Consider the following 144,179-nt stretch of genomic DNA (forward strand, 5'->3'; position numbering starts at 1 on the left):
TAAGTGGCGAGCTCTTCGTAAGACGCCAGGTTGCCTGCGGAGTGACCAGCTGCCTGTGGCGAGCTACCTATGCCGAGCTGCCCCTAGCTATACCAAGCTCCCTGAGCTATGTCGAGTTGCTCAAGCTGCTCAGTTGTCAAGAGGCTGCACTTGGTTTGAATGATGTGCTAGGCGTCACAATTTCATTGGAGGGCCAAATCCGCCCTCATCAATATTACTTAATTATTGCTTAGTATCTTAAAATAATTAGGCAATTAAATATAAAATAATTATTAATAGTTATAAAAAATAATTAATTAATATTTGTGTAATTATTTATTTTAAATATTAATTAATTAATTATTACTTATTTTTTAAAAATATTTAATTATTTATTATTTTTATCAACTCCACTATTTATATTTTTTATATTCATTTTATTAATTGTTAATTAGTTTGTTAAATAATTAAACAAGCTTTCTGTTATCTAAGGTTAAAATGGTCAATTGCCAATTTTCAAAACTCAACATTTAGATTTTAGAACAACATTCTCTATATTCAAACTTTAGAGCCAAGGAAAGTGCACAAACTCCAATACACCTCTAAAAGTAATTATTACAGTTTGATAGGCATTCATAATTCAAAATTTAATGCAAACCAATAGGCCCTTATTTTTGTTCCAAATTTTACCTTATTTTGTTTGATTATAGTACAAATGAAATAAAATAAGGCATGAAGTAAAATAAATTAAAACCCAAAATAAAATTAAATCAGATTTTGCATTCTTTTCATTTACACTCCCATTCATTTGTACTAAATAAAATTGCACTCCAACCAAACACAGCCTAAAGGAAATATCGTTGTACAAACCACTTTCTTTGAGATCTGATGAGGTCCAAGCCCATTCCTTTGGTAATTGGTTTTTTTCATGGTTCATTGGATGAGCATTCCATGAGAGGAATGTTAGAAATCACACGGCCATGCTAGCCAACCCCATGTGTTGTTATTTTGGACCTCCAACACCGTAAGTTCCGTACAAATTCTATGGTGTGTCTCATGCGCACCCCACAGCACATCCCAATTCCCAACTGTGTATGGAAACATCTCGACAAATACGGGAGATGTTTTCAATGCACAATGAGATGTGCATGTACCACGTGGAGCGTGTTCTGTGGTATGACAATCTGAACTCGCTCGTTACATGGAGTAAGGATGACTGTCACACATCTTACCACGAAACTGGAGCCCACCATGGTAAGATCTAAGATGTATGTACACAGATGATGTTGGAACTAGTTGGAAAAGTATTTAGTTGTGAACAGATCCCAGGTTACGAGGAGTTTGGCTTCGGTCAGGGCAAAGCCCATTCGATCTAAGGTGACTATTCACACATCTTACCATGAAACTGGAGCCCGGAGGTCTGGAGCCCACCATAAAACTGGAACCACCATAGTAAGATGTGTGTACACAGATCACGTTGGATATTGTTGGAAAGGTATTTAATTGTGAACAGATTCCAGGTTGTGAGGAGTTTGGCTTCGGTCGGGGCAAAGCCCATTCAACCAGCCTTTACTGCCTTACATTAAAAATATCTCAGTAATTATGTACTTTATTTATGGAGAGATATTCCGAATGCAAGATTGCAATAGGTGTTGGAACGGTGTGGGCATGGATTTGCCCTGATGGAAGCCGATCTCGGTTATGAAGACCCTCTATAAATTTAATAAAATATCAAAAAATAAAATAAAAGCGGAGAAGGAACCAAAGGGAATGAATCCCATAATAACAGCAAACCCTTCCTCATTTCATGCCATAGTTACCATGGAGCTTCCACAAGCAAACTACACAGCTTAAAACCATAAATAAAAATGCCCAAATATTTTTTCCCACAATACCAAATTCATGCATGAATTTTACAACAGTTCAAGATCTACCCAGCCCTTACTCTATCCAACCGGTCAACACTCTTCCGTGCTCTCTGCAACTGGTGATCAATGCTCCTACGAGACTTCTCATGGCAGTCTACACTTCTGCGAGACCTCTCTATTTGATCAAATGAGATCTTTAACTTTTCTAACTTGTTCACATTGTTAGACTTAGAGTCATGGTTTTTCAGTTTTTCAGGCTTGTCAGTGCTCTGCCTTGGTTTCTCTCTCCTGTCAGTGCTCTTCCTTGAAGCCTCAAAACAGTCGGTGCTTCGCCTGGATTGTTCAAATCTGTCTGTGCTCTTCCTTGAACTGCTCCTCTGGGAAGGTGGCGATTTCTCAACTGTCGATACGAACTTCTTTAGATGCTTAATATACTCTGGAAAGAGCTCCAAGTCACAGTGGTTCCCTCCCTTGAGCCATAGCGGCTCGTACTTCTCCTTGCACAGTTCCCAAAGCTGCTTACCATGAGAGCAGTCGACCACTTCATCAGAGGTTCCCTGCACAATTATATAGATGAAAGTCACAAACACAAGTTTATGACTGCTTCATATGATAGCATCGCCTTCAACAACCAGAAAGCATTACATGCAAGATAAGGGCGACCCTCCATACATGGCAATGGATATGAACAAAAAAAAAAACTTGGCAAGAAGACACCCATTAATTCAGGAGTTACGACCACTGATCAGCATATAAAATCCCATAAGACATTGAAATATATATGAAGTTAGTTTTCAAGTGAATATATTACCACATTATAGATTCAAAATCTCATTCAAGGGTTTTCTGATAAATGGAAGCCTTAAAAAATACAAAGGTGATTGAGATGATTGGAAAAACAACAAAATCCATATGGTAAAGAGGACTAGGTAAAAATAGAAGACGTAGAATTTTAAAGCTCAAGTAATATTTTCTTCTCGAGACTTAAAAGAACAATATACTTGCCATGAATATTTTATTAACTTCAGATCTGAGATAATGAAATATCTCATTATTTTTTTTTTCTACTCCCAGGAATTTCATTGCATCTACGTGAAAACTGACTGTAGCAGATGACGGCAAATGATTTTGTTCTGGGCATCAAAGACGGACTCAGATGAGCATGCTAGTACCACTAAAAACAAAAGAAAGAGTGGTGATACCAATTGGTACAATCCATTCCATTAATTTCCAACGGAAACAAATTATTTTCAAGACAAAATGACAGGAAAGATACAAAGATGATAGGACAAGCAGGAAAGTCATATAGACAAGGAAAGAAGGTAGAAAAAGGAAAGGAAAATGATGGGATATGTTTTCAAGAACTATAATTAGTTAAACCCCAGGTGTATACTCTGTTTCCCTTGCCTAGGTTACATAAATTTAACCAATAGCTATTTTTCTGTTTCCCTAGAAGAATAATTTATGGAACAGAATTAATCTCCTCAAAAAGGCACATTCAACACCTATTGGAACATCCACCTACAAGTCCATTCTTCAGAGAACTTTGGTTTGCTCTTTGACTTGAAAAAGGAAAAACTACTTCTTAACAATTTCAATTAATTGTTCTTGTCTAATGATTAAATCATTCTACAGTTGGAGGTTTGGCATTATCATCAAATTCCTTTCAATGCACTGATTTCTGATTCCCCCCCCCCCCCCATGAGACCTAAATTACAGGCAAACACTGGAACATGATAGCCATTTCCATATACACGACACACATCCACAATTCAGACTTAGCTGAATTGATAATAGTTCATCTGATTAGTCAACATCTTTCCATTTACAATTTATAAGTGGTCTTTAAATAAGTAATAACAAGACACAAATGAACTTCATAAATTAAAACATAGTATATATATGTAATAGTGTGTAAACATTTAGATAAGTATATTCTTAACAACATTATATTAACTAACATCATAATATCGTTGTGTTTTCCATCAATACCATATTTACTTTTCAAAGAATATATGCCATCTAATTTTTGTAGGGATCTCAAAGTTTCAACTTTAAACTTGATAACAATAACCAAAGAATTTTATTAGTTGTTAAATGGAAAAGGGTAGCAAACACATCAGTTATTGGATTGTTACTTGCAATTCAAATTCTGAAATCCTAAATCACAATCCTATCTTAAGATTCTTAACAACAAAGAAATCCTAATAAATTTAGAAAGTTCAATCTTTAGGTTTAAACTATTTAGATTCTAAAAGTGTGAGGGGTTCCTAGAGACTTAGATACAAGGTAAGCACATAAATGGGTAAAAGCCAAGAAGAACTTATAATATTTCAAAAGATTATTAGCTCATTTAATAAGAAATCGTATTATTAACATGAAGGTTGTGGCCTTGTATGTTCAACTCTTACTCACTAAATTATTTAAATTCTAAACATCATAGTACAGCCTACAATATAATATTTTAAATTACCTTTTCAACATTAAATTCATGGTCAATTTATCAAATATAGCAACAAGCCAGGTGAGAGGCGTACATGGGTTGAAGTGAGGAGAACTTTACAAAATGAGCCTTTGACCGTGAGACTAGGTCTGCCTTTCCTTTTAAAATATTAGCTATGATTAAAAAACTCAATTTCAAGATTTCATTTATCTTCACATGTTTTTACTTTATTCAGGCTTCTTTTAGATAATTTAGTCATTTTCCATGTATATAGTATTGAATAAAAACAAGAGAAATCGGATTAAATATGGTGGGTTTTGGAAAAGAAAGGAGTTCCAAATGGGTATGATGGTGGACGCAACAACCAATGTTAGAACGCTACGTTAGTACCATCAGATTTTACAGTTATAACAGGTTTTCACCAAGTTGGGGTGTCAATGGACCAGTTTTGGATTGGACCCCATCCAAACCAAAATTAATTTGGCCGAATTGAACGTACCAACAAGACATATTGAATTGGACCAGTCCAGAGTTAATGGTTCAAAGTATTTATTGGATTGGATTGGACGTGGTCCATCCGTAATGAATTTATACTGAATTGGGTTGGATTGAGCCAATATTTGGTCCATTGATAGAAGATAAGAATATAGGTGTCAATGGACCGGGTTTGGGTTAGAATTAATCTAAATTAAAACAAATTTTAACAGATTAGATGGTCCAGACATTGAATTGGACTGGTCCAAAATGGTTCAAGATGTTCATTGGATTGGATTGGACCTGGTCCAATTGTAATGGACTCACATTGGACTGGATCGGATTGGACCAAATCCAGTCCAATTGATGCCCCTATCACCAAGGCTTAGCATTTAGTCTTTATTTATTTGCACTAGTAATGGATGAATTGACTAAACAGATTTAGAAGGTCCCATGGGGCTTGTTGTTTGCTGATGATACAGTCTTAACTGATGAAACTAACAAACAATTAAATGCAAAATTAGATTAATGGACAAATATGTTAGTACTTAATAACAAAAGGTTTTAAAATAAGTAGTACTAAAACAAAAAAATATGTTATGCGAATTTAATATTAACAGGAGTGCAAATCAGAGTACACTTAGTGAGATTGGACACCAAGAGATAAGTCAAAGTGACCTCCTCCATTACCTCATTCAATTATTTGTAACAAGGCAGAGATTGAGGAGGATGTTGTCCATAGAATTAGAAAATGATGGACAAAATGGAATGGTGCATCTGGAGTCCTATGTGATAGGAAAATACCACTTAGGCTAAAAGAAAAGTTCTATAAAACAGTTGTAAGGCCAGCAATGTTGTATGGAGTAGAACGTTGGACACTGGGCAGCCAAGAAACATGTCCAAAAATTGTATGTGACAAAAATGTGAATGCTGAGATGGATGAATGGAAAAACTAGAAAGATTCTTACGAATAGCTCCAATAGGTGATAAAATGAGAGAAAGTAGACTCTAGCAAAGAAGACCATCTACAGAACTTGTAAGAAGAGATCTATTGTATATTGAAGGTGCCAGAAGAGCTAGGGGCAGACCAAAAAGGACATGGATTGAAGTCTTACAACTTATACTTTAACTATGGATTCAAGGTTCCAGAGAAAGTAGTAAGATAAGTCTTACTACTTATACTTTAACTATGGATATGTCACTGAATAAAATGGAATGGTGAAGCAAGATTCATGTATCCAACCCATGTAGTTGGGACAGGGCTTAGATGATGATGAAATGGGATTAAATAAAAAGAAAGAATTGGATGAAATAAGAGGTGTCACTTCAGACGTAAATCAGGTTCTAGTCAGAAAGCAGTCACTCCATGTAAAAACATGCCAGAGGTTAAGTTCATATCTAGTTCACCTCTCCCAAGACCCCAAATAGCTGGGGCCATCATCATGTAATGGCAGATGATTTTCACCGAAATATATGTTAATATGTTACTAATTCAGTGATGAGAGGAGGAGAAGGAAGAGGAAAGAGAATGATAGAGAAAAGGAGAGAAAGAAGGAAACAAAGAAAGGGGAGTGTTTTGTTTGGGATCATGGAAGGTAGGGATTTTACCTATTTACTAGTTCAGTGATTGGCACCAATGTATATGATACAGCTATAATAGGTTATATGAACTTGGTAACAATATTATCAGTGCAACCAATTGACCAAAGTTGGACCCGGTGAACTAAACCATCTCTCTCCATCATGGTTTAGCGTGCAGTCCAGTTTTAGATGTTTCACAGTATACTTCACAGCATGAACCAAGATATATAAATAGCACTTTTTAAATAAGGAAAAAAAATATGATGCAGGAAAGACATGATACCAGCATCATAGTCAAACTCATGAAAGAATCATACTATAAAGTATTTGTAGATGTCAGAAGTTTCAGTAAAATAGCAAACTCAATTACTCAAAAATGATACTTAGCTTAAGAAATCAAAAAAAGAAAAAAGCACGCTACCAACATATTGAATGGGATAGTCATATCAGCATATAGCCCTCAATAAGTTGAATGGTGAAACAGGATACATGTAGCCAACCCCATATAACTGGGAGAAGGTTTTGTTGATTTGAATTATGTCATTATACATGCCATCGGTCTTGAGTGATGGGGAGACATGTACTTGTTAACATATCCATATCGATACATCTTAGGATAGGAACAACGTATAGCATGGGTATAATCGTTGTCTCATTATTCCTCCTTTAAATTCTTAATTTCTTCATATTAAATCAGATTTGTTTGTCTCAAAAATAGCATTCAAATTAAGTATAAGAGGCTACTGCACCTCAATCACATGGAATTAGTTAAGGCTAGTCTAAGCAAGCTTCATATAAGTAACTTGAATAAGCCATCATGTATGGATTGGTAATCACTAATTGTAATTGTCAAGTGAAGAGAAAATCAGGACTTACATGAATGATCAATACAGGACAGTTAACCAGTGGAATTTTGTCAATGTTCTGCACAGGATGAAGAGAACCAATGGTCAAACTCCAGATACAATGATATTGAGTTGCAATCTCTGTTAAATGTCATGGAGAAGAAAAAATGTAACCTTATAGATGTCAAACCAGTATGTGCGTTTCACAGGGTACATGACTCTTAAGCCTGAAAGTATAGGACTATGCAGAACAACAGCTCTTAATTGAGGCAAACGAGCTGCAAGATCTAAAGTTGGGCCACTTCCAACAGATTGGCCGTAGAGGATAATATCTTCTTGTTTAGCACCGTAACTCTCTTCAAGGTACTTATAGGCAGCTTCTATATCTGCATAGGTATTCTGCTCACTTGGCTACAGAGCATAAAACACTTAATCAGAGGTTGTCCTCAGGTAATGTCAATTTACATCAAACATACTACATAAATATATTTTTTTCATTTTCTTCCAATGAGAAAGAATGAAGAGATTCTTTTCAAGAAAAAATAAACCTGAAACTAACCTTCCCAGATGATTGTCCATACCCAGAATAGTCATATCTGCATAAAATTGGAAATGCATCAGAAATCTTCCAAATTCCTCATGGTTCAAGATCCAAAAACAGATTAATGCCATGAGGTTAGATTCGTGCAAGATTGGAACCATACCAATAAACGTGGGTTATGGTTGTTAAATGTAATGAGATCTGACTTCAAAATAGCACCATCACTTCAAGTAGGAGACCCTTCATTGAATCAAAACCCATTTTTATATGTAGATAGAAGAATCTCAACCGATTCCCTTGTAACAAATTGAGCTATAAATCCTAACCATGTAAAACTGTCTAAGTTCCCATCTTCTTCATATCCCTTTGGTAGAATCTCTTTTCTCAACAAAGTCCAACTGCAATAACTGGCTATATAATAAAGTGGAAAAAAAAAGTAACTTCATCTTGGTTCAATCACTAACATAGAAGATCGATAGATTTATCCATAGATACTAAGTAGGTAGATTTAAATTCACTAGATAACTATAAAGTCCAACCTAGAATATTCTCTAATAAAAATATAATGTAAATATGTACATGGTTATTAGGTGGTATATACTCCGAAACCAAGAATCTTCTTCTAATACTGTTTCTTCTTTTGATGATCTTTTTTCCTTTTCCGGAAGGACCAACATTAACACCATTCTTTGTCTGAAGCGTTTAATTAGACGAATCAAGATGGACATTAGCTCAATTCACCTGCAATCCAGTACGCCTTCCATTTAACGGCTTCCAGGATGTTTTGGAACAAAAGGGGAAAATTACCAGTAGAACCTAAACCGGAAATAGCTGAGCTGACCAGAATTTTACTATAACACGCTCTCTCCAATAAATCAATAGCTTGCAAAATCAAAACCCAGATGGTACAACAACCGAACAATTAAAAAAAGCAACGAAATTTCTTAGACAGAAAGAGGACAAGTAGTAGAAGATAGTACCCCATGAGATTGACTCCCAGATGGATACTCAATTCGATGAAGAGCTCATACATCTGGCCGAGATCGGCGGCGTTGCCATGAGAGTAGAGGACAGTAGAGGTCGCCATGGGATGTCGAACGTAGATGGCCATAATCTCAGTGCCACGACGAGTGGGCAATTTGAGAACATCGACGTTCTCACGGTGAGGGAAGGGGCTCAGAATAAAGAGACCAGTGACTTCGTCTGCAATTACCTTGTAAGAAGGAGGATTGGGTGGGAAGAATGCGAACTTGGCCGCCATGGACGAAGTCACTCCTCCCATCTCTCTCGCTTTCTCTTCTCCTTCTCCTGTCTCTATCTTTCTCTGTCTATCAATTTCTCTATCTAATGGTGTAAGAAATCTTTTAGTTTTCAGAATCAGAACCCCATTGAATTCCTTCTTTCCCTCGTTTAGAAGATTAGAAAAAGGAGAGAGAAAGATCTGTTTTTTTTTTCTTTTCTTTTTTTTTTCCGTTGCCGTTCCTCTGGAGGAGTGAGGAGGAGGAGGAGAGAGAATATGTGTTACGGACAGGGACGGAGAGAGAGAGAGGAAGAGGTCTTCCATCTTTGGTCTTTATTTGACGACAATAGCTAGTTTCTTTTCGCTTTTTTTATTAATTCTTTCCTTTCTCCATTATCACCTGTTCGGTGGCTGTTCCTTTTTTTTTTTCTCTTTTAGGAAAATGACCTGTTCGAAGTTGAAGCAAATAGTATGTATTAAGGGGCGTTTTTTTTAATGGGATTTCGGTTTATATTAATAAAAAATTTTATGTTATTTTTTTATATTAATGTGAGGATTAAGAAAATTATTTTTGTGGGCCCATTTCCTAAGTGGATAAATAATTTTTCCACTTTTAGGGAAAATTCCAACATTTGAATGGGGCAAAAATGTTTCATTTAATAATAAATTTTTATGGTTAAAATAGTCATTTTATTTACTTAGAAAATAAAAGAACATGGTAAATATACTTAGGTAAATACATTTACCTAGGTAAGTACCTTATCAAAAAGCGAGAGGCCTAAATGTAAATGGGTTGACATAATTAGAATATGTAGTATGGTGAAGCTTCCCCGCATACTCATACCCTTGTGCCCCTAATAACTTCTCACCAATTAAAATAATGGGATAAGTAGACTGTACTCCCTAAATTTGAAATTACAGCCCCTTCATAGTCTACTTATACCCCCCCATCCTGTTCATGGATTTAACATCGACCCATTTTTAGGGGTGGACTGAACAGTAAAAACCCCTAAAATAAATTTGTTCGAGACACCCTACCTTGTTAGTTTTGGGCCGTCCTGAACTTGATAAGTGGTTAGAAAGTCCACCTTGATTAAGGGCAAATCAAATTGCCATCTCTAATAATATAAGATGCAAGTCAGGCCAATTCAATTTACAACCCTAATTATAATGATAATTCATTTATGCCCCATTCCTTTTTCAGGAAGTTATTTATTAGATAAATGCATTTATCTAGGTAAGTGTATTAACCATTTTTTTTATTTTCTATGAAGGCAATGACCATTTTAGTTATAAACAATTAAAAATCCATTATTAAAAGGGACATTTTTGTTCCATTCAAGTGTTGGCAACTTTTCACTCTAGTGGGAAAGTTATTTACCCACCTATAGGAGATGGATATCGCTTACCTAGGTAAATAAACTTTTCTTGGTCATCACATAAATCCAATCAAAGAACATGAGTTTCTTGATCAATGGGAATTAAAATCCCATTGACCAACTTTCCCATCTCAAAATCTGAAAAAAGATTGTCCCCTTAGTGTAAATAAAAGACTAAAGAAATGTAGAAAAGGAGATTTAATTCCTTCCAAGAGATCTCGTTTTGGGCAAGAATCCTTGTCCCATAGCCCATCCTATTAATTTAAGTTGTGTTCGGTATTTTTTTTTGTTTGATTTGATAGAATACAAGATAAAAATAAAAAGTTGAGGGAATGAAAGATGTTAAAGGAACTTAATCCTTACCATGCACGGTGATACGACTCACTAAGGGGGTGTTTTTTTTTGGATTTTGAGAGGGGGGAAAGTTGGTCAATGGGATTTTGGTTCTCATTGACTAAGAATTCGATTTTCTTTTTTCAGATTTGTGGGGACTAGAGAAAGTTTATTTTCCTAGGTATTGCTTTCTTATGTGGGTAAATAACTTTCCCACTTAGGGAGAAGTTGTCAACATTTGAATGGGACAAAAATGTTTCTTTTAATAAATGGGTTTATATGACTAAAATAGTCATTACCTTATTTACATGAGAAGTTAAAGAAAATGGCTAAATGCACTTACCTAAGTGTTTCCCAAGAAAAACTTACCCAAACAATTCCATTTTACCCTGATAAATAACTTACTGAAAAGCAAACAAGACCTAAATGGACAACTTACTAAATTGATTGGGCGTATGACTCATGGAAGTTGGTTTTATGGTATAGTCTAGAAAAGTTAGACATCACTGTAGCATTGCCAGGGAACTTCCATGTGAAACCATTACAAAAGATGGTCCATAGGGGTACTGTTTGACCATAACAACATATTTTTTGTAAATATTTCTAATTTTTTATGATACTTGACGTATTCTTACTGTTTGACTATAACACCATACCTCTTAAACATTTGTGGACCATCTAAGGACCCTTTCTTCTTCCTTGAAGAATTAGATAAGGGTAAATGTGCACTTTCAATTATATAATATCGGCATAATCCAACTAGCAAATAGAAATAGTTAGATAGATTTAATGAAATCACTGTTTTATAAATTTTTCGGTATCATATCTCTCCGGCACCATAGTCGAATCCGTACATTTAAAAGGAATGATGAGCGATGAGAGCGTGGATTGTTGATGGGTCCGAGACAATGGTAACAACTAACAAGTAACAACTAATTAAAAAGCAAATTTCTGGAGCGCTTCAAAGTTGAAAGTTGAAACACAACATCTCTATCATTAACGGTATGGGTAATTCGGTACGGTGGACGGTGGAGTCAACACTCTTCAGTCACCACTGCTATTTTTATCATTGTATTATTCCTTGTCTATTATTTGTTGGAGCAAAGCAAAGACGTCTCCATACGTCGGTGGGTAGGTTGTTGCTGTACTCCAAGACAGTTTCTTCATCACACTGCTTATTTTATTTCTTCCCCCACTCAACCCCATTGTTTTTTTTTACTCTTTTTTTTATTTATACTTTAATTCTTATAAGATATTATATACATATAATTATTAAATAATAATAATAATAATAGTAGCTTGTAATAATGTAATATAACATGGGAAAAGTGCTTGAGCTTTGCGTTGCTGTTTCCTAAAGCGAAAAAGATGTAAATAATTCCGGCCTCTAATCCAACTGCGAAGTGGTAACGAACTTCAGGCTTCAGCCTTGGAGAATTAGAGGGATAAACAACTCTATACTCCAAACAGGTCTGCCCCCGGAGTCCTGAGTCCTGAGCTGTCGTCTCGTCTCCAGACTACAGTTCTCCTCACTCCTCACTCCTCACTCCTCAGGTGGGGGGGGGGAGGAGAGACACATCAAGTGGATGTCTGTTTCCGTGGGTCCCTGCATGAAAAAACGAGAGAGAACGCACTGTGGGTCCCACCAACCAATTTACTGCTTCACTTTTTATCTACTGTCGTCTTATCCCGGATTGACGACGTGTATATACCTCGTTCTCTCACTCTTAAAGAGTTAAAAGGTTGAAAACTAGAGTTGCGCGTCCGCTTCATTTGAATTTGGGGAAGCCCGAAGCCAGAAAACTGATGATATTAACCAGGAAAGCGAAAATGAAAAAGACAAGCACGTTACAACAAATTGAGTGGTCCCTGGGTTGATGATGATGATGATGACGACGACGATGATGATGAATGTATTGTATTAATTTAGAGTACAAGTAAAGAAATGATAATACTAGAGCCAGAGAGAGAGAAAGAGAGATGAAACTTCGGAAATTTCTAAATCCTAACCACATGTATTTGTTTTACTGTCGCCTCCGATCTCCATTCCAGGATGGCTTTGCTCAGTTGCAGGGCCTGATAATTGATAACATTGGGCGATGAGATCAACCCGGGACCGGGTCACCCACAACAACAACATTCGATTTGGATTTTAGAATCAACTATCCAATTGTTCTAGTTATTAATTAGGGATGTTTGAAATAATTCATGTCTTAATTATCTGGATCATGGACCAAGTTTAACATTGGTTCATGGGTTGGGACAGGATAAAAGCAATAGGAACTATTGTTGATTTAACCCAAAACAACGCCAACACCTGAACCCACGGTTTTTTTAGATGTTTTGGATTGGTTCAAAGAAAAAGAATCGGGCTGTCTAATCGTTTGAACATTGAACATTACATGAATATTACATTATACATCAACATTACACTCTGGGCTGCGTGTCGTTTAGTGAGCATCCACTGCAACACTCACTAATTGCATAGTACTTATTACTTGATTTCTTTTAATATTTATTAAACATGGGCTGCAAAGATCATTTTAATACAATTACTCAACTCATCTTCCTGTTAACCCAAGTTACCCAACCTTACTTGCAATATGTTTACAAATTTGAGGGTTTATTTGGTTAGCCGGAAAGAGTCTGGAATCCAAATTGGAATGGCTGATTCCGATTATATTAGGTTTGTTGGAATTGAAATCCGGCCCCTTCCCATTTTTGATGGAATGGTATTGCCCAATTGAAGGAATAGTCATTTCCTTCCATTGTAAATAAGTGTGAATGTAAATAAATAGAGTGTAAAACGGTTCATATAAATTATAAAGTTGGGTTAGTTTTGCAATGATAAATATACCTTTTTATCAAATAGATTTTTAGTTATAATGAATGCAAATACAAATTCTGATAAAACATATGTCTTTTTCTTTTTCTTTTGTCAAAATCCTACTTGAAATCAAACTAACGTCTTTTTTATTGATGTACTTTTACATCTTATTATCAATATAAATATACATTAGAAATGTATTTTTTGCCATTTATCAATGCATAAATATAATATTGTCAAATACAGACAAAAATTTAATAGAGTGCAAATTTATCCTAAAAACCGAAATTTACAATCCATTTGCATTGTTTTCAAACACACCTTGAAAATGAAAATCCCATTTCGGTTTATTTCAATTCCATTTTTCACTTCTATCTGAACCATAAAATAGACCATTCTGATTGCAAACCAGACGAACTCGGCCTCGCAAATCGCAACCCAAGTACACAAATCAACATGGAGTTATTAGTAGTATGCCTTTTTCAGCTCAAGTAAAAGAACTTAGAAGACATGCATTAACCTTAAGCCAACAATTAATAAGACTGATCCATCGATCACTGACGTTGATGAATTCATAGTAGCTAAACGTAAGAACTGGAACTGGGTTGCTCGTTCATGCATTCGATGGATGTCACGTCAAATCTTACTTTCTGTGAATGGGTCAGTTTAAATCTCTTTTAGAGCAAAGAAAAAAAAAGCACCACTCACTACTTATATAGACGTAGATATATTCCATCATCATTCATTCCTTTTTCACACAATTTTATGTATCGTGTGTAGTGGGTATGAATGAGATTTCCCAGCGCTAGCGCTCAAACGGAAAATCCCACAAAATATTGTGATTTGTGAATAATTGTGTGAAAGGTGAAGACAGAAGACTCAAGTCACAACTACTAATAAGGATGAGAGAGTCGGTCCAGGGAAAGTACTAGTGGAACCTGCTGGCCTCCCTCCCACCCGCTCCGTCCAATTAACCTCCAATCCGACTACTCTATCCATGTCTCTCCCTGGCCCAAGGCCGAACCACGATGGATGGATACAATCCAGGATGAGTATTTTCATCAGATTTGACTCGACCCAGCCCGTCCAATGTGAGTATGTGCATGACCCGTCCTTAATTTATTTTACTTTTGGACATTTGGTGCTGAATATCACAGTACTATGACCTTAACCTGTCTTCTTGTTTTTAATTGGCTCGTGCCGCCGTGACCATCAGTATATGGTTCAACAACAAACCCACTTTATTGAGAATGGTTTTTTCTTTCTCTCTCTATTTATTCTTTTTTCTCCCGAAAAGAAATAATCAACGAGATTAAAAGTCAGATTAGGATTCAAGGAATGCCCAGTATAAATTGGTACTCCGTATTTAAGCTGGCTATTGATCTTTTTAATTTTCCCCTATATCTCATTAGATCTGAAAACATGAATTAATTGATCATGTCGAGCTCAGCGTAAAAAAGGTGAAATTGTGTCCTCGACAATTGATGATATAAGATAAACCCCACGGACATCTCGTTAGAAAAAAAACAAAAGAAAAAAAAAAAAAAACCAATGAATATTCATACAAATAATTCTTCCAAGGGGAATGCCACCGAGTAGCTACTCGAGTAGCTACCAACAAAACAGCACAAATTATATGGGGTAAATTAGTGGGGATCCGTGCGATGCACCGGATTTGTTAAGGGAAAGCTGAATGATAGAATTTGTCATTTATTAAAACATTCTTTATAATTTCATGAATTTACTAAAATCTATCATATAGTTTGTATTTTACTAAAATACCACTTATAATTTGCAATGGATTTAATCAATCTTCCATTAGATGACAATGTTGACCCTAATGTTCGTTTAAATAAATTTAATCAAAAGAAAATAAAAGACAAAAATACCATTTTTCCCTAATAAGACATGAGCAACCATTCTATTAGCTATATTTGGTCAATTTTGTTTTTTGTACAAAAAAATGTTAAGGGTATTTTTGGAATGAAAAAGCATGGGCCTAATGGAAAAACAAACACTCCTTAATTAAAACGTTAATTAAGTAAATAAGTTGTAAAATATATGTGATATTTTAGTAAAATGAAAACTATAAGTAAGATTAAGTAAATATGTAAGACTAGAAGGTGTGTTCTAGTAAATAACCCTAATAGAAACACACAAGGGTATAACAATTGTTTTATATTTTCAACTTTTTAAATAATTAATCATTATTCATATTTTATATACTACTTTTAATAAATTTTTTATAATACAAAAATAACAATAATTAATTTTAGTTAGATTTATTCATCAAACAGATGAAACCGACCAACCCGATCAACTCGACCCGAGTTGGTCGATTTTCTAGTATTTTAGGCCGATTTTGGTTCAAAAATTTCCTAACTCGACCAAGTTGGATCAATTTCGCTTTGGCCATTTGTAAACTAACCAAAATCGAATGACTTGACCATTGATATATATATATTAATATTTTATATTTTAAATATAATTTTTAATATGAAAAAGTAAAAAATCTCCCATATTTCTTAGTCTAAAATATCTTATACCATAAATTTATTTTTTAACAATTGCACTATAATTTTTAAAATCTAAATTTAATTTTTAAGTTTAAATCTTTTGAACCGACTAACCAAACAAAAAATTTGACCTAAACCAATACAACTTGAGTGGGTTGGTTTTCGCAAATGGTCAAGCGATTTTAGTTGACCAACTCCCCAACCTTATTAGGTCAATTTGGTTGGTCAAACAACCTACAACTTATGAATATCATAATTTCAGCTAAATTAATAGTTTCATATCTGATAAATAACAATAGTTTAATCTCCAATAATTATTAAAAGTTTATAGCAAAAATTCACAATTATTGAAAATATATTGATAATGAAAAAAAATACAATAAGTACTAAAAATATATTAAATTAATCAATAAATAGTTTAATCTATAATAAATTTTAATCAATAAGTTATAACAAAAATACAATAAATACAATAAGTACAGTAAACAAAATTTAAAAATTTCAATAATAGTAGTTTAATCTCCAATAATTATTGAAAGTTTTCTGTTAAATAACAAAACAAATATAAATTTATACATAATTATTGAAAATACATTTATCGCAAAAAACAACAAACAATTACTGAAATGCAATAAATATTAATATTAGTATATATAATTATATATAATATATATATATATATATTAAGATTTTAAAATTATTATTAATAAATATTAATTTTTATGAGTTATTTATTACATAACTTCTTTATTTTAACTAATTTAAAACCTATTTATGTTAAACATTTTGTTATTTAATATATTTAGTTATTTAAATATTTAAATAATATATAAAATATTAATTATTTATTGAATTTAATAATCCATAAGTTTATAATTTATACTATTATTACATAATTTCATTATTAATTTTGTAATATATTAAATTATTATTAATTTCAATATTATGTTATAATTATTTTTCTACTTTTAAGAAAATTTTTAAATTTATTACATAATTCTGTTATTTTAAATATTTAAAATCTAGCTATGTTAAATATTTAGTTATTTAAATATTTAAATAATATGTAAAATATTTAAATATTTTTTTTATTTATTGAATTTAATAATCCATAAAATTACAATTTATACTATTAATACATAAATTCATTATTAATTTTGTAAGATATTAAATTACTATTAATTTCAATATTATGTTATAATTATTTTTCTACTTTTAAGAAAAAATTTAAATTTATTACATAATTCTGTTATTTTAACTATTTAAAATCTAGCTATGTTAAATATTTAGTTATTTATATATTTAAATAATATGTAAAATATTTAAATATTTTTGTTATTTATAGAATCTAATAATCCGTAAAATTACAATTTATACTATTAATACATAAATTCATTATTAATTTTGTAAGATATTAAATTATTATTAATTTCAATATTATGTAACAATTATTTTTCTACTTTTAAGAATTTTTTTAAATTTATTACATATTTTTGCTATTTTAACCATTTAAAATATAGTTATGTTAAATATTTAAGTAATATGTAAAATATTTAAAATTTTTGTCATTTGAATTTTATTTATTTAAAGCTATTATATATTACTAAATAATTTTTGTATTTTTAATAAATATTTTAAAATTGTTATATAATTTCGTTAGAATATTTAAATAATTCTTAAATTTTTTAATCTAAACTTTCTTTAGATAGATATAGATAAAAAGTGGGAAGGGGATAAATAGGAATTAGAGATAATTTAAAAGATAAATAGGAATTATAGATAATTTAGGAGAAAGTGGGTATAGTGGGAGAGGTAGTTTAGGAGAAATTTTAGGATAAGAGATTATTTAGGTTATTGGGAACATGCATCTCATTGGTTGTTTCAAAAATGACATGTAATAAACAAATAAAAAATTCAAAAAAATGAGAAAATTTCTCTACTGCCTTGTTCTGTCTTATTGTTGTTGAAACTAAGGCTTTTAAAATTAGACCGGATAAAGAACTGTTTTGGGGTCCAGTTCTCTAGTTTAATGGTTTGACTGTCCAGTCCGAATGGATGACCCACTCTGATAAAAAATTAAAAAAAAAGCAAAAAAAAAAGGCCATAAACCATTGTCCGGATTGATGGTTTGGTGATTCGAATACCTAGGTCAACGGTTCATTGACCAAATCAACGAAATTTGGCCAAAAAGTGATTTTGGGGTGAAACGGAAGCACTAGTTCCTGTTATTTTTTTTTTCCAGTCCAACCGTCTGGTCTAATTCGGTTTTGAAAACATTAGTCAAAACCTCTCCTGAAGTTTGGTAATTACAATTACCCCTCCAAAACTTTTTAGCACTATCACAAGTAGATCCCCTCTTTAGAATCCTCAAACAAGAAGGCATGAAAATGTTCAAAATACCTATGCAGCTACTTTTGGCTAATGTCTATTTTTCAAATTTCCTCTTCATATCAATCACTACCCTAAACCCTTCCAATTTATTTTCCGAAATTGATTTATTTTTCACATTTGTCCTTCATATCAATCGCTTCAAAGGTAAAGCTACGACTTTACATTCTCTCTTTTTTTTTTGTTGTTCATAAAATTTATATTATTATTATTATTATTATTTTGTAAAAACCAGCTCAAATTATAATGGTATGAGTATTTTAGACATTTTTGTACCTTTAGAAGTTTTTAACAAAAGGAATCTACTTGCAACTATATCAAAAAGTTCAGGAAGATAATTGCAATTACTAAACTTCAGGGGAGCTTTCAGAAATTTATCCAAATTTATTTTAATTTTTAGCAAAGAAGTGCCATGTTGGCTATTGTTCAGTCCTTTCCCATAAGCATTGATGAAAAAGGACCTTGAGTGGCTGCCTTTCCCTTGCCTTCCCAATTTCCCTATTTAGGTTATGTTTGATTTGAAGGAAAAAGTAGGGAAAAGAAAGAAAAGGCAAGAAAATATTTATAAACTTTGTATAGATTTTCATACCTTTTCCTTCAAATCAAACATAAATCATAATTAATAAATTTGCTTATGGACTCTTTGAATCATAAAATAATTAATAGAGATACCCAACCATTAATGAAAAATTGAAAATGGCAGTGGTTCTGCCAAGTGAATCCGTAGAAAGCACACATAAACAATTTCCCATTCCTTCAGGAAAAAAGGAGAAGCGTGTATCGATCAATCTCTCAACGCTCACCAGTCGCATTGAAATTTGAAATACATCAAATTAACATTTGTATATAATATAATCAATAGATTAGATATATACATTATTAACATATATTATTTATGTAGTGTTTTACCGTTTTACAACATGAATGGTTTTTGTTTTTTAAATTAAAAAAATACAAAAACATGTTTTTGAATTTTGTTTTTGTTTTGAAAGGCAAAGATAAGTTAATTTTATTAAGAAAAATAATACGTGAATTTGTAACCATCAAAACCATACTTTTTTTTAAATGAAAACAAATTTTATATATTGTAGAAATTATATGGTTTATGGATGTAAGAGCAAACAAGCAGCCACAGACCCGGAGCCAACCGAATTGATCGAGTTAATAATATTTCATCACATCAATAAAATTAATATAGTTTTACTTGACATAGTAATCGTTTTTGTTTTCAAAACAAACAAGTTGTGGACATAAGTGGGTAGGTCACGTGGATTGAGTCAAAAATTGCAATCTTTAATTTAAAAATAAAAATGAAAAATTAATAATTATTTTTCTTCAAAAATAGCCCTTTTATGCTAATTCCATGCAACAATCATAGTTATAGATACACTTCACCTTGAACTACATCCTCAATGACAGATGTTGGGGACATGGCTGAGCTGGCCTAGAGGCCCACGACCACCCGTCATAGCTTGGCCACGTTAGTGTAGTCCGGTCAAGATTTGGTATTACCATAATCTCGTCGACCACGTCAGTTACACACCACACGGATAAACTCGCCCAGTGGATAAGGATGAGAAGACAACTCCATCGAGGAGTAGGACTCTACCCCCTGTAATCTTGGTGGGGGACTCTATCCCAATTTCCCTGGAAACCTACTCTGACCAGGATACAGACCCTTTGGCTATAAAAAGGTACTCCATGCTCGAGGTAAGGACCCCCAACTTCTAACACCCATACTACTAATTAGCCCGAACCAGCATCCCTATAGCTCGGATCGGCCATCCATCACATCCTACTGACTTGAGCGTCGGAGTACCTACCCGGGAATAACTCTTCGGGCCTTTGACTCCTCATTTCTTGATCTCAGATCTTAAAGCACGGCCTCATCTACGAAGCTCGGCCCCACCCTTCCAGCAAGGACTATCCGGTTGCCCTCCTCAGTTCATGCACCACCTCAGATTGAGCAATATCAGATTGGTGCCGTTTGCGGGAATTTACAAAAAGCTCTCCCAAGAAATTTCTCACCGCACAACTTTAAAGTTGATTAAGATGCCTAAAAACCAGTCTGAATGATCAGTAGGCCGTTCTCCATCTTGGGAGAACTGACACCGTGACTCCTCGCATCAAGAAGCCTTGCAACCTTCGGCCATAGTAGATCCAACGCAATTCCGAACCATGTAAGAGAAAGTTGATAAGATCTTTGAGTTCATGCAGACATTGGGGTCTGTTGCACCACCCAACCGGGTCGTCCCCCCTCATGCCCCAATGTGCACAAAGGACAATCCTCAGACTGAGAACCCCAAAGCGCGCCGGTCAGGCATAAGGGGAGAGTGGTCTAAGCGTATGAGGCAGGACATGACCCGAAGGCCCACCTCTATTGCCTGCTCCCATGGACAGGACCACCATAGCCAGACACGCCAGTTAGTCCGCATCCCCGCCAAAGAAAGCTCGACAAAGGGATGTCGCCCTTTGTGGTCTTTTTCATCGAGTCAAGTTTAGTTAAGGATCACCCAACATGACCCAAGAGGGAGGCCATACACACTGTGGCCTCAAACAACAGAGATGCCGAGATTAAAGAGCTCCAGCAACATTTAGAAGAGTTAGAATGCACCCCAACCCACAAGAGCGTAACTCTCACCGTAGATCAACTTGTGCAGGCCACCGCGCATATCACCAAGGAGCCGCCCTTCGTACAGGACATCATAGACGAGATACCCCCTGCTGGATGGCGAGCCCCCCAGTTCGACAAGTACGACGGGAACTCCGATCCTTTCGACTAATGTGCAAAGCCCTTGTGACAACGCTGCAAGGCCTAGCCTTGGTGTGGTATTCCTCTCTGCCGCCAAGGTCCATAACATCATGGGCCCAACTAGAGACCTAGTTCCTTGCATAATTCACCGCTAGTCAGAAGCATTGAAAAACTTCGACTAGCCTTATGCAGGTTCGACAGAAGAAGGTGGAGTCCCTTAGAGATTACCTAGGGGGTTCAACAAAGAAGCACTCCAAGTTAGGGACTTAAATCAATCAGTTGTAGTGACAACCATACAATACGGACTCCGCCCTTCCCCATTCAACTTCTCCATCTCCAAAAATCCTCATCAGACGTTGGTCGCGCTAATGAGCCATGCACAGAAGTATAGCAATGCTGAAGAGACGAGGATGAGAAGCCCGACAGAAAGAGGAGAGAGATCAATGAGCGAAAGTCTGAGAGGTTGGACCGACCATAGACCTCGGACCCCTCCATCGACCTATCAGAATTTCATGGCGCTTAATATTCTGCGGTCTGTAATCCTAATGCCACAACCACAACTATGTCAGGTGGCCCGAGAAGATGAAGATGCAAAGTAACAAGAGGAACCGAGACAAATATTGCGAGTTCCACAAGAACCACGGCCACGACACGGAGAACTATTTCGACCTGCGCAACCATATTGAAGATCTGATTAGGCATGGTTATCTCAGTGGCTTCATAGACAGAAGGGAGAAGCCAGCCCAAGAGGAACGAAGAGCGGATGAAGCTTGGCAACCACCACCCCGAGGCCCCCCAATGGACGTCATCCATGTTATATCAGGAGTTGTTGCCGACAAAGGGGAAAACAACTCGGGTCAGAAAAGATATGCATGACTTTGCGAGATCGACGACCGAGGTCATGGGAGGAGGTGCGACACATCTATCACCTTCACTAACGACGACCTCTGAGGGGTCCAGACACCACACGATGACGCCTTGGTCATCACAGCCAAAGTGTCCAACTTCGAGTTGCGGTGGATCCTAGTCAACACAGGAAGCTCTGTCGACATATTGTTTGAAGATGCATTCAAAAAGCTCGGCATTGATAGAGAACGACTTACACCAGTTAGCACTCCCTTGACGGGATTTTCGAGAGAGTCCCTCCAGCCCACTAGGAGGATAACTCTTCCCCTCTTGATCGGAGACGACAATGTCACTGCGACGGCCATGGTAGACTTCATTATGGTGCGTTGCCCCTCCCCTTACAACATGATCCTTGGTAGGCCGACCCTTAATGCCTTGTAGGTCATAGTCTCAACATACCACCTCGCCATGATATTTCAACCAAGTATGGCATAGGGGTGGCACACGGAGACTAGAAAATAGCGTGACATTGCTATCAGCTATCCTACCGAGGACCACGTCCAACAACCGAGATGTTGATGGTAGAAGCATATGACCGGCATGACGAGGTAAAGGCGCAGCGCAACCAACCCGTGGAAGACCTCATCTACGTCCCCTATTTTAAGATGATCCCAAAAAGACGATCCAAGTCGGCTCCCTACTAGGCGACCACCTTCAAGAGGAACTTGTGCGACTATTGAGGAATAATGCCGATGTATTTGCTTGATCGGTAGAGGACATGCTTGGGATCAACCCCAAAGTTATCACACATCGGCTGAACGTCGACCCCCGTTACTGATTTGTGAAGCAGAAGAAGAGAAACTTCACCACGGAGCGGTGGCAAGTATTCGCTGATGAAGTGCAAAAGCTGCTCGACGTCGACTTCATTCGGGAAGTCAAATACCCCGATTGGCTGGCCAACGTAGTGATAGTGAAGAAGGCCAACGGGAAGTGGAGAATCTGCATTGACTTCACCGACTTTAATAAGGTCTATCCCAAAAACAGCTTTCCCCTATCGAGGATCGACCAGCTCGTCGACGCAACACTAAGGCATGAGCTCCTAAGCTTCATGGATGCCTTTTCAGGCTACAACCAAATCCGGATGGACCCGGACGACCAGGAGCGGACAACCTTTATCACTAATCGTGGCTTGTACTACTACAAGGCAATGCCCTTTGACCTCAAAAACACCAGTGCCACTTATCAATGGCTGGTGAATGAGGTATTCAAAGAATAGCTCAGTAGGAACTGGAGGCATATGTCGACGACATGCTCATGAAGAGCAAAAAGGCTGAACATCACCTAGCCAACCTCCACGAAGTCTTTGACACATTCAAAAAGTACAAGATGAGGTTAAACCCAACCAAGTGCACCTTCGGGGTTGGCTCTGGCAATTTATGGGGTTCATGGTAACATAGAGAGGAATCGAAGCAAATTCAGAGAAGATAAAGGCCATCTTTGACATGCCATCCCCCGGACCCGTAAAGAGGTGCAATGGCTCACAGAGAAAATAGCCACCCTTGGTAGGTTTATGTCCAAATCCGCGGACCAGTGCCTCCCTTTTTTGAAAGCCCTCAAATGGCCAAAGGACTTCCACTAGATAGAAGAATGTGAGCAGTCTTTCCAGGAACTAAAGTAGTACCTGAGCTCGTCGCCCCTCTTGACTAAGCCGAGCCCAAGGGAATAGCTATTGCTCTACCTCTCGGCTGGAGATGAGGTCGTCAACTCAGTGCTAGTCAAAGAAGAGGACCGGGTACAGAGGCCGATCTACTACACCAGTAAGGTCCTCAGCGATGCAGAGACCCAATACTCCAATCTTGAAAAGTTGGCTCTGGCCCTCATCATCGCGGCCAAAAAACTCAAACCCTACTTCCAGGCCCACAAAATTTGAGTACTCACCAAGCATTCCCTTAAGCAGGTGCTACAAAGACTGGAAGTATCAGGCTGCCTAGTCAAGTGGAGTGTGGAGATAAGTGAATTCGACATCGAGTACACACCTCAGTGGTAAATGTACATTCTTGCCTCGGCCAACTACACCTCGGTCGGCACAAGACTGGGGACGTTGAGGTATAGCCCGACTGACTATGCCTCGGTTAATGAACTGAAATCATAGAAGTACAAAGAGGCCGCCCAAGGCCCTAGCCTACGCAATAGCTCGATCGGCCACACCCTGGCCAACAAAAGAAAATTGCACAAGATGTAGAGGCATAGCCCAGCCCGGCATACACAACAGCCCGGTCAAACATGCTTCGAAAAAAAAAAAAAAGAAAAGCACAAGTATAGCAACATATGGTCAGACAAAGAAACACTAATATTCACCTCAAAATCATTCATTGCATTGTTTAAGGCTCGGCATGCCGAGCCCCCTCAAAATAGAAGGAAACCGCTCAATCCTCAATGGCAGAATCAACAACACCATCAACAGCTTCGACCTCAGCATCAGCTCCCTCGGCAGATCCTTGCGGAGAATCCGAATCGAAAGCACCCTAACCCTGTGACTCATCGACCAACTCCGGATGGCGGCAAAGGATTCCTCGTCAAAAAAGATTGAACCCAGCCACGAAGGAAGCCTCGACATACTCGTCCATTTGCAGCTGCATCTCCTCCGATGCCTTGTACTTAGTGACAACCTCCTCAGTGACCTCCCGCCTCAACCTGTCTCGCTCTGCCTTAAGCTCGGAAATCTCTCGCTTCAGCTCCCGGACAAGGCTGGTCTGCTCGGTCAGCTGCACTTTTAGCTCGACCACCTCCCTCTCCAGCACGGCCGATCGCTCCCCAGCAGCCTGAAGCTCAACCAACTGGACCTTCTGCCACACGTACTCGGAGTGTTCCTGCTCATACAATGACTGAAGGTCTCAAAGATGATCAACCAATGCGACCGCCGTGCAAGAATTCTGTAGACGAACATGAAAAGTATACCAAAAAATAGAGTGAAACACAAGGAATAAATGAAGGGGACTTACTTGGGCAGTAGACTGTAGCAACGCACACTCCAAGGCTCAGTTGCTGACCCCGACCGATTCCCGAGCTATTGACATTGTCATGATTCCCCGCAGTAACTACTCGGGAACCTCAGGCGTCTCTAGATTGTCATCCACACGAACCGACCACCTCGGCACATGCAAACTCAAGCTGTTGCTTGTGTCAGTTATCGATACGCCTAAGGGACGACAAACCCATTTAGGGTCAACCATGACAGCGTCGTCCTCCTCATCCTCCCGCTACCAGACTCTCCTTTTTCCGATGAGCCGTCCTGTCTGCAGATCATGGCCGCTTTCCTATCTCAGGATGAGCTTCCAGTTGCACACTAGCTAACTCCTACCTTGGTCGAAGTGCCTTCATCCGACAAACAATCTATTCCTCGCTAGCCATACTTATACCTACAACACAGGATACCTAAGGTAAGTAAAAAAGCAAACAAGGTAAATTCAACTCGACAAATAAATAGTAAAGGAAACAGACCGGCCACCCTCTCCCTCAGCCCGGCGAGCATCAGCATCTTCAAGCATGTGAATGCGATAACTAGATTTCATGGATCATGCTCAGGGATGACCTCTCCTCCCAAGTGAGCGCCAACTATTGGGGTTGTGGTAGAGTTATCCTCGGCTCCCGCAGCTTGGCAAGAAAAGAGGGACCACTGGGAATGTGCACGAAGAAGAACAACTCCTTCTAGTGCTTCACAAACAAAGGGACCCCAACCAATGACCTAATATTCCGCCGAGTGGAGAAGTAATAGTACCCCTGTTGGTGGTGTTTTAGTTGGAGTGATGTTGAACCTAGGGGACCTCGTCCCTCAACTTCGGAACTGGGGGAGTGATGTTGGGGACATGGTTGAGCTGGCCTAGAGGCCCACGACCACCTGTCACAAATTGGCCACGTTGGCGTAGTCTAGTCGAGCTTTAATATTACCGTAATCCTACTGACCACGTCAGCTATGCGCCACACGGATAAGCTCGCCTAGCAGATAAGGATGGGAAGACAACTCCACTGAGGAGTAGGACTCTACCCCCTGTAACCTCAGTGGGGGACTATTCCGATTTCCTTGGAACCCTACTCCGACCAGGATACGGATCCTCTGGCTATAAAAAGGTACATGCTTGAGGTAAGGATCCCCAACTTCTAACACATATACTACTAATTAGCTCGGACCAGCATCCCTATAGCTCGACCCGGCCATCCATCACATCCTACTGACTTGAGCGTCGGAGTACCTACCCAGGGATAACTCCTCGGGCCTCTAACTCCTCATTTCTTGATCTCATGTCTTGAAGCGCGGCCTTGTCCTTGAAGCTCAGCCTTGCCCTACCAGCAAGGACTATCTAGTTGCCCTCCTCAGTTCATGCACCACCTCAGATTGAGCAGCATCAACATAGCTTTGTTTGGTATGAATAGGAAGGGAAACGTAGGAAAATCCATACAAAATTTGTAAAGGTCCCTTAGCTTTTCTTTCCTTTCCCCACTTTTTCCTTCAAACCAAACACAGTAGAATAGCCACAGTCTAAGAATTACAAGACTCAGCATTTACAACTAGTCTCGAAAGCTTACGAGTGGCTTTATTACAAGACTCAGCATTGTCCCATTAGTTGAATGCCAATTGGGATTGATCTCTTAGGCTCAATTTGGCAGCTATATATTTATATTTGTATTGATTCCAAACTGAGCCTAAAACAGCTTAACCTGAGAACATTGACCATTGCATCAAATTTTGGATGTATTACTTATGAAACCTTGATTTGAGAAGAAAACCCGCCTGATCACCCACCCTACTAGGAGGTCTGTTTTACTAAAGAGAAACTTTTAAATTTCTTCCTAAGCACTAAAGCGTGAAACAAGTACTTGTTCCTCCATTATCTTACATACATCCAAATGAAAGCATGCAAGTGGTATTATTGTTTCCCTTAGAGTGTCTGTCATAAGAAGATAAAAGCTAGTTATTGACAGGGAACTCTTTTAATTAAATCTTTATATCTAATAAGGTTTGTTTTCTTCAATAATATTGTTTCCATGCACCTTTTCTTTTCATTTTTGGGTCTTTCATGGTTGAGTTGGTTACTCATTTTGTTTAGAAATGTATGTTATGTTCAATTCTAATATCTATAATTTATAAGTATATACTTAAAGTATTGGGAAGGTGTACGTCGACATTTGGAGGTTGACACGTGATATGCTTTTGGCTTGACAAACACGCTTAAATTATTGACACATGTTTCTCCCTCCTTTCTTTCCTTTACTCTCTCTCTCTCTTCTTTCACACCTCTCTTTATTTTAGTATTCAAAAATTATAAGAATGCCACATATAAGATAAATATTCCTATATAATTCACTCTATAATATTTAAAAATTACAAAAAATGCCACATATAAGACAAATGCACATTCTTTACATTGCCATGTAATTACTTTTATGATATCCAAAATTACAAAAATACCACATACAGTTGTTTGCGATTATGCTATCCTATAAATAAAATGTCATCCCTCTTCTTTCTCTCTCTCTCCTCTTATTCTTTATCTTATATTTTATTTATTCATTTATTTAGCTACACAGAGTCCATGTAGCACTGTAACAGCATTGGTGCTCTATGCATGCCAGTCCAGGCCCAGGGTAAGTAAATTAATGTGTCATACTGTTATGCCTACTCTGTCGAACGTGGCAAAACCCTTTCTTGGTTGTTGATTGGTCAAAGTTTTTGAGTTCTGATATCATTAATATAAATATAAGTTTGGTTAGGTTTTGATTGATAAATTTGGGTTTTGGCATCAGTATGGGTCTAGGTCATGGTCATGCCTGGGGTAGCCCTTCCCCATAAATTGTCAATGCTTTGGTGCGAATAATCGATGTTGGTCCCCACTCACCAGTCCCCACCCACTACACCTTTTGTCAAAAATCGATGTGGATGGTGCAATGGGTCAATGGGTCATTCGGGTTCCTACGGAACTCTCGGACCCGTAACTCTCAGAGGCTCGAGATGTTAGGGCAGGCCTTCAAATGGCTTTGAACGTAAATTTCTCACATTTGGACGCATAGAGGGTAATATCTCTTCTGTTGGACAATCATTTAGATGTCCCTTGCCGGCTAAATACTGTTATTGCCGATTGTAGAAACCTTCTGTCTACCTTTTTTTCAATTTTAGTCTCCTGCATCCCACATACAGGAAACAAGGTCCCTCATACTTTTGCCAAATTTGGTTGTACTATCTCAAGAACAATGTCTTGGTCTCTCCCTCCTGAGTTTATCAGACATGCTGAGTTGATGCAATGAAGTTGCCTAAGGCCCTTGTCAGAAATAGAAAGGACCAATATTGGCTCTTAATTTGACCCAATTCATCTAATTTATGTTTTAGGAGGAAGGAAAAGAATGAGAGAGGGGAAATGTTATTAACATTAATTATTGCCCTGCTATTTTTGTCAAAAGAACCATTGTTTGGCCTCAAGTTTCAACTTTTAGTATTTTTGTAAATACATCTTTTATATAAATTAAACATAAAATAATATATATATATATATATATATATATATACATTGATATAATACTTATTTATAAATACATCTTTATATATATCCACCGTGGAAACATCTTTCATATCCATCCAACTCTGAATTAGACAACTGATCACCGAACAAATAGAATTTCTTTAGGCTGTGATTGGTTTGAAGGAAAAGTTAGGGAAAGGAATGGAGGAAGACCTATGTGCAGGTTACCCTTTCTATCCTTACCTCTTCCTTCAAACCAAACACCGCATTACGATCAAAATACTGAATTTCTTCTGCCGTATTTATACCTTATTTGGCGTTCAAAAGGTGTTTCGACTTCTGACTTCTGGTGAGTAGAATGTGAAGGGAGAAAGAAACAAATAACTAGTAATGAAAGCGTTTAACAAGTTATTATTACTGACTATCGATGGATTCTCGCCGGCGACGTTGGAAATCCAACGCCTAATGATCAATATCAATTATCCAGGGATGCCGGAACCCACGTCCTCAGTGAACGGGCGGGGCGTTTGGAAAATAAATTCCCACCATTACTACGTCTTTTTCCCTCCCTTCCGGTGCCTATATGAAGGCATGGCCTTCGACGGGCTGAAACAGGCTTTTCCAGAAACCCATCTCTGATTTCGTTCTCTCTGGTTTGATTTAGTAGAAGCCATGCCTCTCAACAAGTTGGCAGTCGTTTTAGCGGTTTCGTGGCTCATGGTCATTGGAATATCCACGGCCGGGGCGAGACAACTGCGTCTTCAGCCCGGTTACAATCTCGCTGCACGACTCAAGGGTAGAGAAGGAGGCATGGCAGATTGTTGGACTGCACTCCTTGAACTTCGATCATGCACCAACGAAATAATCCTCTTCTTCTTGAACGGTGAAGCTTATCTCGGCCTTGATTGCTGTCTAGCCATCCGTATCATCACTCGACAGTGCTGGCCTTCCATGCTTAATTCACTCGGTTTCACTGCCGAGGAGGGCGACATACTCCGAGGCTACTGCGACGCAACAGCTTCTCCTCCAACTCCACAAGTGGTGTCGCCGGTGCAGTCTCCATCAGGTCTGGTTCTAACCGGTATGAAGGTTATGGGTTAGGCCATCGAACACGATGTACTGTCTGGGTTTGTCAGGGTAACTCGTGAGCATTGTTGGGTTTTAAGTTCTCCTTTTGCTGTGAGTGTCGTTTTTAAGTCTTGTTCTATTTTCTGAGTGTTGGTTTCTGGTTTTGTGGGTAGCCGATCCTAACTCGGTTGGTTCTGAGTTCGATAATATATATTATAATTACGAAAATCACTGGATTTCTTTTCTCGTTCTTAAAATCCAATAAAGCAATATTTGAATGCGATCAACTGTGAAGATGAGAGCTGAGAAGGTGACAAGTGAGAACGCTCTGCCATGAAACTCAACGCTCTAACATGTGACCGCAATAAACTCACTTTCAGTGATATCAAGACTATACCAAGGAATCTCGTGAGTCCTGAGTCACAAATAGAGTTGGTGCAGTACGTAATCCCAACGATCCAATCTTTCGGTCCTTAACCATATTCTTTTCATATCCTTGTCATCCAAGAAATGCAGCACATCTGCGCCTATGGTTATTCATTTTGGTTTTTTTTTTTTTTTTTTCCTCTATGTTTTGCCCAATCAAAATGCTTGTCTGGACTGGAAGTGGGTTGAGCATTTAACACATGCAGAGGATCTTGCCATTAGAGATGCCAGAGAGACCGTTTTCCTTGTAGCAAACTGGAGAAATAGAGAGTTTAAAACTCCAGATTATTAAAACGACTATTGCAATTAATGAAACAAAAGGAATCCAAAACAGTAAAACCTCTTGAAATTTTAGAATCACTACTGTGCAGAAGTAATGTTTGCATGTATCCCACAGAAAAGAATGATTCACAAGTGGTTCTGGATCATTTATTGGTTTAAGATTTGATTAAGTCACTTCCTAAAAATGTTAATGAGACGATAATATCACTTTTTTAGATAAAACATTATGTAAGTTTCTCAATAAATATTTCCTATAAAATACTTGTATGGATAATTCCATTTACACACGAATACACGAATGAGGCCTTATAAAATGTATAACGACCTTGAGTATGCGTTTGCGTGTACGTATTTGCAGTCATCCCCTCATTCTGACTATATATATATATATGGAGGACCATCCTATCAATATTGCGCTATTGAGTTAATGAGTTATGAGCCAGCCGACGAAGCAATGGCATATATCAAAGACCAAGAGCTGCACCTTAAACCCTTTATTTAAACAATGAACTCCAAGGCTTTGCTAATTTTTAATGTAGTCAGGGAATTGTTGGGAAGAAATTAAGTTTATCCACAAATTATTTCTCTCCCAAAAATAAAAACTTGTAGATATTCAGCTATCATAATTCCAAACAAATATCAACAAAAACAATCATAAGCCAAGCAAAGAGAGACACACACGATATTTAACGTGGAAAACCCCTCCAACGTGAAGAGTAAAAACCACGGGGCCAAGGAGATCCAACCAAAAATCTCCACTAATAACTTGAGGTAACAATTACAGCAACTCAAACACCACAATATGCTCACAAACTTAGAGCAAATACAGATTCTCAAACATACAAACGAGAATACCAAAAGCAGTGAAAATAACAGTCAGAAAAACTCACAAACACGGCTACTGTTCAGGCCACAACATGGAGACCTTCATAACTCCAAATCAGATCTCCACCGTTCCGATCATAGGTCTGTGAGTTTCGAACAATCCCACCAAATTTCAGCCAAATCGAACCACAAATGACCCTTGATTAGAATAATTGATGAAGACTGCCGCGAAATGTTTTCTTTTCCCGAACAACTACGAGTTGCTTCTGTTCGACCTCAAGTAACCGGCGATTCAGAGCTTCGATCCAAGATCCGACCGTTCAGAATGAAGAAAAATGAGTTATCCACTTACTATCCAAATTTCTGCTCGATCGGACGGTGGATCGGAAAGCTCCGACCGTTTGATGAACTCTGCACACTGAGAAATCTGCACAGTATTTCGATTTCTCTCTTTTCCTCTCTCTCTTCAACACGCCACGCGCAAAAGAAAATCTAACCCTAGTTTTTGTTTTTGTTTTTTTTTTTTTTTTGAAAAAAAAAACAGTTGGCTGAAGTAGAGTGGGCTATAATATGGGTCAATATCCCATAATGGGCTGGGCCCAACAATTCTCCCCCTCCAGCCCATGAGAGAAGGGAGACACTTCAAAAAAGGCAACTATGCAAATTTAAGGCCGGCTGCTCCGGCACAGTTCAAGCTTCTCTCGAGGCACCACTTTTGTCATCATGTCAGCAGCATTTTTGTCAGTGTGAATCTTTTCAAGTTCAATCAACTTGGAGTTCAAAACATCTCGAATCCAATGATATCTTACATCAATATGCTTCGATCTATTATGAAATGTTGGATTCTTACCAAGATGAATAGCACTCTGACTATCACAATATAAGACATACCTCTTTTGAGTGAAACCAAATTCATGCACAAACTTTTTCATCCACAGCAACTCCTTACATGCTTCAATAATAGCGATGAACTCAGCCTTAGTCGTAGACAATGCAACACACTTCTACAACCTAGACTGCCAGGCCACAGCTCCCCCTGCAAAGGTAATCAAATAACCAGAAGTAGACTTTCTAGAATCAACATTCCCAACCATGTCTGAATCTGTAAAACTACAAAGAATAGGTTTCCCAATTCCAAAACAGAGTTTTAAACTAGAAGTACCCCGGAGATATCTCAATATCCACTTCACAACAGTTCAATGTTCTCTATATGGATTGGATAGAAAATGACTAACAACACCAACTGCATGAGCTATATCAGGCCTTGTACAAACCATTGCATACATTAAACTTCCTACTACAGATGCATAAGGAATACGTTGCATTTCTCCTTTTTCTTTATCACTAGAAGGAGCTTGTCTAGTACTAAGCTTAAAGTGTAAAGCAAGAGGTGTACTTACCACTTTAGCCTTATCCATATGAAACCGCTGAAGTATTTTCTCAATATACTTCTCTTGAGATAACCACAACTTCTTGGCCTCTCTATCACGAGTAATCTGCATGCCAAGCATATGTCTTGCTGGTCCCAAGTCTTTCATTGCAAAAGACTTACTAAGTTCATTTTTCAACCTGTCAATTCTAGAACAGTTATGACTAACAATCAACATGTCATCGATATAGAGCAATAAAATGATGAAGTCATTATCAGAAAACTTCTGCACAAAAACACAATGGTCTGAGGTTGTCTTCTTGAATCCCTGCTGGATCATAACAAACTCAAACTTCTTATACCATTGTCTCGGGGCTTGTTTCAACCCATATAGACTTTTCTTCAATCTGCAGACATAGTCTTCTTTACCCTTCACCACGAAACCTTCTGGTTGCTCCATGTAAATTTCCTCCTCCAAATCACCGTGAAGGAAATCAGTTTTTACATCCATCTGCTCAACCTCTAAATCAAGACTGGCTGCCAAACCAAGAACAACTCGGATAGAAGACATTTTGACAACAGGCGAGAAAATCTCCTCAAAGTCAATTCCCTTTTTCTGACGATAGCCTTTGACAACTAATCTAACTTTGTATCGTGGATTAGAAGTATTCTCCTCAGTCTTTAACCTGTAAACCCACCGATTTTGCAAAGCTTTCCTGTCCTTAGGCAACTTGACCAGCTCAAAAGTATGGTTGTCAACCAAAGATTTCATCTCATCATTCATAGCAGCAACCCATTCTTTCTTGTGCTCAGACTCCATAGCCTCTTTGTAGCAATCAGGTTCTCCCTCATCAGTGAGAAGCACATATTCATTAGACAAATAGCGAGTAGAGGGAATATGCTGTCTAGAAGATCTTCTAAGTGAGGCAACAGGTTCACCAATAGCACCACTGGTAGAAGCATCAATATCATCAGCAACATCATCATCATTATCTTCAACCAAATCATCATGAATATGATTCTGTCCATCATCATGATTACCAAACTCAGCTACACTGGGCGTATGTGTCTCAGAAACTGGATTAAGATCAACCAATCCATCAGTACTCGAAGACTCTAATTTCTCTGCCTTATCAATATCCTCAATGGTCTGATCCTCCATAAAAATAACATCACGACTTGTTACAAACTTCTTTTCAACTGGATCGTACAATCTATAGCCAAATTCATCGTGACCATAGCCAATGAAGATACATTGTCTTGTCTTGACATCCAAGTTGGACATTTCATCTTTTGGCACATGCACAAATGCTTTACAGTCAAAGACACGTAAGTGGTCATAGGATGCATCTTTTTCGTACCACACCCTTTCAGGAACATTAGCTTGCAAAGCAACATCAAGAGATAAATTAATAACATGTGCAGCAGTATATAAAGCCTCACCCCAAAAAAATCCAGGCAACTTTGCTTCTGAAAGCAAACATCTAACTCTCTCCATCAACGTCCTGTTCATCCTCTCTGCCAGGCCATTAAGCTGAGGAGTCTTAGGGGGTGTCTTCTGGTGTCTAATGCCCTGCTGCCTGCAGTACTCATCAAATGGTCCACAATATTCACCACCATTATCAGTGTGAATACATTTCAGTTTCTTCCCTGTTTCCCTCTCAACAGAAGCCTGAAACTGCTTAAAGACACCAAGTACCTGGTCTTTACTCTTCAAGACATAAACCCAAAGTTTCCTTGAATGATCATCAATAAAAGTAACAAAATAAAATGCACCACCAAATGTTTTTGTCATCGGACCACAGAGATCTGAATGCACCAACTCAAGCAACTTTGATTTCCTAGAGGGATGATGGCTCTTGAAAGAGATTCTATTTTGTTTCCCAACCAAGCAATGAGCACACTTTTCTAACCTTGCACCTTTCAAACTTGAAAGTAGATTCTTCCTCGCCAAACAATCAAGTCCCTTCTCACTGATGTGGCTTAGTCTTTTGTGCCATAACACTGATGAGTTATCATACTCAACTGCATTCACACCATCAATGGAAACTGAAGTTTTGGTCCAGTACAGACCAAAACACTTCTTTCCACGTGCCACAACCAAAGAACCTTTCGAGAGTTTCTATTGTCCATTACCAAAGGTACTAACATAACCATCATCATCAAGAACACTGGTAGAAATCAGATGCAAATGAATGTCTGGTGCATGTCTGACATTTTTCAAAATCAATTCAGTCCCATTACTTGTTTTTAGACAAATAGTGCCAACGCCAATCACCTTTGACAAACCATTATTACCCATCTTTAAAATCCCATAATCACCTAGAGTATAAGATGTGAAAAAACCATTTCTCGATGTAACATGAAAACAAGCACCACTGTCAACAACCCAACTTGTCTCATCACAAGCAATATTAATCAAATTATCATCACAGACAATCACAAGATCACCTATAGTAGTGGTGGCAATACGACCATCATTGTCATTATCTTTATTTTGTTGCTTACCTTTGTTACCTTTATTGTCTTTCTTTAGCTGAAAACAAAATCTTTTGATATGTCCATTTTTACCACAATAGTTGCATTCAAGGTTTTTGTACTTAGACCTTGATTTGCTTCTAGCCTTACTTTTACCTCTATTACCTTGTCTTCGGTCTCTATCATTGCTTCTCCCCCTGTTTTCAGTAATCAAAACCTCTGATTGAGAAGAGGATGCTTGCTGAGTTCGTCGTCTGACTTCTTCATTCAAAACAGCAGCTTTTACATATTCCAAGGTCACTACACCACCAGGAGCAGAACTAGACAAAGTCACGCGCAAATTTTCCCAAGAGTCAGGTAGAGTATTAAGCAACCAAAGTCCCAAAATTTCACCTTCAAATTTTATACCCATGTCGGACAATTGATCAAAGCACCCCTGAAATTCACTTATGTGATCAGAAATAGGAGTACCTTCCTTGTACCTCAAATTCATAGCCTGTTTCAACAGAAATAATTTATTGTTCCCAAATTTAGAGGCATACAAAGCCTCAATCTTATCCCACAAGGTTCTGGCATGCGAATCATTAGCAATATGATTCAAAACATTATCATCTACCCATTGTCGAATAAAGCCACAAACCATCTCATGCTCAAAAGCCCATTCTTCATCAGATTTATTTTCAGGTTTTTGAGTAGAAAAAACTGGTAAATGTAACTTTTTCACAAATAGTAGATCCTTCATTTTTCCTCTCCACTTGTGGTAATTGGTGCCATTCAAACTAATCATTCTACCATAATTAGGCTTCATCATGCAATCAAACAAATCCACAAACAAATAACCTGACTCTGATACCACTTTGTTGGGAAGAAACTAAGTTTATCCACAAACTATTTTTCTCCCAAAAATAAAAACTTGTAGATATTCAGTTATCAGAATTCCAAACAAATATCAACAAAAACAATCATAAACCAAGCAAAGAGAGACACACACGATATTTAACGTGGAAAACCCCTCCAATGTGAAGAGTAAAAACCACGGGGCCAAGGAGATCCAACCAAAAATCTCCACTAATAACTTGAGGTAACAATTACAGCAACTCAAACACCACAATATGCTCACAAACTTAGAGCAAATACATATTCTCAAACATACAAACGAGAATACCAAAAGCAGTGAAAATAACAGTCAGAAAAACTCACAAACGCAGCTACTGTTCAGGCCACAACATGGAGACCTTCACAACTCCAAATCAGATCTCCACCGTTCCGATCGTAGGTCTGTGAGTTTCGAACAATCCCACCAAATTTCAGCCAAATCGAACCACAAATGACCCTTGATTAGAATAATTGATGAAGACTGCCGCGAAATGTTTTCTTTTCCCGAACAACTACGAGTTGCTTCTATTCGACCTCAAATAACCGGCGATTCAGAGCTCCGATCCAAGATCCGACCGTTCAGAATGAAGAAAAATGAGTTATCCACTTACTATCCAAATTTCTGCTCGATCGGACGGTGAATCGAAAAGTTCCGACCGTTTGATGAACTCTGCGCGAGAAATCTGTACAGTATTTCGATTTCTCTCTTTTCCCCTCTCTCTTCAACACGCCGCGCGCAAAAGAAAATCTAACCCTATAATATGGGTCAATATCCCCTCTCTCTTCAGCACGTCTTTATCTATGACAAGTGTTTATGTCGTGTCATGTCTTGAACTTTGAAGATGAGATGGGAATATTATATAACAAGCGTTGACCTTGCTGGCTTTAACACAAGTTTGAGAGGAAGAGGAAAGAAGGTGGCGACTGAAGAAGTTTAAAGGAAGTGAGAAATCATGTCTGCATCCACCATCGACCCACACGAGAAGATGAGAGGGAGAGATGTTGGTCGCGTGGCTCGAGCCTGCAGCCTCGAGGAGAACAAGCTCCACGCCCACCCCTTGAACCCGCTTCCATTGCTGAAGCTCCGCCAGCACCTACCGCCACCGATGGTCGAAATGATCTCTCTCTCTCTCTCTCAACATTCCTGATCCTATGATAATCAACCAAACAAGCCATTGCTTTGCACGCTATGTGGTTAGAAGTTCACCCTTAATCACTGCTGTGTCCTTCCGAATGGGTACTCAAAAGTCAAAACTTCACTAAAATTGTAAAACTTATCTTGAAAGGAAGAGCTGTGTCATGTGTCGTCCATACAAACTAACCATATCATTGTGTTCGTGCAGATTGACAAGTGAAATGAACAGAGGTAACTTGGATGGAACCTTCGCCGGTCCTCTTTGAAGTTTCTCAGAGTCGGTCCCAGTTACCCAGTCTCTTCCACTGTTGCGTACAACAACGACAACGACGACGTCATCTTCTATTATATACCTACCTACTTAATGCATGCATACCTGCTCATGTATATAATAATGTAATATAGACCATCTCTCTGTTGTGCACTTTTCTACCAGGATAAAAAAAAAAACCGATTTATTTTCATACGGCTCGAAATATTATTATTGAACGTGAAAAATAAAAAATAAAAAGGTTCCGGCAGACCCGGACTGGTAATACTAATATCCCAATATCTCCCTCAAGATCGGGGTCCGTCAGGGTTGAGGCACTGGGCAAGTAATACAGTACCAACCGAAGCGGACTTCTGTATTAGTTAGGACTTGGGATTGTGCCTGAAATAGGGTTCAACGACGGGGATTCAAAGTCATACTTGTTGCTAGCAATAGCTCAGGTCTTCGCAGGATAACAGCATTCTTCTCCAAACGGTATAACTTTGGTGCTCAACCGTATTGTAAAACATAGATGAAAATTGAAAAGTAGAGAGAGAGAGAGAGAGAGAGAGAGAGAGAGAGAGAGAGTAGATGAAGGGCAAATTACTTGAGCAATGATTTTAGCAGTATTGATATTTGCAATGGAAGAAAACAACCTAAAGCGAATTCGTCTGTGAACAGTAGTATCTGTGATACTCTAAGATAATCGAGCAAGAAAACCACAGTGATAGAATTTACCAGATGTGCATCTGATGTATTGGCAAATAGAAGCTGAACCCACCACACATGATTACATTAAGGCTATGTTTGGTTTGAAAGAAAAGGTAGGGAAAGGTATGAAAACCTATACAAAATTTGTAAAGGTTTCCTTACCTTTTCCTTCCTTTCCCTACTTTTTCCTTCAAGCCAAACATGCCTATGGAAAAGCATTTAGCTTTGCTATGGAGACACGCGAACAGTGATTTACATTTGGAAAGGGTTACCAGGCCTGCCCTTATAATTTCCATACCAGATTAGAACATGACAAGTCATGCAAGCACAAACCATAAAGCATTAAGCATTGCATGAAACCCTTCTAATCACTAGAGTATCCATGCTCATCATCGTCTTCATGTTCTACCACAACCTTCTCTAAAAACTTCTTTCGAACTCCTTCAATGACAGCCTTTTGTGATTGATCACTTCCGCCCAGGCCATCGTTAAGCACAGGATCTGATTGACAGAGAGTCAGTGCAACGCCTGAAATTTTACAAAGAAACAAATAACGATCACTAAACATTATAGCGATTGACAGAGTTTATACAAGGATCAAGGATGTATAGATGAAGGTATGAGTGTACTTCAAGTTAGCAAGGTTCTTTAAATCGATGATTATAGTGAAAAATCACATTTTCTATTTCTTCTCAGATCTCTATTTTCACTTGAATATAGAAACAATCGTAATTGTTTACTAAAAAGAGGCTTATAGAAATAGTTATATGTGAAGCTATCTATGCTAATAACACAAAGTAAATTAAACCTGGCAACTGTTTATTAGCCCTTAAAATATTAGACAAACAGAACCACTGACACCCAAATTAAATAAAATGTTAACGTAATGAATGTTCAACAGGAAAATTACCTTCAGGTGTGCATCTTCGACCAAAATGGTGCAAACCAACATATGTTCCCTTGACAGCACCGTTATTATACACCAATAGGGTAGGAAGATTACGATCCGGGTAGTTTGGAATGCAGTCTGTAGATATTATTTTGACAAATTTGGTTGCTGGATATCTTGAAGCCAACTCTTCCAGACAACGTAAAAGTAGCCCACATTCTGGAAATCTGCCACAAATTACAACATGAATCAACTAAGAAAAATACTCCTGTATAAAAAGTGAGATAAATAAGATGGATCCAAAATCATAAAAAGTTTTAATTAGCCTCCTAGCTATACAAGATATGTAAAAAACTCCATGTATTAAGTTACCATCAGAAAATACAGTATCGTAGATAAATACTGTATGAACAAGATTGAATCAAATCTTAGAGTCAACAATTTTTTTTTTTTGATAAATGAAGTCAACCTAATTATTGGGTGAGCATCCAGAAATTTGAGAGAAATGCTATATATCTACGAATTCCCATGTTCTGGAGTAGGAACAAATCATCTACTTTACAACACATTATTAAAAAACTTCAAGTCTAAGCAGTTGGGAAGCCTGTTCTTTGTCCAAAGCTGGGAAGTTAGTCCTAATGAAATCTGTTCTTCAGGCAATTCCTGTTCATACAATGCCTGCTATACAATATCCAAATCAAGTGTTAAATAGAATTGATGGTATACAGAGCTTTTTGGTGGTGTCAGGAAGGTGATCAGGGTAAATTTGGGCTGAAATGGGCTTGTGACAGCAAATGTGTACTCCCCAAAATCTATGGTAGTTTAGGTCTCAAGTAAGCTGAATTGATTAATAAATCTCTCTTGACAAAGTTAGCTTGGGAGTTTATAAATAAATCTCGTGCTATTTGGGATTTCGGGTCAAAGGTTAAAAGCCAAATACTTGTCTCATCAAGGTGTTTTTCCTCAGAAGGAGAAGGTTTGGCCATGAAACTTAGGAATTATAGAAATAATCTAGGCCTCTCTTAATAAAGGTATCCCTGTATATGTTACTTCGATTGTTTTTGTAAGATGGCCAACTCCATTTCTACTAGCATAAAACTTTGGAGAAAATTTTAACAATTTAATCAAGACAGTGTAAATAAAATTAAAACCAAGAAACTCCTTAGAAGCAAATTAAATATTTTTAGTTCTATGTTGTTGTAAAAATTGCTATATGCAACACAGACACAGAACCTTTCTTCTTTAGATTTAGATTTCAAATATGCAAATTACCATGGAAGGGATTAAATGTAGGATACTGAACGCATCTTTAAACAACTTCGACAATAATTTGGATAAGAGAATGTTAAAACAGATAAATTCAGGAAATATCACACAAAACAGTAAAGGGAAAGGCAAAAAATGGATATCTCGCAGACTACCCTTCCTTGTACAGAAACACCACAACCCAAACATCTGGAGAAGCCTGTGACACCTCCCGAACAAAATCTGCTCCTGATATTGGAATCACCGATCCAAATTTTGAAATCCTGGCTGCCTCTCTCATTTCTGCCAACCGCTTCTTCCTTTAAGACAATTAAATTTAAAAAAAAAAAAAAACATTGATTTATTCATATTAGAAAAGGAGAAACCTAATTTCTACTAAGTTCCATAAAATTTTAAAAATAAGAAGATTGAAGATATAATAAGAACCTGTACTCTTCAAGGAATCGGTCATCATCAAGATCACGATCGTCTTCAAGCTCTTCAAGCTCTTCTTCAGTTTTCTCATCAATCCATGTCTTGTCTTTGGGTTTGAAATCCTCATCTTGAGATGGAGTGAAGGGGGGAGGCTTGAAAGCAGCAGGTTTGGGAGGTAGGTTACCTAGTTTTCTCTGTATATCGTCCCACTGTGTACTTGCTCCTTCAACATCCTTGTATACAAAGTGATAGTCCGCCATAAATGGATAGATTAAGAACCTACACCAAGAGATTTCTTACTCTCAATCGGATATGATGCATAAACACACATCTTCACTCACCTACTTGTGCTTCGTTACAAAACATTCCTGACAGAATTTTGGTATAAGTTGGATCTAATATAGGTGGCAATGTGAAAAGAAAATTCTGACCATTGATTGGAATCAATTGTAAATCCAGGGGAAGAAAAAGCAAAATGAAAAACTAAACAGTAATTGAATGCAACAAAGTTCCGAGATGATCAGAAGGGAACAAAAGTAGAGAGAAGCGGATCCATTTGGTCCTGTCATGTTCTTGGGGAAATCAAGTCTGACAAGCACATAGCACCTACATTTTAGATGTTACAAAAGTCAAAAAACAAAACAACTCACTGTTCTATAATCTTGCAGCAATTCCACTCATACTGGAATTGTCGCAGATGGAAGAAATGAATGTGAAAGTATGGGGTCTTTATCGCAAAGGCCGTCACCAATCGCGAGGCAGCTGGTGGAAATGATTACTTTTTTAGATGGAAGATTCGGCTTGATATGAGGAAAGAGGAAGAAGTTTGAGGTCAAGTTGTTTACCTTATAATATTAAAACTAGCAGGAAACCATGCAATTCATGGGTTGACAGAAAAATCAGATTAAGTAATGAAACCAAATCAAACCTATTATAATTAAATTAACAAATGAAACATACAATTAAATCAAATTAAGAAAACAAAAAATATTATAATTAAATGAATATATCATCACTTAAATTAAAAAGGCATAAAATACAATAGAATTACATCACAAGCAGGCACCAACTTTGCTATTCGATTTTTTTCATTCCATCAAAAGTAAAAACTCAGATTGAGAAGATGCAACAATATTTTTTTATGGGATGGTGGTGAAGAAAAAAGATGTCATTTAGTAAGTTGGAAACAGGTGTGTAAGCCTAAGGCCACGTTTGGGAGTGCTTAAGTTAAAAATAAGTGCTTAAAAGCAAGTGCTTATTCAAATAAGCACTTATTTGCATTTGGCACCCAAATTTTTCAAGTGGCTTATTTTTTAAAATAAGCACTTATTTTATATTGGGCATTTGTAGCTTTGTCTAATAAGCACTTAAATAAGCATTTGTGACTAATTTTTCATTTTCTTTCAAAATTTCAAAATATACCCTTTGAAAGCACTTTTAAGAAAGTACTTTTATTAAAGCACTTTTATAAAAGTACTTTTACGCAAGTTTTATAAAGTGCTTTCATAAAAAGTGCTGTCATAAAAATACTTTTAAAAAATGCTTTCGTAAAAGTGCTTTCATAAAATTCAACTAGGGATAACTTTATAAGTGGTATTTTAAAATTCAACTAGGGATAATTTTGGAAGAAAAAAATTGAATAAGTGCTTATAGTATAAGCACTTAAAAAAAGCTGGAAATTTGGGCTTAAGAAATAAGCACTTATTTCAGGCTTATTTCCCAAATACAAATAAGTGCTTAATGGCCCAAATAAGCACTTGCTTTTAAGGGAAAGTCCCGATTAGTACCCTGTACTTTGGGCCTAGTGTCACTTTGGTCCCCAAACTTTAAAATGCGACAATTCAGTACCCAAACTTTCAAAACATGACAATCCAGTACCTGCAATTAATTAGCTATTAACCAGCCATTAAGTGGCATTTGAAAAAAACACAAGTGCCCTTCGAGTGTCATCTAATTTTCTTTATCAACAAACCAAACATTGACAAAAAATTAACAGTCCCAAATCCTTGCCTTTTCCATTCAAGAAAGTTGGTGTCACGTTTGAGTGGGCATTCTGGTGACCCCAACTTTCTTGAATAGAAGAGGCAAGGATTTGAGGCTGTTAATTTTTTGACAATGTTTGGATGGTTGATAAAGAAAATTAGATGACACTCGAAGGGCACTTGTGTCTTTTTCAAATGCCACTTAACGACTGGTTAACAGCTAATTAACAGCAAGTACTGGGTTGTTATGTTTTGAAAGTCCGGGTACTGAATTGTCACATTTTAAAGTTTGGGGACCAAAGTGGCACTAGGCCCAAAGTACAGGGTACTAATCGGGAATTTTCCCTATTTTTAAGCACTCACAAACATGAGAGGAACATAGTTCTTGGAAAATGGTTGTGGAGGTACCCTCTTGAACCTAATACACTTTGGACAGCCGCCATTAAGAGCAAGCATGGGTTGAATGCTAACGGTTGGGATAGCAAAAGTCCACTTGATCCAGGAGAACATGGAAAACCCATGGAAAGGTATTTCCTCGACTTACATTAAGTTTATTGCCTTTGTCAGGTACTCAGGTATAGAGTGGGGGATGGAAACGAGATTAGGTTTTAGACTGACCTCTAGTGGGGAAACCAAACCTTAGCTTGGGGAAATTAACACTTGTGATCTGATTCAGAAAAAGAGTAGTTTATGTATTTCCCCTCGTGTTTGCATCTTGTTCCCTCATGGTGGTGAATCTACCAAGCACCTCCTTCCACTGGTTTGAGATGAGGAAAATCTGAAATCACTTCCTGCACCTTGTTGATTATAGCTGGGCAGCCCCTGAACATGTATCGGATCTTCTTAAGCAAAGGCGTGGTAGGGGTTTGGGCAAGAGAAGGAAAGCTTATTGGAGCATGCTGACTCATGCTTTGAAGAGTTGGGAAGAAAGAAACATACAATTTTGAAAACAAGGCAAGAACCACTGAAGACCTTATTTCCTATCCTACATAACACTTTTGTGCAATACATGGGTTACAACATGGAGGTTTTCAAAGGCTTCACTTTTTTGGACTCACAAAGGAGTTTAGTGGTAATTTTACACTCCTCTCCCTTGACTCCATAGTTGTCAAGGTGTTGCCTAGGTGCCCACCCAAGCAACTAGGCGCTCTTGGCTGGGCGTCTCACCCAAACGCCTTGACTTTTAGCAACTAGGCACCCTGCCTAGGCGACAAAAATGACAAGGTGGGTGCCTTTTATAATATCATTTGTATTGCTGTATCATATTAATGCATGTGCTAATACATTTTATTATATGCTATATATATATATATATCAATTATATTTTGTTTTGATGTTTTATTATTGAAATTTAAAAGATCATAGGGTTTTGAGGAGAGAAAAAAGAAAGAAAGAAAGAAAGAAAGAAAGAAAGAAGAAAAGAAAGAGGAAAGGAAAAATAGAATTATAAAGAGGTTCTTTCTTTTTTTATTCTCACTGTCTAATTAAATAAAACAAAAACTCCATCCTTGTTTTTTTTCTATTTTATTTTCCATCTTGAATATTTATCGTATAAAGTTAATAACCTTCTTTAGCTGCTAATTGATATAAAATTACTCTATTAATACTTATTATAGTAGTATTGTTTTTGAAAATAATGCAATTAATATATGTAAAAGACTTTTATCTTTTAGATGTGATGATTTACCACATTTTTAAGGGAAATTTAATGTTCTTAATAAAGAAAATTGCTATTTTTTCACTTAATATACATGTTGAATGGTATATAAAACTAGGGAACTAACCAAAAGCTAGTTTTTTATATTATAAAATTTTTATTGCCTAGGCAACTAGGAGACTAGGTGCCCCAGTGTTGCCCAGAATCGCCTAGATGCCTTGAAAACTATGCCTTTTTTTGATAGATGCCTTGAAAACTATGCTTGACTCAAAACTCTGTTCAGGTTCTCCCAGTTAGGGAGGTGGGAACAAGTTTAAGCTTTGATGGAAATGCTATAGGATATTTAGGGGAGGCTGGAACTGAAGGTGTGATCAAGAAGGAAGATGGAAATATTTGTTGGGCCTTTAGTGGCCCAATAGGTATTGCAGACTCCAAAAAAAGTTGAGATTCTGGCTATCTTAACAGGACTCCAAATTGCAAAAAAAAAAGAAAAAGGGACTTTCTCCCCTGACCATCGAAGGAGACTCTGCAACACCAATAAATGGTAAAGAGAGATGGACAGTGGCCACTGGATGAGGGAAGAGACATTATGGCCAAGATGACTGTAAAGACTAGGTGGATCCCTAGGGAACTTAACTCTTTGGCCGATGGTTTAGCCAAATCTGGGATCCATAGGTTTTCTTTGTTTAGTGGTTGCTTCCTGCCCTTGTAGGCTGGTAATCTCTCTGGAGAGTTTTCAGTTGTACATCTTCTCATGTACCCAGTATTAATGATTTTTTTTATAGGAAACAGTTACCCTGTATTAATGAATTTCCTTATTCCCTTCGAAAAAGTCAAGGATTTAGAAGAAATTACAACCGAGCCATACAATTGCAATATGAAACCACAATTTTACCAGGATAAAAAATATTTTTCTGGAAAACATAAGAAGACTTCAGGGTTTATTGTGCATAAAAATCAAATTCAGAAGAAATCTTACCAATTACTTGTTCCGTATCTCACTTGCCCCCTTTCTCTTCCTATGGAAAATCTCAAGAAAACGAGAACTGCTTGCTATACCTCACTTCGGTGACTTATGTAGATTCAAATTTAAAAGTACAGTAATCCACCATGGGAGAGAAGGAAGACAAAGAAGAGGGGAGCATACCTATCACTAGGGAATGGGAGCTCTCCAATTCTCTCCGGCGAAGGAATGAAAAGGTTTTTTCAAGATCCTTAGCGATGGATTCAAACACGAGGGAGCTCAGGGGCTATTTTTACGGACGCTTCAGATTTGCTAGTTACCTACTTTCTAGATCCATTGCTACATCCCAAATAAAAAAGCGCCACCTGTCTTACATCCATGTGAATTCTAAACACATGCAAATAGTAGAAAGCATTGAGGCTGTGTTTGGTTTGGAGTAGAAGTACAAGTCTGTAGGGTATGAATACAAATTATTTCAATCCAGCCAAACGCAAAATAGAGACCTGTAGAGGATTGCATTTGTACAGTCTGCATGTGGGAGAAAGGATGCAAATAGACGATGCATTTTTGTTATCATTTGTTTCAAAGACGTAGTTACAAATACATGGTCGATCTCTGTTTCCCATCCATTCGCCAATCCGTTCTATTAAAAATCATATCCACTGTTAAATTATTAGTGCAGTAGTGTTTAATCATTTCTTACTACTTCTAACGGGAGCTGTTGGTGGTCTTCTATGCATGTGACTAAACCATCAAACCCACTTTCTGCGACACCCATTTTCTGATCATGTTGTCTCTTGACTGCCCAATACTCTACTCCATACAACATAGTTGGCCTTACAACTGTTTTATAGATTTTTCCTTTTAATCTAAGTGGTATTCTGCTATCACACAAAAGTCTAGATGCAACCCTCCATATCCACTGTTAAATTATTAGTGCAGTAGTGTTTAATCATTTCTTACTACTTCTAACGGGAGCTGTTGGTGGTCTTCTATGCATGTGACTAAACCATCAAACCTACTTTCCACCACACCCATTTTCTGATCATGTTGTCTCTTGACTGCCCAATACTCTACTCCATACAACATAGTTGGCCTTACAACTGTTTTATAGAATTTTCCTTTTAACCTAAGTGGTATTCTCCTATCACACAAAAGTCTAGATGCAACCCTCCACTTTGCCCAACCTACTCTAATTCTCTGGTGACATCCTCCTCAATATCTACCTTGTTATGAATTATTGAACCAAGGTATCGGAAATGATCACATTGAGTTATCTCTTGGTTTCCACTCTTACATGTATCCTAATTTACACTCCTATTATTACTAAATTTACATGTTACATACGCTATTTTAGTCCTACAGATTTTAAAACCTCTTGTTGCTAGGACATTTGTCCATAAGCTTAATTTTGCATTTAATCCTTTATTAGTTTCATCAATTAAAATTAAAATGAGAATCAAGAGATTTGGTGCCTAGAAAATTTGAGATTTTGTCTCAATTGGTTCAAATGAGACTGGAATCTCCCGTGTCAAGACCTTAAAACCTATGAGAGCAACACGATTGAAACATATAACATCAGTTTTTTTTTTTTTTTGCAAAACAATTTTATGCGTATAAAATCTCAAGTTTACTAATAATAAGTTCAAGTTTACTAATCATAGATCAAGTTCACTAACTACTCAGGCAATCACTGAACTGTCATGGTTGCTGATGTAGCAACCATGAAAACTTAGCTCATACTAGAACCCTCAGGAGGAAGAACCCAGTCCATAGAAGGTACAACCTTTGTAATGGAGAGAGCTTCCATTCACCAGCAAGTTCTGCTAATGTCATCTGCAATGAAGATCCAGAAATCAACTGTATTCTTTTAACTAGTGCATTCACTTTGGTAAATTGCACCTTTCATTATTCTGCCTTTTAATATCCTTGAACTTTTCTAGAAAAAAAATATTGATAAAAAAATCATAGAAAAGATTTAAGGAGGGGAAATAAAATCTTAATATCAACCATGACCTCAAGAGGGAAGGGATATTGCAATGATACAAAAGTCTTCTGGAGTGGTGAGAGTTTTCTAGAAGGGCCTTTGAGGAGTTTGAAAGGAGGAGATGGGAAGAGAAGTTGAACAAAAAAGTTCATTGGGAAGAAGACAAGCTTTGGGACGAAGATGATCCATGCCAGGAGGATGAGATTGTGGAGGAAGATTGAGGCCTCCGTTGTTGTGCAAGGGGGGATTGCACTTCTGATCAGAGGTTGGGTTGGCTGTAAATGCTTTCATGGGGATTCCTCGTGGGTTTTTTCCCTGGCCTTTGCTTGAGGTTGATTTGATTGGGTGAATCTTAAAGGTTTGCCAGTTATGTGGCTTTTTGGGTTTTAGTATGTGGTTTTTTGAGGTCTTTTTGGGTTCATTAGGTGTGTTTCCTCTTTGGGTGATGTCTTGTCACCTTTCCATTGTATTCTTTTCCTTTTTCTAATGAAATTTATTTTTATTCTTCAAAAAAAAAAAAGATACAAAAGCCTTCCACCCTCACCAGCCAATAAGCTAATCCAATGCATATGGCCAGCTACTCCAGTGCATACATTCAATATATTTATGTTCAGAAAAACAAACAAACAAAAACATGCACAAAAATGTTAGTGAAAGCAGGGCTACTATTTATGATTAAGAAATCAGATTGGTTCAGATTTATCACCAGGCAAATCAAAATATAGAAGCTGTATGTAGAATGGGTTCAGGCTCAGTACGAGATCTACACACACTCAATGAAAGAAATAAAGAGAGGAAGCGCCAGAGTATAAATGGCAGATGGGATACCTGCAGGCAGTAGCAGATTAGATCCGTTCAGGTCTTCAGGATTGTAACTAAAAATGGAAGGAGAAAAATAGTTGACCAATACCTAAAGCAGCAAATTGCAAAACCAATTCAATAAAAGAGAAAAAAAAAAAAACAAACACCATTTCAGCGCATTTACATTAGCAGATTGAAGGGAAAATTGATGGTTCTCACCAGATCTAACAATGGCGAAAGTGATGGTGTTTCTCACCAGATCTAAGATCAGTGAAAATTCATTTGTTCAGATCTGTTTATTGAAGATCTAGATCAATAAGTTTTTTTAGGTCGGATTAATGATCATACCCAGTGCTAGAGGTGTATGCCTCATGCACACCTCACGTAAAAAGAAAAAAAAATGAAAAAAGAAAGAAAGAAATGGAAAAAAAGGAAGGGAAAGGAAAAGAAAGGGAAGGGGAAGAAAAAGAAAGAAAGAGAAGAAAAAAAAAGAGAAAAAGAAAGAAAAGAAAAGGAAAGGGAAGGGAAGGGAAGAAAAGATAAGGGGAAAGAAAAATGAGATTCTTCTACCTCTTCTTCCTCCTCATCCCCCCTCCTCTTATGGAAGCTTACACCTCCTTGTGTTTGGAAGGCTTACGCCTCTTAGTCCCTTACGTTCTAAACTACGCCTCACATCTCTAGGTAGTGGAATGCATCGCATCATGCCTTGGTCGACGACAACAAGGAAGGCAAACACAATAACCGTTGTATCACCTCCAATGAGAAGGAAAGAGAGACGGGAGCAAGATAGAAATTTTTACATCAATAAAGAAGAGAGAAGAGTTTTACATCGAAAAAGTCAATGTTAACATTACACCAATTATCGACGTAAAAACTCTCTTTAATGGAATTTTACATTGATTTACGACACATAAAAATACCACTATCAAACACATTCAAAATTGGACCTAGTGCAAGTTTACATTGGTTCGGAGTTTACACCACAAGCAACGTCTCCAAAAGTTCAACTAATCAAATGAATAGAAGGTAGACTGAAAACCATGAAGGCGTTTGGCAAGTCTTTTTTAGGAAGATCTTCCAAAAGCACAAGACCTCAAAAGACTAATGAGCTTTCACAGGTAGATCTTCAAAGACCAAAGGTCATTTGATTGCAATGTTTTTAAAGATCTTCTCAAAAGCTAGAAAAACCAAAGATCGTTTGGTTGCACTTTTTTTAAAGATCTTCTCAAAATCTAGAAAGATTGAAAGACCGAAAGACCATTTGGCAAGGGTACTTGTGGGTCCTTCTTACATACATGTGAAATGTCATGTGTGGTTACATCTTTTTTTATCATGAAAATTGCACTAGAAAGAAGAAGATAATATCATGAGCAATGTATGCCTTACATATTCACTATGCACCATGCATCTTGAACATTGTTTCATTTAAGTTGGGTCCACAATTAGTAATATAAGATGGATTTGTAAGGTTTGCAAGAAAAAGAAATTATATAATTATCATTTTTCTAATATTATCTCTCACTAGGTGAGACTAAAGCACAAGAGCTGCTCTAGATAACCAATGATGCTTCAATGTGGTTTACAAGAAATTATTAAAAGTTGTAAGGTTTGCAACAAAATCACTCTAGCAAGGGCAAGAGTGAAAAAGAATGCTTCAGTGTAAGGCACACCCAGCCTGGGATTGCATCTACAACTTGTTTGACTTTTTTTGATAAGTAAGAAGATTTTATTATTAGAAAGTTAAGAGAAACAGTTACAAGTCTTCAAGGAGAGGCACAAGCTGCGATCTCTCCCAACAGTCAAAACCAAAAACAAATTACAACTGTGCTCAATACAACTGTTCCCTATTTTCCCCTTGCTCGGCTAAGCTATCAGCCATAACTTGTTTGACATTATGATGCAAGTGTGTCAGCCTTCAGCTTTGTTGCGTGTCTTCTGTTCCATTCTTTTGGAATGTAAGATTTTTCTCCCTTCACTAAAATTCTAAGTTTGATGTTGCTGATCAGGGGAAAGACAGAACCTTCTCACATGGGAAAACATCTTCAACAGGTCAGAAGACCAAACAGAGGCCTTCATTTCAGCCTCAAGCAAACAGGACCCTTTAAATGAAATAGAACCATCATTGGGGAAAAGAGAGGGCATTGTCTCTCTGTTTTTTTTATGGAAAAAGGTAACTTTCATTCAAAAAGAAAAGGAAAGGATGTACGCTGTTGTTGTTGTTGTTGTTGTGTGTGTTAGAGAGAGGGAGATAGACAGAGAGAGAGAGAGAGAGAGAGAGAGAGAGAGAGATCAACTATGCAAAAAAGCATGATAGCAGACTAAAAAGAAGTAAAGAACTAGTGACAAATCAACTAAACTGTGTAAAGGGAAAGAAGTTAACAGAAAGTAGGCATAAGGAATGAAGGAGAGGAAGTAAAATATAACAGATAATAGATAAATGGGATCACTAATTTATAAATAAAAAGAAGAGATCATAAATTCATACAACCAAAAACAGAGAAAGAGAGATTTTGGACTAAATTGCAAATGGGAAAGGTATGAACACCAAGAATAAGTCAAAATGACCAGACTACATTTCAAGCAGAATTAGGTAGTGCAAGCATTTTTTTTCTTCACCCTTCTACCATTAGAAAGACAATTTGAAAAAAAAAAGAAAAGTAATGGACAGAAATACCACTGTGAAGGGGGTTAAGGGGCCTACCAGCTGACAAGAATGAGAAAACAGGTTTGAGGTCTGAGAGTGGTTACTTCATGCTAAAAATGCCGAAGGTTAGGCTTGTATATGGTCCATCCCTCCCAAGACCCAGGTAGCTGGGACCAACATTGTAGGGTTTGCCTCCCACAACCTCCTCGTAGTGGCCTTGCAGCACCCAGTCTGCATGCTATGCTTACAATAAGAGCTAATCAAAATTGACTATGTAAGTATATCAGGAGGGCATCTAAAACCTGGCAATTCCATTTGTTCCACTAAAAAATTTTGCTTGCTTAAAAATTCCTAACTTTACAAAGATCACATATGACCATATTTTAAGCATAAACATCAGGTTTACAATGTAGCTGCTCCATCCGATAAAATGCTGCCAATGCATCATTAGCTAAGCCCTCCTCTCCAAGAATTTTTATCAAACAGGTGATAGTAGCAGTTGTCACAAGTTGTCTGTTACCTTTTCCAGCCATTTCTTTAAGAAAATTCCGCAGCATTTTCAGCCTATTCCTTTTGGCCAATACACAGGCCATCTCCCTACAAGTACTCTCATTATGGGTAAGATTCTAGTCGTAGATTTCTGTCTAAAAGGTGCCGGTGCCTAAAACCTTTTTGGCGTTCAATTGATCTAGCAGATTGGAAAAAGAATCTAGGAGTGGATCTCAAAACTTCACAGACAGTCTCAACAGTCCATGGATTGAAATTGAGCCTAGTAATTGCAGGGACAGTTTAAGCATCAAAAGGTCTGCCTTGGGGCATAACAACCAGCACTTGACTCAAAAGGGTAGTATGAAAATTGATGAGAGATTTTGAAAAGTGAATTGAGGGGGAAGAAGCATATCGACGTCTTTGAGCAAGGAATGTGAGAGGTTGTCGTTGTGGGAGGAGTAAGATAATCAACAGCTCTTGATATTCTCTGAAAGAAGGATGACACCAGCATTTCACTGTCATGGAGTTTGGTTAGTCCTCACTGTCAAAAAGGAATAGAGTTTTTGGAAGGGAAATCAAATACGGTTGAGATCTAGTAATAGCAAATTATTTGGGCGGATTCGGAAATTGATGCATTGAGCGTGGAGAAAGATGTAGAACGTTAAGAAAAGTTAAACCTTAACCGTAAGGAGTTATTTGAACGTGGAGAATATACATTTAAAGCCACAATGCATCAATGGAATCAGAAAAAAAAAAAAAAAAAACAAAGAAAGAAGTGGCGGTTGATTATACCTAACACGGTGAAGAACGGCGAGTCTCGGTTAGTACTTGTGAAGAGAAAAGAAGATTAAGTAAAAATGCAGAAGAACGTACCTGTGTCGATGGTTCTCAGCCGCTGGGCAGAGTTTCCCTCATTCGAAAGTAAGGTGTTGCGGTCGACCCTTTTTCGAAATAACGTACAGGGAAGTTGAGAAATAGCGAATAGATCATAATTCGGATTTGCTCTTCACATAGCCCGCCTCACAGCGCATCACAGCAGCTTTCATGAATGCTAATGGGAGATTGGATCTGCTCCTAACTCACAGAGCGCCTCACTCCGACCTCATATGCACATCTCAACATTTCCGTGAATAATAACGAGTAAGGTATAAATACGGGAAACGTAAGATGTGCGTGTGAGGTCGGTGTGAGATGACCTGTGTGAGGAGTAGATCCGATTTCTTTGGCTTTTACAGTCTTTTTGGGCTCTCTCTTCTGGCCTAGCGAGTTGGGATCTGCTATACACCAAATGCTCTCCTCAGCCGTATTCCCGCAGTGTATTGTGATTTGTGAATATCTCCTATGAATAATAAATATAGGGATTTTTCGCGATGGATAATGTTAACTCACGGTTAAACAGACCATCACTATGTAGTTGCGGTTTAAACATTTTCTTAATACCAAAACTAACCTTTATGAAAAAATTCGAACCTTTTTACCATTTTTCCCTTCCTATTCTCCTTTACTCAACTCCGACCATTTTACGTCGTATTAACTCTCGCTCTTTATTCGAGGATGCTTCACTCAACTCTGGCGTCACATTCGAGAGTATTATCTACTGTCTCAGCTCCTCAATTCCAGCATCCAAATCTACATCAAGGTCAGAAACACCAACACGTCGACCATCAACACCATCCAGTGTATCTACTGTCTCTGCTCCTCTTGCACAGTCTTCTTCAACCTCCAAGCCAGTTCCAACAGCAGCAAGAAATCCAGTGCCATTACGTGGTACTTCACCAACTGTTAAACCCAGACCTTGGAATCCATCAGAGATGCCTGGTTTCTCACTGGATGCTCCTCCAAATTTAAGGACATCAATGCCAGAAAAGGCCAGTTTCAGCCTCTAGAGGTAGGCCTGGAGCTCCGAGCACTCGATCATCTTCTGTTGGGCCTAGTTCTAATGGAAGACCTAGACGACAATCATGTTCTCCTTCACGAGGCCGATCTCCCAATGGTATTATCCATAGTAGTGGGAGTTCTATTCCTGCAGTGAGTCGATCACATTCAAATGGTAGTGACAATGTGAGCCCTGTTTTTATTGGAACAAAAGAGAGATCTGTAAAGTTAATGGAGTGCTTAATCGTGGCTTAGCTTGTCTCTGTCTTCAAAATCTGGAAATCGGTGGATTTCCAGGCAATTGAAGTATGTGTGGTGAACCGGAGCGGTTAAAGTCCACCTCATCATTGCCATCTTCTCCTCCATCCTCCGAAGAAAGAAAAACCCCATGAAAAGCATGAATCACCTGACTGTAGAAACCAGATTTCTTCTAGAAATTACTTGAGCTCGCGGCTAACAATGACGTTGAAGGCTTCAAGCGTTCGTTGGAGCGTGGTGCCTCTGCTATCAATGAGATTGGTCTTTGGTACGTCCGCCAGAAGGGCTCGAAGCAGATAGTACTTGAGCACAGAACTCCTTTGATGGTTGCTGCAACTTATGGTAGTATTGATGTCTTGAAGCTAATCCTTACTCTATCCGTGGCTAATATAAATCGTTCCTGTGGCCCGGAATTCAGTGGATGCCAATGGCCACCGGCCTGCTGATGTTATTGTTGTATCTCAGCTCCCTAATGTGAAGGCTGCGCTTGAGGAGCTCCTGGCGAGCAATGGTTCTGATGGTTTTTCTATTGGGGAGCTCAATCTGCGGATTTCCGCAACCACATCGAATTCAAATTCACCCCCTTTGTCATCATCCCCGGAAAATGTATCTCCGTCGTTTGCCTCAGACTCGACTTCATCTCCCATGATCAAGTTCAATGATCACCCTGTTTCTTCAGCAATGGAGAAAAAGGAGTACCCTATTGACCCATCTCTGCCTGATATCAAGAACAGCATCTATGCAACAGATGAGTTACCGCATGTTCTCCTTTAAAGTCCGCCCTTGTTCCCGAGATTACTCTCATGACCGGTCCGAGTGTCCATTCGTTCACCCAAATGAGAACGCTCGCAAGAGAGACCCAAGGAAGTACCACTACAGCTGCGTTCCCTGCCCTGATTTCCGAAAAGAGGCATGTCGACGAGGGGATTTGTGTGAATACACGCATGGCATTTTTGAGTGTTGGCTTCACCCGGCGCAGTACAGGACAAGGCTGTGTAAGGATGGCACAGGTTGCATGCAATGAGTCTGTTTCTTTGTTCACACATCTGAGGAACTGCTCCCCCTGTATGTCTCCACCGGCTCTGCCATTCCTTCTCCCCATTCAACTGCTTCAGCGGCCTCCGCCATGGAGATGGCTGCAGCCATGAGCCATCATCTTTGGCTTGGCCGCCCTTTACGCCACCCATGTCCCCATCTGCAAATGGTATTAACCATCATATTTGGCTTGGCCGCAGCCCAACGTCCCAACCTTGTATCTCCTTGGAATCAATTTTCAATCCAGTCGCCTGAGGCTGAGGTCGTCCCTCAACGCAAGATATATTTCAGTTTATGACTTTCAGCATGTTGCAGGATTTTGAAGCCCAACAACAACTGATGACTTCAATCCAGTCGCCTGGGGTCATTTTCGTTATCTTGAAAATTAATTGACGCATTGCTCGAAACAAATTGTGGGTAATTATTTATGACTGACGGTGAATTAAGGCTTGGTACTGAATTTTCGCAAAATGAAAATTTGAGTATTAGATTATAGTGATTTAAAGTTACAATATTAAATTGTCACTCGAGCTAAAGTATAGGGTACCTATTGGGAATTTTCCTTAGATATAAATATAGAAGATATTCTAGATTTGAAGCTAGAACATGCTCTAAGGTTGGTATGAGGAGCGTTTCGTGAGAAGTAGATGGACAACTAAATTAGAAAATACCTTTTTTTTTGTTTATCGAGTTCACAAAAACCAGTCAATCATCTTAATGGAATACTTGAAAAAAGAAATTAAAAACTTGGGTAAATTATAAAGACCCCCGTACTATGGGGTCTGTGACAAAGACCCCCCTATACTATGACCGTGAGACAAAAACCCCTTCCGTTAAAATCTATCGTTACAATATTTTTTAATCCCCATACTACCCTTATAGATTCTACAAACAAAAACCAGTCATCTCTGTACTTTGTTTTGCGGCAGTAATCCACATTTCTCTCTCTCTCTCTCTCTCTCTCTCTCTCTCTCTCTCTCTCTCTCTCTCTCTCTCTCTCTTCCCCCCCCCCCCCAATCTCTATTCTAAACCCAAATGCAATAGATTCTACAGAGTCTTGTTCTCTCCCTTTCCCCAATTTTTAATAGTTATTCCTTCAAATCCCGCCCCAGAGGCTTCTTACTGTGCAAATCAAGATCCTTCATTTTTTTTTTTGTCAGGCTCAATTCTCCAACAATTTTGATCCATTCATAACATATCTCGCTATCAATTATCTCGATCGATTCATCTCCAGACAAGGAATGCCGGTAAGTAAAAGATAAGTTTGCCAAGTTTCCATTGTATCTTATCTTTCTCCTTCTTTTGTTATTTATGTTGTGGTCACTCCTAAAGTGATGGTGCGTGATCTGGATGCTCCTAGCTAGAAGATGATCTAAACACTAGTTGCGTGGCGAGCTAGACCAAGCTGCAAGATAATAAATCAGATAACCCAAGTGGCTAACCAGGCGAGGTCGCTCCAATGCTTAAATCAGTACTATATTATGGATGCGAATTGAATACTTGAATGCTAAAGTGCTAGTGAGCAAATAATCGCGTGTACCTTTGCCTTGAGGTTCGATGTCCTTATATAGTGGAGTAGTCGTGGATCTTACGAAAAAGCTCTGGGATCTCTAGGCTGCGCAGATAAGATCTGTTTCATTTTTTAAGGAGAGCAATGTGTCGATTGATAAGGTTTATCGCTTTCCTCCGATTTGGGTGGAGTGAGGATGAGTCTTGTCGTTATCCCGAGAAATTCGGGGTCCGTTGGGGAGACTTCTGGAGTCGATTACGTGGCGCTTCGACTCTTTAGCCCCAAACTGGCACTTCAGTTCTTTAGCCCTGAACTAGATTGGGTGTCAAGGTGTCTTTGTGCCGAGGTGGTTTTGGGCCGAGGTGATCGAATACCCGAGCTCTAATTGTTGCAAACTAGGTTCTTTTGGCTGAGTTGTCACCCCTTGAGCAGATCTTGTCCACGTGACCTCTTCTTACTAGGTTGTGTCAAATCACCTTTCATCAATTGCCCCCCACTCCTCGTGCCAGGGGTCCTGACCCAGTGCGGGGAGTTCATGATGAGTCCAAGTGGACTTGGCATGAAGTCTAGGTGACATGGAGGGTGGACCGTTGGTCGGACCTATTCAATCATCCAACTCAACCAAGAAACGACCCAGATCACATCTCGGCTATGCGCAAACATCACACTGTTTATAAATTCTGTGGACGTCAAAGGGCGCGCTCAACCGATTTTGTCCTCGGGTAGCGTGTAACTGGTTTTCATGGAAGTGGTCGGATCGCACAGATCTTAACTGTCGATTGTTGGATGTGGTGGATTATAAATAGGGGCCGAAGGACCCATTATCCTCACCATGAATCGTGTAACTAAGCTTTACTGAGATCGCGTCGGAGTCCTTTAGCTCACCATTCTCTCCCCTTGTGTCTGAGGTCATTATCGCCTTCTTTGGTGAGTTCATTTTCTTGCATTGACTGTTTCCTTTTCCTTTTTCAGTCCAATTTGTCTAGTGCTAGCATAGATAGGTTACTTAGTGATTCTAGTGAGCCCGGGGGTGCCGAGGTGCGGTCCTCAGCTCTTGTCGATGAGGCTAGCTCTTCGCTAGAGAGCTCCTCTTTGAACCTTTTAGGAGAAATGCCTTTACCTGACGTCGGGCCAGCGCGGTTTGAGGGACACGAACCTCAGGTAAAGCGGCCGACCTCCGGAGAGAGGGTCTTGTCTTCTACTCGAGGTTGGGATCCAGACAACTTTGGCCCTTCCACGATGACCTTGGACAGGTTGTTGTCCTTAATAGCTCGTTACTGTCTCCCCGATACTCTCGTCTTCAACATTCTTTTGGGTTAGTACCATTGGGTCCATGACCATTATGAACTCGCGGTTTTGGAGGAGCAGCTCGTAGTTGGGCTACGCTTCTCACTCCACCCCTTCATCATAGAAATTATTAAGTTTCTTAGTGTCACTATCGATCAGCTACCCCCGAACTCCATCAGTACTATTATTGGTAAGATCTCGCTCTTTCACGAGTATAACCGACCTCTCACTCTAGATATCTTTAGCTTAATTTGTTCCATTAAGAAAAATTATTCTTGCCTGTTCGGCAACACCCGGTAGAGTTACTATATCTCACCTCGCCCCGGGTTCAAGGTTCTATTCGGTAACCTGAAAAGGGTATCGGCCTAGAAGAGAAGGTACTTTTTTTGTTCGGAACCCCGAAGGATGGCCATTCCCAACTCATTGGCGAGTGGCCATTAAGGACCCCGGAGTGAGGCTGGATGCAGAGACCAGGGCAGTCATCCATTTTTGGAGGGACATTGGCCTTGAGATGGAAGATTTCCTAGCCGAGGAGAAGCTTGTGCGAGCTGGGTTGAGTCCTCCTAGTAGACCTCTACCTCGGCACACACATTACTTCTCTCTTTTTTCTTTTTGCACTTACTTCAGTTCGTAGCTAACTGGAAAAATTTCTCTTTTTCTTCTCTTTTGCAGGAACTATGATGGGCGTTGACGCCGCTAACCTCTTAAAGAGTGTTCAGAAGAGGAAGAAGAGAAAAGCCTCATAAAGGTCTGGTCAAGAGGAGGCTACCTCTTTGGTTCTTGTCGAGCCCGAGGTCGTAGCGCCAGAGCCAACCTCTGTTGAGCTCCCAGCGGAGGAGGTTTGTCCCCAACCTCCGGTTGTTGACCTGGAAGAAGATCAGGATGAGGAGACCCCAACTTGTGAGCTCGAAGGTACTTTAGTGCCCGAGCCTCAGCCCCCTCAACAAAGGAAAGCATAATGACTCCGAGGCTCGGGCTCCTTAAGAGCAAAGTCATAGTGTTTCCTGCAGAGGTCGCGGAGTGGGCTAACATGCCAACAAGTCAGCTCGGAGGAAGAGCAGCTAGCTATTGTATGGTGGTAAGTAACCTGCCTCTTCGTTTATTTTCTTATCCTTTTGTCAATCGTACTTACGCTTGGTTTCTTTTTTAGGTGAACTCTACTATCCACTCGCTAGTCTATCAATCTGAGATCCTCTTGAGGCGAACTTGGGAGGCCGAAGAGAACGCTCAGAAGCTTTACTGCAAGCTGGACTTAGCTTGGGGTGAAATTCTTAGGGCATAAAAGGGAGCTTGGAGCCAGGAGGAGCTGATTCTGCTGCTAATGAAGGAAAAGAAGAAGCTCAATGGGGAGAAGGAAGCTCTCCATCGGGAGAACGAAAACCTTGAGGCAATGATCAAGGAGCGCACCAAAATCTTTGACACCGCAATTCAGGAGGCGAGAAGTTCCCCGAGCTCGATCTTGGATCCATCTCCATGTCTTCCGTTACTCCAGAGATGGCGAAGGAGGCTGGCGAGGAACCTAACTCCTTCGAGGGAGAAAGTGATGATGAACTCCTCAAAGCAAAACCATTAGAGGAGGCAGGTCGAGATGACGTGGAGGAGGACCACATGGAGACTGATCTACCTACTGGAGGAGATGCTGGAAAGTCTGGTGTTTGATGTTTGAACATGCCTCTTCTCTTGGAGACCCCCATATATAGTGTATGTCTTGGGCCTCCGAGCTCAGTTATAGTAATAGTTGCCATATACTCTAAACTTTTCGTTAATGAAGCATAATAAATCAAAAGACTTATATGTGCAAAAATCTTTCTAAGTAAAATTTTTCTAAGTGTCAGTTATCCCAAAGTGCCAAGCTAGCGAGCTAGACTCCAAGTAGGAATAACCTTGTATTGTTGTTTGCCGAGGTGGATAAACACTATAGGGTATATACTCGACCTGTCTATGCACAGGCTACTTACTTGCCCAAGCCAAAGAGGCGATTGAGGGTCGTTGCGCATATGCTGAGGAGGTGACTATGACTTATCTACCCATGCCAAAGAGGCAACTAGGACTTGTCTACCTATGCCGAGGAGGCGACTAGGACTTATTGTAGTGCTGAGGTCTTTTGTCAGCTCGGCACCGTGGCCCTTAGGCTTTTGGGAGTGATTCATTGTCCTCTCTCCAGTCCGTCGTCTTTTTGACTAGTTCGGTGGTCCCATGGAATTAGAGGAATTTTACCTTGGAGTCATGGGCTCATAAGTAGTACCTTCTTAAGTTATCGATGTCCCTTGCTTAAGGTACCTACTTCCCTTCCAAAGTCTCGAGTTCATATGTGCCTTCCCCAAACATCCGCCTTACACGATACAAACCTTCCCAGTTCGGTCTGAGCTTACCTATGCTGGGCATTGGTACCATAACTTTCCAGAGAACCATGTCCCCGACACGGAACTGTCGTTTCTTGACTCGGGCATTATAGTACCAAGCTACTCTCTTCTGGTAGGCCACGGTCCGAATGTAGGTCAGGTCTCACACCTCCTCTACTAGGTCCAAGTTGGTATAGAGCTCATCGTCACCTGTTACCTCATCATAGGCCTCAAATCGTAATGTGGGTACCTCGATCTTGATAGTAGTTCTTTGCTCGATAGTAGTTCGGTATGCCCAAAGGACACTAGGCAGTTCGTCCACCACAATCCCTTTGCTCGAGCTAGGCGAGCTTTCAATCTGTGAAGTATCGCCCTGTTAGTTACTTCTACTTGTCCGTTCGCTTGGGGGTGTGCCACCAAGGTGAAGTTTTGCTGAATCCCCATCTCGGCACACCAATTTTGAAACTTAACATCTTTGAATTGTTTCCCATTATCGGATATCAACACCCGGGGTAGTCCGATGCGGCATACTATGCTTTTCCAGAAGAGATTATCTATATTACGAGTTGTGATTGTTACTAGGGATTCGAATTCCACCCACTTCATAAAATAATCTATTACTACAACCAAGAACCTCCTCTGCCCTGTTACTGGCAGGAAGGACCAAGGATGTCGATTCCCCACTACGCGAAGTGCCACGGGTTGGTGAGGTATTTCAAATTAGCAGCAAGTTGGTGGTGGATATTGGCATGCCTCTAGCATTTATCACACTTCTTGACGAGCTCGAGTGCACCTGCCTTCATTGTGGGCCAATAATAGCCTTGCTTTAACACTTTCTATGTGAGGGCTCTACCCCCCAAGTGTCCACCGCACAAACCTTCATGGGTGTCGCGAAGTATGTGCTCAACTTCTAAGGGTTGCAGGCAATGCAGGTAAGAGAGTGTGAAGGATCTTCTATACAGTTGTCTGTCTATGATGACGTACTTGGTTGACTGACGCTCTACCCTCCGAGCCGCATTGCGTTCTGTAGGTAGGGTCTCGTGGAGCAGATGACCAGCGAACGGGTCGATCCAACTCGGTTCTGCTTGCAACGCGGGAGCGAACTCTTCTGCCCCCCCAAGAATCCTGGGCCAAGGTAAGTCCTCTATGTACACAGTTCGCATAGTGTTGTTGCTCGTGCTCACTAGACGTGACAAGGCATCGGCCTCAGCATTCTCGAACCTTGGAATTTGATTGATAAAGTAGGAGATGAAGCTATGCAAGATCTCTTTGACTTTTGCTAGGTAAGTTGCCATAGTTGGGTCACGGGCTTCGTATTCACCAGTGGCTTGGTTGACCACTAGTTGTGAATTGCTGCATAAGGTTCTTCGCTTTCATTTCCCTTGCTAAGGTCAGCCTAACGATCAACGCTTCACACTCTACGTCATTGTTCGATGCCTCGAATCTGAACTGGAGAGCATACTCTAGCTTCACCACGCTTGGGCCGTACAATATTAGTCCTGCACCACTTCCCTACTGGTTGGATGAGCCGTCAATGTGGAGGATTCAGGGCTCCTCGTCCTAGGTTGGTATCACTCTGATTGGGCCCGGCGCCGCACTGGTTGACGCTCCCGACATGTGAGTGAGCTCGGTCAATTCAAGGGTTGCTACACTGAGCGTGCACTCTGCTACGAAGTCCGCCAAGACTTGGGCTTTGATTGTTGGTCGTGGCTCATACTGGATATCATATTTGCTCAGCTCGATGGACCACTTCGTTAATCTTCCAAACACCTCGGGCTTAAGCAAAATCTATCTCAGGGGTTTGTTGGGCCTGGAAGTATGGGCAAAGTAAGGCTGTTCACGAGTCGGGTTGGGTCGGTTTACTGAGATTTTTCCAACCGACCCAACCTGATCGAGTTACTTGAAATTGAAACCGAAACCGACCCTGCGTTAAGCAAAATTGACCTAGTTGGTTTGAGCCAGTTTGGGTCGATTTCATCTCTAAGTTCAACCATGGTAATAAATTGGTAGGTTGGGCGTCAGAGAAGTAGCTAGCAACATCATCCAGTAAGGAAAACACATAAATTAAGAGAAAACGGGCCAATAACTTTGTGAAGCAGGAGCACCCCCAGTCAAGTTATCAAGAAAATAGAAAGTCAAACTGTATTAGAGAAAGAAGATTGAAATTTGTATATTTCAAGAAACCTTCTAATCTAAGTAAAAAAGGACACCTAATTCTAATTGTAATTGGTTGCCTATTTGGTGTAAGACCATAGAAACTAGGATCCTTTGATTATTTTCTTTAAACTTATCCAAAAAAATTCCTTGTTTAGTTATCTTACAATACTTGCCATTAATGTCATTCCTAACTAGAAGACTAGAAATTAAGTTATGTTGCAACTAGGATAGAGACAACTTAGTTAAGTAGGAACTAACTAGGTTGTAACTACTAACTAATAAGTCAATTCGGTGTGTGAAAACCAAAACCGACCTGAACCATCGGTTTATGATTTTTTACAACCCGAAACTGATAGGTGCTAAAGAAAACCCAGCCGAATCGGGTTGGGTCGGTCCGGGTTAGTCGGCTTGGTTAGGTTGGGTCATCTTATGAACAGCCCTAGGGCGAAGTTTCCGGGCTGCTATGACCAGTGCGTACACTAGTTTCTCAATCTCCGAGTACCTAGTCTCTACATCTTGCAAAACTTTACTAACATAGTAGATGGGTTGTTGGACCCGATCTACTTCTTTGATCAGTACTGAACGAACTACTTCATCGCTTGCGGAGAGGTATAGTTTTAACACATCCCCTTCTTCAGGCCGAGTTAAAACTAGAGCGGTAGTTAAGTACCTTTTCAGCTCGTCAAAAGCGAGCTGGCACTCTTCGGTCCATTCGATGTTCTTGCTCTTTTTTATAGCTTTAAAAAATGGTAGGCATCAGTCTGTTGATTTAGACATGAAGCGGCTCAGGGCAACTATCCGGCCAGTCAGCCTCTGGACTTCTTTTATTTTTTGGGGTGGTCTCATATCTAGGATCGCCTTTATTTTTTTTGGGTTGGCCTAGATGCCACGTCGGTTGACTATATAGCCTAGGAATTTACCCGAAGTGACTCCAAAGATGCATTTATTCGGATTTAATTTCATGTTATATCTTCTTAAAATTTGAAAAACATCATTTAAATCATTCAACAAAAAGTTTGAAAACTAGGTCTTCATGACCATGTCATCAACATAACATTCTACTTTATTGCCGATTAACGGCTCAAAAACTTTGTTTACAAGGTGTTGGATGTTGCCCTAGCATTTTTCAATCAAAAGGGCATGACCTTGTAACAATATAGCCCGAGCTTAGTTATGAAAGCGGTCTTGTCTTCATTAGCAGGATCTATCATAATCTGGTTGTAACTGGAATAGGCGTCTAGAAAACTCAGCAACTCATGCCTTGAGGTCATGTCCACTAAGTGATCGATTTTGGGCAGTGGGAAGCAGTCTTTCATGAAGGCTCTATTCAGGTCGGTGTAGTCAACGCACATGTGCCACTTGCCATTGTCCTTTTCACCAGAACTAGGTTGGCCACCCAGCTCGGGTAATGGACTTCCTTGATGAAGTCTGCTGCGAGGAGCTTCCCAACCTCCTCATCGAATACCCTCTAACGTTTCGGGGTGATGTTGCATTTCTTTTGTCTTACTGGCCTAACTAAAGGGTCGGCATTAAGCTTGTGAGTTATAATTTTTGGATCAATCCCGAGTATCTTTGTTGTAGACCAAGCAAAAATATCTAAATTTTCAAGTAAAAAACTTACTAGTTGGGTTTGAAGTGGTTCGTTTATCGAGGCACCGATCTAAAGAGTTTTGGCTGGTTTGGTGGCAGAGACTAGTATATGGACCGTTTCTTCTTTCGGGGCAGCTCACTTGCCGGTATACTCCGCTGGTTGCTCGAATTCGATGTCCTCTACTAGCTTTGCTTTTCCTTTCAAAGTGGCTACATAGCACATGCGGGATTTGAGCTGGTCACCACACACGACTCCCACCCCGTAGTCAGTTGGGAACTTCATCGCTAAGTAGTAAGTGGACACTATCGCACGCAAAACGTGGGTGATAGGCCAATCTACTATTGCATTGTAGAGGGAGGGAGTCGTGACTACCAAGAATGTGTGCTCAAAGCATACAATGTTTGGCCACATGCCTGCTTCCACGGGTACTGTGACTCGACCCAGAGGTTGGACCTCCTTGCCGTTGAACCCTATCAAAGGTGTATCTGCTGGTTTCAGGTCGCTTTACTGTAACTGTAATTTGTCAAAGGTCTCCTTGAAGAGTATGTCTGTTGAACTGCTTGAGTCTACTATGATGTGTTTCACTTCAAAGTCATTGATCCTTAGCTTCTCTACTAAAGCATCACCGTGTAGGTATTGGATCCTGCACCCATCATCCTCTGTGAAGTAGATCAGTTCTTCGAGTCGAGGTCGCTTTGGCGGATTTTCGCCTTCGTTTTCCAATTCGCATACCGAGATTCTCCCAACTGCTAATGTACATCCGGCAATGATGAACCCATCGGTAATCATATTGATCACTCCGCGAAATGACCTTTCCTCTAGCAGTTGCCGAGGTGGCTGCTCATTCTGCCTGCTGGTCTCGGGGGCATTCCTCCTCTGGTTCCCCTATCGGTCTGCTTGCCCCCTTTCTTCTCGCAGGATGTAATTCCTTAGGTACCCGTGACGGATAAGTTCCTCGATCTCACCATGGAGATTCTTGCAATTTTCTGTGTTGTGTCCATGATCTTGGTGGAAGTGACAGTAGAAATTCGAGTTTCTTGTTGCTAGGTTTCACCTTAGCCTAGGAGGCCATTTAACAAAGGAGGAATCCTTAATAGCCATTAAGATCTCTCATCGCTTAGGATTCAAAGGTGTATAGTTTGTTCTCTCCATGGGCAGGGTCCTGGAATGCCGACCTGACTTGTGCCTGCGTGAAGGGGACTGACTTCTTGACTTGCTTCTTCCACTGCTCAAGGACATGCTCTTCTTTTTTTTTCTGCCCACCATTGCTTGTCCCTTCATTCTCTCTCTTCCTCTTTTCCACCGGTGGATTATCAATCTTTTGGTTGATATCCTCCTTGGTACCGATGAACTGGTTTGCCAACTTAAGGAACTCGGTGATATCTTTTGATTTATTGGCTACCATGTGCCACTTGAACTCTTTATGGGTGATTCCTTTCTTTTCCGTAGTGAGTCACACCACTGGATCAAGTTCAGTATCTGCAGGCAAGTATCGTTGAAGCGTTTTACGTAGCTTCTGATTGATTCTCCTTCCCTCTTCAGAAGACTTTCTTGCAACTTTGGGCATTTCTTGGTGGTAATGAAATGCGTAGTAAATAGATTGGAAAACTGTGCCCAGCTTTTGATGGAGCCCGGTGTGAGGTTCCGATACCAGGTTTGGATTACCCCCCTGAACGTGGTGGAGAATGCCACATACATGTAGGATTCATTAGCCCTAGCTAGGTGCATCTGAGACTGGAAAGAATCCACGTGATCATTGGGGTCAAATGACCTGTCATACTTATCTAACGGGGGTACCTTGAAGTCCTTCAGCATTAGGGTTGCTAGGAGCTCGAGAGACGGAGGAGATGACCGGCAAAGCAAGAGAAGCGCAGTCTTCGTTGCCACCGAGCTCACTTCTTCCTTTTCTTTAGCTCGCTCTGCTTGTTGGCTTGGCTTGGCTGGCATTGGTGCTACTGACATCGGTCTGATCTGGTATCTCAACATCATTATGGACATTGTCGCGAGGTGGATCCTGGTTCCTTCTTGTCTGGTTGTGGAGTTTGCACTAGCTGTCACGAGGCACCGAGGGGTCCTGCCTCAAGTTTGCATCTCAAGCTCTGGGCTGGTTGTTATCTCCTTGCGATCCGTTGTTTTCTTGTTGGGAGTGTTGCACCGGATTGGCCCTGTTGAGCTGACTATCCTCGGGCCTATTTCTAAAGTTTCCTTGTGAGACTAGAGGAGTATGCTGACCATCTCTCCTCCCACGGGGTGAAGCCTGACCCCTGGGAGGAACCGACACCTGCGAGGTCCCCTCACCCCGATGGGGGGATCGATGGACGTTTTGGCTAGTTCCAGGCTGATTCTGGTTCTGGCCCTGGCACAACCCTGGGTGCCTACCAAGCTGCAAGATAATATATCAGAGAACCCGGGGTGGCTAACCCGATGAGGTCGCTCCGATGCTTAAGTCAGTACTATATTATGGATGCGAGCTGAATACTTGAATGCTAGAGTGCTAGTGAGCAAATAATCGTGCGTACCTTTGCCTTGAGGTTCGATGTCCTTATATAGTGGAGTAGCCGTGGATCTTACAAAAAAACTCTGGGATCTCCGGGTTGCATAGATAAGATATATTCCATTTTTGAAGGAGAGCAATGTGTCAATTGATAAGGTTTATCGCTTTCCTTCGATTCGGGCGAAGTGAGGATGAGTCCTATCGTGATCCCGAGAAATTCGAGGTCCATTGGGAAGGCTTTTGGAGTCGATTACGTGGCACTTTGGTTCTTTAGCCCCGAACTGGTACTTCGGTTCTTTAGCCCCGAACTGAATTGGGTGTTGAGGTGCCTTTGTGCCGAGGTGACTAAATACTTGAGCTCTAATCGTTGCGAATTGAGTTCTTTTGGCTGAGTTGTCACCCTTCAAGCAGATCACATCCAAGTAACCTCTTCTTACTAAGTCGTGCCAAATCACCCTTCATCATGTAGCATTTTCACTCGTCATCTCATCATCGGTTCGATCCTTTTGAAGATGTAAGCGATCTTGATGTTGCTACAAGGAAAGCCGTGGATCCTGAGGCTTGTCGCAATGTCTTGCCTTTCCCTTGCAGCGAAAATGAAGAAAACAGAGTTCTCCCTACTGATTTCCAGGTAAAAGAATGTACTTTTTTTTTTTCTTATTTCTTTCTATCTTTGTCCTATTCGTCGCTCTATTCCGTTCGTTAATCGAATCAAACTCTATACATTTACTAAATGCTACCGGTATTAAAAGAAGTCACCGATTTGCTGAAACAGAGGGAAGAAGGAATCATCTTCAACACACAAACAATACAGCGAATGGAGCTCCTGATACTTGGAGCACTCAAGTGGAGAATGCGCTCGATAACGCCCTTCTCCTTTATTTGTTACTTCCTTTCTCTATTCAAAATCAAAGAACCGCTTCTGATACATGATCTGAAAACTAGAGCAACAGAGATTATCTTTAAAGCTCAAAATGGTAAATCGAAATAACGTTATTGCATATAGAAATATTTCTTTCGTAATTGTACATCAGAGTAATTCTCGATTGGATCATTACAATCTCCCTTATTACTTATACAGAGATCAGACTTTTAGAGTTCAAGCCATCGATAGTTGCAGCAGCGGCAGTTAGTTCTTTCCCTTGCAATTCCCTTGCTTTAAAAAAGAGATTTCCTCTCGTGTATATGTAAATAAAGTAAGCACTTTCCCATTTTACAAATGAGATGTGTTCTTTTTAGCCCCTCTTAAAATCCATTTTGTTATTTTCTCCAGGTTATAGGAGAACCTGTTCGATTGTTGCAGAATGATGCAAGACATAGTGATTGACGGCTACCAGTCGGTATTTGATATATATGGTTTCAAAGCTCGGACACGCCAGTCAACGTGCTTGACCAGTACTACTCAAGCTCGGAAAGCAAGAAGACCAGCTCCTCCATCTCCATCGCCACTCCTATAAAAACAGCGGAGAGAGACATCAAGCGGAGAAAGTTGAGCGTCTTCTGCAACGATAATGCGTTACAGCTTTCACAGATACAGCAGTGTTGAATTCCTGATAAGTAATCTGGTACAACAGCATAACTCATCCAGGGAACGACATCAGCAGCACAATCGATTGAAAACAAAAGAAAACAGTCTATGAGAGTGTGTAATACTCTCCCGAAACCAAGTCACTGCTGCCCCATCACGTACACGACAATCTGCCTTCCAAATCCATCGAAAAGAAAAAGAAAAAGAAAAACAAGATGAAGGAAAGAAAAACAAATGAAAGGAAGAACATGACTCTGTAGAGTCTGATGCATTTGGGTTTTGGAGCAGTCCCTATAGAGGAAGATGAGAGATCGGGGGAGAGAGATATTGATTAACGCTGTTGCTGTTCGGGTGTCGTAGATCGGACAAGATGAACAGTGTTTTCTCTTAATTATCTGGGATTAAAAAATATTATAACGATAGAACCCATAGAACAGGGGGTCGTTGTCGCAAAACAAAGTACAGGGGGTCTTTGTCACAGACCCCATAGTACAGGGGGCCTTTCTAATTTACCCTACAAAATTTTTTGGGATAAAAAATATAAAAACCAATAAAGATATAGGGGATGGATAAGGGACATGAAAGAGAAAGAGAGGGCAAGGGTTTTGATAATTGCGTAGTTAGTTAAGATTTCTTTATATATATAGTTGTGGCTTGTGTGATGTACGGTGTGATACCAAGCCTAACCCAAACTTTTTTGGGATAAGTGAATTGCACTCTACCTCAAAAATCTGAAATTGCACCCCCCTCCTTCTAGTCTACTAGTAGCCCCCCTATAAACCGCATCCTATCCATGGATTGGCATCAATCCATGGTCAGGATTCAATCTATTCCTATAAATCTTAGCTCCACCCTAAGGGTGGATTGAACTATAAAAACCCAAACTTTTTTTGGGCTACGTGTTATTAGATAAATTTTTATTATTTATCTTAATGTTTATTATTTTTATTATATTTTATTAATTTTATTACTCTTAAATATAATGCATAGGCTTTATTAAGTGACATTTAGACAAGAGTCTTAAGACATTTCTAATTGGGCCAGGTTGAATCCTATCCATCTTAGTAGTATTCTTGGGTTATGTATTGTTTAATAAATTAAGAAAAATCCAAAAATCTAGAAGGAATTAGGGAGGAGAGTTACTTTTTTATGAAATTAAATTAAAAAATGATTTTTATTGCTTTTAATTAAATTGTGTTTTATTAATTTTTATCAATTTTAGCTAATAAAATTTTTTCTAAGTATATTAATAATTTTTATTGTTTTTAATTATAATAAATTTTTAATTATTTATAAATTTTGCTAATTTTAAAGTAAGTTACAAAACTAAGCTATTTAATTTATTTTCACTTATTTATATTTTTCTATTAGTTTATGATTTTTAATATTTTCTAATTAATAAAACTGTTTTAGTAAAATTTTCTTTTCTTTGCTATTTTTATTTTCAAAACTGCATAACCTCAAGTTCAGTATGAACTAATAATCAAAGCTAGTGGGTTAGATGGTTTTTAGGTGTTCAAATAACTCGACCAATGAAATTTGTCTTTTTGATGTATAGCAATTTTTGGATTCTGAGCTCATTTATTCTCTTACTTTATTGTTCTCATGGGAAACGACAAAATCGGGGAAACAATTTAATCCATTTGGTTTACCACTCAATGCTTCTAAAACTTAAATTTGCCACAACGAAGCTGTAAGACAAAGGAGACAATTCATGTTCATAGAAAATGTTTTTAGAAAATTAGTAGTTATTTTTTTACATAATTTATAAAAAATGTAGTTGTTAACAATTTTTTTTGAATATATAACAAAAAATATTTTATCCAAAATTCAATTAATAGTGAAATTAATATTTTAATAAAAACATGTTAATTAATAGTGAAAGTGTGAAACTAATAGTATTTCTAATATTTATTTTCAAGACATTTCCCACAAAATTATTTAACAGATTTGACAAACTAAATCAAATCAATCATAGGATGGCAATTTTCCTCACTGAATGGGGGCCTTGTCCTATCCCCCAATCTCGAGAACAGGGACAGAAATGGAGAAAACATTTTTGCCCATAGGGACAAGGTTGGGGGGGGGGGCAAGTCTACACATAATACAAGTACAAGCTAGGCCCTAGTTAAACAACCCCTAAGCTAGACCTACGATTAATATTATTGTATAATATTTAAATAGCAAATTTTATATAGATACATGGTAACTACTATTATACAGAGATAACAAAATTTTATATATTTTCTCTAATTGACCAAAATTAAATAAAAAATTTGATTTATAAAAAGTCATAGTATTATAACTAACATGGGAAAGCTTGTCCCTATCCTAGGCCCAGACAAATATTATTCAAACTTTGGGTGTGGGCCAAATCAGACACATGCAGCCAAACTATAATACAAATCAAGATCCAACCTAAGATTTTCTCTTTTTTTTTTTTTTTTTTTGATTCATTGAGCTACACAATGGGGGTAACCTATTCCCCATACCCATAACCCCAATACCCTTGGTGGCATTGGGATTCAATCCCAAGTCTGCTAGAACAAGCTAATGGTCATATTGAAGGTTCAAAGTATTGGAAACGCAACGTGTATCAGAAAGGTAATTTTAAGAGACGTATCGAGTTATGCTTTGGAAACGTATAGATATGAATGAAAAATCAAGATACGCATGGATACACTAGAAAATCCAAAAAAATATTCCTTAAAAAATATGAACAATAATAAAAATGACTTTTATGTGAATATAACTAATTTATTTAAACATAAAAACTATTATTTAATGATTTATATAAAGTATCGGGATATAACTAGTAACCATTGAAAAATAATAGAAGAACTAAAATGTGTGTATATATATATATACTAATATTTATTTGAAATCATTTATTACTTAATATTTATTATGTATACAAGTTAATATATACCTTAATTTTTAATAAATAAATATAACTTGTATTCATCTTATTATTATATAAATATTAATAATCAAATTTATAGCATTTGCTGGAAAACATCCACTAAGGCAAGAAAGATTACTTTGAATATAAAAAAACATGTCATTCTAATAATTAATTAAGGTTGGCATAATGGTTAATTAATTATTGTTATAAGCAAATGACTTGAGTTCAAAACTTGCTACTTTCGGTTTGTGATTTTTAACAAATTATTTCACTTAAATAACATTTAATGACATTAGATTCTCAAATCAAAGGTAGCTTAACCCATATTCATATATACTTCTACTTTAATTTCATAGTTCCTTGGGCTTCATATATACTCGCTGTCCAGCCCTTTAAAAGATATCAAAATAAAACAAAAGAACACCAACCTTAGCACAGGATATATTCATTGCCGTACCTCAACCCCTATCATTTGAGGGACACGACTCACCACCTTCCCTCTAGCTTGAACCACCCCCTATAGCATTTGCTTCATCCAATATTACCGCATTGAATTGCTATAACAAACATGCTTGAAGAGTCAATAGGAAATCCATTCCCGAGGATTATAACTTTACATTTTCTCACAAGTCTGCTTAGGCTAATACATCTCAATGCAAGAAAGTTAATCTTGACACGTTAGAAAATCAAGTGCAAGCAAATTATCCTAGAATTTCTAACCATTTCTTATCAGTTACCAAATGCTCTTAACTTTCTTTGAACAGTTAACATTGTGTTTGAAAACAATGCAAATGGAATGTAAATCCCAGTTCAGGGTAAATTTGCACTATGGTTTACTTTTCTTATGCTTGGCAACATTATTTTTTATCCATTGACAAATGACACAATACATTATTTTCTAATACATATTTACATCAGTTACCAAATGCTCTTAGCTTTCTTTGAACAGTTAACATTGTGTTTGAAAACAATGCAAATGGAATGCAAATTTGCACTCTGGTTTACTTTTCTTGTGCTTGGCAACATTATTTTTATGCATTGACAAATGACACAATACATTATTTTCTAATACATATTTACATTGATAAAAAGATGTAAAAATATATCAATAAAAAATAAGTAAATTTGCATTCAAGTGGGTTTTTAATAAAAAAACACATGCTTTATTAGAATTCGTATTTACATCCATTACAGCTAAAAGTTTGTTTAATAAAAAGGTAAAATTGTTTATACCAAACTAACCCATCTTGCAATTTATATGGACTGTTTTACACTCTACATATTTGCATTCACACTTACTTGCATCGTTTCCAAACACAGCGTAGAACCATTTTTGAGCAACATAAATTTGTGTAGTGCACACGTATTGAATAATGATAAAGTGATGAGATTGCCACCCCGATGGGGTAGTCTGGAACTCTGGGCTGCATCAGGGAACCAAAATCCAGGTCTCATTTATCCTTGCGCTTATCATGTCAACTATGTATAAAGTTGAGCTCTGAAAGATTTTTTACACCAGTTGTCCAAAATGATGTGTATGAACTTCAAATCCTGATTTCCTATATGAGATTAAGGAATATCAACACGTGTAATGCTTACCCCTAATATAAAATGCGTTTACTAGTCTAGTAACCCAAGCATATGAACACGGATACACCACAGATTATCTAGCATTTGGATGCTGATGAGAATGCACCCTTACTGATTCAAAGAATAGCATTAACAATGTATTGAAGACTGGAACTGAAAATTACCATGTTCAGATGGACAACTTTTAATATTTAACCATCTAAGGGTGTCCCAAATGGTTATAAAATGGATATGACACTAAACAAACAGAACGGCATGGTGAAACAGGATTCATGTAGCCAAGCACATATAGTTGGGAATTTTAGTAACTTCAATTCTTTCATGGGGTTTAGAAGCATGTCATTATATGGCGGACGTGCATCTAACATGGCGCAGATATACTATTTCCTACTCTCAATCTATGAGAATTAAACATACAGCTTAGAAGGTGTATCAACGGAAGAAGCACATTTTCTTTGAGGTTTACCACCAAGAATAACCATGTTCAAAATATCAACCAAATTAGAATGGTAATAATAAAAAACTGTAGCAATGGGAGCTGCAATTTCAAATGGATGATAGAAGTAACAGTTTATTTCAAGAAATCTATGGAATAAAAGTAGAAGAACACCAATTCAAGAGAAATAGTAGAATGCTTTCAGTTCAGATTGAAGCCCACTACAAAATTTTGAAAGCTGAATTCCATCGAAGTCAGTTAAGATTGAAGCCCAAAAGAAAACTGTTCTTTCAATGATTCCTGCCACCACTTCATCTCCACACCTTTTCCCTTCAAAAAATCCTGTTATTCATCTATTTCCAAATACACCAATGCCAAGACATGGCAATGAGGATTACATTCCAAGGGATTCCATCTTAATTAGCTATGCTAATGTAGTTTATATTTTAGTAAAAAACACTTAGGTTAATTATACCTATATGTGGTTAAGTTAATTTATATATTGATTTAGTTTAGATTAGGAGTGATTGGAGATAAAAATAACTTTGATATTAATAAAGACGCCCTATTTTGTCAGTAAATATATTATCCTAGATTAATTGTTAGGAAATATATAGATTCCGTTTTTACAAGTAATAAATTAATAAATTAATTAATTAAGTCTTTGATTAATCAATTATCTATTTAACTATTTTATTAGGCAAAATACTTTTCTGGGGAATCGATATAATGTTTATATTTCTTTTTAATTCCTTCTTTCATCATATTGGATACTGGGTATTCTTGTGCATTGCACGGGACCCACTAGTACCAACCACATTGCAAAGAGGATTACATTCCAATGGATTCCATCTATTATTTTTTGGCAGATATGGAAATACAGATCCCACTTCTTTTGCTAAAGCTTCTTGGGGGTCAAGATTTTACTAGCCATGCTAGGTCACCATGGATGATCCATGGCCAACCAAAAAGCTTAACAATATGGCACCACACAGATTAAAAAACCTACAATGCATTGATCTCCCAAAGCATTTCCCCTAGCTATAAGATAATCAATTGTCAGAATCTTGGTCAACTAAGCAGTCCATATGAAAAAGAAGACCCAAGTGGGAATATGATGGGGTCAAATATAACACCAATGAAAAGAAACATTAGATTTGGATCCACCAGCAAGTGTTGCATGAAAGGCCTTGACAGAGAATAGCCCATTAGGTGTCAGAATCCAAACCCTTGGATGTAATTAAGGGGCCATTTGATAACAGCTGAAATAGTTGAGCTGAATGACTTATTGCTTTATCTTTTAGTATATTATGTTTTTAAGGAGGCTTGATCTCCTTAATGGCTGATGCTGAAGTTGGTTTGATTATTATACCCTCAAATATTTTATTATTTAATCATTTTATCCACTTAAAAGGCAAAGAAATAAGAGGGAAAACTTTATGGCAATCTGCTGCACATGCTATATTTTGGAGCATTTGGGAAGAGAGAAATAACCGGGTGTTTAACAACAGAAGAATAAACTGAGGAGCTCATTTCTTTAATCTGTTATAGATGCTTCCTGTGGACTTCCAGCTCAGATTATTTCAGAGGTGTCACATTTGCCAACCTCCAAAGAAATGCTATAAATTTTCTTTACTCTAATCACATACACCTCAACACTTCCTGCAGTCTCAGAGTTGCTGAGGAAGGGAGACAACTTCGTACTTTGATGGGAACACTTTTGGAAACCTAGGTGCAGCTAGTATTGGAGGTGTAATTAGAAGAAGAGATGGTACTACCAGTTGGGCTTTCGGTGGACTGATTGGGATAGCTTCCTCAACAAAGGCTGAAGCCATGGCAGCATTAACAGGCATCAGGATTGCAAGAGACCTGGATTTATTAAATCTTACCATCAAAGGAGATTCAGGCATTCAGCCAACACCATTAATTGGCTTACTAATCCTGATAGTGGGCCTTGGGCCTTGGGCCTTTGCTCACTACTTGGCTGAAGCGAGATACATCCTCTCCTCCTTGAATGCACATCTCCTTCAATAAATCTGATGCTTACAAGGATTACTTATTCAGTGATAGTTTTCTGCCTATGTAACTCTTTGAGTGTCTGATATCTGTGTACACCTCCTCACGTACCTTTCTTGTCTTGAATAAAGTTAACTTTTTCCCAAAAAAAAGTCATTCAGTTCAGCAACTTCATTTGTTATCAAATGGCCCCTATGTAGAGAAATCAATATATTTGTTTCCCGATCATTGACACTGTGTCTTAACTGGGTTTCCACACAGATGATATGGTAGTTGAGAGGATCACCTGGCATCACTCCTGAGTAATACCACCAATTAACCTTTTTTTTGAAAGAAGGTAAAATACCACCAATTAACCTGACTACTGTAATACCCAAATAAAAAGGGTCCCAACACAACTACATTGGCAACCGCATTATAGGATTCATAAATGAATGCATCAAGGAGTGATATATGATTAAATCCTTATCTCTTGACAGTTCAACAAGCAGGAAATTTGTCACGCAATGTTCAAAGTCCACACCATTATCATTCCAAAGAACCCAACAACCAATCTATCTTCTCCTATTTCATAAGAATGGTTCTTCTGAAAATCAGTTGCATATTTGAGAATAACCATCCAAACAGTAAGAAACCAAGAAAAGGTTAGAGTCCCAAATGAAATGCCTACTCCCATAGTTTCCTTCAGTAAACTGCCACGGCAAAATGTTTAGTTCATCGCCATATATCCAAAAGGCACATACCAAGAATTGCCCTATTTGCCTTACAAAGCATATTGATTTTAATACCTTCCATTTCAGGGTAGAAGTCCTTTCCCATTCCACAAGATGATATTTCTTGTCATCATTTCTACTCCCATACTTTCTTTTAATAAGCTAATATACAAAATGTTTAATTCATAGCCATATCTCCTAGGCTGATTACCTACAAGGACCTTACTCACCTTATGAAATGTTTTGATGCTAATACCTTCCATCTATTCTGGGATGAAGTCCTTTCCCATTCCACAAGATGATATTTCTTATCATCACTTGGACCATCTCATGAATGGAAGTTGGTAATTAGACTGCTAGCAACAAGCTGATAATTTGCCTAGACATGAAAAAACAACATGCTAGAAAGCAAAACATGGATTTATGACTACTGAGATTCATAGTCAGTAGCACCATATTTGTCTAGGTAAAAAAATATGCCATCTTTAATCATGGAGACAAAAGGTGTCAAAATGGGACAACAATCTATCATACCAGACACAGTAAGGATAGCATTGGATGAGGTGCTATCCATAGAAGCTAAACTACAAATTGAAGTCTAGCAAGACACTGATACCATGTACAGATATTGGGTATGGCTCTATCCTGCTCTGGTGTTTCTTCTTGCCCACTTGCTTCAGTCCTCCAGTTCAGGGGTGGACCCTCATGGGCTTGAATGTTGGAGACAAGCTGCTTTGGAGGATCTTTTCAGCTGCTATCCTATGGGCCCTGTGGAAGGAAAGTGATGAGGGGTAATTTGGCCCAACCTATTGACACCCGGACACATGGAAGTGATCTGCTGACTGAATGTCAGCATTCCCTGCCACCTCAGCAGGCTAGGCCAGGTCAGCTTGGGTACATCGGGCACCTCAGCCAAGATCGAGGTCCGAGCAGCTTGTGATAGCCTGACCTACCGAGGTGACACGTAGACAACTTCTAGAAGCTCACCAATAGTCTCCGACCTCTCTGGGATCACACTGCACATCCACAAGCCTTATCCTTATCCCGCCCGGATTGGACAAACTCGATAAGCCTTATCAGCTCACACGAAGTCCACCTCCGAGTGTGGAACGGATTCCTAGTAGCACGGGTCGGGGATTTCGGAGGTGTTTCATAAGACCTACAGTAGCTCACCTATATAAGGGCACCAACCGCAACATTACAAGGTACACGCGATTATTTGCTCACTAGCCTTCTAGCCTACAAGCATTCAGCTCGCATACAATTACTAACTTAGGCATCGGAGCACCCACATTGGGTAAGCCACCCTGGGTCCTCTGAGCATTTTTCTCTTGCAGTTTGACCGGCCAACTAAGCGGACCAACGTCCGAGCTGCCCTCTAGCTAGGAGCATTCAGATCGTGCACCATTAGAAAGGAACAACCAGATTTTTGACAATCTTTCCAATGACATAGCTTCAGTCAAGAACAAAGTTTTAGGTTCTCTATGTTCCTGGTTAAGTGTACAAAGAGCTTTTATTGATGTTCATCTTTTACCTTTCTGCAAGCTGGACCTTTCTTTATCCGATTTCTCAGATCTTTTTGTAAATTCCCAATGTACAGGTTCTCATTGTACATGGGTGATGTGATTGGGTTTCTTTTGCAAAACAATACTCTACCTTCTTCAAAAAAATGTACAGATATTGGGTATGACAGATTCCAAGGGCAAACTCTTGAATCATTCTACTACCGTTGCGACAGAGAAATGTCAATTTTAGATAAGTTCATTTTTCGAGAGAATGTATAGAAATTCATTAGACAAAAAACTGTACAATTAGGAGCTGTACATCAGAGTATTCAAGCCAACACTATTCTAGCCACCCTATACAAATATCCCGACTTTTTACAAAAAGATTATCAAAAATAAAGAAAAAAGAAAGGAACTGTGGTCTCTTCTAAAAAGTTTATGAACCACCAGCCAAGAGTGCAACTTTCCCACTATCTTATGCACTACTGGATCTACTGAATTGCTCTTACTATGTAAAATCATCTTATTCTTTTCATGCCACAAGACCCAAAAAAAACAGCCGCTCATAGTTGTCAAGGCGACTAGGCGCTTTTCGAATAATGCCTTGCACAAACACCAGGAAAAACTATGTTTGGCACATGCTTAAAGGGCTGAAGCAAATATATAATATATAAATATTTATTAAATATAATATATAATATTTTATTTGTTGTTTTAGTTTTTATAATAGAACCTGTTGCATGTTATCATGCTTTTGTTGTGAGGAAAGTAAAAACAAAATTAGTCTTCGAGGATTTCCCTTTGACAATAGAATCAAACTGAGGAAGAGGAGAGAACAACAGCCCTCCATTGTTCCCACACAGTCCTCTAAAGTCAAGGTGAGTTAATCAGTTTTCTTCTTCTTCTTCTTAGTTTTGTTCTCTGTTTCCTGGTTTAAAACAGTGGTTACACTCCATTTTTATCCTCTTCCTTTTGTATCTTTTCTCCAAGTTTTTTGAATCATTTTATTGGACTAAAACAGAGGCTCCACCCCCTTCTTTTGTTCTTAAATTTCCTACATGTTTTCAGCTTTTTTCTTCTCATTATTGGTGTCTGAAACAGGGGCTCCGCCCCTTCTTTTATTCTTCATATTCTTCTTTTATTTTAGTATTTTTTTTTCACAAGATTTTCTGGGTCTAGAACATGGGCTCTGCCCCCTTCTTTTGTTCTTAATTTCTTGCATTTTTTCATCTTTTTTTTGTTCTCATCATTGGTTTCTGAAACAGGGGCTCCGCCCCTTCTTTTCTTCTTTGTATTTCTTCTTTTATTTTAATATTTTTTCACCAGCTTTTCTGGGTCTAGAACAGGAGCTCCGCCCCCTACTTTTCTTCTTCATTTTCTTCTTTTGTTTTAGTATTTGTTCCCTATGTATTGCTGATATAAAATAGGGGCTCCACCCCCTTCAGTTCTTTCGAAGTCTAACTTCTAACTTGTAAGTTCCAACTCTAATATATTGTTTTGCCTACTTGAAGCAACACTGCAAGAAATACAAGCACAAATATAAGTGCAGAATACATAAAAAAAAAACTAGTTCAGAATGGACAGAAATCCATCGGCAAGCCTTATTCTTAAATTCCATCACCTAGGCGAGGGCAAGGCGCCCACCTAGGCACCTAGGTGCCTGGGTGTCCCATGGTCGCCTAGCCTCGCCTTGGCGCCTTGAAAACTACACAGCCACTTTCTATCTATTTTAGATAAGTTCATTTGAGTCTCCTCTCCAGATCATTTATCATCATTACCATCACCATCAACAATGGTTTCTAAATGGATGAGCTCATGTTCTGAGTCCAACTGGAAATTTAGTCTCATAAACCAGATACAGATATTAATAACATGTCTATTTAAGTAATTGGATCAAATCCAGTCCAGCGGTCCAGCCCAATATGATCTGATAAAGATCCATATGGTAATGTAAAGATTGCGCCTCTATATAATAACGTTTGCATATAAGTAGAGTTGTTTTGTAAGAAAAAACCCAAGATCAGAAATCAATTGGCAGAAATAGAGATAACAAGAAAATACAGAACAGAGCAACTCAAGAATGCACACAAAGATTTATGTAGTTTGGCTTATAGCCTATGTCCATGAGTGAAGGAGTAGAAATCCACTGTAGGAAATGGCAATGAAGGGCACAGTGTTTCTCTTTAACACAGAAAACCATAAACCCCAATACACCAGACCTCTCACTCTCACACTTGTTCTATCTTCGTGCACAAGCAAAAAGATCCCTAAAAGAGAAAATGCCCAACAACTTAACATAACATATTTCTGCTCTGGGTTTTTCTCCAAAAAAGTCAGGTTGGGTCATGGAGTGGGCCGCAACAAGAATTCAAGGCACAACTCAACAGTTGTCTCAAGTCTTGTACTTTTAACCTAAATGCTTGTAGTTTGAACTACAAGAAAACCACTGTTAATTGAATTCATGATTCCCAAATCTGATCAACATATGACCAGGAAACCCTTTTTCTGTTGAATTGATTGGATTTAATTAAATTGAATCTGATATCTTAAATATGTAATTGGACTGAATTGAATCTAGGAATTCCAATCTGAATACAACCCTTTGACAGCCTTAATGACAAGAAATCCCATGTATCTTTTGGGGATTGTTGATTGGTTGTGAGGGTGGCATGCTAGGATTTTCTTCCATGCCTAGTTTGTGATGGGGGCATGGATACCATGAAGGACTCTTACTAAAAAATTTTGCCCTCTTTAAATAATGAATTGTCCTTCCTACAAGAGCATGTTATTTTGTTGTACCAAATCAATATATCAAATATCAATAACTCTTGCACATTGAGCATAATCCACTTTATAAATAGGTTATGATACCTGGATACCTGTACATGCATGGTGTATACTTCAAATTTTTAATGCAAATTCCATATATGAAACCTTGTCCATCCGATCCAAGTATCATAGAGAACTGAAAGCAACTAAGTAAGCAAATGAGATTCACAAGTCGCCATCTTAAAGGCATAGATGAAACTCTCCAGATCCTCTTCATCTAGATGGTAAGGCCGTAAGGTATATCACTTGTATCTTGTCTAACATTGCAAAACATGGATTCACTGGCATACAATAAACAAAAAAGGACCTTAACAGAGCATTTACCAGGTGTAAAATCTAGCACTCAAAGCATCTAGAGTCTTTCATCATTTCCTGTTGCCTACAGACATGCTAATGTAGAGAAATATATAGAAAAAGCATACCAGCAGGTCAATCATTCAGATTCATATTGAATTTTGAGGGGCGATAATAATTTAGCAAAGCGAACTCATTCTACTCTCACACCATCCCTCATAACCAATGCCCAAAAACAGTAGAAAATAATAGTACTCAAATCTTGCGAAAGTGCCTCGTCGTTATCCTGTAAAATGGAACTCTCAACTGTCATTCACAACGAAATAGAACTCATTAAAGCCATCAACCATCCCTTCCAATACAATTGGTCAGTACTCAATAAAGAAGAAAATTGTTATGTCACTATGGGCCAACAATTGGAGTAACATATCATAAAAAGGAAGGATATATATCCCCCATATTAACTCTCACCGCATGAATCTAGGTCTGTCGCCGGAGACGCTTTCTAAGTTTCTTGTACTTATGCTTGTTCATCTTCCTCTTCCTCTTCTTCTTGACACTGTCAGCCCAAATAGTCCGAGTATCACACGACCCGGCCTCAGCTTCCTCATCGTTCACCTGATCGAAACCGGTTTGGGGAATTTGATTCAGACAGTACCCGAAGGGGAAACTAGGGTAAACCTGCAAGAGCCGTGGAGAGGTGGGCTTGTGTTGTTCAACAGATCCCAGTACAGGGTTTGAGTAACACTCATTGTCTGATTTGCTTCCAGTGAGATTAGGTTGATGAAGGCCGAAGGGAACTGCAAGCCTTGACGGTTGGAGGTGATTGAAGCTTGTGATGATTCTCAGAGAGGAAGGCCTCTTGAGGAATTTATGCAGAAATCCGGCCATTGATTGCTGCTCTATTTGATTCTCTTTCCTTCCCTGTTGTCGACGGGAAACCAATAACTAATAGTTACGGGTTGTGCGGGGGACGGGAGGAGGAAGGGAGGTACAGACTTACATTACAGTAACCCTTGTACATCGACATTACAAATTTATGAGGGAGAGAGGTGAGCCAGAAAATAGCATAGTCTGAGCCACTGCCTGTTAACCGTCCGATTGGGATCTAACACCTTTCCGCTGACGTGGCGAGTCACGTGGACACACCATTATCAAAATTTTAGTCTTTTAGATACGGAGAAGGCAATAGGCAATTAGGCATGGCATGATAATAATATCTATCTATGATGCCGGAAAGGTATGATAGTGAAAACTGAGAGCCAATCAACCGTCCGGTATCATAGAAAAAAGGGAATGTAAAATAGGAACCCGAATCGAACCCTAAAGCTATAGGCAAAGAGCTTTCCAACAAAGCTACTTCATTGATTCATTTCATTAGTGTTGTTCAAATTGCGAAGGAAAGCGTTCTCGTCAAGACTGTATTAATGGCGGAATGATGAATCTGAGGATGGTCGTCGTGCTATAAAATATCAACATCCATTGACACAGAGGAAACTTGCTAATCCCTACTTCAACTTCCAAAGTAGCGAAACTTTAACCATTACCGTGGAAGTTCTTTCCATGGAGAACACTTTCGATCCTGTAATCTCTCTCTCTCTCTCTCATTTATGTTGTTGTGCATTTAATGTTTTTATCTGGTCTGTTTATCTGACGATATTTTTTGTTCAGGATCTGATGCACGCCATTTTCAAGCTTGTCTGGAAAAGAAGATCCTTAGGTTAAGATATTTCCATTTGTCTCCATTATTTACGTCCTCTCCTTAAGCCAATTAACATTTATAGTTTTTCACATTTTTTTCAACTTTTTTTCCCCTCCCTTTCACAGAACGTGAGAAGAAAGAAGGCACAGACAATTTGGAAGGCGAGGTATGTTTTATATTTTGTTCTCTTCTTTGACTCTCCTTACTTCCCTTGCTCATTATTGTTACTCTTCTCTTTTTTGGATTTTTGTTTCTCTAACATTCCGTTATCTTAAAACCTTTCCATCTCTCAAGTTCTTCAATTATTGCTTACGATGATTTGAGTTTCTTAAATAAATTGATTATCATGCTTATCATCGCGTGTGGAGTTATTTTCCTGGTCTATACCCTGATCTGAAGGCCTTAAATTTGCTTTATCCTTATGGCCAGCATTTAGAACCTCAGAAAGTCTATTCATCTACTTCTCTATGATCTAGTCATAGGCTCTTTCTTGATAAACGACTTGTCTGCAGGGAAGTGCAATGTTAGTTTTCTTTTACTATACTTATTTCTTGAATTCTCATTATGTTTGTATGTTGTATATCAAAATTTTATAATGTACACCTTGTCTCCTAATCATTGCAGTACACTAAGATAGATTCTTTCTAAGGAGGTCATTTTGGTAGACTCCTATTGAGTAGTGGAAAGAAGGATGGCAAACCAAACATGCTTATTTTCATTACTGAATGGTGTATATGTCTCTCTTCATACTAGTTATCAAAAGAAAGAAGTAATTCACATCCCTATATTTGGGCCTTTTGTCGACATTCTTTTTCATCTTATCTCCTTTGATGATAATTACAGATTTAAATTTTGTCATACATTTAACAAGATGCCAATGGAATATCAGATCCTATTATTTCAAAATAAAGTTCAGATATAACAGGACAAATAGATATAAAGAAGAAATTGAAGTTAAAATAAGATTTAAATGGATAAGGAATGGGAATAACCAGAAAATTGGAAGTAATAAGATTAAATAGTGTTTTTCGGTTAAGGGTGTTGATTTTTTCTTAAAATTTTGATAAATCACAAAATTTCATTAAAAATTGGGTAAAAGTTTTCATATTGGACCAGGCCGAAACATTGTTTGAAATCACATTTTAAATCCTTGACGATTGACAAGCCAGTGTTGTTTGTTTTGGTTTGCAAGCCACATGGAGCTCCGGTTTTGGCTAGTTTATTATGTGCAAACCAACCTGCAGTAATTTATTCTACATAATGACTCTGTTGTAGATTCATCCTGGTTGAATATTCTCTTTGGTTAGGAGATACTTTTGGAAGTAATCAGATTGAATAAATAATGTTAATGTGCAAGCTTCCTTTTCAAAGCTTTTACCAAGTATTTCTCTGTCTATTTCTATATGTGTGCATATATGTACATGCATATATGTATAGTATATTGTTTGCATGATCAAGTTTGATTACCAACAAGCTCTTTTGGTTTGTGTAGCTTGGAGCTGGACCATCCAAAAAAAGTCGACCAACAACTGGTATTTGTTCTATCTACATTGTATCTTATGATAATATTCCCTTTCCTGTGGCAATATTTTTGTCAAGATGGAATTGGTAAGACAACATATTCAATTCTGGTTATGCCCTTTTTTTGTTTTATGTTTTATAGGCTTAGTATGCTATCTATAAAATTAGAAAATCAATTCACGTTTATATGTACCAATATGTATTCTGAAAAGTGATTACTTATTATTTTTTCTATTGTCTAGAGTAAAGAGGGAATAAAGAGGATGCCACCTCTTAAATTAGAGTTGGATGAATAAAGTGGAGTTATGTGCTCTAGGCAGATACTGTTGGTGATTATGATAAAACTAGTATGAATTGATCTGATATTATACAGATTAGAAGTTACAACAGAGAAAAATGATTCATTCTGTTGAACCTAAATGGGACAAGGTAGATACTGTTGGTGATTATGGTAACCCAAAACCTTATGTGTTGCTTTTAAGTTCACTGTTTTTGCTAGGGGTGTAAACGGATCGAATTCAAATAGGATCAGGCAATATCTGAATTCGAATTCGATTAGAAAATTCAATATCCGAATTCTATTCGATAACTGACGGATATTGAAAATGAATATCCGAATTCAAATCCAATTAAATATTCGAATTCGATTAATTAATTATTTCAGATAATTAATAAATATATAAAATAAATATTTTATTGATATAAAGTATATAAATATATAAATTATTTATATCACTTAATTATTATATATATATATATATATATATATAAGAATTAAATAATTGATCGAATTCGGATATAACCAAATTCAAATCCGATTAACTATTCGGTATGAATAGGATATCTGAATTCGATCGATTAGATATTCGAACTATCCGAATTCGATTCGATTATGTCGAATATCGAATTCAAAATCGGATTTTCGAATACCATTTACACCCCTAGTTTTTGCTCAGCATGGAGTGAGAATATCCAGTGTACCCCTCCCAAGATCCTGGATACCTGGGACCGGCATTGGGTAATGGCTTTATTGATAGTTGTATGCTCCTATGCCTGTTGGTTGAGGGTATATTTTGTGAATCACAACTGGCTGAAATGTAGATTTTATGATCAGAATTCATGAATGCATGGTACCACGTACGTATGCACTTTGCTGGTTGAAGAAGTTGTCCCTGCAATGCATTCATAACTGGCTGATAGTTGATCTAAATTATCTCTGGTCTAGGATGTGTTTTACTATTTTACTTTCATCAGGTCAAGGCATTCATTTAAATATTGATTGTTAGAGTTATGCATCAGTCAATTAAGTTCCTCATTTGTCCCCATTGATGCAGCTAATGCAAATGCCCTCAAGCTGAGCTGCGAACTTGTTAGAGTCTTTATTACAGGTTTGCCTACTTGAATATATATATATATATATATATATATATATATTAATAAATTTGCCTACTTGAATATTTTTACACCTTTCTGTAAATCTTTCAAGTTAAGAGGTAGTTATGTTTAAGCTTTCTGTTTCAATGTCCTTACAGAGGTCTCTTTCTGTTCATATAGAGGCTGTGCAGCGTGCTGCTACTATTGCTGAAGCAGAAGGCGTTAACAAAATAGAACCGACTCATTTAGAGAGGATACTTCCACAACTTCTTCTTGATTTTTAATGTACTCCCTGGTACCATTAATGAATTTTCTCCAGCATTGTCTAGATCAGCGCAAGTTAGATGGTTAGTTGACACTTAGGTTTTTGTCCTGGTAAGGTGAATCAATGTGACAAATATGGAATTTCATGTTAATCATAAACTATTAAACCACAAAACAATGACAAGATTTTTGAATAACATGCATTTGCAAACACGAATTAGGAACCCTAATCCCCTAAATGGGCCTGGTTGGGCTTTCCTCAAGGGACCTTTCCTCTGGCTCTGGCTTCGTAAAGGCCCCGATCTACCTGGAATTTGGAATGCAAGACTTCTAGCATCACACCAGATGCTTGAAGTAATGCAACTAGGAGATGTAGCAAGTTGAGAGTTTTATATGCTTGAATTGATGAGTGCTCAAAACACTTAGATACAATCTACATCTCTTTTTACTTTCACTTTGAATTTTTTATATATTAGCTTATGAATTTTAATTTGTACATATAATTTTTTAAAACATTTAATGCCTTTTAATATAAAGGTTTTCATATTTTTATGCAATGTTTTTCTTAATGTTTTAATTTGACAAACATGTTTTATAGAACAAATTTAGAGTTGCAACTACTATGGCTATGTTTGGTGAATAAGTGGTTTGAGAAATAAGTAGTTATTTTAAGTACATATTAGTCTTTGGGAGGTCCTTTCCCAAACCATTTAAACTTATTTTAAGTACCTTTTTGGGTTACAGTGTTCGGTGAGCCTCTTAACCAGTACTTATATTTTCCAAAATGACACCTATAGCCATGAAGAGTTGCCCAAAACAGAGCAAAAAAATGGAGAAAATAGAGGAGATTCACGTACCTGGAATGATTTCTCATCCTGGAGTCGCCTGTCACCACCACTGGTTCATGTTGGAATGCTTAAAATAAGCAGCCCCTGGGTTGCTTATTTAAGTACTTATTTTGAAAATAAGTACTTATCCACTCCATTTTTTCCAAACGCAAATAAGTGCTTATTTTCCACTTATTGTGTGGTCCAACCACTTATTTTAAGTACTTATTCAAATAAGTACTTAAAATAAGTTATACTAAACAGGGGCTATGTTTGCTATTCTAGCATTTTCTGCATAACACTGTTGGGCCAATAAGTTACCAAGAACTGTTTATTTTAGCTATGCTTTGTCACTTGTATTTATCTCTATACACCAGCCAACTTACATGCCCAAATCTAAAAAATGAACTTAATTGAGTCTTTTGCTTCCTTCTTGAGTTTTTGCAGTTTGTTGCACTTGAAAAGCTTCACTTTAGGAGGCTGTTTGGGTTATTGATATAACTGCTGAGCAGAGCCTTTTGATGGAATAGATCTGACTCATTTGGAGATGACACTTCTGGACCTACTTCTGGATTTTGAAAGGTACTTTTTCTCACCATATGTAAAATTTCTCCAGCATGTGCCCTAGATATCAGATTTCTATTAAATATTGAAATTGCATTATGCTCCATCCTATCTATTTAACCAAATTACATTAAAAAGTGCAATACATTGTCTTGGTGCCAAGGCTGTAACTTCTAATAAAAGTTACTTTACCTTTTCAAAAATAACAAAATAAAATAAACAGGTTATGATACATAATATTTTATGTCTTATCTATATGATGTCATGGATGACTGGATTGACCCAGCAGTCGGATGACCCATGACGTGGTGTCCTTTCCAGTTCTGTGAACAGTCGGAGTCTTGCAACATTGGTTGGATCCTACTTGAACCTTATTGTGACAACCCATTTTTAGGGGAAGGGTGGACTGTGGTCTTAAGCAGTTACTGAGGAAAATTATATCATGGGTAAGAATGTGGTTGCTGTTAGGTTCCAGAGTATTCAAGACTGCAGCCTAACACCCAAGTTAGCCTGATGGGCAGCTAAATAAGTCGCTTCCCTCTTCAAATGATGAATTTGAACTACCAAAATATTGAAAAATGTTTTATCCAGATCAGTGATGGTGAGATACCGCTCACCTCGGAAGCCCCTTCGAGGGTGGCTTAACCTCTTGAAACAGAAAGTGGAGAGGAAGAAGAGAGGGGAAGGTAGGAAAAGAGGGATTCAGTGAGAGAGAAACAGGGGATATTCATTCATGCCTTTCATTGTAAGAGTATGGCCTTGTATAGCTGGCCTATAGGTGTAATCAGAGGGAATATCCTCTGATTGACAGGATAACTAACTCTGGGAAATATCATGGAGGGAATATCTTCTGTCGGCAGAATCACCCTCTCTGTGTGTAACTAATTCAGAGGCTCTGTCGCCTATCCCTAAGGCTCTGTCGCCTGTCCTTTCTGCCTTCTTGAGTACTGCTGATGGGTAGTGGCCTGCTCCACTCCCTTTGTTGGATTCGGGGAAGGTATTTGGGTCCCAACAATTCCTCCCTCCTTAGCATTGACCTTGCTCTCAAGGTCTAGGTTCGGGAACCTCTCATTCAGCCTTAGATAAGGTTCCCAGGTGGCGTCTTATGGGGGCAGCCCAACCCATTCTACCTTGGCTTCTGGTACAACCTGCCCACCTCGTTGGACCCATCGGAATTCCACAATTTTGATGAGCTCTGTGTAAATGTCCCCTTCTTCAGTGAATTGGGGTAAGCTAGATGAGATAGGAGTATGATTTCCCACAGCCTTTTTGAGAAGAGAGATGTGAAACACCGGATGAAACTTTGAGGTAGCAGGGAGGTCCAATCTGTAAGCAACTGGGCCCACTCTTTCCAGCACCTTGTAGGGCTCATAATACTTGGGAACTAGCTTGTGCCAAGCCCGTCTTACCAATGAGACCTGGCGGTAAGGTTGGAGCTTAAGGTAGACAAAATCACCCACCTGAAACTCTAATGGGCGGTGACGAGAGTCATAGCTGATCTTCATTCGTTGCTGGGCCTTTGTCAAATTGGCCTTGAGCAGTCTAAGAATCTCGTCTCTTCCAGTAGGCGAGTCTCTACTTCTGCCACCTTGGACGACCCATATTCATAGGGTAATATGGAAGGGGGTTCTCTGCCGTATAGGGCCTTGAAGGGTGTCATCCCTGCAGCTGACTGATAAGTTGAGTTGTACCAGTATTCTGCCCACGGAAGCCAATGGGCCCATTGTCTAGGCTTCTCCCCTATGAAGCATCTAAGGTAGGCTTCTAAGCATCAATTAATGACTTCAGTCTGTCCATCAGTTTGCGGGTGATAGCTGGTGGATGGGTGCAGTCGGGTTCCTTGCAATCTGAAGTACTCCTTCCAAAATGAACTTAGGAAGGCAGGGTCACGGTCCGAGACAATGGATCTTGGTGTTCCATGCAGTTTTGCCATGTCCCGTATGAAAATGTTGGCCACCATTGCTGCAGTGTAAGGGTGAGGCAAAGCTGAGAAATGGTTATACTTGGTGAGGCGGTCAACCACTACCATGATGACCTCTTTTCCTGCAAAACGAGGAAGTCCCGTGATGAAATCCATTGAGAGGTCTTCCCACACTTGCTCTGGAATATTGAGGGGTTGTAGAAGGCTCGCAGGTGACTGTGAGGAGTATTTCTGCTGTTGTCAAGTTGGGCATTCTGATACATAGTGCAACACATCCTTGCGCATTCCTACCCAATGGTAGTGGCTGCTGAGTCTTTTTAGGGTCCGTAGCACCCCTAAATGTCCTCCCAACGCGGAATCATGAAACAATCGTAGTAGTTCAGCTTTGTGGATGGAATTTGGAGCAACCACAAACCTACCCTTGAAGAAAAGATCAGGTCCCACAATTTGGTAACCTGAAACCTAAGAAGGGTCACGTTTCCACTTTTCCCTGATGTCTTGCAGTTGTGGATCAGATCTGGCTTCTTGTTGTATATCTTCAAATAAGGGAAAACTGGGTTGAGAGCAGGTTAGTTGGGCCAGCTCTTCTACCCGTGATAAGGCATCAACTACTTTGTTGGAAGGCCCAGGTTTATACTCGATGTGGTAGTCGAATCCCATTAGTTTACTAAGCCATTTTTGCTGCTCCAGGGTGTGCACCCTTTGTTTTGCTATGTACTTCAAACTTCGTTGGTTTTTCCTTATGATAAATTGGTGCCCCAATAGGTATGTACGCCATTTCTGTACTGCCATTACCACGGCCATCATTTTCTTGACATAGGTGGACTGATTTTGGTGAGTTGCTGAGAGAGCCTTTTTGAAATAAGCAATGGGTTGCCCCTTTTGCATCAGAACGACCCCCACTCCAACACCCGATGCATCACACTCTATCTCAAAGGGCTGAGAGAAATCCAAAAGAGTGAGGACTGGAGGGCTAGAAACTGCTGTCTTCAAGTCTTCAAAGGCCCGTTGGGCATCATCAGCCCACCCAAAAGAATCCTTCTTTAACAGGCGTGTTAGAGGGGCGGCCATAAGCCCATACCCCTTAATGAAGCGCCTATAATAACCGGTAAGCCCAAGAAAACCCCCGAGAGCCTTTACAGTAGTGGGCTTGGGCCATTTTTGGATGGCATCTATTTTTTTTGGGTCTACCATGACCCGCCCTGCAGCAACCACATGGCCTAAGTACCGAATTTGTCTTTGTCTAAAGGAGCACTTTGTCAATTTGGCATGCAGTTGGTGCTCTCTCAGAATTGTGAGGGTAAGTTTCAGATGTTTCATATGGGTGCCCCAATCCTTGCTGTAAACCAAGATGTCATCGAAAAATACCAGAATAAATTGCCTTAGGAAAGGCCTGAAGATGTCATTCATGAGAGCCTGAAAGGTGGAGGGGGCGTTGGTAAGACCAAACGGCATAACCAGAAACTCATGATGGCCATCGTGGGTCCTAAAGGCTGTCTTGTGGATATCAGCCTGGTGAACCCGGATCTGATGATACCTGGATTGCAGGTCCAGTTTGGAGAAAACTTGTGCTTCCCCTAACTTGTCCAGCAGTTCATCAATGAGGGGTATTGGGAACTTGTCCACTGTAATCTGATTCAGGGCCCGGTAATCTACGCAAAACCGCCAACTACCATCCTTCTTCTTCACTAGGAGTACGGGGGATGAAAACGGGCTAGTGCTGGTCTGTATATGCCCCTTGTCCATTAGCTCTTTTACTGCCTTCTCAATTTCCAGCTTTTGGAAATAAGGATATCTATATGGCTTCACATTGGCTGGCTTGGAATCTGGTATGAGGGGTATCTGATGGTCATGGGCCCGTGGTGGAGGTAACTGGTTCGGTTCCTTGAATATGTCACCAAACTGATCGGGGATCGATCTTAGGGTCTGGTGTTGGGCTTCAGTGGGTTGGTCACAGTCCTAAATGTTTAAAATTGGAACTGTGGGCCGAATGCTTAAGTGCATAAACAAGGGCTGTCCAGTATCCTTGGAGGCTCCGTATTATAGAGGCTAAAGTATTACCTTGGGGACTAGGGGGCCGCACCCCTTGCAAATGGCAGGTCTGTCCATTTTGGCAAAAATCCATTGTCATTCTGGCCCAATCACACAGTGCAGGACCTAGGCCACGTAACCAATGGATTCCCAAAATAATATCAGCCCACGAGAATTCCAATGGGTGGAGATCTACCACGAAATTATGGCCCTGTACGAGGATCCTTTCCTTCTTACATACACCATCACATAACATTTGATTCCCATTAGCCACATGGATTGAAAAGAGAGGAGTGGGGTGTATAGTCATACCTAGTTGCTTTGCCAAACGACAAGTGATGAAATTCAAAGTAAAGCCACTGTCAATCAAAACCATCACAGATCGGCCAACCAATCTTCCTTCTACTCACATGGACTGAAGAGGGTTGAGGCCCATGAGAGCGTGTAGGGAGGTCTCGGCTCCAACAGGTTCTGGTTCGCCTGATATCAGCTCACAGTCTTCGATGTGCTCTGGTTCTCCCTCTGTTTGAAGGAGAAATACTCGCTGGACCCAACACTTATTGCCCGGCCCAAACTTATCATCACAGTTGTAACAGAGGCCCTTCTCACGTCGGGCCTGCATCTCAGCCCACGAGAGGCGCTTGAAAGGAATAGTGGGCCTAGGCCAGATGGGCTTTTGAGAATCCCCAACTTGTTTCTGGGGTTGCTGTTCGGCCCGTTGGAGAGCCCTCACATTCGGATAGGATGGCTTGCTAGTCCTGCACATGCTATCAATCTTCTCTTCTTGCAAGCGAGCCATACCCACCGCCGCCATGACTGTCGTTGGTTGAAGAGCTCTCACTTCCAGGCGGATGTCTTCTCTGAGACCTCCCACAAAACACCCAACCAAGGCCTTCTCCGGCCATCCATGTACTCTGGTCGCCATTCTTTCGAACTCGAGCTGATAGTCTGCTACTGTCCCAGTCTGTTTTAGTCGAGCGAGGAGTTCGTCGTAATCCACGAACGCCGTCGGCCCAAAACGGATGCACAGAGCTTCCGTGAACTCCGCCCAAGTTACCTGAGGATGGGTTTGTCGATACCACTGGAGCCAGAGAATAGCGTCTCCTTCTAGGTGAATGGAGGCGATGGCGACGCGCTGGTGTGCAGGGGTTTCATGATACTCGATGAATCTCTCTGCTTTGAAGATCCAAGGATTGGGATCTCCACCGAAATAGTTTGGAAAATTGATTTTTGTAACCTTTCCGGCAGGGTAACCCCTAGTTCCCTGGCTATCGGAAATAGAGGCGTCGACCCCTGTTGGCTGACTGGTCTCCCCGGACTGTTGTTGGGAGGCGAGGTTAGAGATGACCACCTTGAGATCCCTAAGTTCGTTCAGTACTTGGTGGAACCCAATCTCAAGTTGGTCGACTCTATCTTCCATGGTAGAGGATCTTGTCTACGGCATAGCTGGTCTGCAACCTTGCTCTAATACCAACTTGGTGAGATACCGCTCACCTCGGAAGCCCCTTCGAGGGTGGCTTAACCTCCTGAAACAGAAAGTGGAGAGGAAGAAGAGAGGGGAAGGTAGGAAAAGAGGGATTCAGTGAGAGAGAAACAGGGGATATTCATTCATGCCTTTCATTGTAAGAGTATGGTCTTATATAGCTGGCCTACAGGTGTAATCATAGAGGGAATATCCTCTGATTGGCAGGATAACTAACTCTGGGAAATATCATGAAGGGAATATCTTCTGTCGGCAGAATCACCCTCTTTGTGTGTAACTTATTCTGAGGCTCTGTCGCCTATCCTTTCTGCCTCTGCTGATGGGTAGTGGCCTGCTCCACTCCCTTTGTTGGATTCGGGGAAGGTATTTGGGTCCCAACAAGTGATTTAAAAGGTGTGCCTCCTAGGCGCACAGGCAAGGTGCATTTTAGGGTATGCGCCTCGCACAAGTCCTAGGCTCACCCCTTTCAAAAGGCGCCACCTGGTGCACCTAGGCATGTGCTTGATGCGCCTTGTGCCTCAGCTCAAGCATGCTTTTTAAAATTCTGCATTTTTTTTGCTTTTTTTTAGCCTAGCTGCTGAGGCTATTTGCTAATGTTGTTCATTCGTCCATTCATTCCGATAAAATATCTTCTTAAAAGGCAATTAAAGTTATAAAATCATTATTTTTTATGAGAGAAATACGAATTTAAGACCCTAACATTGGACTTGCTTGGGCTTGCCTTGAGGAGCATGGTACAAAGGCGACTCAGAGAATCAAGAATGCAATATATTTTACATCACATTAGCTACTTGAAGTAATGCAATTGAGGAAAAATAGAGATTGTGGGTTTTATATGCTTGAAAATGCTTTATATGTTTGCTTTTATTTTTAAATTTTCATTTGAATATTTTTTACATGTTATTGTTTATGTATTTTAATTTTAGATAATAGGTTTTTTAAAACATTTATTTTAAAATTTAAGTTTATATTTTTTATTAACATTATGTTTAATATTTTTTTTGAATTTTCTGTCATTTTTTTTTTTTATTTTTTAGCATTTTTTTTTTAATTGTTGCGCCTAGCTTCAAAAAGGCGCATGTCTTGCCTTGCGCCTGAGGCACAAATTGGCTCTTCTGCTTTTAACACCGATCCGGATAAAGCATAGGTGCCAAGGTTCTTGATCATTACCATTCGCCCATCTAATCATTGTTAAGAAAACCCTATTTTTTGTTTGATATGATGACTTGAAAAGAATCAAGAGTTTGGACAAAACTATGGCCATGCAGGAAAGTTTCTGCTTCTGCAAAGGTTGCATCTTTGATTCCTAGAGGAGACCAGTTCAATTCCACATGACAGCACCGTTGCATCTCTTATGACCCCACCATAATCCGAATTCCCAGAGTTTGTCTTCCCTACTCCTTTAAAGTTAATTTGGATGTGCTTTGAAGAGGAAATAGCCACAAGATTGAGATAAATATGTCTGAATTTGAATTTTCATAAAAAACAGTAAGTCTTGCAATACCTCGTCATGCTCATCCTTACTAACATCCCATACAAAAAAGAATCATTTTTTTATGGCTGGATTTTTTCAATCACCTTAATGAAGGAGGTGGACTTCAATCAAGCCAGTCCTTCCCTCTTGTAAATAATGAAAAATTCCCCCCTCCTTCCTCTGCTTGCAAAAATGATAAATAAATAGAGAAGTGATTTGTTGCAAGTTGAATTGCCTAGTAGAGCTAGAAGCAAGCCTAAAAGACATAGGTTGAAGTTATGAGAAATGATTTGGGGATCCATGTACAGGATCGATGTAATTGACACTATGTTGAGATAAGGCTTTCCATAGCTTATAGAACAAGATTAAGATTTTTGAAGGGGGGGTGAACTTTTGGGCATTCCGCAATGGACAAAATCTAGTGAAGTCTATCAAATGCCTATGTCAACCCTAATTAGGCAGAGAACTTTACAAGAACAATTGCTGTAGTGATGATGGTGACATGTGATACAATGTTTCTTAGGGTTTAGATTTAAGAGATGCCAAGATCTCATTTTCTAGATACATAACTATATATATATATATATATATATATATATATATATTTGATCAGTACATACTATTTTGAATTTTTGATACCAAGATTTCACTGTTTGAAAGGCATTGCGTTCTTGAGGCCTTGTGCTGATGGATGTCTCTTCTATTTTAGTAATGACTATCAATGTAAATGTAAGTTGTTACATATGTGACACTGTCTACAACAAATCTACTTTGGTTATTGGTTTTGTCTGTTAATGCACATTTGGTTATCTTCCTTATGTCAATATTGTTCATGAATTGGTTTTTGGTTTGGGAAAGATTTTATTATATTCTTCTTTTCTTAATTTATTTTAGTTTAACTTTCCAAGGTGTTCTTTCTCTACTTTTTTTTTTAACTTTAAAGTATCTTCATTTCTTTTCTTCTCACTGAAGACCTCCTTAAGCTTCCTAGTTTAGTGCTTCATCAGTAATTAATGGATGGTATATTCGTTTTTGTTGCACCTTGCTAATGCCAGTATGTTTAATGGATGATATATTCATTATCTAGAATTCTCTAACTTCCTACAAGTGACATTTATTTATAAGCTTTATTACTCTAGGTAACTGTAAAATGTATGTATTTTTTCTACTTGAAGTAGTTATTGCCACTAGAGACAATCCTCATCGTAGTAGTCTGTCTGCAAAGGTGATGTTTAAGGAAGTGATAAAATCCTAATAAGTGGTCTGTCGTTTGCTAAGCTTCTGCAGCTTTCCAAGATTAAATGGCAAACAAGCTAAAGTTAGCTAGTGTATATCCAAAGTGATTGCAAGATTCTGATTGAGGCAGTTAAGTCAACCTCAGCAAATTCTTCGCAGGTGAGCTGGGTTCGTATGATAGACGATGTAATGGTTAGAGAGAAAGGACTGAAGCTGGTGAATGGTCTCTCTAGAGGACCCCCAGTGGTTTACTTCTGGTGGTTCATTCTATTGAAGGACATGCACACGCAGTTGAGGGCTGAATTATCAAAAGTTGCAAAGAGAGCGGATTGCTAGTATCAAAGGTTTTTGGTTACTAATTGCTATGCTAACTCTTGACTTTAGGATATTTAATTCATGGTCATTTTTAGTTTAATTTTTGGCTCTAATGACCATTGTATTTTGCGAAAAAGCCATTTTTGACCTTTAAGTTTTCGCTCTTTAACTATGGTGAAAAGGCTATTTTGAGGTATAAACAGACGACGTTAGACAAATAATAAAATAATAAGGCCTGATGTAATACTGTTCAAGTTAAAAAAGTTATTTGGAAAATTACAAGTGGGTTCCACGTAAAATTTCCACCTATGCATAGATAATTAATAATGAACAAAAATAATTATTTTTTAATAATTAATTATTAATAATCATTAATAAAACAAATAAATAAATTTTCTCTTTTAATTTAAGTAATTTCATCATTTTTATAATAAATTATTAATGATACAAATATAAATACAATTTTATAACACAAATATTTATTAGTAATAAAATATAAATAATAATATTGGTTTTTTGTTTTACTTATAATTCATTATTTCATTAAGAATTAAATATTAATTAAAAATATTTTATTTTTATTCTTAATCAAATGTCAATTAGTGGGATTTTTAAGTGGGACCCATTTGTTTTTTCCCTTGTAATTACTTAACTTGAAAAAGCCAGATTATTTTTGTTTTATTAAAAATTTATGTTTTTTTTCTGCAATTTCTGATTTTTTGTCAGGGATGCATATTTTCTGAAAATGTTTATCATTTTATGTAATTTTTGCAATTTCTGGTTTTTTAGCTTAAACATAGATTTTTTTTTTGAAATTTTTAGCAATTAATTTTTTAATTGAATTTTATACTTTTTTTTTTATCATTTTCTGCATCTTTCTACAATTATTTTTTTTAATTTAATTTTATACTTTTTTATCATTTTCTTATTTTTTTCTGCAATTTCTGAAGTTTTACATGAAATATATATTTTTATCATTTTTATGCATTTTTATTTTACTTGAACAATACTTTTTTGTACTTTTCATTTTTTTTATGTTTTTAGTTGAAATATATATTTTGTATGTTTTTATGCCTTTGAAACAGAGAAGTAAAAAATCCATTTTGAGTTAGTGGGTCATATGGGAGGGAAAGGGTGGGTCAGTGTCAGGTGGGTTATGGCCCACAAACATCAATAAATATAGGTTACAAATGGATTAACGGTTCAGTGATTCAGTGATAATCCACAGCCGACCCAATCCAACCACTTTGTCTTTCCTACTTATCTGCATCTTTCCTAATATCTCTTGTTTCTGTCTCTCCATATTCTCCTGTACATCTTAAAACCTAGCTTTTATATTATATTACTTATGTATCTTTTTCAAATTAATCCAAGCATATTAAGATCAAGTCTAAGAAAACCAAAAAAAAAAAAGAGCTTCCGATACAAATGATTGCCTATGGAAAGGTACACAACGATAACCTTGTAAATTAGTTCTTACCAAAAAGGAAAAAAAAAATTTCATGTAAACTACTTCTGGGGCTTCACTGCTTCAGTATTACTTTTTCCATGTCTACTACGCTAATTTGGTGGTAAGTGCTTGAATGAACATACGAGAAAACACAAATATAATGGTGTTTAGTGGGATTATTGAGAGGGCTGCGGATAACTCACTTCAGGACCCAAGCTTTCAAATGTTCCTGTTCAGCATCTGAATTCCTAGAAAGATACATTTAAGTCCAACTGTGTTAAATTAACGTTAAGATCAGGGTAAAATCATGTAAGGCTCAGTTTGGAAGAATACAAAAGAAGAAAACTCTCTTTCTTTCCAATAATCGCCCAGCTGCACACATATATCTAGATCGTATTCCCATTTGTACATGGTTGACGACTAGCTCCTTGACCCTTGCTCGTATTTCCACTAGTAATTGCTCTGATCCGTGGCCGCCTCCCTCTGTCAATATGCGGCATCCTTTTTGGAGCTTGATTTCCCATGTGCTATCCCAACTGTATTCTCCATTAATTGTTCAGTTGGAAACGGATCTACTGCACCCAACTTGAAGTTTTGAAAAGAGCAAGGGGAAATTCCCTCTTTTTTGTTACGGAGTCAAGTATATAGCCTTCAAGTGGCTTCTCATATTATCCTCTTCTTCTCCATATTCTTTTCTATTTAACACTACGTGTACATCTCTCTGTCTTGTTCCGTTTTCACTAACCGGGGCTGAGGTTTTTCCTTTTAGGCTACGAATGAAATGTTAACCAGTTTTCATTTGTTATTTCAAATTCACCAAGTTGCATTGTCCATTTCCACAAGGAAGCGGACTGAACCATTACTGTATTATGCAACTGATCATGGATGGTATCATTTTCAATCTAATCGCCGATTACAAGTAGACCTTTGTAAATCTTATCGTCGGCTCATGGTAATGGCGTCACTTATGCAGTGATTTGAGCAAATACGATGGAAACAATGAACAGCAAGGTTCAGTGAACAGTATCTTAAGGTATAAGACAGTGAACAATATATTTTTTAAGAGTAATTTTGAAAATTTCAAAAATTTTAAGTTGTATATGTCATCATATGATCAATTAACTAATAAACAGTTAATAATAGGGACTAAATTGACGTTTTTTGAAAGTTTAGGTACTGTCTACTAATCTGAAATTTTTCAAAAAAGAAAGGGTCATTAGCGACTTCGTTTGGTGCAAGCCGCATACTCACACTATTCGCACAAAAAATGCAACACGCACCCATAGGCTCATGTTTAAATAGACTTATAGGACTCTCACACCGTTAGCTCGAGGAGTTCTTTCGAGTTACTATTATTTTCCCTCTTTACTCTCTCCAGAACCGAACCCACTGAACCTCCTCTTCACTCTCTCCAGAACCGAACCCACTGAACCTCCTCTTCACTCTCTCCCTCTCCAACCGGCGACGACGAACGGCAATCACTGCTTCGAGCGTGAACACCAAATCTGAATACAAGAGTTTAATCGAGCATGAATATCAAAACAAACTGCCAAACTGCTTGCCATTCCAGCACTGATTGTTGTTAGTCCCAATAACTTTGTGGCCTTCATTCATGCCGTTGCCGGCCGACCAACCCAATTAACTGTAGCTGGGCAGTGGCATACCACACAAACAGTGATTATGGGTAAATGACTCATAGCCAAACTATTGCACCTTCCCGCCAATCGGGATCCTTCCAAACAACCGATTGAAATTGAAATATGGGGTTAGAACCGACCCCTGTGGTGGTCGGACACGTGACAATCACAAGGATGTATACGCCTTAACCTACGACCTCCATCCCAACGGGTTGATATGACCTTGGGACAAAGAAGTCCCCCTCGGGTGGTTACAGGTTGGTTTGCTCCCACTTCGCTTCGTACGGTTTACCAATGACAAGACGAGCTCATCTTGAGCGGACTAGTCGTTACCACCCACTGAATTTGTTAAGTAATAGCTCGACGTATGACCAAAGCTACATGTATAAATATGCATACCTTGTCAAGGCCGTTGGATTTTAATTTCTTTAGAGATTAAATGCAATAAGATTTGATTGATCAATTAAATGAAAAACATACTAACATACATCTTTTGAAAAATAGTTTTTTCTATTACTAAAATCAATTTTTAATTTGTTCCATATTTGAAACTATTAAAATTGTTTTGAATTTTTAAATTGGAACTCACTTACACTTTTTAGAAGTATAAGAGTAAAGTATGGAGGCTTGCTATCATGCAATGCACGTGCACGCATGTGCAACGCAATGAGATGCTTTAGTTGTTATAATTTGATCGGGTGTGATCAAGGAGTATTATTCAAAGTTAGCAGTCATTAACTGTTAACTACCTTTTTAACAGTCACAGGGTTTGAAATTGTGACTATTCAATGTGTCTTTTTTAAATCAATACCTTCCTCTACTCTATGACTCTTCAGAAATTGAGTGTTAATCAAGCAAATAAACATAAGTTTTTTGAAATCACTCCTATCTCTCTCAAATCGATTTGCTATTGTCTCACAGAAGGTTTCTTCGAGACTCTTCAACTTTGCTAGATATAGATTCTTGCCCAAGGTTGCCTGTAATCCACTAGCAAACTCAATGCAATTGAGTGGAGGAAAATAACAATTTAAAGACAATGCCTTTAGACACACCTAAAAACTTCTCCTTCAAGTTTTAGTGACCTCAATTTTTCAACAATTTTATAATGTTATTTTGCAATGGAGATGGAAGTAAACATAACTTCGATCAAGATGATGAACCAAGATCTTATTTGACTTGACTAGTTTAATAGAACAAATTTCAATCGATGACAAGACAAGATGATCTTCTTTTTTACCACATTGAAATTGTATTATCTTCTGTATTTGAATCTGTAATCACTTCCTAAACTCACTTGCAAAGACTCTAAAAATCTAAAGAATGAAAGAGCAAAATGACAAGATGATTCACTTTTGTGTCAAGGACATATATTGAACGCCTTATTAAACCAGTTGTACAATTTCTACAAGGAACGTTCATATCCAAAAGAAATTTGGAAGGCTTTGGAATTCAAATATAGGGTCAAGAAGCAAGTACGAACAAATATCTTATTATGGAATATTTTGACTTCACCATGAATGAACATAAGCCCATATTGAAAAAAGTTCATGAGTTACAAGTGATAGTCAACAGAATGTAATCCATTGACATTATCATTCTTAAATCTTTTCAAGTGGGAGCACTAATTATCAAACTTTCACCATCTTAGAAGAATTATAGGAAGAAGCTTTTGCACAAGGTTGAACCATAAGGTAAACTTTGTAGAGCAAATTTAATATATTCGTATTGAATAAGAGTCTTGGATTAGAGATAGTAGGGATAAGACCCTAGCCAGTATGTTGAACTCTAAGGTAAACTTTGTGAAAAATGGATTGAAAAAGACTAATACTGCATTACAAGTAAAGAAAATGGATGAGAACTTCAAGAAGAGCAACAGTAAGAAATGATCATATTATGTTTGTTGAAAAAATGGGCACTATGCCCGAGTTTGCCGATATTAGAAAGGTAGGACCAAATCCAAAAAGATGGTGAAAGACAATCTAATGGCCATGATCACTAAAGTTAATATGATAGAATCATCTTCTAGATGGTGATTTGATTCAGGCGCCATTATCCATGTCTGCAAGGACAAGTCCTTATTCAAAACGTATGAAGACTGATGCCTAAGAGGTACAGATGGGAAAACAAACATGTGTTGGAGTTGTTGGAAGTAGCGTGAAATTGAATTTCACCTTCAGAAAGATACTAACTCTTTTGAATGTTCTCCATGTTCCTAACATTATGAAGAAATTAGTCTCAGTAGACATTGTCTACAATAGGGGATTTAAAGTTGTCTTTAAATCTGACAAACTAGTCCAGTTTAAGAATGAGATGTTTGTTGGAAATAAATATGGTTGTAATGTATTTTCAAATTGAGTATTAATGAAGGAAAATGTTATGCTTATATTATTGACTCTTTCTCTTTATGGCATGATAGATTAGTATACTTGAATTTTAAATCCATAAAGAACATGAGTAAACTTGGTTTAATTACTTATAGTAACAAAATTAAATGATGAATGTGAGATATGTATAAAATCTAAAATGGCCAAGAAACATTTCCCAAGTATTGAAAGAAATTCTCAAATTCTAGAACTAATTCATTTTAACATCTATGAACTAAATGGTGTATTAACTATAAGATATAAGAGATATTTCATAATTTTTATTGATGATTTTTTAATATACATCTATGTCTATCTTATGAAAACTAAGGATGAAGCCTTTGACATGTTTAAATAATACAAAATTGAAATTGAATAGATGTCAATAAATGATGAATGTGAGATATGTATAAAATCTAAAATGACCAAGAAACATTTCTCAAATGTTGAGAGAAATTCTCAAATTCTAGAACTAATTTATTTTGACATCTATTAACTAAATGGTGTATTAACTAGAAGAGGTAAGAGATATTTCATAACTTTTATTGGTGATTTTTCAAGATACATCTGTCTACCTTATGAAAACTAAGGATGAAGCCTCTGACATGTTTAAACCATACAAAACTGAAGTTGAAAATCAATTAAAAAAGAAAATTAAATTACTTAAGAGTGATAGGGGTGTTGAATAATTTAAGAATGAATTTAATTTCTTTTATGAAGAATTTGGAATAGTAAATCAATGCTCTGCTCCCTATACCCCTTAATAGAATGACTTGGTCGAAAAAAAAATAGAACACTTACAAAAATGATAAACTAAATGCTAATGAAAGGTAATGCACCCTTAAACCTATGGGAGGAAACACTCCTAATAGTCTGCCATTTATATAAGATTGTTTCTAGAATTAATAATAAGTGTCCATATGAATTATAAACAAGAAGAAAGCCTAACTTAACAAACCTAATGTGGGGGTGTTTAGCATATTATAGAATTCTAGATCCTAAAAAAACCAAGTTAGGACTTAGAGTAAAAAGAAACATATTTGTTGGATATGCAGAACATAACAAGACCCATTTATTGAATCCATAGAAAATGACAGAAAACCAAGAAAAGAAACTCATATCTCAATACCTAATGCTAACAGTGAGACTGAAAGAATAAATGACACAATTGTAATACTTACAACAAAACCTAAAAGAAGTCAAAGACAAAAAAAAAAAAAAAACAAAAACCAAAAAACACTTAGTTTCTAATTTTATTTATAGCAAATCAATTGTTTTCTTAGTTGAGGCTAGTAGAGAAAAAGTTTTAAACAAAATGCCCATTGTATTGAACATTGAAAATGATCCAAAAACCTTCAATGAGGCTATAACTTCTAGAGATGTTGCCTTTTAAAAAGAATCTATAAATGATGAAATTGATTCAATAATGTCAAATAACACATGGGTACTGGTAAACTTGCCTCTATGATCGAGACCAATCAAATGTACATGGGTATTTAGAATAAAATACAACACTGATGGATGCATTTATTCAAAGTTTATTGAAAATTATGGTGTGATTGCATGTCTTTATGTTTACGACATGCTTATATGGGTACTAATATGATTGACATAAATGAAATTAAAAACTACTTATCCTCTATTTTCAAAATGAAAGGTTTATGAGAAATAGATACTATATTGGAAATAAAAGTTAAAAAGTATAGTAAGGGTTATGCATTAAGTCAATCACATTATATTGAGAGAATACTTAAGAAATTTAAGAATTTAAGATTTAAAGAATATATCACACCATATGATTCTAGTATAAAGTTTGCAGAAAATTCTGATAGAACAATTGCACAACTTGATTATGCTAGTGCAATAGGAAGTCTAATGTATGCTATGCTTTATACTAGACCTGATATCGCATATGCAGTAAGCAAATTTATTCAGTTTACAAGTAATCTCGATGCAAAGCATTGGAAGGCTGTTGGGAGAGTTTTTGGTACCTCAAAATGAACTTTGGAACTTGGCTTATTCTACTATGATTATCCAATTGTACTAGAAGGGTGCATTCAAGCGAATTGGATTACTGATAATGGAGATAACAAGTCCACCTCTGTATAGATTTTCTTCCTTGGTGGGTGTGTGATCTCTTAGGCATCCAAGATACGAACTTGTTTATCTCACTCGACTATGGAATCCAAATTCATAGCCTTGAGGGCTATTGGAAAAGATGCTAAATGAATTAGTAATTTATTATTAAATATAAAACTTTGGTATAGTCATTTGCCTCTAATTTCCATCTACTGTGATAGTGAACCAACTTTGTCGAGATCCTATAGTAGTATCTATAATGGTAAGTCTATACATATAAGTATGAGACATGGATTTGTTAGGCAATTGATTCAAGATGGAATCATCACTATAACTTATTTGAAGACAAGTAAAAACTTGGTTAATCATCTTTTCAAAGGTTTTCTGAGAGAATTAGTAAGAATGACAATTAAAGAGATGAGATTAAAACCCTTTACTTAGTCGATAATAATGGTAACTTGAATCTGAACTGAAAACATCAGTATTGGGTTTAATGGGTAACAATAAGTTATTGCAATGTAACTGTTAGCATTGACATTAAGAAATTTATCATCGCAACAAAAACAGTGTTTTCCATTATGATGAGAGGTTGAGTTAAAATCTTAATGAAGTTCTAAAATGTGTCAAGTAATGGAACACATAGTGGAACTTCACCTACATGAATATAGAAGTAATACCGCTTCTCATGATAGCTTGTGTTTGCTCTCGGGATTGTTCATGAAACTAGGAAAGAAGTACATGACTATAACAGTGCTGAGCAGCAATTTGCAATCTTGTCGATACTAAACATTTTTATGTGTATGTGTATCCCCGATCAGTCTTGAGAGTAATTGGTTTAAGGTCTTGCCACTAATAACTTTGACAATGCTTTGAGATATTTGTACTAATAGAATGTTTAAATTATAAAACATATTTTGTATGCACAACTATATCATAATAGTTTGGATTTAGAAAGAGACCTATATAATTGATCAATCAAAGTAGGGGATTATTGGATTTTAATTTCATTAGAGATTAAAACCAATGGGGTTTGACTTATCTCTTACATGAAAAACACACGAACGCACATATTTTGGAAAATAGTTTTTTTCTTACTAAAACCAATTTTCAAATTATCCCACATTGGAAAATTACTAAAATTGTTTTGAGTTTTTAAATTAGAGATTATTTACACTCCTTAAAAATATAAGAGGAGAGTAAGGGGGTTTGCTACTGTACAACGCACGCGCGTATATGCAACACAATGAGGTGCACTTTGGTCCACATAAGTCAACTTTAACTGTTGGTACGAAGGTGACCGTTGAAACATCAACGATTTTGATTTGATTGAGTGTGATCAAGGGGTACTATTCAAAGTTAACAGTTATTAATTGTTAATTATCTTTTTAACAATCACAATGTTTGAAATTATGACTGTTCAATGTGCCTTTTCTGAACTACCACCTTCCTTTGCTCCATGCCTCTTCAGAAATTATTCTAGGGGCATGAATCAAGCAAATGAACATAACTTTTTTGAAATCATTCGTTTCTCTCAGTTCAAGCAAATGAACATAACTTTTTTGAAATCATTCGTTTCTCTTAGTTCAAGCAAATGAACATAAGACAATATCTTCAAACACGCCCAGAGCTTTTCCTCCAAGTTTCATTGACCCCAAATTTCCAATAGAGGTGAGCTATGCCAAAAGAAACACATCCAAGTTTTACCACGTATGTATAAAATAGCCATCTAGCAGCCTAGTCTGATAACGTCATCAATGTGCATGTTTGTCCCGTCATTCAGTGGGCCTTAGGCCCACTCCATACATCAACAACATGGCAAGCACGTCACCTGAACGTGTCCTACTCCAACTCTAAGTGTCCTAATTAGGCTCCAAGTGTCCTAACTAGGCTCTAAGTGGCCTAACCAAGCTCGAGGAGTCTTGACCGAGTTCCACATGTCCTGATTAAGTTCTAGATGTCTCACAAAAATGATAGGTGTTTCACGCCACTCCAACAAATATTCATCTAACATGAGCATCCAAATATATTTAAAGGACAAGCCAGAATTCATTTCACACTTTATGCTTCATTAATTCCTTACCTAACTACTTTGGATAGCTCGACTTACGGGCTTAATCGTTGGAGATCTAAGCCTACGATATCACCTTGCGCCCAAGAATACACCGAGCTACTTCAAAATACATGTGAAATGAGGAATACTTCCCCAAATTCTATTATGTGGCGAATACATACAAGTTGTCTTTGAATCTACTAAATGTAAATGAGTCGGGTATGCTTCTAGAGGGGTCCAAATGATGCTTAGCATCTTGAGGTTCTAAAGCTTAGTGATGGAGTAGGGGATGGGGCTGGTGAGGTTGTCAATGTTATTGAAGACCAAGGTTTTGAGGTAGGGAAGGTCTGCGATGGACGATGGATGCTTGTGTCGTACATGAAGAGTCGGTAGATACAGTTGGTTTCAGTGTGGCATTCGACGTAGCCCCAATAACAACAGTCAATGCTGTCATTACAAGAGGCACAAATTTCATTGGAGAGGTGATGTTGTTCATTGTCGCTGATTGGAGAGGGAGAGGGTGAACAAGGGTTCAATTTTGGAGAGGGAGAAAGTGAACAAGGGTTCAAATACACTCTTCACAGAGCATACTTCACAATGACTTCATAGCTGGTTTCAATCGTGCATATGAAACATCTATTGTAAATTTTTATGGGAAAATTCCCAATCAGTACCCTGTACTTTGGCTCAAGTTACAATATGATCTCTGAACTTTAAAATGTGATAATCTAGTATCCAAACTTCTAAAATGTGACAATCCAGTACCCGAACTTTCAAAATGCGACAATCCAGTACTTAAGCTTTCAAAATGTGACAATCCAGTACCTGTCATTAACCAGTTTGTTAATCAGCCATTAAGTGACATTTGAAAAATCAAAACTGTCCTTCAAGTGCCATCTAATTGTCTTTATCAATCATCCAAATGTTGACAAAAAATTGAACAGTCCCAAATCCTAACCTCTTCTATTCAAAAAAGTTGGTGATTGTTTAGAAGAATCTAGAATTTGGGACTATTCATTTTATTGTCAATGTTTGAATGGTTGATAAAGAGAATTAGATGCATTCTCAGGGCATTTTTTACTTTTCAAATGTCACTTAACGGTTGATTAATGGACTGGTTAACGACAGGTACTGGATTGTCACAATTTGTACTGAATTGTCACATTTTGAAAGTTTGGCTACTGAGTTGTTGAATTTTAAAGTTCAAGGACCAAATTGCCACTTGAGCCAAAGTACAGGGTACTAATAAAGAATTTTCCCAATTTTTATTCACGGGGAGATGCTCTCCATGCACCATTGGAGCATGTTGTGAAATCGGTGTGAGGCACACTCTATAAGGAACAGATCCGAAAGAACTCCTCGAGGAGTTCAAATCAGCCCCTCACAATGTCCTGCAACACATCTCCGCCATGTATTGGGAACACCTCCCGATGATAATACCAGAAATGATGATATCATCATCAGGAGATATTTCCAATACATGGCAGATATGTGTTGTGGGGGGCTGATTTGATCTCCTTTCGAGCTAACAGTGTGAGAGTCTTCCCATGGATGAATTCACATCTAGACCTCACAAACGCCCCCAACACATCTCAGCATACATTTGGAACATCTTCCATCGAGAGATGTTCTTAATATACGACTGGGATGTTCTATGGGACGTTTGTGGGGCACATATGTGATAGAAAAATCATGGTTTTCAAAATCGAATCAGACCGGATGGTCAAGCCAAAAACAGGGAACCAGTTAGATGATCAATTTTAGTTTTCCCCAAAACCGGATTTTCTTCAAAAACCGTTGATTTTGATCAGCAAACCGTTGACTCGGACAATTAAGCGTTCGAATGATTTTTACCGTTTTTAATTTTTAATTTTAATTTTTTTGTCAAAAAGGCCGATCGTTCGACCTGGTAAGCAGACCCTCACTGCTCTGGGTCGATTTTAAAAATCATGAGAAAAACACAAACTTATTAACGCGTGGCACGTTCTCGAAATGTGCGAACGGTGTAAACACTCGGCATGCTACCGCCCGAAGCCGGACTCAGTTGAGGCGCCCAAGGCCCAACCAAACGCGAAGAAACAAACCCACCCACAATGTGTGTACAATGCTATAAAAGCGTCATTAGTCATGTAATAGGAGGGCGGCAGTCGGCAGGCCTTGTCCAACTTTATCAATGTGATGATTCCAAATTTCCAATAGTCTATTATTGGGCTTTTCCTGGAACAAGCAAAACACGTTGAATGTCAAATCTTGCGCCTAAGTCATCTTGCTTTTTTTGGACTGCTATCGCTCTGTCCCCTCAAGTGGGCCTAGATTATTCTCCCTTCCAAATTGAGCTTATATATATATATATATATATATATATTTGCAAAATTAAATAATATAGCTTTCAATGCATAAGTGATGTAAAGAAAAAAAGTGAAGAAGATAAACCAGAGTCTTAAGAATGGAAAAGAGAAGATAATGTAACAAGGAGAAAAATCCTATCTGACCTGAAGAGAGCCCGACCTTTGGAGAATATCTAGGAATAAACCCTTAGCAACATCTGATTTTGTTTTTGATTCTGCCCCTTCATACTTCTTTATCTTGATGACACTCTCATCACCAATGGCAACAACATTCTTCCTTCAAGTTTCAAAACTGAGAAAGTCAAATAAACCTTCTTTTTGTTCTGTGTATCTCCAGAAACCAACTCAGAAGCTCTCTGGATAAGCTAATCAAAGGTCTAAAACTGCTCAAGATCAGTAAGGTAAATGGTTTAGAATATCGGAATTCGAAAATTCCAAATGTGGTAAATCCAGATATATGTGTGCAGTAAGGCGATTATTGGAAAGATTACTCTTAGAAGAAAAAACCCAATTTCCTACTCTTGAAATCAATGACATTTTTGTCATTTTATATAATACTTTTAAGTTAACATTTTTGGACCAACTTTACAGTTTTTAAAAGTTTTGGATACAAACTTCACATTATGCCTATAAATAAATTTTCCTTTTTTTTAATCTATCTAATTGCTATTGACCGAAAGACTGGCGTTACCACTTGACAACCTTCCATTGTTGACCAATCAACATGGAATTCTTTGAACATTAGTCTACTTTTAAGTTCCTCGCGTTTGCTTTCGATGAGATGTTTCGCGGAATCAGACTTGATTGATCTCTCCAAATCCTTTGTTGGATTTTTGTTCCCGAAGGCTGACAGAGTAGTAAACTGAATCTTCTCATTATTGACCAATGGACCTGCGGTCTTGCTACTAAGCGTAGTTGTGGTTGAGTGCACAAGTCATCGCTCAATCAATGGGCAATGAAGTGGAGTAATCTGACTCTGACTCTGACCCACAGATTTTCCATCTTCGACTTTGTGCCAAAAACTGGCTTGCTATTCAGTCCTCACAACACGGTGCTCCCGGCATGCTGTAAGTAGCTCTCAACATGGTGTGAGAACGAATTTGTGAGCATTCAATCCGATTTTTCTGCACGTTGCTTAATTCTTAATTCTTAATTATTACACATATATTTATATAATATATATATTATAAATATGAAAAATAAAAAAACCGAAAAATCAAACCGGTCAAAAACGGAAACCAACGGACTGGTTAACCAGTGGTACCGGTTCGGTTTCAATTTGGAGAAATAGAAAAACCAGTACCACTGGTTCGGTTTGCAAAATATGCCCATGATTCGGTTAACCAAACCGTGGACACCCCTAAGAAGAAGCATAATAACAATATGGGGTCTAAAGACTCAAAAGTCCCTTACGTTGAGCGAAGGTTACCTATTTATAGCCAAAGATCCGCGTTCGATTCAAATGAGGTTTTGAGGGTTATCGGGATGAGGTTGCCTGTAGAAGTCTTTGGGATGAGTCCTAATCCACGACGGTGCTGTCCTCCTTATCCGTACAGGGCTCCTCTTCTTAGTCATGCTTATCCGTCCTACATGCTGCTAGTGTGGCCAAAGAGATAAGATGGCTAGGGAGATGCCATGTGGCATTCAGGGCTAACTCGACCATAACCCAAACACCACTCCCTTAGTTCCGAAGTCGAGGAGTGTTGTGCTTGGCCACAGTGTAGTGTGGAATAGCTTTGCAGTCTTCGACTGAGAAACTCTTTAGTGAAGCATACCTTTCCAAGTTGAGCGACCCAAGGCGTAACTGGTTTATTGGGCAAACCGGCCAGTTCGATGCCTGTACCATTTTCCAAGTTTGCAGTGGCGTTGTTTTGTTTTACCGAATTGTCAAAAGGAGGCATTGAATCATCATCATCGATCTACCTTGATTTGTGTCGTTGGGAGTCCTATAAAAGGGGAGTGAAGAGCATTTCTACTTTGTCATTTGCGAAGAGTGTTGTCTGGAGTTTGGTGAGAAGTAGTCCTCGGCTCGACTGGTGCTTCGGTTTTTCGCAATCTTTACATTCACTTTGGTAAGATGTCTTATTCTTCATCCTCTGACTTCTTTAGTTCATCTTCCTCTTCTTTTAGTTCTGGTAGTGAGTGCAAGCTGGGGTCTCTCGTCGAGGCTACTGTGCTTACAGTTCGTGAGGTCAATGGCGAAGGGGTCAAGGCCAAAGTAGTGTAAAAGGAGGGGCCCAATGTCCCTCCGCGGCTCGGCAATTGCTTTGGGTCCACCCCATGTTGTTTGACCTTTTCAACGATTGCTACTTTTCTTGGTCTGATCGAGCCCTGTGCCTATCTGGGTGGCACTTTTTAGCATCCTTGGGATGATGATCGACTGTTGTAAGCACCAACGCAGCAGGGGAATGGTATGGGGAGCTTGTGTTGGTTGTCCCATTGTCTTCATCATAGCAAGAATCTGATCGACCTTTTTGTTGCATCGCTTGGAACAGTGCGGGGTTGACAATGACTTGCTGTTGTGACTCCCGAGGTGGAGAGATGTGGTGAGAATAGGATCCCCGAGATGGGGATCAGGTTGCAGAGCAATCAGATGTGTTTCTTGGCATGGTTCTTGATTGTGCGGAAGGAGTTTCGGGAATGGCTTTTCGTCGATTCCCACAAACGGCGCCAATCTGATGTTTTCTGATCTGAGGTGTTTCGAATCAAGATCTCAATCAAATAGTCCTACCAACTGGTGAAACCAAAGTGGAAGGATGAAGTCGCGCAACAAGATCTGAAACCAAGAAAGAGATCAAAGGCCCGAGGAGTTGTTCCTCAGGTAGGCACTCCGATGCTCAAGTCAGTAATGGAAGAGATGGGTGGTCGGGCTACACAGTTAAGAAGAATGTCAGTCCGAGCAGAAGCAAAATAACAGTATGGGGTGTGAAGAGTCAAATGTCCCTTACCTTGAGCGGAGGTTACCTATTTATAACGGAAGGTTCGTGTTCAATTTGGATGAGGCTTCTGGGGTTGTTGGGATGAGATTGTCCGCCGAGGTTTTCGGGATGAGTCTTAATCCTCGAAAGTGTTGTCCTCCTTATCCGTACGAGGCTCCTATTCTTGGTCACGCTTATCTGTCCTATGCGGTGCTGATGTAGCCGAAGAGATAAAATGGCTAGAAAGATGCCACGTGGTAGTGGGGGGGGCCATTTGGACCATGGGGGAGTAACAACATGTTTATTGTTTAATGCCTTTTTTTCAAATGGCTTAGTTTTAAATTTTAGAGTAATTTAGATGATAAATGTTGATGGTTATAAGCACTTATCAGCTAGCGCATCTATGATTGTGAATTACTAAATTTAATTGGCATTGAATTTGAATCTTCTTTCGTAGTACTCTTTATTGAAAAACGACTAGTATGAAATAGAACTATTGATGGGTCGGGTAGTCCGATGGGCCCGACCCGGCTTGGCCCAATTTAAGTCGGGCTTGGACAAGATTTCAGGCCCTCGGTCTCCGGCCTAAAATATCAGAGTCGAGCTTTTTAAAAAAGTCTGATTCGAATCCAAGCCTTACTTGATAATGTATTATATTAATAAAAATATATTTTATATAATAATAAAAAAAAAATATATATATATATTATATTTTCTTTTTTTTTTTTAAGTAATAATGAGAATTTTCATTATTTTTTAAATTTTAATATCTTTTAATATAAATAAAACAACTTTTAATTGAATTAAATGAAAAATCTCTTTTTTTCTTAAATTTCTTATAATCCAGCCGGTCGCTCGTACCTGAGCATTTTCTGTTAATATAGAGACAAAACCCGGCCCGTGAACAGGTCTACTATGAAATATGAATCAGCAGAAAGCTGCACTTTAGTACACTATTATTAATCTTCCTTTTAAAGAAAGGAAAAACAGCAGCCAACTAGTTTTCAAGCATTTTAATTAATCTGCAACATTTTAGCAGAGAAAAGAGTAATTAAATTAACCAGAACCAGCAAACAATAACAGCCACTCTATTAATTCAAGGGAATCTTTAGCTTATTAGAGGCCAAGGTTTCAATTCACCACTTGAAACGTGGTCAGCGCTCAATCTGAGACAACATGCAGCGGACATCCTTGCTGTTGGGTCTTTGCTTTGGATCATCCAAGGTGCAGAAGCAAGCAATCTTGAGAACCAGCAGCATCTGGTTCTCGAAGCCGTTCCCCATCAGCTTGAGATCGATTGCCCTCTTGGGGTCCTCCGATGCCATTACATTTCTAAGCCATTTCAGTAGGCTCATTTCATCTGTGTTCTGAAAGAATTCATCGGAGGGAAGCTTGCCCACAACCAGCACTGCCAGAATCACTCCAAAGCTGTATATATCACACTTGTCCGTGAACTTGAGCGTTTGGTGGTACTCTGGTGCAATGTACCCGACTGTTCCAGCCACATTGGAAGTTGTCACATGGGTGTTGATGTCCGGTACTGCCTTGGCCAGCCCAAAATCGGCGATGCGTGCCTCCATGTCGTCGTCGAGCAGAATGTTTCCGGGCTTGAGGTCTCTGTGAATTATGCGAGGACTGTGATTCATGTGCAGATACTCAAGGCCAGCTGCCACCCCAAGAGCGATCTTGTGGCGTACCAGCCAATCCAATTCCCTAGTCCCTTGTGACACCTGATTCAACACATCCTGTAAGCTCCCGTTCATCATGTACTCATATACGAGGTAATGGCAATCGGGCCGAGGCACATGGGCAAGCAGAGGCAGCAGGTTTCGGTGCCGAATCTGACCAACTGTTTGGATTTCTGATCGGATTTGCCGCATCTTCTTCGTTAGATGCTTACTTTCTTCCTCTGCAAGATCAGCTGCGTCCATAGGGTTGGGCTGAATTACCTTCTTGATTGCAATGATCTTGCCATTGCTTCCTGGTAATTCAGCCTTGTAAACCTCTCCGCAGCCTCCTCGTCCGATGATCTCCACAGACGCAAGCCCATCTTCTTTCTCTAAGAAGGATAAGTCTTCTGCCTTCTTGATAAGTGGGCTAAAGATAGCCGGGCCTGAGTCCTTTACTCTACCATTGATGCAAACCAGTAGTAGTTTAAACAGCACTGCCACGATCATTCCCGATACCATTCCAGCAGCTACCCCAGCAAAGAACCCGAAGATCCAGCCCTTTAGCTTCTTTTTATTTTTCTGATGCTCATGCTTTTCCTTTTTCTCTGAGGATGATGAAGGCGCCTTGGCTTGGGTGGAATTTTTCTTAGTGCTGGTCGGTGGCGCCACTACAGAAGTCTGGTTATTCTTTGTGGAGTTCTCTGCAAATATGTAGCGCTTCGGAAGAATATTCTTTGCCTCCAATCCGGAGATGGAGTGTTCTACCCGGTTCAACAACGACGCGGGCACTGGGCCTTGGAGGAAATTGTTTCCAGACAGGTTAAGAAATCGGAGATTGCGGAAAGAACGCAATGATGCCGGAATTTTTCCATTGAATTGATTGTCCGCAAGAGAAAGGTTTTCAAGGTTAGGAAAACGTTTTAAGAAGCTCAAATCGCCCGAAAATCGATTTGAAGAGAGGTCAAGGGAACGGAGGCCCACAAGAGAGGAGAATTCTGGTGGAATTTTGCCGGAAAGGTGGTTGTTCCGGAGGTAGAGGATTTGCAATTTCTGGCAGTCAACGATTTCACGAGGAATTTTGCCAACAAGCTGGTTGTTAGGGAGAGACAGCTCTCTGAGCTCAGTGAGACGTCCGAGTGCAGGAGAAAGGAATCCGCTGAGCCGTTGTGATTCCAGTACGATTCTAGTAACTCGGAGCACAAGTGAGTTACCCGAGTATCTCCTTTCGCAGAATATACCGGCGGCCGAATTGCATGGATTTTCCGGCAAAAAGCGTTGACCGTAGAAACCACCCAAGTCTTTTCGGATAAGCGAGAGAGCGTCGAAATCCGAAGGGTCAAGATTCAATCTGGCATGAACGAGAAGGGAAAGAGAAAGGAAGACGAGGAAGAAGAAGTGGAGGATATGGGGAAGGGAAACCATTTCTGATTTCTCTTACCAATTACCGACCGGCAACGGGCAACGGGCAACGGGCAACGGGCAACGCCAAAGTGCCGGTGTGGATCAACAACATTCAACAAGACTAGAGTGGTGGTGCTGGGTTAATGAAAGAAGGGGAGCCGCGTGAAAAAGTTGAAGCACTGTGGGACCCACAGGCTTATTCATGGAAAGCGTCTATACCCTTTAGTCTTCGCTGTTTACTGGGCCATGGGCTATGGCCTGGCCCATGCTACCATCCTGTTGAGTGTTTAACTTGAATCTCTATCTCTCAATCTCAGGTCAAGTGGAGATTCCACTAGTCTTAAGTCTTAACTCTCAATCGTGCAGTGCTTCCTTATTTCGTTTATTTTGACCCGGTCAAGATCTAGCCTTAAGATAATAATCCAACGTCAGCGAAACGAAAACAAGATCGACCGTCTCTCACGTTAGAGTTAGAGTCAACATATCGTCTAATGTGAGAGTTGGCAGATCAAAACCGTTGAAATAAAACATCAGATCAGAAACCAAATCTCGAATATGGGAACGCAAAATTCGTGGTAAACATGTCTGTCTGGTCGGTTGAGGGCCCACATCTGTCCCATTATTCAAGCCCTGTGGCCCACTTGGCAGCGATTACTAATCAGGATTAACATTTTCGTGAATAAAAAAGGTGGGTTGGGTAGAGACTAGAGACGAAAGACTCGAAGACCCGAAGCGGGGACAATCAATTATCATTTATCAATCCAACTAGACAACATGGAAATCGTATTTGGGTTATTCCTATAAACAAATAAAGCCTTTAATAGAAATTAATTAGTTAAATTAAAGTGGGAGATAGACATGTAGATTTGGCCCCCTTTAGCTCTGCACATCTCGGCCAAGCCCTTGCCAGTTATTGCCCATCCCTGGTCGTTTCTGTTGAAGCTCAGCATGTTCTTGATCTCTTCCATTACGTGATCATCGTCGCCCCGGGTGTAATGGTACTGTATCTTGGAGTAATATCTGCCAACCTTCTGTCCAACAATGACCAAGCTTTAGCTTTTTCGTCCTTATCAATTCAATTATCCTGGACAACATCCGTACCTTATCGATTCAATTAAAAAGAATCAATATCACAATATATAAAAAATAATAATTATCCAAATCAGAATGACCTGATCAGTCCCATCCACCAAAAAGTAAAGTGTCTAAGTTGCCCTCTGGCAGGATGGCACTGCACTGACCACTGGTGAAAGCTATGAAGGCCAAAGTTGCCCATTCAAAAATTCGATTTTAAATTTGATATTTAACATAATCCGAATATCTTATTCATCAATTTGATATGATTTGATTCAATTCGATTCATTATTTAATTTTTATATATAATATAAAATATTTTTATATATAATATATATATATATATATAATAATTAAATTATATATTTATATCAATAAAATATTTATTTTATATATTTATTAATTATCTAAAATAATTAATTAATCAAATTCAAATTGAATCAAATATTCGAATGATTGATCGAATTTAAATTTAGATATTAATTTTTAATATACATCAAATTAAAATTCAAATTTGAATATTATGTCACCGATTCAAATTCGATCCGTTTACATCCCTACATGTGGGTACTCGAACATGGACGCTTGAAGTTGCTCAAATTCCCTTTGCTGCCGGATACTCCACTGAAGCGACTAGGAAGCCAAACCACTTGGAGCTGACTCTCTGGGCCGGATGAATGGAGACGAGTAGACGACGTGTTTCCGTCATTCGGTGTACACTTGCTCGAAAATGTAAAGCTCGTCCAAGGAAGAATTAAAATTAAGGTGTGATATAAGCGGTAGCACATTCTTCCCCTCAGAACCTCGAGTCGATCGAGTCAGTCAGTGGTTGCATATATCATCTTAATTTGGAGTAAATTAAAGGAGCGCTCTGGATCAGTATTTTCGTCATGTTGTCATTCTGGGGTGTTTCGAACAGGCGTACAAGCAGCCGAAAAGCTTCAACGTGTCTCTTCTCCTCTGCACCATTATACATATATATAGTATTTCATGCTTAATTAATTAATTAGTACAACAAAAACACCAGCAGACATATGTCTTCATTATATAGTAGCTCTATAGTAAGAACTAAGGATGTAATCACCTATATAAGTGTTGGTAGCAAAGTCGGAGTTGCCTCCTGAAATGGGTTATCATGCATATTATGAGCCTCCCTATAGGATCTCGTCACGGGTCAGTCCATCGGGAGAGACTCCTGTCTTCCCTTACCCTTGCTCTTGTGTACAAACCCTATTGTGGCAATTGTGTGGATGATTTATCCAAGAGATCATCCGAATTCTCCTAATATCTTTCTTGGTTGAAAACTAAATGCCTTTACTTCAATTCTTAGCTCCTTAAATAGGATATTACAAAAGGAAACTCCTTGTTGAATTTGGCTAGAATAGGGTAATCTAACTTAAACTCAAACTCCTAATTACCTATTCCTAATGGTAACACAATTCTTATGATACGCTCAAGTTATCTAACAAGAGGGAGAATGATCTAGAATAAGGAGAAGAGAGAGAGAGAGAGTTTGTTTGTAGAAAAGCCAATGCCAACTCCATTCATTCCGGCTATATTTATAGCCTTATGGTGCTACAAACTGGGAGTAGAAATAGGAACTACTGCCCCTTAATCTTAGGAGCTTATCAACAAAAAAACAGAATGCACTTATCTAGGAAACAGAATGCACTTATCTAGGAACAGAAATTGAAGACTTATCTAATGCACTTATCTAGGAAACAGAATGCACTTATCTAGGAGCAGAATTGAAGACTTATCTAATCTAACAGAATTAAAACTGAATGGATAAGGCTTATCCCAATTAAGAGCTAACATGACCGGGTCTTCTGCTGCTATCCACTTTGACCGGGTCTTCAGCTGCTGCATGCATGCACGTATCATTCTCCTCCCCCCCTAAAGGACCCTTATCCGCAAGGAAGTCGGGATAAGCTTTTCTGAAGCGCCATTCATTCTCCCAGGTTGCATCCTCAGCTGGCGCCCCAATCCATTTGATCAAGACTTCGGATTTTGGGCGGTATTTGCCCTTGTGAATAATACGGCGATCCATGATTGCTTCTGGTTGGGGTAGGATGGTCGAAGTATCCGAGATTGGAGGAAGCTGAGTGGAAGTAGGGGTGATGGGTCCCAAGTGCTTCCGCAACAAACTGACATGAAACACATTGTGGATTTGAGAGCCGGGGGCAAGGCTAAGCGGTAGGCTACTAGACCAATCTTCTCAATGATTGGGTACGGCCCAAAATAACGTGGGGCGAGCTTCATGGAACGCCGAAACGCCACCGAGGTCTTCCGGTAAGGCTGTAGCTTCACATACACGAAGTCACCTGCTACGAACGAGACTTCTCGTCGGTGCTGGTCCGCTTGACATTTCATCCGGTTCCGGGCTACCTGGAGGTTATGTTGTAGCTCGCGTAGGATGATGTCCCAGTCACGCAAGTATTCGTCAACTGCCCCTACTCGAGCTGTACCCGGTACATAGGTCAGGAGACTAGGGGGTGGGATTCCGTGGACTGCTTCGAAGGGTGTCATTTTGGTGGAAGAGTGACTAGAGGTGTTGTAGCTGTATTCTGCCCAAGGAACCCACTCTACCCATTTTCGCGGCTGGTCACCTGCAAAGCACCGTAGATATTGCTCCAATGTCCGGTTAACAACTTCGGTTTGCCCATCGGTTTGGGGGTGGTAACTGGAGCTCATACACAATTTCGTCCCATGCATCTGAAAAAGTGTCTGCCAGAATGAGCTGATGAATACCTTGTCACGGTCGCTAACAATGGATGTTGGTACTCCGTGTAGGCGGACAACGTTGGCAACAAATGCCTTCGCGACTGTGGTGGCAGTGAATGGGTGTTTTAAGGGAATGAAGTGGGCATATTTTTTCAACCGATCCACAATTACCATGATAACCGTGTACCCGTTGGAGGAAGTCAATCCTTCGATGAAGTCCATGGAGATGTCTGTCCACATTTGATTAGGAATTGGTAATGGCTGAAGCAATCCCGTTGGTCTCATGCAATCTGTTTTGAAGCGCTGACATACGTCACATTGTTGCAAGAACTCCTTCACCGTCCGACGCATGTGGGGCCAAAGGAAGTTGTGCTTGATGCGAGAGAGGGTCTTATGAAACCCAAAGTGTCCCCCTACAGGGGATGAGTGGCAGTCCGCCACCACCTTTGAAATCAAGGTGGAGGTGGGGCTCAAATAAATCTTGTCCCCCTTGAACCATACCCCATCCCATTGAAGCAACATGTGGGAGGGTCGCTTTTTCATCAATTTCCCATAAAAGGTGTCTTGTTTGACCTCTTCTTGTAGCATCGGCCACCAGTCTGCGTGTGGTATAGAGATGGAAAGAAACTGAAATTCAGCCATACGTGACAAGGAATCCGCACCTTGGTTCTCAGCCCCTTTTTTATACTCGATCTCATAGTCGTAGCCCAGTATCTTTGGCAGCCACCGCGTTTGTGACGGTGTGGTTATCCTCTGCTCGAGTAAATATTTAGGACTTTTTTGGTCGGTGCGGACTGTGAATGGTTTCCCAAGCATATATGGGCGCCATTTCTTAACGGCTTTGACAATAGCTAACATCTCCTTCTCATAGGTGGATAATGCCAAGGCTGAACCTTTCAATGCTTCACTGAAGTAGGCCACCGGTCGGTTTTGCTGGATGAGGATGGCACCAATCCCGGTTCCACTCGCATCGCATTCAATCACAAACCGTTGGGAGAAATCTGGTAGACGTAGGATTGGCGGTGAAGTGAGTGCCTTCTTCAATTGCTGAAAGGCCAGCTCTGCTGCCTCGTTCCATTGAAATCCCCCTTTGGTCAACAGTTGGGTTAAGGGAGCTGCAATGCTTCCGAAGTCGCGGATGAACTTCCGGTAATATCCTGCTAACCCGAGGAAGCCACGGAACCCCTTTGTTGATGTCGGTGTAGGCCATGCGAGAACAGCTTGTATTTTGGTTGGATCAACGGACACGCCTTGTTCTGAAATCACATGACCCAAGTACTCGACCTGCGAAACCCCAAATTGACATTTTGACATTTTTGCAAATAATTTGTTAGAGGATAATACAGTTAGAACAACTCTCAAATGAGATAGGTGGTCTTCCCATGATTTACAATAAACCAGAATGTCGTCGAAGAAGACCAAAATAAATTTCTGGAGGTATGGGCGGAAGAGGTCGTTCATGAGGCTTTGAAAAGTTATAGGTTCATTCGTCAAGCCGAACGGCATCACTAAGAACTCGTAATGCCCTTCATGTGTTCGGAAAGCCGTTTTAGGAACGTCTTCTTCTTGCACTTGAATCTGATGGTATCCCGACCGTAGATCTAGTTTGGAGTAAAATTTGGTGCCGTAGAGCTCATCTAATAATTCATCAATCACGGGAATGGGATACTTGTTTTTAATAGTGATTTCATTCAGTGCTCGGTAATCCACGCAAAACCGCTAAGCTCCATCAGCCTTCTTCACTAGCAAAACCGGCGATGAGAATGGGCTATTACTTGGACTTATCAGCCCTGTCTGCAAAAGCTCCTTCACCATCTTCTCTATTTCGGTCTTCTGGTAATACGGGTATCGATATGGCCTCACACTCACCGGTCCTTTGTCGGGAAGCAGTGCAATCCGGTGGTCATGTGGTCGTTTAGGAGGCAGGCTTGTGGGCGGCTCAAACACATGGGAAAATTCGGTGAGAAGGTGGTCCATCTCGGGTGGAAGAAAACCTGGTTGGCCGCTACTATGTGAAGGAACTATTTGAAAAAAAAATCCCGTACCTTGTAACCCATTGCATTCCTTGTTGGTTAAGGCTTCGATGCTGGCTCGTCCCAATCCTTGGAAGGTGCAAGAGAGTCCCTCCTTTTTGAACGTCAAGGTTAGTTGTTTGTAATCCATCTCGACGGGTCCAAGCGTCTCTAGCCACTGTACTCCCAACACCAACTGGCATGCTATGACGGGAAGAACATAATAGTCAGCGGTAACGGGGTGTCCTTGAATGGCGAGGGTGAGAGATCGGCACTGCCCCATACACTCGATCTTTTCACGGTTGGCCACCATAACTTGAAATTTCTTGTCTCGGTTCACTGGCAACCCGAGCTTGGAGACGATGGCTTGGTCAATGAAGTTGTGGGTGCTGCCGCCATCAATTAATACGATCACGTTCTTGTTTTTCAGTTTCCCAAGAACACGTATGGTTTGCGGGTGCTCAGCTCCTGCAATAGCGTGGAAGGAGATTTCAGGGATGGCTTCTTGGTTTTCCTCCTCCGATTTGACAGTCTCCGCGTCCGCCGGTTCCGGATCCTCAATCATGAACAGTTGTGGACGTGCACAACGGTGGCCGGAGGTGAACTTCTCATCACAGTTGTAACACAGCCCCTTCTCACGACGTTCTCGCGCCTCCTGGTTGGTGAGTCGCCGGAATGTTGAAGAAGGAGCACTGGAAACCTGGTTCGCACGCGAGCTTGGTGGAGGCCCAAGTACACCGGCCATGGGGTTGGGCGACGCCTTCTGGGTTGTCATGGCTGATGGGGATCGAATCGGTTGGCTAGCTCTCCGCTGTAAGTGATTTCGTTCCTCAATTAACCGGGCCACTCCAATCGCCTCTATCAAAGTTTGAGGCTGCTTGATCTTCACATCTAAACGAACGTCATCACGAAGTCCTGCAATGAAACAGCCAATGAGAAAGCTCTCGGGCAGGCCGTCAACTTGGTGAGAGAGCCTCTCGAAGGCTTCTTGATAAGCCGTCACAGTGGTGGTTTGCTTTAGGCGGGTTAATGCCTCTGATGGGTCCTCGTAGTCGGTGGGGCCGAACCGTTGTAACACCGCTTTGGAGAGTTCTTCCCATGTGAGCGGTCCGCGATGCTTGGTCAACCACCTGTGCCACTGTAAGGCGATGCCTTCCAAATGGAAGGAAGCTAGCTGCACCTGTTGGTCCGGAACAATATTTTGAAATTCAAAATACTGCTCTGCCTTGTAAATCCAACCGCTCGGATCATCCCCATTAAATTTTGGGAATGACAGCTTGACGTGTTGATGAGGGTGGTCATGGGTGGAGCTTGAACGGGAAGTATGGGGCTGTGAGGATTCTTCATGGGCGAAGGGGTTGGTCTCGGGAGTGGTATTGGGAGTGGTTCGTGAGGCTCGAAGGGCTTGGAGTTCAGTTAACACTGCTTGCAAGACAGTGTTCATTTGGTCGAAGCTCGACTCATGACGTGCTAAGGTTTCATTGACCTCATTGCGGAACTCCGCGTTCGTCTTTCCACGGGTGTCCATGGTCGAACCGGCTCTGATACCAATGATACGCTCAAGTTATCTAACAAGAGGGAGAAGGATCTAGAATAAGGAGAAGAGAGAGAGAGAGAGTTTGTTTGTAGAAAAGCCAATGCCAACTCCATTCATTCCGGCTATATTTATAGCCTTATGGTGCTACAAACTGGGAGTAGAAATAGGAACTACTGCCCCTTAATCTTAGGAGCTTATCAACAAAAAAACAGAATGCACTTATCTAGGAAACAGAATGCACTTATCTAGGAACAGAAATTGAAGACTTATCTAATGCACTTATCTAGGAAACAGAATGCACTTATCTAGGAGCAGAATTGAAGACTTATCTAATCTAACAGAATTAAAACTGAATGGATAAGGCTTATCCCAATTAAGAGCTAACATGACCGGGTCTTCTGCTGCTATCCACTTTGACCGGGTCTTCGGTTGCTGCATGCATGCACGTATCATCTTACTTAAGATAAGATAAGATAAGATAAGGATAAGGGATGAGGAATGGAGTAGCTGGCGGCGAGTTGGCAAGCAGAGCTGATGTGGTCAGATAAATGTGGACCCACCCTGATGAGCTGTCATGTGGATCCCGCCCTACTACTGGTACGAGGCGGCACGCGCATCTCATATTGTTGCTGCCGTGTGGTGCGTACTGCTGCCGTGCGGTGCTGCCTAGTGCTACTACCGTGCTGCGCGCTACTGTTGGGCGGTGCATACTGCTGTGCGACCTGCTGTGCGTGCCGCTGCCTATAACTACGCCAGAGTATGCTACCAGGCGATGTATCCATAAAAATGCAATTGATGATCTTGTGGATCAAGCTATACAACTCCCAGGCCTCAGCTAGCTGTCGATAGTAAGTAACTACGTACGTACCTAAACAATTGAACTCCGAGTTGAGTTAATTAATTAAATTGATCAACTCCAATCTACATTGGCTGGGCATTAATTGCATATATAAAACGGACTCATGAGTCATGACCCAAGACAGTGAGGCCACAACACCACCACTTGGTTAAGTATTAGCATCTCTCGTCGAGGAGGCTCATTACCACATCAAACACGGGTTTCAAACGCTCCAACAGGGAGTTGTCTAAGGAGCATCGAATCGGCTAGCTAAGCTAACTGCCAAGGGCGCCGCTAATGATTATTGATACACCCACCTTAATTAATTTGTGTCCCCAAGCCTTGAGTAATTTCACGGTTGTGTGGACCGCTAATGAGTAATGATACACCCACCGGAGCTTCCATCGATCTAGTTAAATGTCTTCATCGCCATTAATTTGTGTCCGATGTTGACAATTTCCTCTCGCCCTCCTGTTACGAGTGACTCCTTTGCCGCGCCATCAAGCACCTACCATGAACCATTAGAGTGTCAATCGCGTGCCTTCAAGGTATCAGCATGTGTGTCATGGGTGGACTATGCATGTATTTTGTAAGGGGGACCGTCAATGGTGTTATTGTAAATATATAGTATGAATTTTCATTCTTTTGATGTTTCTTAATGTCACTCCCCCAAAAGCTTAATGTACTCTTTGAGGGGAGGTAGGTAGTCGAATGAGTTCATAAGTGATGGAGCGCAATTCGGCCGGTCTTATCTGTCAACGAATTCGCCTCTGAGCTGGAGTGTCGGGGAGCCTGAAATGGGAAAGATGAGAGAACTCCAGGGGGAACCCGGTGTGATAACTCCGAAGCTCAAGTCAGTAATCTCTCAAAGGCAAAGTGTAAACCAGATAGCACAAAGTTCACATACCTTGTTTGTTGGGGGTAGGGGGCCTTTTATAATCACTTCGCGCACTCGCTCCGAGGCCCTTGTCAGGTCGGGTATGATTACCCTTGCATCTGTCAACTCGGGCGTCGTCCTTTCTACTAGGACAGAACCGTCACTGCCTTTTGTCGGAACCGTCTCTCTAACTAGAGATGGCGGTGTCAGGAGGCGGTGGCAGGTGGCCGTTTGGTGAGCGGCCGTCAAGCGTTAGATCCCAAGTCAGTTTGGTGCGCCACCCTCGGGTACGAACTTCCTCGGTGTCCGGCATAGTACGGTTTATTTGGTTTTGGTGCCCTGAGGGCGATGTGGAGTGGTGAGCGAGGTGGTCTTGAGTTCGGAGGTATGTATAGGGCAGGTCAGCTCGGCGAGGTCTATCCCGAGCTGTTGCACGGCAGGCCAGTTCGGCGAGGTATATCCCGAGCTGTTACAAGGCAGGCCAGTTCGGCAAGGGGTATCCGAACTTTTACAAGGCAGGCCAGTTCGGCGAAGTATGTCCCGAACTGTTTTATGCAAGCCAATTCAGATTACTTTTCTAGTTTGGGGCCAAGGGTGAGTTCGGGCCCCTAGTAGGGAGTTCTTACCGCTGGTTTCTCTCCTTGGTGCTCGCGCCTTAGGCTTGCTTTTGTGTTGAGCTGTTGCCTTTGCCACGTGTTGCATAACTGTGAGGTCGGGCCAAATCTTCCTTCATCAATTGCCCCCCACTCCTCGCGCCAAGTGTCTTGCCCTAGTGTAGGGAGTTTTGTGAGGCGGTAGGTGGATTTGTCCTGTTCTTCAAATCTTTACTGCGCGAGTTGCTTTTGCCAGGGTTCTTCGGTTTTCTGGAGTGTCTGAGAAGGCGGGAGACGTGCCTACTGCTCATAAATGTTGACGGACGAGGCAGCGCGCGTTTATTTTAAATTTCAAAAATTCGCGTCGCTGGGACGAGTCATCGGGTCATTCAATTTTGAAAAAAGCGCGCCACTGCCGTTCTGAAGGGACGTGCGCTGGCGGTTGTCAGTTGCAGGGAAACGTGTGGCGTGTTGTCAGTTTCAAAAAGACGTGCGCCGGCGCGACATCGGTTTCAAAAAGACGTGCACTGACGTTTCACTCTTTTCGGAAAGACGTGCGCCAATCACGTCTCGATCTCAAGGGACGTGCGGTCAGCGCGAATGCGGACCGTCGGATTGTCTTTGATCTGCACTGTCGGTTCTTGGTTACTGTAGCTATAAATAGTGGGGGACCCCAGTCGATTTGTCACTTATGCGGTTTGCCTCTTGAGCTCGCGTCCAACTTTTCAGCTCGCGTCCAGGTTTTTCAGCTCGCGTCTAGGTTGGTTACTTAGCCTTCAAGGTTTTTTGGCTTGTTCCCGTCTCCGGAGCCTTCAAAACTTTCTGGTGAGTACCTTCCTGAATCCACCTCTTTTCCTCGATGTCTAGCTTCGATAGCTCAGACGACTCTTCAGATAGAACTGATGTAGGTTCTACAAACCGTGTCGTATCCCCCGACTGCCTTAGTGATCCTGAGGTGGAACTTGATGACTATGAACCCGTAGGCCGAACCGCTTCGGGTAGTTTGGCATCTACCTCTCGCCGAGGTCGGATGCTAGATAGGTTTGGTCCCTCAACCATGACGCCCGAGGGGCTCCAATCTATACTTATTACAATCTGCCTGGGGGGTATACATATTTCATTCCTTCGGGTAGCTTTCCTTGGGAACACGATCCTGATGAGATCGTGATTTTTCGAGAGCAGCTTGTTGCGAGGTTGCGACTGCCTTTCCATCCTCTTCTCGTCAAAGTTATAAACCACTTCGGTGTTACCATTGGCCAGCTTCATCCAAACTCTATTCGGAGCCTAGTGGGGACTGTCTCCCTTTTTTGCGAGCAGAATTTTCCTTTAGACTTGGAGATATTCTCCTCCCATCTTGATGCTCAAGAGACAAGCGGGTTCTCTTCCTGGGGGAAGATGGGCGTATTACCTTTCTCCTCGCCCGGGCTTTAAGCTTCTGGACGATCTTCCTAATAAGGTCCCGGCGTGGAAGCGGGACTACTTCGGTGTGTGAAGTGCACAAGGATGGCCCTTTCAGACCGGGTGGGGTGAGGCCGCTCCTGATTCTGGTGTCACTCTCGACAAAAAGACGGTGAAGGGCCTCCGGCAATGGGCATGGCAAGGTTTAAAGTGCCATCAGTACTTAACGGAGGCCAATTGCAGCCGGCCTAAGCTCGGGTAGGTTTCTAGTTTTGCGGTTTCTTGTTTGCTTTGTTCCTTCATTTTTTTTGATGTCGAACTCGTTTCGGCAGGTGTGATGGATGCGGAGAGAACTCATGGGGGGCGCCTGTTCCAAGGCATGAAGAGGAGGAAGCGGGTCGCCAAGCGAACTCGTATCGATCTGCCCCCGGATGAGGAGCCTCAAGTACCAGGCCACATGTCGGAGGATTTGCCTAGGGAGCCCGAGGTGACACCACCGATGCATGAAGCGGCTGGGGAGCCTTACGCTGAGACTACTCAAACGGGTTCTCCTGCTTACTCCAGTGCTCCTGCTCACTCTGGGTCCGCTCATACGCAAGCTGGGCCCTCGGGCTCGGGAGCTCAAGGGGAGTTCAGGAGCGTGTTGACGCCGAACTACGCTCTTCAAAAGAGTAGGGAGGCTACTTTCCCCGAGGAGATCGCGGCGTGGACCGATCTTCCTTTGAATCAGGTCGCCTGCCGCGCCGTGACACATGCTATGGTGGTAAGTCAGATTTCGTCTGCCTTCTTCATTTTCTATCGCTTTTGTTGTTGTTGCTCACTTGTTTCTTTTGGTAGGTGAATTCTTCTATTCACGCCTTAGCAGCCCAAGTGGAGAGGAGTTCGCGACAGGCGCGAGCTGCTGAGGCTACCGCCCATGCTGCTGAAGAGGCTTTCCGTGCCGTCGAGGCGAATACCCGAGATGCTGAGGCGGCCGCCTATGCTGCCGAAGAAGCTGCTCACGTCACCATGGCCAGACAGGCGATGTCTCAGCGCGATGCCGAGGCCATGGGGGTAGTCGTCAAACACATGGTGGTCTCGAAGTTGGACTTGTAGCATGAAGTCGAATATCTTCAGGAGGATATCAGGGAGAAAGCACATATTTTTTCCCAAGGCATTGAAGACGCCAAGAAGAAGGTCATTGAAGACTATATTGCCTCTCCACGTTTTGACAATCTGATGGTGGATTCTTACAAAAGGGGGTTCAAGCTAAGCCGGTGGATGATCCGGAACACGTACCCCGACCTCGATGTTAGTGCCATATCCACTTCGTGTATAATTCAAGAGATGGACAATGCTGCCGATGGCGAGCCAGACTCTGAAGGAGAGGCAGGGCCTTCGGGTGTTGTTGAAGTGCCTTCTGATGGCAAAGAAGTAGCTCCGGGCATGTAAAGATTTTTTTTTTTGGAAGTGCCTTTTGATGGCCAATGTACTCCTGTTTCTTGCAACGAAATAAACAATCTTTTTGCCTGTTCTTTTTTCCGAACTGATTCTTTGTCGAACTGATAATATGCCACTGTTTCTTGTCCGGGTTATTGTACTTACGCGACCTGTTTCGGCGCTAAGGCTTTTGTAGTGAACTGATTTTTTGTCGAGCTGATAATATGCCCGACTTTTCTTTGCTTGCTTACGCTGAGGTTCCTCTTGGCTCTGCATCATGGCCCTTAGGCCCTTGTAGTGATTTCGTCCACTTCGCTTGGCAGTTTATAGGTAGTATCGCCTTAAGTTGACAATGCTACACGCTTGAGGTACTTGTTTGCCTTCTAAGGTTTCGAGCTCGTATGCCCCCCCGAGCGCTCTCTTTACTTTATAGGGCCCTTCCCAGTTTGGTCCAAGTTTGCCCACGCCGGGTTCGAGCACCATAATCTTACGAAGGACCAGGTCGCCGACTCGGAAACTTCGTTGCTTTACTCTGGCATTGTAGTAGCGAGCTACCTACTGCCGGTAGGCCGCTGTCCGGATGTGCGCGAGGTCCCTTACCTCGTCCAGTAGGTCAAGGTTGGTACGTAACTCATCTCCGTTTGTCCGATCGTCATATGTTTCTAGTCCCAATGTTGGTACTTCGATTTCTGTCGGGACCACTGCTTCAGTGCTGTAGGTGAGGTTGAAGGGGGTTTCTCCCGTGGCGGTTTTTTCTATAGTTCTGTGAGCCCATAAAACGCTTGGTAGCTCTTCGGCCCACAATCCCTTAGCTCGATATAAACGTACTTTCAGTCCGCACATGATGGCTCTATTCATAACTTCCGTCTGACCGTTTGCCTGCGGGTGCGCGACTGATGTGAAGTTCTGCCGAATCCCCATGTTCTGGCACTACTCTTGGAACTTGATATCCTCGAACTGCTTGCCGTTGTCGGAGATTAGTACCCGAGGTAACCCGAAACGACATACTATGTTCTTCCAAAAGAAGTTTTGTATGTTTTCGGCCGTAACAGTTGCCAAAGGTTCGACTTCTATCCACTTCGTGAAGTAATCTACTACAACAACTAGGAATTTTCTTCCACCTGTTGCTGGCGAGAATGGCCCCAGGAGGTCGATGCCCCATTGTGCAAAGGGCCATGGGCTGGCGAGTTATTTGAGGTCGGAAATAGGCTGATGGTGGATATTGCATGCTTCTGACACTTGTCGCATTTTCTGACGAGCTCGACAGCTTCTGCCTTCATCATTGGCCAGTAGTATCCTTGTCGAAGTGTTTTTTGGGCGAGTGTTGTGTCCCCCAAGTGTCCACCGCACAGGCCTTCATGAGTGTCGCGGAATACAAACTCGGGTTCGGCAGGTCGCAGGCAACGCAAGTAGGGGAGCGTGTAGGATCGTTGGTACAACCGTTTGTCAATTATGACGTATTTGGCTGCCTGGCGCTGCACCCTCTTGGCCGCATTGCGTTCCGTAGGGAGGGTTCCGTTTAGCAAGAAGCTCGCGAGTGGGTCGATCCAGCTCGGCTCTGCTTCGAGGACGGGAGCGACCTCCTCTGCCCCACCAAGAATACTAGGCCGAGGTAAGTCCTCTATGTACACGGTTCTCATGTTGTTGTGGCTTGTGCTGGCTAACTGGGACAGAGCGTCGGCCTCGGTATTTTCTGACCTCAAGATTTGCCTGATGAAATGTGAAAGGAAGTTGAGCAGGGAGAGCTCGCATAGATGACTAAGTGCTTTGCTTTTACCTTTTGCGCTAGGTTCAGCCCGGCTATCAGTGCTTCGTACGCTGCCTCATTGTTGGATGCCGCGAACTCAAAGTGTAGTGCGTATTCTAATTTTGTGCCGCCCGAGCCACATAAGACTATTCCAGCCCCGCTGCCTTGCTGGTTCGAGTAACCATCCACGTGAAGGATCCAGGGCGCCTCATCCCAGTTCGCGTTTCGCCTGACTAGGAGAGATGCCACACTGGCTGCTACTTCACAGGGTTCAGACTCTATTGGCTTGGGAGCTCCGGGTTCGCCCGAACTGGGGACCTCGGGCTCAACCTGTTCGGCTTCGTGGCGGAAAGTGCACTCGGCGAGAAAATCTGCCAAAGCTTGGGCTTTAATTGCGGTCCGTGGTTTGTACTGGAGATCATACTCACCGATTTCGATGGCCCACTTCGTGAGCCTACCGGAGACCTCGGGCTTCAGCAAGACTTGCCTTAGGGGTTTGTCGGTTAAGACGACGACGGTGTGAGCTTGGAAGTACGGGCAGAGTTTTCGAGCTGATATCACCAGTGCGTAGGCTATTTTCTCTATCTACGGGTACCTCGTCTCTGCTCCCTGCAGAATTTTACTAACATAATAGACGGGCCGCTGGACCCGATCTACTTGTTTTACAAATACCAAACTGACCACCTTGTCACTTGCCGAGAGGTACAGTTCGAAGACCTCGCTCTCCTCGGGTCTGGCTAAGGTTGGTACGGTGGCGAGGTAAGTCTTTAGCTCATCGAACGCGAGCTGGCAATCTCGGGTCCATTCGAACCCTTTGCCTTTGATTACCTTAAAGAAAGGCAAGCAGTGGTCTGCCGACTTGGACATGAAGCGGCTCAGAGCGGCTATGCGGCCGTTTAGCCATTGAACTTCTTTTACTTTCCGATGTGGTCTCATAGCAAGGATGGCATTTATTTTGTCCGGGTTGGCCTCAATACCGCGCCAGTTGACAATGTACCCTAGAAACTTACCCGAGGTGACACCGAAGACACACTTGTTTGGGTTTAGTCTCATGTTATATTGACGCAGAATTTGAAAGACAGAATCCAAGTCTTCTATTAATTCTCATGAAAACTGTGTTTTGACGACCATGTCGTCTACATAACATTCGATTTTCGTGCCAATTAAAGGCCAAAAAAGTTTATTTACAAGTCTTTGAAAGGTCGCACCAGCATTCTTTAACCCGAATGGCATGACTTTGTAACAGTACAAGCCGAACTTGGTAATGAAGCTGGTTTTTTCTTGGTCGGACTGGTCCATCTTGATCTGGTTGTAGCCTGAGTAGGCATCTAGGAAGCTTAGCAGCTCATGTCCCGAGGTCGCATCCACTAGGCGGTCAATTCGGGGTAGGGGGAAGTAGTCTTTTGGGCAATCTCGGTTTAGGTCGGTATAGTCGACGCACATGCGCCATTTGCCGTTGGCTTTTTTCACCAGCACTGGGTTGGCTACCCATCTCGGGTAATGAACTTCCCTTATGAAGTCCGCTGCGATGAGCTTTTCGACTTCTTCGTCAACCGCCCTCCAGCGCTCCGGGGCTAAGTTGCGTTTCTTCTGCCTAATGGGTCTAACTACAGGGTCAGTGTTAAGCTTGTGAGTTATAAGGCCAGGGTCAATACCGGGCATATCTGCTGTGGACCATGCAAAAATATCTAAATTTTGGAGTAAGAAACTCACCAATTCAGTTCGCAAAGGCTCCTTGACGGAGGCACCGATCTGGAGTGTTCGCGCTGGATCTGTAGCCGAGGTCGGGACTGTGACTGTTTCCTTAGTGGGCGAAGCTCGTTCCCCGCCCTGCTCCGCAAGCCGCTCCAGTTCGAGGTCGTCGGCTGCCTTGGTTTTTCCCTTTAGGGCGGCAACATAGCATTTACGATACTCAAGTTGGTCGCCCCGCACTACCCCCACACTGAAGTTCGTTGGGAACTTCATTGCCAGATACTAGGTGGAGACTACAGCATGCAGAATATGCGTAATTGGTCGCCCTATTATGGCGTTGTATGGGGAGGGGGTCGCGACCACCAAAAAATCGTGGTTGAGTCTTACCGCGCATGGCCATGAGCCGACTTCCACAGGTACTGTTATCTTCCCCAGGGGCCTGACTTCCTCTCCACTGAAGCCCACCAAAGGAGTGTACGCGGGTTTCAACTCGCTTTTCTACAACTGCAATTGGTCGAATGCCAATTTGAATAGGATGTCCGCCGAATTGCTTGAGTCTACCAATACGCGCTGGACTTCGAAGTCGTTGATCCTTAGCTTTATGACGAGCACGTCATCGTGGGGGTAGTGAACACCTCACGCGCCATCTTCTGTAAAAAAGATCGGTTCTTCCTTCTTCAGTCTTTTGGAAGGGTTCTGCTCCTCTCGAGCTGCTTCGTGAACTGACGTCCTTGCTGCCGCCGAAGTGCATCCTGCCACCACCGAACCGCCAACTATCACGTGGATGGTTCCTCGGACTAGCCTTTCTTCTGGGGGAGGTCGCTGCAAGGCTTCGACTGGTCTGTTGCTCGGCTCGGGGACATCCTTCTCGTGTTCCCCTTGCCGACCTGCTTTATTACTATTGTCATAATGTACAAAATTTCTTAAGTACCCGCGATGGATGAGTCCTTCTATCTCATCGCGGAGATTATTACATTGCTCGGTGTTATGACCGTGATCTTTATGAAAACTACAATATAAATTTTTGTTCCTCTCGTTTGGGTTGCTCTTCAGGCGAGGTGGCCACTTTATGTAGGGGGCGTCCTTAATCGTCATCAAGATCTCAGTCCGCCTTGTGTTCAATGGCGTGTAGTCCATCCAAACTGCTAAGGGAGCTCGGGATGGTTGGTTTGGCTTCGCCTCTCGGTTCTGGCTTCTTCTGTCACTAGGGTTGGAGGGCTCGCCTTCTCTTTTTCTTTTTTCAACCCCGCCTTCGTTTCTCTGATTGATCTCTTCCTCTGTTCTCATAAACTTGTCTGCGAGCTTGAGGAAGTCGACCACGGTTGTTGGCTGGTTGGCCACCATGTGCCATTTGAACTCTTTGTGCGTCACCCCTCTTTTGGTCGCGGCGAGCTGTACCGCGGGGTCTAACCGAGGGATCTGCAAACATGCTTCATTGAACTGTATGATGTAGCTCTGGATGGGTTCTCCCTCTTTTTGGATTACTCCGAAGATACTTTCCTCGGTTCTGGGACACCTTTTGCTGGTAACAAAGTGCGCAGTGAAGATATGCACGAACTGGGGCCATCTTCTTATTCACCCGGAAGCTAGGTTCCGGTACCAGGTGCGGACCACCCCTCTGAAGGTGGTGGTGAAGGCCACGCACATGCACGACTCACTTGCCCTAGCGAGGTGCATTTGCGACCGGAACGCGTCGACGTGGTCGTTGGGGTCAAATGACCCATCATACTTATCCAGAGAAGGGAGTTTGAAATCTCTAGGCAAGGGGTCTACCAAAAGTTCTACTGAAAGGGGGGAAGGAACTGAGTGAATGGGGACGGTTTTTACCTCGCCTGAGCTCGTTTCTTCCTTGCCTCTGAGCTCGGGTAGCACACGGGTAGCAGTTCGGCGACTTTGTCGGTGCCTTCTTTGAGTGGGCCTGGTGCTGGCGCTGCTGGCCTCCGTGTTGCCGAGCTCGATGGGCCCAGAATGTTGGCCTGCTGCTAAGGCACTGAAGCGGTTCTCCGTGAGTGGGAACTCGGGCTTGGAGCGCCGGGGTGACTTCGTGGGCGAGGTTCCTGACCCACCCGCAAGCAGTGAGGTGTGGTCGGGAAGCCTCTCCTTGGTGAGGTCGTCCACCTTGATGGGAGGCCTTGACCGGCTTTGAAACAGGGTGACGGGGGGGAAGCAATGGTTGGTTCAAGGGTAGCTGAGGGAACTGTTGTTGATAATGGTGTTGGGAGAGGTGGTGCAACACCTGGTGTTGCTGAAGTTGGTGCTGCTGGAATTGCTGCATTTGGGCCTGCATTGCCCGCATGCATTGCATCAGATCATCTAGTTGGTTTTGGCAGGCTGCTAGTGGGACAGCAGTTGGTTCTGCGAAGTTCGTTTCGATGGGGAGTGGAAGAGGAATGTTCAACGAGGGAGTGTTCAAAGGTGCCACCGCCTGTGGCACATTCAGACTTGAGATCCCATCCACTGAAAGGGGGATGGTGAACTGCCCAATGCACACCGCCGGAACATGGTGTTGCTCTCCGGTAGTGGCTGTTTCGGTTCCACGTTCGACACTGTTGGAGGAGGCCATTTTGGTGTTAGAGTGGGTGTTGGAGTTTTTGAAAGAAGGGTAGGTAAAAGAGATTTAGAGGGAGGCTTTTAGAAGTGTTCCCACAGACGGCGCCAATTGATGGAGCGCAATCCGACCGGTCTTAGCTGTCAACAAATTCGCCTCTGAGCTGGAGCGTCAGGGAGCCTGAAACGGGAAAGATGAGAGAACTCCGGGGGGAACCCGATGTGATAACTCCGAAGCTCAAGTCAGTAATCTCTCAAAGGCTAAGTGTAGACCAGATATCGCAAAGTTCACATACCTTGTTTGTTGGGGGTAGGGGGCCTTTTATAATCACTTCGTGCACTCGCTCTGAGGCCCTTGTCAGGTCGGGTATGATTACCCTTGCATCTGTCAACTCGGGCGTCGTCCTTTCTGTTGGGACAAAACCGTCACTGCCTTTTGTCAGAACCGTCTCTCTAACTGGAGATGGCGGTGTTAGGAGGCAGTGGCAGGTGGCCGTTTGGAGAGCGGTCGTCAAGCGTCAGATCCCAAGTTAGTCTGGTGCGCCGCCCTCGGGTACGAACTTTCTCGGTGTCAGGCATAGTACGGTTTATTTGGTTTTGGTGCCCTGAGGGCGATGTGGAGTGGTGAGCGATGCGGTCTTGAGTTCAGAGGTATGTATAGGGCAGGTCAGTTCGGCGAGGTGTATCCCGAACTGTTGCATGGTAGGCCAGTTCGGCGAGGTGTATCCCGAGCAGTTACAAGGCAGGCCAGTTCGGCAAAGTATGTTCCGAACTGTTACAAGGCAGGCCAGTTCGGCGAAGTATGTCACAAACTGTTTTATGCAGGCCAGTTCGGATTACTTTTCTGGTTTGGGGCCAAGGGTGAGTTCGGGCCCCTAGTAGGGAGTTCTTACCGCTGGTTTCTCCCCTTGGTGCTTGCGCCTTAGGCTTGCTTTTGTGCCGAGCTGTTGCCTTTGCCACATGTCACATAACTGTGAGGTCGGGCAAAATCTTCCTTCATCAATAAGCGTGTAAAGGTTAAGCACGAGATCCCCTCGACACTGTACTGTGTGCTTGTGCTTACCATTGATTAATGCAATACAAGTTACCTTTTGTCTAATCTGTGTGCATTCTTGTTGCCTTTTGTGTGCTGTTGCTTGCTTTTGTAGGCTTTCTCGACCCCATCGAGCGCCGCACGAGGCCTCGCTGATTAACCCCATGATATTTGGTATCAGAGCAGGTTGCTCCTCAACGCTCGTGACCCTTGCATAGTAACACTAGTGGTGGCACAATGAAGCACAACAAGGAACTCACCGACGAGATTAGGCATGGCCTTGCCCATGCAAGGGAGACTAATGAGTCTCTAGGCGATGAAGCCGCTGCAGAGAAGGCCCCAAGGGGTCGCACATCCAAGACAAGCAAGCCTAACAAGTCAGTTGATACGCTTGCTGCCTTTGACACACGCATCCTTCGCTGTGAAGTGACTGTTAGGGAGATGCGTGATTGAGTAGAAGAAATCCACTTGAATGTGGAAACAATTGAGAGCTCCATGGTAGAGCTAGAAGCCCGTTTAAATGGCATTATGAATGAGGTCCAAGACGTCCTGAATAGAACCCTCAAGGAAGTCCTTGGAACAAAATCCCGACAAGAAGGGAGCTCATCTCGATCCGACATCCAAGACCAGGTGGATGAGATGAGAGCTGAATGGATGGCCATGAAAGTAGCCATGGCCTCTCCTTCCGACATCCAGACTCAAGTGGATGAACTAAGAGGAGACATGTCACTCCTCAAGAGATTAGTGGCTAGCACTCCAAGCCCCTCCACAACACTGGCCCCTGCTCGTGTGAAGATTCGGGAGCCCACACCTTATGCCGGCTCCCGAGATGCTAGAGAACTTGACAACTTCTTGTGGCAGATGGAACAATATTTCCATGCCGCTGGCATTGATGATGACCTAACGCAAATTCGTACAGTGATCATGTATTTGACTGACAATGCTATGCTATGGTGGTGCAGGCGATGCCAAGACATTGAACGGGGTACATGCACCATTGAGACATGGGCTGATTTCAAACGAGAACTAAAGCGGAAATTCTACCCAGAGAACGTGGAGTACCTGGCGCGGAAGAAGTTGAAAGCACTCCAACATGGGGACTCACTCCACGATTATGTTAAAGAGTTTTCAGCCCTTACCTTGGAGATCATGGACATGTCCGACAAGGATCTACTGTTCAACTTCATGGACGGACTGAAGCCATGGGCCGAACTAGAACTCCAACGCCGCAACGTACAGGACCTCGCCACGGCAATGGCAGTGGCAGAACAACTCAATGAGACCAGCTTGTCAGATGAAGAAGCTCCTAAGCCAGAAAGCTCGCGTTCCCCTAATTTGAGTGGGGGAGCAAGTCGCTCACGCCCTCCGTACGACAACTCCAGCTTCAACAAGCCAGCAAGACAAGACTACAGGAAGAAGCCACAAGGAGAGCAAGGCCCTCAGCACCATTACAAGCCCAGAACTGCTGGGTCCCCAATTTCTTGCTTCCTTTGTGGGGGAAATCACTTGGTTCGCAACTGCCCAACCAAGAAGAAGATCAATGCCCTTGTCGCCAAGCTCAGTGATGACGAGCAAAGTGATGAGGAAAAGTCTGTGCAGGCACTAAGCGTGGCGCCCTTCAACTCTTCAATGCCATGGTGAAGAAAGAGGCCAATCATGGAAGGCCAAAGATAGCCCAAAGGGGGCTGAAGTATGTAGACATCCTCCTCGACGGGAAGCCAACTCAAGCCCTTGTTGATATAGGGGCCTCCCACCACTTCATTTCAGTTGCCGAGGCCAAGCGACTCAAGCTGAACATTGTGAAAGAGGCAGGGTGGATCAAGGCCGTGAACTTCGGGGCAAAGGTGATTGAAGGCACGGCTCGTGGGGTTGACCTGCAAGTTGGGCCATGGACAAACAAGATTAATCTTTCAGTGGTACCTCTAGATGACTTCCGAATTGTCTTGGGAATGGACTTCATGAGACAAGCAGAAGCAGCACTCCTACCTCACATCAACTCTCTGTGCATCTTGGACAAGCGCTCCCCTTGCATGGTACCAGTAGTGACTTCTACCCGGGTTCATGGGAAGCAAGATTCTGCACTACAACTTTTTCATGGAGAAGCCTTGTTCAGCACCAACATGAAGGAAGCAGAGAAGTTCCCCACTCCACAAGCTGAAGAAGCCGCACCTCGAGCCAACAATTACAGCAGCAGTAGGAAACAGCAGGCCATCCAGCCGTCTACACCTCTCCAGCAACAGAGTTCGTGTGCGTCGACAACCATCAAGCAAAGCAAAAGACCCAAGGCCGTGTCCAAGTTCAACATCGCCTATTACCACAACCACAAGGGAAAGCGAGTGCCACCCAAGCCGCCCAAGGACCACTTTCGCACCATCCCTCAGACTGAATCATGTAGTAGCCTTGTGAGTCACCCTTGGGGAAAAAATCATGGGAACCAACACCCCAACAATCCAAACCATCATTTTGACCCTTACTTGGCCCAAACCTACCCTATAACCAAGTCAAATCAGCCATTAACATACCTCGAGGCCGCCAGGAAAGGACTTAGCCCTAGGAAACCCCAATAGAATAGGCCAACCCAACCATGCTACAAAACTATACACCTCGGCCTTGGACAACAACAGGTTCGGGAGCAGTAGAAGAACCTTCCTTCCGCAGTAGGGACTCTAAGGGACCAACTGAAGCCGATCTCCAAGGACATAGATCGAATTGAGTGGGGGAGAATGTCACGAGTGACTCCTTTGCCGCGCCATCAAGCACCTACCATGAACCATCAGAGTGCCAACCACGTGCCTTCAAGGTGTCAGCATGTGTGTCATGGGTGGACTACGCATGTATTTTGTAAGGGGGGACCGCCAATGGCATTATTGTAAATACATAGTATGAATTTTCATTCTTTTGATGTTTCTTAATGTCATTCCCCCAAAAGCTTAACGTACTCTTTGAGGGGAGGTAGGTAGTCGAGTGAATTCATAAGCGTGTAAAGGTTAAGCACGAGATCTCCTCGACACTGTACTGTGTGCTTGTGCTTACCATTGATTAATGCAATACAAGTTACCTTTTGTCTAATCTGTGTGCATTCTTGTTGCCTTTTGTGTGTTGTTGCTTGTTTTCGTAGGCTTTCTCGACCCCATCGAACGCTGCACGGGGCCTCACTGATTAACCCCATGACACTCCTTCCGTTGGGGAGTCATCTTTGGAGGAGTCCGGCTTCAGTCCAGGCTCTTTTCGTATGCGCATCGCATTTGAAGGATGCGCCGCATGTCCTCCGAAGCGTGTGATGTTCTCAAGCATGCAGAGGGGTTTAACGACCATTAGTAGCTAAACCTGGACGTGAGTCTCTCTTCGAGTCTCCTCTCCTCTCTTCTCCTCTACAGGCAGACGAGTCCGATTCTTACGCTCGCTCCTCTCCGCTCGGCGGCAATTGCAAAACCATCACCATCGACGACTACACAACCATCACCGGCGGTGGATCAAGAACCTCAGGTATTATGTCTTTGCATCCCATCTTCCTTCCATCTCTTCTTTATGCCAACAATAGCCCAATAGTTGCACCAAGTTCCGGTGTCGCATTCGACCGATGCTAACTACCTCTGCCACAAATTCTCTCATCCCCTATCTGGACTCGTGGGAGACTCTCTTCACTGCAACTTGGATTTCAGAGGTGGGTACTATACCTCTATAGACCCTGCCAAATCCGCCACTACCTAAAACTTTCTTGTCTCAGAGATCCTTGTATTTGAATTTGTGAGGCTCGTACTCCATTTCCCAGTCTTCAACTAATTCCATGAACTTTCTCTTCCTTGCCACGATAAATTGGACTCCGTAGACCACGGTGGATACAAAAACTATGATAACAATCGGCAACCCAATTGTCAAAAACTTGGATTTCTCCTTCGGTCCTACTCGAGGAAGCTTGGGAAGTTGAGAAGGAGTGAGTTTTTTTGCTGGTCTGTTCAGCTGAAAGCTCCATCCCAATAGTAGTGAGATGAAAGAACAGAGTCTGTTGGTGATGAAAATCCAACGTACATTGGAGAAAGATCGATTTTCAGAGATAGGAGCGGGATATCAGGTTTATCTAGTTAAACGGAGCTAATGTCACATTAATCTGCTTTTCGCGGCCATTATATTCTATCCAAAGTTGCATAGGCTTTTAGGTTCTGACTGACACCATTAGGATCTGTATAATAGGCCAGGGTGGATGGTATCGATCTCAACGGCGACAACAAGGTTGTTCAAATCACCACTGCTGGACTCATTGAAGAGGCCAATAAACTGGCTAGATAGAGCTCCCGGCAGAGCTCTTGAAGGTGCGATCACGAAAGCGATTCCGTAACCACTTAGATTTGGGTATGGGGGGATGATTCTGAATACGAAAGTGGTAGAGAATGAGACAACATTCCCGTCATCCGATCCGGGATTCTTGAAATGGATTGGAAAAGGGCAGAAAGCATGGCCTTGCTTCTGGTTTTGTTGGTCAACAACAACAGGCCAGTCGGTGTTGATCGGTCGTCGGTGATGGTTGTATAATCGCCGGCGTTGATGTGTGAGGTTCGAACTTGTCTAGCAGAGGAGAGGAGAGAAGACTCGACGAGAGACTCACGTCCAGGTTTAGCCACTAACGGTGGTTAAACCCCTCCGCACGCTTGAGAACGTCACACGCTTCGGAAGACATGCTGTCACGGGGGTAGTTCTACAGCGGAAGAACCCGTGCGGCGTCCTGGCCAAGGCAGGCCAGAACAAGCCTTTGTAACACATAGAGGCTAGGAGTTGCCTGATGGGATGACTCCACCAAAGTCAGTAGCACTGGATCATGACCTCAAGTCCAATGGCCGGGGCATTCTCCTGGCTCAGACCGGCCCATGGGAGGCGCCGCTTACGTGCTAAAGGGGGACAACCATAATGGAAAGCGACCATGCGCCGATGAAGTGACTTAGCACCGATGTGATGGGTCTCCTGTAAGCCGATGATGACAGGCACCTGTGTGCCATGATGATAGGCAACCACTTGGGATGGAACACACCCGTGCGCCAAGGGCAACGAGGTAGCTCACTCAGTTTGGGCAAGGGACTGGCGTTGTGAAGAGACGTACTTGAGCCAAGCCCGCATGCCAAGCCTCCCTTGAGTATCGGCAGCGCAGTGCCGGTCCAACACTGTCCCCATGAGCAAGTGTGCGCCCATGAGGAACCCTGGTAGCCATGCTAGCCGTTAACCAGGGCCGCCCCGCAAGGGGATGATGGTCTAGGAGTGCCAAGGTTAGGCACCCAAGGAGGTTGACCACCCATCCTCAAAGAGTATGTTAAGCTTTTGGTTGGTGGTCTGCATGAAGATGACATCAAATCTCCCAAAAATCTTATAGGCAAAAATGACGGGCATGTCCCTAACGTAAGTCTGCCAACCGTAGGCAAGGCTAAGCCTGTGTCAGACCGTCACAGACTCCCCCACTCATCCATTGTCGACCTCGACAATGGTCTTCATGTGAATGCGCGTCTGTGTCCCGCGCCATCCACTTCTCCACCAGTTCCTGGGCTCACCTGGTCAACCCGGGTCTTGCCTATGTTGGTGTCCATTTATGGGGACGGAACAGTTTCACCATTGCCGGCCTAGACTTCACCCCTCCAATGTTGAGGTTACTCAAACCGCGCAATGGCTATGCCGTTGATTTGTGAAAGAAGGGCCCTCGAAGAATTGTGTGTGGTGCTTCGCGGAGGTCCGCCCCATGTATCATCTTACCTCAAGGCTCAATTGTCTTCTTGGTAGCTTTTCAGTGATGCTACCGAACACGCTGATAGGTCTACTCCTCCTGTTGGTGATGACCTGGGTACCCTTTCACCATGCTGACCTACAGACTTCACCTCGCCCTGTGCGGGTTACTCAATCCTAGCCATGGCTTATGCTCTCCTGGCCCTCGAAACTACGCTTCGCCTCGCCAACTCGGGCTACATCTTCGCTCCGAGGGGGCCCCACTGCTGCTGCCTCAAGGAGACTTGATCGCAATCTGTGCAAGTGTGGCAACTTTTACCCATGAGTTACCGAACATGCACTCGCCTTGTGATGAGCTTCTACTGCCGCAAGTGTTCAACCAGAAAACTGAGCATGTCCACCTGATACATTGCCGGTGTTGGGCCACCATGCTCCAACGGCCAGCGTAACCACATTCCTAACAAGGCCCACGCATCTACCCCCGCATGAGGACAACAACCAATGCGTATGCCCCCGCAAAAAAGTTGTTTTAGTGTCATTGGAATGGGGACACGAACACTGAAATGGCCTCTTGCCAGGCCTGATTTGAATTCCGCTCGATCCTGGGTGGAAGTTCCTAGGGGCCGCACCCCACAAAATGCTGTTTGTCGAAATGACCGCTTCAACTGGCTCTGGGCTAATCTGCTGAAAACCAACTGCGGCTGCAATTGGCCAACTTGCTCTGATACCAACTGTCATGGGGGTAGTTCTACAGCGGAAGAACCCGTGCGGCGTCCTGGCCAAGGCAGGCCAGAACAAGCCTTTGTAATGCATAGAGGCTAGGAGTCGCCCGATGGGATGGCTCCACGAAAGTCAGTAGCACTGGATCATGACCTCAAGTCCAATGGCCGAGGCACTCTCCTGGATCAGACCGGTCCATGGGAGGCGCCGTTTATGTGCTAAAGGGGGACAACCATAATGGAAGGCGACCATGCACCGATGAGGTGACTTGGCACCGATGTGATGGGTCTCCTGTAAGCCGATGATGACAGGCACCTGTGTGCCATGATGATAGGCAACCGCTTGGGACGGAATACACCCGTGCGCCAAGGGCAACGGGGTAGCTCACTCAGCTTGGGCAAGGGACTGGCGTTGTGAAGGGACGTACTTGAGCCAAGCCCGCATGCCAAGCCTCCCTTGAGTATCGGCAGCGCAGTGCCGGTCCAACACTGTCCCCATGAGCAAGTGTGCGCCCATGAGGAACCCTGGTAGCCATGCTAGCCGTTAACCAGGGCCGCCCCGCAAGGGGATGATGGTTTAGGAGTGCCAAGGTTAGGCACCCAAGGAGGTCGACCACCCCTCCTCAAAGAGTACGTTAATCTTTTGGTAGTCTGCCTGAAGATGACATCAAATCTCCCAAAAATCTTACAGGCAAAAATGATGGGCATGTCCCTAACGTAAGCCTGCGAAGCGTAGGCAAGGCCTGTGTCAGACCATCACAATGTAGCACATCCTCCGAATGTGCAAAACCATCAACACTCAACTTTTTGTTTGGGTGAATACAGGTTATCCCAGGTAACCAGTTTTAAAAACAACTATTTAAATCACATTTCAAAAAAAAATTGTCACCCTCCCCCTTTTCTGTTTATCTCCAAATTCCAACCTGATGCCCTGCGTTATGCCAAGCTTATTATTAAGAAGTAATCGAGTCCCGCTACAGAGAGAGATAACCTTTGCCAATGGAAAATAGCTTCCGCAGCTGTAATCGAGTCCATTGTCGTCTTCAAGACCAGACAACCTTCGCTGGCGGAAGGTAATAATTGATTAATTAAGCTCTTTAATTACTTATTATTCTATTAACCACCTACAGCTACATCTATAGGCTGTAGTCTATAGGAGATGAGAGGTGTATTTTTCTGCATTTTGGTTATTAACCAGATTTCTTTTTTCCTGTGCATTCAGCAAGGAGGGATTGTTATAGGATTCTGCCAACGAAGAAGAATTCCACAATGCACATATCCGTGGGCAACTGCCGAAGTGGTGAAGTAACTGAATTGTAACATTACTATAACTACTATAACTACTAATTCGTATAATACAGCATTGTACTGGTAATAATGGTCTTTCTTGGTAGAACTCCAACTCCAACATAACAAATTGTAACAAAACAAAATATCAAAATCTCTCTAACTGGTAACAAATTCAGAAATATGTCCAACCCAGAAGAAAATACAACTCAATTACTTTTTACCGACTGACCAAATGTTTCAGCTTCTTTGTTAGCATTCAGTTCCTCTGAAAATACAACTCAATTACTAGTTCCCTGTATCTGCTTACTTTCAACTTCTCATAGCATTTTTTTCACCTACTATGCCTTGTGTTTATTGATTTTTGGTTTACAGACTACAGTTGAGACTACAGTTGTGCCACTAGGAGAGGAGGAACTCCATTTGGTAGCCATGTTATATAGGAAAAATGACAAACAATATTTATGTTTTTGGGGTTTTAATGTTGCACTAGTGCTTTACAATTCTTGTCTTGTCATGCTAAATCTTAGATGTCTGGGCATGGTATTTGTTCTTGATGAAACACTTGTAGTTGTAAAACACAATGCGGTCATTTGAGGATCAAATTGATGCCTTACAGCGGAAAATAAATACAGAGGTGGATCCCCAACGCATTACTGGCATGTTAGCAGAGGTTAAAAGCTATAAGGATGCCAAGATTATTTTGAAACAGTATGCATAAAATGATTAGGTTGTTGACAATGGAAAGGTGGTTAAAGTTCAATCTGAGATTGTTCCAGCTTTGTCTAACAACCATCAACCGATTGCCCGTCCACTTATAAGGTTACAGGAGAGGAACATTATTTTGACTCGCATAAATCCTGGGGTATATATTCACCAAATCCAAAATCTTTACTTAGGTCAAATTCATAACCCAATTGTGGATTTACAATTTCAAAAGGAGAAATTCGACCAGAAAAAGGGAACTCAAAGGAGATAAGAATGGGTAACGAGGATTCGGTTAATGGATAAGTTAAAGAATGTTTTAAATTTTAATTAATATATAATAAATAATTACCAGCTAAATAAATTTGGTAACTACTGTATACGTAACAGTAAAAGAGGTTTTAGATATGGTATGATTTTTCATATCATAGTGGGACCCATGTTTAAAGTGAGGATATAAACGAGTGAAAAAAAAAAAAGAAAACAGAGAAAGATCACGACACGGAGAGTGGGGAAGACAAATGAGTCTTGTCCTCTTGGCTCGTGTGGTGGTTTCGGGTCATAACAAGTAGGCTACTTATATTATATAAGCCAGGGAAGTTTGGAATAAAGCTTTCCCGTCGTTTCTAGAGCTGGCGCCGGACCCACCCGGCAAACATTTCTAGCCTAAGTTATCATCGAATGTCCATAATTCCATGTACACATGTTTTAAGCTCTGTAGAATTTAAATTTTAGGCTGTGTTTGGAAATGATATAAATGGAGTGTAAATCTGTGTTTAAGGTAAATTTGCATTCTGGTTTATTTTTGCCTGTATTTGGTGATATTATAATTATATATTAATAAATGATAAATCAATGCATATTTGCATTGATAATAAGATGTAGAATTACACCATCAATAAAAAAGAAGTAAACTTACATTCAAGTGGACTTTTGATAAAAAAAAAAAAGGCAATACTTTAATGGAATTCATGTTTGCATCCATTACAATTAAAAGTCTGTTTGGTAAGAATGTAAATTTGTCAATGCAAAGCTAATCCAATTTTACAATTTATATGAACTGTTTTACACTACATATTTGCATTCACACTTATTTGCATTGTTTCCAAACACAGCCTAAGTGAAAATTACAGATTACTACTCTCTTTGTAGGGCCGTAAACGGTATCTTATTATCGGATTCCAAATTCTAATTTGATCCTATTAAGTCTGATTCGAATTCGATCTATTTATAATTGGATCAAATAATATGGATCTACCCTTATCCAATCCGATATAATTCGATTTGATTTAAATATATATGTTCATATACACTTAAAAAGTATATTATATTGGTCTTAATGTTGTATTTTCACTAAATTGTCATATGTTCAAGTTTTATGCAATTAATTTTCAATTTATTTTGTTCACAAAATATATTATTAAAGTCATTTTTAGCTCATCTTATTAATAACATATAATATTTTGGTTATTTTTAGTCTAATTCATTTATAGTATTTAATATCTAATTACAATCCAAATTCAATTAGAATCACTACAAGAAAAAAGGTCAAAGTCCGTGGTCATGTGTCCACCCTCTAAGAAACTGCCACCTTAGATCATGACCGCCACCTTTAATGGCTGGTTGAAAGTGGTTCAAGTTGCTCTGAAGTGGTGGATTATCGAACTGCCAGGTTAGTGTTAATAAGGCAGTGGTTTTGACCGCCAGCTTAGGTCTTAACAGACCACCACTAGCTTTTTCTCAAAAATTCCTCCCATCTTTAAAGTGGCGGTTCAAACCGCCAGTTTAGATGTTTCAGACCGCCGCCTTAAGTTCCACACCTTAGTTCCTATTTATGGCTATGCTGGCGTTCAATAGAAACGCGACTTAATTTTTTTTAATGGCCATTTTCCACATTTTTTGTTTATACCTTTGTACTGTATTATGTATTGCTTTATGAGTCATGCTTAATGCAATCCCATCCATCAAACCTTAAATTTATATAAAATTGCAATTTGAAACAATATCTATTAATTAGAAATTAATTATTATAATATCTAAAATTTGTGCAATTGTTCAAATACAAAAATTAAAAAAAAAATCAAATTCTCAAATAATGTAGTACATCTCCAATGCATGTTCATTTTTAAATTGAACAAGCTCTCCCTTTCACTGAAGCTCTAAGTCTTTCAACGTCTCAACAGAAACTCCAAGTCTTTCAGCTTCTCCAGTTGAAGCTTGCATCCATCTCTACAATTTTAAACACCTCAGCTACCAAAACCTAATAAAACGGATTCACCATAAGTTAGGTCAGCTCATAATTCGGATATTGGTACAGGAATTTGAAGAATCCATGTTTGTTATTGAGACTAGAATATGGAAGATAAGAAGCATATGAATAAATGTGTTTTAATTTGAAGAATCCATTGCCACCCCTCCAACATCGATGTAATTAAAAACGCAGGCACATGAATAACCTAAAAGAACAAGAAAGCCTATCCTATTCATGTTATGAAGTAGCTTTCTAAAATATTTATGATGTAGTTACTAAACATTGCTACATAATAGAACAAAAAAAAAAAAAAAAGAGTTCATGTTTATGCCCCTACCCTTCCAATGATTTTTTATGTGCATTAATTCAAGAAAATAAAGATTCAAAAGGAACAATTAATTAATTAATTAAAGAATAAAATGTTTCCATAATTCTTCCTTACTGGAACTAACTAATTAGTTTAAGAAACTAAAGGGTAAAGCAAGAAACAAATTAAACAAAAAAAAGAGTAAAAAGGAAGGAATAAATTATAATAAACTTATAGACTGATACCCAAAAAGCACAACAACGATATTAAATAAACACTAAAGCACAATAGTGATAACAATGCAAACAGAAATGCTAATTAAACCATAGGGTACACCACCACGCTCAAGCTTAATAGCAACGGTATAAAGCGAATTAGGAATCGAAAAATTAATGGTATAAAGTACTAAAACACAAATAATCACCCACAGAAACATCAACTTTGTTGAATCCACGATACAATGTCTCAAATATCACCCTGGGAAGTAAGGGACGATGGGAATATACAAAGCAAGATCATAAACGGGGTTCATTTACACAAGACGATGACAAGTGAGGGACGATGGGGTTCATTTACAGGGACAATGGTAAGTGACAAAGCAAGATCGTGAAGCAGAGCAATAATAACTTAATTGAACCCACAACGTCTCAAATATCACATTGCCAAGTGAGGGACGATGGGGTTCATTTACAGGGACAATGGTAAGTGACAAAGCAAGATCGTGAAGCAGAGCAATAATAACTTAATTGAACCCACAACGTCTCAAATATCACATTGCCAAGTGAGGGACGATGGGAGAAGAAACAAAGCAAGATCGTGAGTGATGTTTGTTTCCAACAATAACCGACGCTGGGGCGACTTCTTCAGTGGCTGTTTCTACTTTCTAGCCCATTTGCCCCGGAAATACGTCAAAAAGTTGCTAGAGAAGTCGCCGCTGGCAATATGTCATAGAAAAACGATGAGAAAATGAAAATACAGTCAGGATTAAGAGTCAAAAATGAGAAAAAGAGAGTGAAGAAATACTACTTATGTCCGAGATTGAAATAGTACTTATATAAGATTCCAATTGTAGTTATAATTAAATTAAATTAGATGTAATTAGATAATATCTTAAACATTCACTTTACCGATCAATTGTGATTATAAATTACATTTGGGCTCAGTACAGATGTAAATTTATAGAGTGCAAATACATATAAAATAATACAAAATACAAGGTTTTACACTCTACAAATTTGTATTTGTATTTGTACTCCTTCCAAACTGAGCCTTGAGAACATTAAGTAAAATGAACTTCCATTTTAATAAAAACAATAAAATTAATTCTATTTAATAATAATAAATTAATAGCTCATAAAAATACACTTACTACAAATTTCCCTAACAATTAGTAAAATGGAATTCCATTTTAATGATATATTCCTTTTAAATTTTCATTTAATTACAACTTAATTAGAAGTAAGTAAATCATAATTTAAAAATCAACTTCACTATTGAATTGTAATTATAAATTCCATTTAACAAGAATAAGTAATATAAATCAATAAAGACTAAAAAAATATCTAACATTAACTAATAAATATACAATTATTAATAAAAGTTAATAAAAATTAAAGTTGATTTAAGAAAAAATCGATTTAAATTCCATTAAAGTAACTAAAATTAATAAAAGCTATTAATATTAAT

General features: G+C 40.3%; 5 protein-coding genes, 1 long non-coding RNA gene and 3 pseudogenes across 19 annotated transcripts; 4 read left to right on the forward strand and 5 right to left on the reverse strand.

Annotated features, from left to right (window-relative positions):
- Window positions 1-1,750: 1,750 nt before the first annotated feature.
- Window positions 1,751-9,380, reverse strand: LOC148862634 (uncharacterized). Of its 2 annotated transcripts, XM_088979025.1 has the most exons (5): window positions 8,712-9,380; window positions 7,750-7,786; window positions 7,365-7,601; window positions 7,222-7,269; window positions 1,751-2,404 (listed from the first exon to the last, which is right to left on the reverse strand). In XM_088979025.1, exons 1-5 carry the CDS (start codon window positions 9,293-9,295, stop codon window positions 1,910-1,912), a joined length of 1,401 nt encoding a protein of 466 aa, XP_088835151.1. In that variant the 5' UTR covers window positions 9,296-9,380; the 3' UTR covers window positions 1,751-1,909. The 2 variants fall into 2 exon arrangements, with proteins under 2 accessions (XP_088835151.1, XP_088835152.1); XM_088979026.1 differs by lacking the exon at window positions 1,751-2,404 and having other exon boundaries at window positions 7,180-7,269; window positions 8,712-9,322.
- A 19,477-nt stretch (window positions 9,381-28,857) lies between these two features.
- On the forward strand, window positions 28,858-29,820 carry LOC148862635 (egg cell-secreted protein 1.4-like). The gene has a single exon (XM_088980099.1). It carries the CDS (start codon window positions 29,197-29,199, stop codon window positions 29,623-29,625), a length of 429 nt encoding a protein of 142 aa, XP_088836225.1. The 5' UTR covers window positions 28,858-29,196; the 3' UTR covers window positions 29,626-29,820.
- Window positions 29,821-38,195: 8,375 nt separating this feature from the next.
- LOC148862636 (uncharacterized) lies at window positions 38,196-54,515 on the reverse strand. Of its 5 annotated transcripts, none has more exons than XM_088977794.1 (6): window positions 52,488-54,515; window positions 51,911-52,311; window positions 40,526-40,792; window positions 40,255-40,398; window positions 38,855-39,060; window positions 38,196-38,472 (listed from the first exon to the last, which is right to left on the reverse strand). In XM_088977794.1, exons 3-6 carry the CDS (start codon window positions 40,771-40,773, stop codon window positions 38,309-38,311), a joined length of 762 nt encoding a protein of 253 aa, XP_088833920.1. In that variant the 5' UTR covers window positions 40,774-40,792; window positions 51,911-52,311; window positions 52,488-54,515; the 3' UTR covers window positions 38,196-38,308. The 5 variants fall into 5 exon arrangements, with proteins under 5 accessions (XP_088833920.1, XP_088833922.1, XP_088833921.1 ...); XM_088977796.1 differs by adding an exon at window positions 47,810-47,931 and having other exon boundaries at window positions 51,911-54,489; XM_088977795.1 differs by adding an exon at window positions 47,932-48,013 and having other exon boundaries at window positions 51,911-54,489.
- LOC148862637 (zinc finger CCCH domain-containing protein 30 pseudogene) lies at window positions 53,221-54,598 on the forward strand (annotated as a pseudogene).
- Window positions 54,599-55,011: 413 nt separating this feature from the next.
- On the forward strand, window positions 55,012-67,752 carry LOC148862638 (putative cyclin-D6-1; annotated as a pseudogene).
- A 3,407-nt stretch (window positions 67,753-71,159) lies between these two features.
- LOC148862639 (uncharacterized) lies at window positions 71,160-80,441 on the reverse strand. 2 transcript variants are annotated; one of them, XR_016110274.1, is made up of 3 exons: window positions 79,874-80,441; window positions 79,531-79,688; window positions 71,160-71,578 (listed from the first exon to the last, which is right to left on the reverse strand). It is a non-coding gene; the product is annotated as an uncharacterized LOC148862639 (long non-coding RNA). The 2 variants fall into 2 exon arrangements; XR_016110273.1 differs by lacking the exon at window positions 71,160-71,578 and having other exon boundaries at window positions 79,428-79,688.
- Window positions 80,442-80,600: 159 nt separating this feature from the next.
- Window positions 80,601-94,214, forward strand: LOC148862640 (centromere protein X). Of its 7 annotated transcripts, none has more exons than XM_088974307.1 (8): window positions 80,601-80,986; window positions 81,074-81,122; window positions 81,230-81,270; window positions 82,597-82,636; window positions 83,960-84,013; window positions 84,158-84,284; window positions 85,538-85,672; window positions 93,842-94,214. In XM_088974307.1, exons 1-6 carry the CDS (start codon window positions 80,966-80,968, stop codon window positions 84,208-84,210), a joined length of 258 nt encoding a protein of 85 aa, XP_088830433.1. In that variant the 5' UTR covers window positions 80,601-80,965; the 3' UTR covers window positions 84,211-84,284; window positions 85,538-85,672; window positions 93,842-94,214. The 7 variants fall into 7 exon arrangements, with proteins under 7 accessions (XP_088830433.1, XP_088830432.1, XP_088830434.1 ...); XM_088974306.1 differs by having other exon boundaries at window positions 93,851-94,214; XM_088974308.1 differs by having other exon boundaries at window positions 93,959-94,214.
- Window positions 94,215-109,875: 15,661 nt separating this feature from the next.
- Window positions 109,876-112,397, reverse strand: LOC148862641 (leucine-rich repeat receptor-like serine/threonine/tyrosine-protein kinase SOBIR1 pseudogene; annotated as a pseudogene). The gene has a single exon (XR_016109823.1). The product of XR_016109823.1 is annotated as a leucine-rich repeat receptor-like serine/threonine/tyrosine-protein kinase SOBIR1 pseudogene (transcript).
- Window positions 112,398-117,547: 5,150 nt separating this feature from the next.
- Window positions 117,548-118,615, reverse strand: LOC148862642 (uncharacterized). The gene has a single exon (XM_088974403.1). The coding sequence runs from the start codon at window positions 118,613-118,615 to the stop codon at window positions 117,548-117,550; it is 1,068 nt and encodes a 355-aa protein (XP_088830529.1).
- Window positions 118,616-144,179: the final 25,564 nt, after the last annotated feature.

This window comes from Nelumbo lutea, chromosome 3, assembly GCF_056320005.1.
Source record: "Nelumbo lutea isolate HS-2025 chromosome 3, American lotus-T2T, whole genome shotgun sequence".
NCBI classification, from domain to species: domain Eukaryota; kingdom Viridiplantae; phylum Streptophyta; class Magnoliopsida; order Proteales; family Nelumbonaceae; genus Nelumbo; species Nelumbo lutea.

Excerpts from the sequence above, each read along its gene's own strand:
- LOC148862634 (XM_088979025.1), bottom strand. The coding sequence starts at position 9,295 with ATGGAAGACCTCTTCCTCTCTCTCTCTCCGTCCCTGTCCGTAACACAT. Across the intron at positions 7,787-8,711 it reads CTGGGAGTCAATCTCATGGG|ATATGACTATTCTGGGTATG; the intron begins GTACTATCTTCT and ends AATTTTATGCAG. Across the intron at positions 2,405-7,221 it reads GTCCTGTATTGATCATTCAT|GGAACCTCTGATGAAGTGGT; the intron begins GTAAGTCCTGAT and ends ATAATTGTGCAG.
- LOC148862636 (XM_088977794.1), bottom strand. The coding sequence starts at position 40,773 with ATGGCGGACTATCACTTTGTATACAAGGATGTTGAAGGAGCAAGTACA. Across the intron at positions 39,061-40,254 it reads GTGTTTCTGTACAAGGAAGG|ATTTCCAGAATGTGGGCTAC; the intron begins GTAGTCTGCGAG and ends AATTTGTGGCAG. Across the intron at positions 38,473-38,854 it reads TCGAAGATGCACACCTGAAG|GCGTTGCACTGACTCTCTGT; the intron begins GTAATTTTCCTG and ends GTAAAATTTCAG.
- LOC148862635 (XM_088980099.1), top strand. The coding sequence starts at position 29,197 with ATGCCTCTCAACAAGTTGGCAGTCGTTTTAGCGGTTTCGTGGCTCATG.
- LOC148862642 (XM_088974403.1), bottom strand. The coding sequence starts at position 118,615 with ATGACAACCCAGAAGGCGTCGCCCAACCCCATGGCCGGTGTACTTGGG.
- LOC148862640 (XM_088974304.1), top strand. The coding sequence starts at position 80,966 with ATGGAGAACACTTTCGATCCT. Across the intron at positions 81,123-81,229 it reads CTGGAAAAGAAGATCCTTAG|AACGTGAGAAGAAAGAAGGC; the intron begins GTTAAGATATTT and ends TCCCTTTCACAG. Across the intron at positions 84,014-84,179 it reads TGTTAGAGTCTTTATTACAG|AGGCTGTGCAGCGTGCTGCT; the intron begins GTTTGCCTACTT and ends CTGTTCATATAG.